This window comes from Platichthys flesus, chromosome 10 (assembly GCF_949316205.1).
Source record: "Platichthys flesus chromosome 10, fPlaFle2.1, whole genome shotgun sequence".
Lineage (NCBI taxonomy): Eukaryota > Metazoa > Chordata > Actinopteri > Pleuronectiformes > Pleuronectidae > Platichthys > Platichthys flesus.
Window position 1 is genome coordinate 15,863,982 of NC_084954.1, and position 109,760 is coordinate 15,973,741.

Below are 109,760 nucleotides of genomic sequence, written 5' to 3' on the forward strand. Positions count from 1 at the left end.
CTATTTCAAGTTATAGTAGGTGGGAGGAGGGCAGTGGATGAGGATAGCACCATCCATTACTGAGGCATATTTTTGTTAAGCTATTCAGAGGGGCAGGGGAAAAAGCCTGAAACCCATAAGAAGCTTACCAGATCTCAGCATATGTTCAAAAACACATTATTACTATGCTTATGGGTCGAGTTAATACCTTGTTAGTTAAAGCTCACCTAGTTAGGACTAAAGAGGCTGTCCACTAAAAGGGACATTTCTGCTCAAGTGTCTGTGTTTCATGATGACGGCGGCGACAAAAGCCATAAATCAGCTTTTTTTGGAAGCAAACGTCAGAACAAAACAACACATCTTAGTTAATACGCATATGTTGGATGATCAGTAATATGGAACAAAGAGTTCCTCGAACAGTAGTGAAAACATTTAAACAGTGACATTTAGCAGAGTAAGTACTTTAAGCTCGCAGGTCTTTCAACCTCCTTGGATTAAATATTCCCTGGTCATTAATACAAAAAATATATATCTTTATGAGACAAATGGAAGTATTTTCACAGGGGATTACGCATCAGCCTAATGGTGTTGTCCCCCCCCCACACACACACACACACACACACACACACACACACACACACACACACACACACACACACACACACACACACACACACACACACACACACACACGCACACGCACACTCACACGCACACACACACACAAACACACACACAGAGCAGAAAGTAAAGGGCTGATAAATGAGTTATCCCTAACTGATGACTTAAAGTCAATTACAATGCGGAACTCCCAGAGTTGAAACACATTTTGGTAACTCAATATTTGTGCAGTCACATCTGGATTAGTTTTCATTATTGTTACAGAGGTTTCTGTTAAATATACATAGCATATAATGAAGAGAAATCCTGTCGAATGCAAGTTCTTGTCAAAAACGCAATAATTCCCTCTCTATTGTAATGAAAATATGAATTTAGTGTTTTACTTTCTGCATGGTTCAGATCAGAGCGTGTGGTCTGAGCTGAAGAACCCGTTACACGTAACCTACATCTGAAATCCAGCTGAGTCGGAGCAAAGTGAGGATTTTAAGGCCTCGCACGAGAGCCGGAAAAAATACAGCACATAATAAAACCTCAGTGTTGGTATTAAACAGCCTTTACACAGGAAGCTTTTGATATTCTCCACTGGCTTAATATTTACTTTCAACTGAAATTGGGGGGAAATAGCAGGAACAAGTGACATTTGACATCACGTGTTAAGCCCTGATCAAACTGCATAGTTAATGGACTGAATAACACCTTTTGATCACAAATAGCTTACAAATTTAATGACTTCATGGTGAACGCAGCCAATTTCTTTCCGTTTTTTCCCGAAGTCTGCTCACCACAGGCTGCTCGGTGTATCAAACAACAGTGTGTCTGAAAGGAGAAAAAGTAGTGCCGCAGCATAATGTACTAATTTCACATTAATCCCCCAGCCCCGTGAATTCGGCAATGTCAGAGAATTAATTTGTGAAAGACGGGGAAATCACCACCACCAGTGACATACAACACCAGCACCGTCTGATTTCTCTTTGACATTTGTTCAGACTACATTTCGTGCGTCTGGTTCCCCTGTTCCCACTGAGCCACGGCGGTGTTTACCTTGGAACCATATCCACTTCTCTCCTCCTCTGCCGGCCGCTGAGCTCATGAGACCTGTCATTACCACAATTAAATCAGGTGCATGCGAGGAGGCCTCGCTCATCATTTACACCTTTCTGACAAACACTCCATCTCTTGATCTCCTGCAAACACCGGCTCTCTTGTGAGACACAGGCCTATAGGAAAAAAAACTCAAATTAATTATCTGTATCCAACAGATTGGAGCTCAGAGGACCCCCCCCCCCACAACATACACTCATGCAAGTACACACAGCGACACCACGAGATGGACAACAGTTAGTCAGGCTGCAGTGCGCAGGGGTAGGGGGAAAAAAAGCAAATGAGAGGCAGAATCTCCTCTTTTCTTTTTGCCTATTTCAATATTTCATTGAGTGTTATACATCAATGAACTGTTTCCAGGGTGTCGTCTCACGAAAGCTAAGCCCTTTGAATTCATGTCCCACGAGTGTGTGCCTCTACCCAACGTGCCCTGAATACATGAGACAGACGGCGCCTCTGAACCCAAAAGTTGAAAACATAACATCAGAACTTCCAGAAACTGCACTCCAGCACTTTTGCAGCACAGAAACTTTTCTTATTGGTTAAATACTTAACAGTATGTATTTGTAAATATACTTTTTTACTATTCTTATGGAATTGATGTTTGGTGTTTGTGTCTCCTAATGAGATACTACACATTGTTGATCTATGATATATTGTAAGGTGTCTATTGGTGTCTATAAAGGTGATGTGAAATTAAATGCATTATCATCATCATTATATTCAATTAGATGGTTGTAAGCATCACTGAGAGCTGATTTTCATAAAGATGGTGCACAAATCCCAACATTGTTAAGGCTTTGAATTCAGAAGATGCCAGTTATGTCAATGATGAGGCAAAGACAGGAACAAAATACAGATGGATGGACAGTAGATGAATCATAGGTGGTGTCCCACACATAGAAATTATATTAGGTACCAATTTTCCTTCCAAACTTTTTAATTGTTAATGTCAAAAGGTTCAAAATCTCATATTAAAAGTGAATACAGCAGAAAATAATATCCATATCTTTTTGCAGTATTCGATACAGAGCGTGTGCCAATAGCTTTTGTCAAGTAAAACTTTTATGTTTAAGAATATTAAAAAAAATTAAAATAAAGTGAATAAAGGACTATTCACACAAACATTTTGACTTGTCATAATCAGGTGTAAATAAAAACAATTATGTGTTCCATTTGGATAATCCAATTGATCACTATGGAAACTGTATCCCAAGTCTTCACTGCTGCAACTTGAGGATTCTGATTATTAATAACACTATTTACAGACGTGGCACCACTAACCTTTGTCACTGCACCTTTATCTTCTGCATTTCACTCAATTACCTTTGTAAACAGTCACAGTTAATAATGGTACATTTGTTATAATGACACTAGTTTCAAGTGGAAAAAAGCTTTCTAAAAACAGAATGCATCTATAATAGCTGTCCTTCAGATATCAATCAGGATAAGTATTTGATGCAAATGAGATGAAAGCATATGGAACGATAAATTCCTATACAATATATAAAGCAACTCCATGTTGTTCTAACATTAATCTATTTCCATGAACATGTGATTACCCAAATAAGCCGTACTGTTGTTTTCATCCTGTTAAAGCGTCTAATCTCAGCTTTTTGCACCTGACAGACGCCAACATATACTGTTGGCATTTATCTTGTTCAACAGCTGTTCCAAAATATCTCACATGGAACTTCTACACATATTCTAACCAGAACTGAGATGCTGTGGTTTTATTGCGGTGAAATCTGTTTTTAATCTACTTTTTGAAAATGTTTTTTTTCTCTCAGTCCCCCTGGTATTTCCTTACATGTTAAACCGATATCTGATGTTAGACATTTACACATTTGGAGTTTTTGACCAAAAACCCAACTTGGTCCAAGGCCTTTTTAGAGACCCTCACATGTTATGAGATGAGGTTCTGGTTTGGAAACAGAGCAGCCGGCATGAGCACACAAACACAGCGACAGTTGCCTGTTGAGGAGTTGATGCTCCGGGGCCTGAGAACCACAATGGCCTCGAGGTCGAGGCAAGAGACCTGCTGCTCCCGCCGATGGCCAAACATTTAATATGGCTTAAGGGTTTAAGAATCTCGTCTTAAGTGAAATCTTCCAGGGATAGTCAAATCTCTTCCCTTCTCCTTATACAGCTAATTTTTGACAGTTTCAAAATCCCTCTATCCCCCGTCATCTGATCAACTTTACTTCTCTTAATCCCCCGTTCCTCCCTCCACCTGTTAGTCTGTGTCTGCATGCGAGTCTCCCTCTCTCCTGGGAGCATATGGAGCAGTGGCTGACCCGGGGAGTCGTTGAGAGTGGGGACAGATGCAGCCCCCCCCCCTACACCCTAACCCCGTCCCACCCCCCCTCCATACACCCACCGCTACCAGCCCTTCCCTCTCGGATCCACCTGTTTGGGTCACAGACCAGGGGGATGAGTGGCTGTGCGCGTGCCACACCAGCGGCTTGGCCACCTCTTTGTTATCCCGCCCAAGACAAAAGGGGTATTTAGGGAGGCCCAAGGGGGGACACAATGCCATGAGGCTGGCAGGCCTGTGGGCTCGGGGCCGCCGATCACGTGCCCGCTTTATGTGAATGAGCGTCAGGGGGCATCTGTTGTGAGTGTGTGTCTAACCTGAGATATTCTGCCAGACGAAGGGGCATGAAACAAAGAAAATGACGAGTGTGTGCGTGTGTGTGAGAGAAGGACAGAGAGGCTGGGGGGGGGGGGGGGGGGGGACTTAAAAACAATTGCATCTATTATAATTAAGTGCGGCCTAAATGTGAACGCATCATTGACTAGTAACAGGTCAACTTCTGATGCTAATTTAAATTCATGCTGGACTACTTATTGTACAATGAATGTGTTTAACTGATTTTAGAGACAACAATGCTGTTTACTATTCAATGACATTAGTGTGAGGCTCACTGACGATAAAACTGCATTCAGAAGAGTACATAGAGAAAAGTGAACACAACCGAGCTCTAAACCTGCGGATGAGGATACAGAAAACCGTTGACAGGGGAAAAAAGCTCAAAAACTTTTGACTGCATCTCCTCTCGGTCGGCTCGTCCTCACGTGTACATCGCTTCACAGATCGATAAAATTGATCCGTTCAAACCAGCGATGATTAGCTGCCTCCCATCGGCCTCCTCGTTGTGTCTGTGCCGCTGTGTGATTTATGAACTCCAGTTCAGAGGAAACACACTGACACAGCAGGGGCCTCGGGGTCAGGTCAGCTCAGGTCACCAAGGTCAGGTCAAGTCGAGCTCGTCCAGGCTGCGTGGATCTTGACCTCCGGGTCGGCGGAGGAAAATGAAGTAACACAACACACGATTCAAACTGTGACGGGGGGGGGGGGGTTGAGGAAGCTGTGGCTGGTGGTCCCTGACAACAGTGCAGTGACTCCAGCCACAAATGAGTGAGATGTTTCAAGAAAGAAAGTGGATCTGACAACTTCTTCCACAGAGAGAATCTGATCATGTCATCATGACTTTATTCATGATTATTGACGTGTCAAATATGAACACAACATTCTACTCAAGATATGCATTTCAGAGACCTGTGAATAATTATTTCAATTCTGCCAACAAGTCCTGAACTGTTGTCAAAGGCTACTGGCTTTTTCTAGTAAACTTCACACCGTCCTTTTGAGACCTATGATCCCAAGGAGTTAAAGATGAAACTTCCTCACCTCCGTCAAGGAAATTGGTGTTTTCACCCCTGTCTGTTTGTTGGTTGATTTGTATGGTTTTTGGACTATACACAAAAATACACATATTTCTATCAAACTTGGTGGAGGGGTGTGGATTTTTTTTCACTTTCTCAACCATTTTTAGATGGGACATTTATCTAGATTCTAACCGATTTATCAAATAAACATTCATGGATCTTGATGAAAAAAATCAAGCACATGGAGAGAACTGACATCTATGAGTGTGTGGATTTTGGCGCAGCTTGATTGAATTCAAGGCGACTGTTGGCCCTTGCGGTATTTGTGTGCTCTACTTCGTGCCATTGGTGTTTATGTTATAGTTCACTTTTTGATCAGTCAAGGGTCCTAATGTTCTTCTAACAAACCGTGTATGATAAAAATTTGTGTTCTCCTTAAAAAGAATCTTCCTTTTGAATGAAATGGCCTTTATATCTCTGGTGAATCTCTGGTGATATATCTTCCATTTATGTAAGAAACTCTTTCTGCTCAACAAAAATAAACTCTAATAGCATTTAATGAATCTTTGCTAACTGTTCTAATGTTTATGTCTCATAATCATGTTGTGTTCCTGTAATTTCGTCTACTCCTTGTTTGTCTGATCTAAAAAAAAAAGTCATTAATGCATGTGTATGGTTTGTTTAGTCTAGACAACGTTACATCATTCTGGCAGGCCTGTTTGTGTGTTATTGTGTCTATTGTGGCTTACTGCAGCGTGTCATGCTCTCTCGACAGGCACGGTTACACATGGCTTGTGGCGCCCTGACCTACAACTCCCCCTCTTGTTTGTCAGCAGTTGTTTGGCCTACTTTCATAAAGACAAACAAGGCCATTTGTTTTGTTTTGCATTTCCATGAAAATGGAATAAACAAATGGCAGTGAGGGGGGACAGTTGGAGCATGTTTTTTTATTTTTTCATGTAAGGCAGGGCCAGCCAATGGGAACAACCTGCAAGCTCTTCATAAATAGACATCCTAGAAAGGTTATTTAGAACAAAAATTATAATAATATTAGCAAAAAATATATAAGCTACGAAGACCACTTTACCACTCTAGAATACAATCAGACCTTCTGGACTCCAACTGAAGTGAGTCACCAGCAGACCCTCAGACTGGATCCACCCCTCCCACCCCTCCCAGCCCTCTTCTCTCACTCCATGGACAGTAAGGATGCTACAGTTCATTATAATGAGTCCGCTCCATGGCTCTTTAAGAGTCCTTAATTAGTGGCACACGGACACTGGCCGACCCCGGACGGGGAGGGGCATGCCCAGAGGAAAGGGGAGGCCTGCTGGGGGAGGGGCGTCCAGTCCACATGCCCGCTTTTATGGAAATGTGTCTTAAAAAGAAAATGAAAATCTAAAAGGTCATGAATCCTATTCTGATCTTATCAGTCCGCCAGGGTGAGTCGGAGGAAAATCAATTGTTTTGACATGAGCAACTTGATCAAACAAAATTGATTAGGTCTTTGAAAGGGTGTGACATGGATAGCACTGTGGGGCTAGGCAGTGGACTGCAGCAAACACGTGTGATTGAAAGGCTTTAAATGGGTGTCAAACAAGCAGGGGACATAATGTTTGACTTAAATTATCAGTGGTCCCGCAGGAGGCTCCTGGAAGCGCTCCCCAGAGCCGGGCGTGTGCGCGGAATACAAAAAGGGGATTCGCCGGTGACCAGCGGGTCAGCGCTCGGGAGAGGGACGGGCGTGTGTCGCTCCTGTGGGACTTGGCCACATTCCTACAAGCGCGTCTTTTAATTTGCTGGATGTGAACCCCCCCCCACCCACCACCACCCAACCCCAGCAGGCGACACAAACACGACAGACACCACTTCTAACATTCAGCCACAGTTGCTCTGACTGTGTGTTTGTAGAGAGAAGGGCAGGTGGGAGGGGGGTGTTGTGTTGGGGATGTGGGTGGGTGGGTGGTGGCTGTTGTAGGGTCCCAGATGGGTTAATGGGGGAGTTTAGCATCAGGATTACAATGCAACAGTGTCGCTGCGGATTGAGTACTGATTATTAATCCAAGCTCACTATAGCTACCCCCCCCCCCCCCCCCCCCCTCTACTGCTTACAACCACTGGGCGAACAACACTGTACTTGCTTGTAACTGAAAATAATATTTATTGTCAAAGTGATCCCAGAATACTACTGGAATAATATTTCAACAAAGAGTCAGACGTAATTAAATGTTCATGGTGTTTTTGACTTAAAAAAACCACCAGATGCTACAAATGTCCTTTAAATCAGTGTTTGCAGGATATATGTAAATTCAAAAACCAAAACAACACATAAACAGTATTTTTCCTCGATACCAGAGAGTCTCAGTTCTTTTGAAGAAATAAAATCTCTAGTTTAGCTCTCGTTTGAAAAAAGAAAAACAAGATATGGTCTCTCACAGCCGAAGCTTGTCACTGTGATTTTATTAAATTAACATATATAATTAACGATGTTTTTCCTCCTTTCTGTGCTCCATCACCTCTCTCAGCCAGGAACACACTCCACCAGAGTGCTGGACTAATCTGTTTGTCAAACACGTGTCTTGCTTCTGCACCCTAGATACCCCCCGATCCCACCCCCCCCCCCCCAACCTTCCCTCCCCCCCCCCCCCCCCCCCCCCCCCGTCCCTCCCCAGCTGCTGGCCATCACAGGTCCAGCTCCGGCACCCTCGCCGGGCAGCTCAGCGAGATTGAAATGTTAAGGGCAGCGACAACAGCTCCACTAATTAAATTCCCCAGGTTAATCCCCGTCGATCCCCTCATCGCACTCTTCAACCAGGCCCCGCAAGGAGACGGGGGCGGGGGGGGGGGGGGGGGGGGGGGGACGGGGGGGAATGACAAACAAACATTCAGCTTTGACAATGGGCACAATGGAGGATGGACGTGAAAAAATGAAACGTGAGAAGTGCTGCACGGGGGGGTGGGGATGTTTTAAAACAAGAAGATATGTGGACAACACACATCCTCCGCCAACATCCTCCTTAAAGATAAAGTGAAATCCGAATCAAAAGCTCCTGCAACGGCTGATCTAAGGTTTTAAAGCCCAACAACAACTCCCACGTCTGCAGGCTGCTATGTGTGCCCTCACATTCCTCGGGACTGTGCGATGACAAAGTGTTCATCAACGCCGGCCTCAGACCCGTCATCTTCTCAGCGTGTACAGTGGCCTTACGTCTGACCCCCGTGCCACTGTACTACAGAGGACAGCTGACATGCTGGCCGGCGACTGGCAAACTATGTGACCTCGGCTGCGTCACACAGAGGCGATACATGCCGACTCCTCACACGTGCAGGGGGCAGAAATTACTTTTCAGAAAAACATCTCACTATTTTAAAAAGGCTTTTAATCTGACAGGGACAGTACGTTGGCCATAAATCCTCGTCTGAAGCATAAGGGGAGGAATGGAAATCTTAATTTGTAATCTATCAAACCTTCAATTCAAACAGAAGATGCACAATACAGGAAACAGTCTGTTATTATGAGAAATGGTGTTGGCTGGTGGTGGGATGTGCCGGCTGCGGTAAAGAGCAGGTGTTCTCATACAGAGTGGGCGTGGTGTGGAGGAAGACGCGGGCGCATTACACATTGGGGGCGTGCTGCGTCACACACACCACGCGCCTGCGTTGTGGCTTCGCTCAGAGGTGTAATGCCTGATTAGGGGATTACAGGAAAGTGCTTCTTTGCAGTTCTGTGAGAAACAATTATTAACATGTTGGTGTCTCTAATCCTGGATAAACACAGCTTTTCAAGAACAACAGCGAGTCTTTCTTCCCCTCTTTCAAAAAGGAGAAGAAATGTGTTTAAACCCCGTAGTCACTTGAACTCCAAAGCCTAAGTAATACCAGCGGAGGAGCCGGGCCAGCCGTGTGGAACACTGTCGTTACAGAGGTTGTGCACTTGGTGGAAGACGACGCCGGCCAGCAGGCCTTCACGTCAGAGGGGGAAATCCAAATTGAGCTCAGGGAGAGGAAATCATTGTGTTGTGCAGTGCTTGTTGAAAGGGCATTAGACTGAAACATGTTCACAGCCTGTAATCTTTTATTTGTTTGTACACTTGTCTCATGTAATCTGCTTTCAAGTAACACAGAGACAATTTCCTAAGTCATGCTGGGGAGCCCATGAATAATGGATCCAGGTGGGATGGTATCACAGAGGCTAATGTCAGGCTGACACTGCGTTCGACTGAATCTAGCATTTCTGTTAATTTGTTGAGGTGTGGAACGTAAAGTGGTGTTAGTTTGCAGGACTCATCTGTGTTTGTTTGTGTGTTAGTTAGCAGGAATAAACGCCAACAAAAATGGACAAATTATCATGACAATTGGCGAAGGATTTTGTGTAGGTCATGGATGAACACATAAATTGTTGGAGCAAAACCAGATCATTTTAGGAAAGTACGTTTTTTTTTTACTTTTTCGCTATATTAATGATATGTTTAAGAGACTGATGTTTAGGAATGATTGCAATTGGTGCGGATCCAAATGAAAATCTCGATTAAGTGAATTTAAATGTTTCATAAGGGCTCTGTGCCTTTCTGGTTACATATAAGAGGCAGCCTAGTCTTTTGTTAGACGACTAACGGGTCTGTTGTACTGTTTTTCTCCACTTTATTTAAAGATTGATGATCACAGTGAGGCTAAACTGACACAGTACCAGGCCAGTACTCCTTTAGGAGTCAATGAATCAAACATAAAGAAAATAAAACTACATTTCCAGATCATTTAGTGCCAGTTGTGTGCAGTCAAAGTCAAGCAGGAAGCAATCAACACACTGCTGATGCCTGAGCTACCAATCTACAGCTCCCACTCACACACACACACATACCTGCACACACTTACAACACACACACACACTTTATCATTTCAGTGTTGCCTGTGGCTCTGCACATCAAAACAACCTGCGAGTTTCATTTCCGACCCCCTTCAACCTGCTGACTGGCCATTTTGTCCACGAGCTGCCACTTTGAGCAGTACCTCGTCTCACGTGGTCTCTCCTGCCGCCACTGTCGCTCGGTACGGCCCTGAGAAGAGGTGGTTGACGGTACATACACTCACATGGATAAATACATGTAAATATTAATATAGTGGTGTAACCCTCATATAGAATGGAGTGCGATGATGTGTTTTATTGACTTCTGTGTAAGTCGAGAGTCGTGCCAGCGAGCATCACCCTGGGTCCACTCCACTGAAGGGGGGGCAGGGCGAGCGGAGTCCTAAAGGTGCTTGTGCGCGATGTTGATGATGTGTTGTGCCCATCTGGCAGGGCAGGGGTTTAGCCCTAATCCCAGAGGCCCTCGGCAGGGGAGCCCCAGACTGTTGATCGCTGCCCCCCTGCTGGCACCCCACACACTGCTGACCTCCTCAGCGCACAAACACACGGAGCCCTGGCACAAGAAAACACCACATCTGCACGTAAACCGCACAGCCCACTGATGATTGAGTGTGCGAGACCTTCATATTCCACAAATATTTTCTCATCTTTTCAGGGTGTGTGTCAATAGCGTGCAGCGGAGCCGTAACAGGCTTAGGTAGCTGCAGTGCACGAATACAAACAGACACTGTGACAGACGAGGGAGGAAGTATGACCCCGAACAGGGAAACACAGGAACATACCAACACGCATGCAGAGGGCGCGCAGGCTTGTTTTTGTGAGGCAATATGGAATCACACATTTATCAGACACACAAGTAGAGTAAATACGCACACACACATAATTACAAAAACATAGACAGATAGGCAAACACACAAAGACACCCAGAAGCAGTCACCCAGCCATACACACCACACACCTAACCACCGATAATCCCCTAGACACAGGAACACACACACACACACACACTCACAGAGCATCATTATGTTTATCACTGTGAACCAGCCCACCGACACCCATCACTCTAATTCCATTTGTCTGTTTAGATTCGTTTTGCTTTAATCCTCCCTTGTTTGTGCACATCTGCAAGCACTGCAATAGTACAGACGCAGCGAGATGAGAGCGAGAGAGAGAGAGAGAGAGAGAGAGACAGAGAGAGAGAGAGACAGAGAGAGAGATGGAAAGAGACAGAGAACGGAAAGACAGTAAGAGAGAGGGAGAAAGAGACAGAGGAAGAGAGATGGAGAGAGAGAGAGGGAGAGCTCGCAGGGAGCACTCCCACTACTGACACCCTGGTCCCTGTAGCTCCAGCAGAAGGGGGCAGACAGGCGTATCTCCTTGCCCAGGGAGGAGCTCCCTGTCCCAGCCACGGAGCCGCCGCCAGGCCCGCAGGCCCCTGTAATCACTGCAAACAGTCAAACATCCAGTCACACAGGCTCTTACACCAACACAACATTACAGGCTTTTTACACAGTATTACGCCACATCTTATTATCCCATTCAAGTCCCCTCTATTAGCTCAATTGGATGGTGGGATTTTCATTTGTAAATTGGGGGATTTTAGATTAGCTCGTCTGTCAGTGATGAAATGCCCCCCCCGAGACTGTGAATTATGTGACCAATCTCATATGAATCAATGCGTACACACGCCACGCCGCATGAATGGACGGTGTCGGCAGGAGGAAATGAAAACTGCCTCAAATCTAGATTATGTACGGCGAATATGCCGCGTCACAGATTGGATCAGTCTCAGCTCTATAGCTGCACGGTCACAGGTTACATCCGTCACAGTCCCCCCCACCCCCCCCACAGGCTGCTGAACACAGTGCATGGCAATCATCCTTAATGAGTCGACAAAACGTGAATGACCGCATTCTCCCTTGTAGCTGACAATGAGCAGTGCCGGCTATAACGTGGCGTCATATTCAGGTCTAATGGAGAATTATTAAAGAGAATACACATGAGCTGCTGTACACACACACCTAGCAGCAACATCATGCAGAACTGAAAGCGGGTTGGTTGAAAGGAGGCGAATGAATTACCTCCTCTTCCTCCCCAGGCCCTCCATTCAGACACGGGGGGAGAGAGAGAGAGAGAGAGAGAGAGAGAGAGAGAGAGAGAGAGAGAGAGAGAGAGAGAGAGAGAGAGAGAGGAGAGAGAGAGAGAGAGAGAGAGAGAGCAAGAGAGAGAGAAAGGCACCCCGAGCTAGTCAAGAGACCCGGCAAATTATGAAAATGCCTCTCTCTGTCCTAAATGGAGGCCGAGCTCTTTAATGTGGCACAAAATTAGAACCTGGGGGAGGAAGTGTGGCCCGCTTGATTGGCGAAACCCCTCCTGGCCCACTACCCCCCCTCCCCCCCGTCTCTCTCAAAATACACAGAGATATTATCCTGTGCCTGGTAGCGCTCTCTTGTATTGGGGGAAACTCGAGGACCCCAGAGAGAGCCCAGGGGCGTCCATAAAGGTGCCTAATTTGTCAGTTTACTCCTCAATTATTTAAATAGATCTGAGAAGAGAGCGGAGAATGGGGCTTTTTCTGCCTCTCCGCAGTCAAAGCAGAGAGAGACCTTTCTCCACGGTAGCCATTTTCAATTACGCTCTGCACTGCTGTCTTTGATATACATAAGTGCCATGGTGGAGAGGGGCTGTATCAAATAAACAAATGTGTGTACACGAGATAACAACCAAAACTCGGGGATAATATTCAGTTCGCTCTGAAGAACTCCAAAGTTATTTCACATGCGCACATTTACAGATTAGAGCAAACTTTACTGTGCACATACTAAACACACAGACACACATTGAAGCATGTACATTAACTAATATGTTGTTAACAGATATACACATGAATTTTCACATTTATCGTGGAGGATTAAAGAGAGGTGATAAGAGTGAGGACCTATTGTTACTCATTCCTCTGCTTTTCCACTCCATCAGGAGCCAACCCCCACTCCCCACTTTCCAATCAGCACCTCTAGCCCAGAAGGAGAACCAGCTCCTACCAGCCTGGCGATGCAAGCCCTGAACCAGAGACCACTAGGGGTACGCGAGGCCTGGGGCCAGAGATTACTGAGCGCTTGAAGATTGATCCTGGAAATGGAGATGTCGCATTCCCCAACCCTCTGACCTCTAATCCCTCACATATCTGCCACCATTGTTTGATTTGTTTTCGAAGGGTGAGGTCGTGCAGGCTAAGGAGGATGAAGATGCTGTGAATGATGAGGGTGCCCACACAGGGTCCGAAGGTGACCTTATCTCTCACAGGCATTTGGCGTGAGCTGGTAAAGAGCCCTCTCAAGGTCTGAATGCTGCGCCGCAGACCCCAATTGAGATGAATGCTTGTCTGTGCAACAACAATCACTTTCAATAAGCTCTATATCAGCAGCGAGGCCATCGCTGGGTCCTGCGGCAGCACAATGGCCTGGCTGTGCCTACACAAGGATGTGTGACAATGGTCGCTTAAATACAGGAAAGACTCTTACAAACAGCAGAAACACATTTTGACACAATAGATAAGAAGCCTCCCAAATACAAACATGAACCCTATGAAGGCTGCTGCAAACACCTGTACAAATAAAGTCAGTCTGCAAACACACTGTACCTGGAGACACACAAACAGTGGCCACCACACACTGAGTAACGCACAGCAAGAGTGACGGCAAACAAGAACCTGAGACGAGTCCGTCGTGTTGTCACGTCAACACAGACTGTGATAATGGGCCTAATTCTACCCAATACACGTTGATAGGAAAATGTTTATTTTAGCTAAAATAACAATAGTTTAAAATGTGTGAAAAGATTAGCACAGGTAAAGAAGGGTTTTTAATTAGGAGTCCACCAGACGACAAGAAGAGTTGCAGGTTCAAATGAACCTGGCACTTTGTGCACCAACAACAATCCCGAGCTAAAAATACGTGTGGAGAGGACCTGGCCACCTCCACAAAGATGGGTGGCACCTCGTAAACATCCTTGAAACAGGTTTTTCCTGCTTAGGAGAGGGATCTGCAGGCAAAGTTTTTCAGAGTGCAAGATTCTGCAAAATCTGTGGCCAGCTCAGTATATCATGCCTCTCACACCCTCTATTCTCTTCCCAAATACTAACCAACACAGCCCGGCCCTCCGCCTCCCCCCACTCCGAGCTTCCATCCAGCCAGAGAGAGGAGAGGAGATAGGCCCAGTTGCTAAAGCTGTCTTTTCAGCCCCTGCTCCCGCTCGGTCTATCTGAGATACGCAGCAAGCGGAGGTGTCGCTTTTCCGCTGGCATTTCGGACAGTATCTACTTATAGACGGGAGAAAAAGAGAAAAGAAAAACAGAAGGGGTATTATCAGGGAGGGATGAGAGCAGCAAAGGCATTTTGTCTTTTTATTCCCCTCCTAAGCCCTGGGCTTTGCTCCCAATCCGATTGGTCGATACGGCCAGGGATGTAAATGAAATGCAAAGAGGAATAAGGCTGGCTTCCCATCTCCAGTTTGTGCCCCCCTAAGTCCCCCCCACCCCTCTTTTTTCCTCCGTCTCACTCGGTCTTGCTCTCTGGGCTGTTTATGGTGTTGTGTTTCTGTCCCCCCCCCCCCCCCCCCCATTCACAGACTTGCTGCTCTCTCCCCGTTTCCGTCTCACCCTCCACACTCTGCCTCATCCCTCCTCTCTCACTGCATCCCTCCCCGCTCCCTGGCTGGGCACACAACTCTTATCTCCTCAGACGCCCCACATTCCAGCGTTGCCGTGGCTCCCTGCCTGCATCCCTGGTCACGGCGATTCCACGGGTTCCCACAATCCTCGGCAGCTTGCTGATTTAGGGGTGGGCAACTGACTCTCAGAGACAGGGGAGAACAGAGAAACAGAGGGGTTAGGGAAAGACAGGGTGAGAGGGGATGAGGAGGCAGAGAGAGGGTGGGAGACAAGGGACGACAAAGGGGAGGAAGAAAGTAAAGTATGAAATAACACAAGGGCAGGAGACAGGACGTAGAAAATGACAGGACACATAAAAACGAACATGAAGATGTAAGTTAAGTTAAAAACAGGATTTAATACGGTGATTTTATTTTCAATTTTACAAATATATAGAGATTTACTGTGGATAGATATTTGTTCCCCAAAAGGCAGAGTCTACTATAGAACGAAGGTCCATTATATATAAAAATAAGTCTTTATTGTAATGTCTTAATCTGTAGAAAGCAGAGTTACAGTTTTTTTTATGACAAAACCAAACCATCTGTGCTGCAGCAGGTTGAATCTCATCATCCAGCCAGCTGACAGCTGCTAACCAGGCCTGCAAACAGAAAGGCCAGATTACATTCTGAGAAAAACTACACATGCACTAGCTGTCCTTTGCTTTCTAGTCGTATCTCAGACAGCCGGCTCCTTCAGCGGTGGTTCATGCAGCTTACGGCGACGCACCGGGCCGACCTCTGCTCGACGCATTGCACGCCACAAGGCTTATCAGCATCGGCACTAGCATCCACGTGAAAGTAAGGTTTGTGATCCCGAGTGCACGTCAAAGACAAGCGATTCTGGTCCGTCATCCGAGTTTGCATGATCACTGTCTTACAAGTAAACACGGGGCAAAGAGTCCATTTTCCTGAGAGCTGACAGTTGTACGTGTCAACGTGTGCCCCTGGAGTGTGCATGATTTGGTTCTCCTATGCATGATGATCAAAGCACTTTGCTTTTCACTGTCCCGATCTGTTTATCGACTACGTTTGAATGCAGTTCTGGCAGGAAAAAGGCTCGGGTGGAGATTTAAGCATGTTCACACACGCACACATGTAGACATGCAAACACAGATCGACACAGATGCAGGCATGGGCTCACACATAAACACACACACAACCACACACCTCTAAAAGGGTCCCTGGCATTGTGACATTTCACATTTCATTTAAATCCATGGGGGATTATAGCCCTCTGGTTAGGAAGGAAGAGAGAGAAAAAACACTCATCGAATCCATTGGTTACAAAACATTTCAAGGACCATCTAAGATAAACTGATGGATGAATTGAAGGAGGGTGGGTCGTGTTGTTAGTGCGTAGTGAGGACTCTGTGGCATAGCACAAGTCTGTCCGAGATTAAACAACGGCTCTAATCCCCCATTTCTGCCCCCAAATTGGGTTTCCCTCCATCTTGGCCTCGCCATCCTAATGTGGAAAAAGAGAAGTAGAGCAGCAGCTGAGGCTAAATAATCACCAGAAGAGAGGATAGGGGGGGAAAAAGAACGAGATGCAACGATAAAGCAATTGAATGGTGAGTTTAGGGGGAGCACGCACAGCTTGATTGGGGTCAGTCGAGGCTTCCTGAAGTCAAGCTCTGTCCCGAGTTAACTGTAAACAGTCATTAAACGAAGCATGGCTCAGTCCTTCTCCCTCCATCCTTCTGTTTTGTAACTAGAACAAACTAGATTCACAGGAGACCAGTACTTGTTGGTCCAGTTTGGTCAAGTCCACGCCACTGCATCAGTCTATGAGGTGTTCCAGCTCCAGGCAGGTCTCCCCTGGATCTCCTCATTGGATGTGCTCCCAGCTCTGGCCGAGTCCGTCTCTCTCTCTGAGCAGCTGAGTAATGGCCGAGTGTATGGCGGAAGCCTGGGGATCTGTGGGTTCCTTCTCCAGGTAGAGAGTGAAGTGCCGGGTACTGCAGGTCAGCAGGCTGTCTGGAGTGTAGCCACGGTGACCCGAGCGGAGCAGCCTCTCACAGGCCAGTGCCAAGTTCTTGTCCCAGTTTGGAGGGTAGTGCGAGTGGGCCTCCACAATCTCCTTATACAGCTGTCCAGAACACACACACACACACACACACACACACACACACACACACACACACACACACACACACACACACACACACACACACACACACACACACACACACACACACACACACACACACACACACACACACACACACACACACACACACACACACACACGTTACCGAAAGTAAAACCAACGAATGTCACTCTTTTACTCATGTGGCACTTAAACCTGCACCTTTATGATAAATATCAGTAATGTTGCGTGTTTGTGGAGGTCACACTCACAGTGTAAGACAGCTCAAAGAGGCGAGCTCTCCCCTCTCCCTGCATTCTTTCTGCCAGGTCAAACAGAAAGAAAGCCGTCTTCATCCTGAAACAAAGCACGCAGGCTCAGGGCTAAGTGCTGGATGGATGAGCCATGCAGATCCACACTTTCAGACGCACCACTCCAATGGAGTGATTTATGTAGATGCCGCCACCAAATAGAATGTACATGTAGATGTAGATGCTCTACCACACCAGACTGGTTTATGGAGATGTTCTGGTGGGCTGGTACGCATCGTGACACAGCATTCTCTCTGCACGTTGAAGAACACAACCTCTCCAAAGAGGAAGCCTTCGTATGCTGGAGAAAAGTTTTGCGTACCTGGCCTGCCACATCTCCTCATTAGCGACACGCTCCCAGGATGCAGGATGGAAACTGTTCACACATGAAGAAGAAATAAAAAACATTTTATCTAAACAGCTTCAGGCGTTTGGCTAGTGCACAGTTCCACTAACTATAAATGATTATTTATGTGAATATATTGTTCCTCTCAACTGTGCAGGTTCGGATTCACTAAACATCAATGTTTGCCGAGCAACAATACCAGCTAGCACATTAGACATGGAGTAAAACCACTTCTTCCCCCTTTTCACTTTGTTGACTGTAAACACTTGACCTCTTCTTCAAAAGAATATTTTAGCAAGGTTCCCGAGCTAATATTTGGCTCGTGGGCATCGGCGGACACGCTTGTAGTGAGGGTGCGGAAAATAATGTCACAGTATTCAGCTGCGGATATCGGAGTGAATGAAGGGCTGCTGGCAACGGCAACAGAATACGGAGCTTTGACTAATTCCACTTTTGACACAGTTATTGACAAAACGCAATAAGAAACTCATTATTTTCCATCTTCAGTCTCATTTCAAGTGGCCGAGGGCCTAATGTCTTGCACTGGTTGAATTCACAAAGGGCTGGATCACAGCACGGAGAACAGAGGAGGACAACGTCGCTGAGGGAAGCTTTGTGGAGTCTGAGGAAGGATAACTGAAGACCACAGAGAGATGAGGGGGTAAGTAGATCTTTTCTGCTGTCGGTGATAAAACACATGGCGATGACTAATTTGCAGGGGTCTATTGTGCTCTCTCAATGAATCTATTTATTTGTTAAGATCATGGCTTGTTTTAAACGTGCCAACGGATTTGTTGTTTTTTTTCTCTTAGCCAACAGTAGGCCTCCAACATTTACATCCTGCTAATCTCGCCCCTTTAAACCTCAACAACTCACCAGTGGAATAGTCTTTGAAAGCTCACACTGTGGAGCCAGAGAGTTTAAACACACTGAACTTTATCTCCAATTTTATTAAAGCTCCTAGGTTTCATAGGGTTTATTATATGTCAAATGTGCCAGGCTGAACTTTGGGGAGATGTGGATAAAAATGATGCTCAAGAAATCGATACGTTTGTTATTTGATAGACTAAACATCATATAACCTCACTGAGTTGCTGCAGATGCCTAGTGTCAGACATTGTGGATCAAGATTATTTATTTTTTAACCAGGACGCTTTGACAAAGGAGAAAAAGAGGAAAACCATCGTTGTGATTAAAAACATGACCCTGTTCAGATGTATTCATTGTTTTTGTCTGTGTTTGCACCTGTTGTGTGGCTCGCTCCAGTTGTAGACGTTGCTGGTGCGATGAGCCCACTCTTCAGGGTTAAACTGCCTCTGGTTCGGCACCAAGTATTCACATGCACCCATTGGCCAGCGGGTGAAGCTACGTTCCCAGCTCGGGTCTCCATCGGGAAGCCCAATGCAGGCGAAAACATCCCTCCTGAAGAAAACCCCCCAGATACAAATAGTCAGATGGAGGCATTTTCACATCCTCAGTTATCATCTCCAGGTGACTGTTGATGATGGGACACAGGAACAACATGTAAACAAAGCTTCCCTCCCATCCCTAACCCTTGTAAGGGTTCTCAAGCTCTGTGCGGCTAACCAAAGCCTTGAGCACCGAGGGTTAATCCCACAGGTCGGAGTTGCCCTGGTGAGAGACAGACACGTTGGCCTGGCAAACACTGCCCCCTGGTGGGCTTGGTATTAACAGGTCTCCTGACAGTGCCTGAGTCTCACTCTCTCCTCGAGGAGTGAATGTGAGAGCAGGGAGCAGCAGTAAGTCCACCAGAGACTGTTTAAGCAAATCAAGTAGATTAGACGACTTCTGTAGTTCATCAAACTCCTTTTATGGCCTCAATAGTTCTACAGGCTTATCTTCTCCCTGCACTCACCGCCGTGTCGACCGTCCCACTGATCTCTGCCTCGTCAGATCACCCACTTGTTCATCTGGACCATTGTTGCCCTCCCGCCTCATTCTCTCTCTTTATTTAACATCCTTCTTTTTATCTGTTCAGACCGTCCGTTCACTCCCTCTCTGCTCCCTCCAGTGACTCACTGCGTGTTGCGGGACAGGAACTGCTCCAGATTGAAGGTGTCTTTCTCCTCCGGGTGCACCGGGTCCCACCAGCGGCCGGGGAAGTGGACCCCGGGGTAGTGCTGCCCCAGCTTGGCCACATACCAAGTGTATGTCATCATCTATAAAAGGAGAAAGGGTACCACCCAACTCTGTTCAAATCTTTGCATCCACGGTGATAGCGTAAATTAACACGGTGTCTAGTTAACATAGAGAAAAGGACTTACTGACTTGTTTAGTGGCTTTTACTCTCACCTAATTTGTGTGTTTTTAATATATGTCAACTTTTCGGTTTTGACCTGGGGGGTACGGTATTTGCATCCACATATTTTAAATGTGTTTTTAATGTGTGACAATTAACTGATTCTGAACCTTTATACATGAGGTTACCGAAGAGGTTTGACTTTCCTTACTTAACTCTAAAGATGGAGGGCATTGTTTTCACCTTATTTCAAACATTTACTGGCCCTTTAGGCCAACAATCCCTTTAGGATGCAATGTTGATATAAAGATATAAATTATTTTGCACACAGTGACTCCGTACCATAATTAGAAAGCCTGCAGGACATTTTTGTCTATTCAACATCAGGCTGTAATTTATGTATAAAATATAATTTTTCACCCAAAAAACAATCCTTCTTAAGGATCTAAAGCTTTATATTTCCAACAAGAAAACCAAAAGAAATGTGAGTTATGGTATCATATATATAAATCCTCAGCATCTCTAACTGTAGAAACAACAATAAATCTAATACACGATACAATATGCTTTCTATTACTTCCTAGTTGACAATACTACTTGATCTTGACTCCTGAAATTAAAGTGCTCGTATTTGTGTGAAATATAAAAACTTCAAAGATCTAAAATACACAGACAGACAAAGCTCTGACCTCCTGGTCAACCAGTCGGACGTCAGGCCGTACACCCTGGCAGTAGTATAAGTAGCGCAGGGAGTTTCCAGGCAGATCTCCTCTCGTCAGAATGATGGAGTCTTTTGGGACAGAGCCCAGAAGCTCCCTGCCGAACCGCTCCACCACACTGTTCCTGCTCTGATCGCACTCCCTGAAATCAACAGCAAACACAGTATAATATCATCGAAACACAACTTGTGTTTACTTGCATTTAGAAGGGTGTCGAGTGCAGCCTCAACCCCGCTTAGAAATGTGTGTGATGCGTACAGTCGTGTGTATGTGTGTATGTGAGTGTAGGTAGGCTTTTAAGGTGCTCTGAGGGTAAGTTGTCAGTGCCCCCCGCCCCTTCCCTTCTGCAGCGGGCTCTGGCTGCCTATCGAATCACAGGGAGACAGGTGTGATGGGTCTGACAGCACAGGCCATGCTCTCCCCCGTGATCAAAGCCGCTCAGTGATGGCTGTCTGGCACTCCCCGGCAGTACGATGGTGTAATCTGCCTCCTCGGACAGCTAACATCTCAGACTGAGCTCTGTGAGAGGAATCTATGTGCTAACCGTGCCGCTCTTTAGCCCTTACCATGGGGTGAGCAGGGAAAAACCTGACACGCAGAGTTCAGACCTTCAGCACGAAGCAAAAAGAAACAAATCGATTTGACTCAGGGGAAACTTGTGCTGGGTAATTCAGAAGGTACTAGAATGAGAGGAGGGATTTTTTTTCTATTGCACTTTAACTTTACTACACAAAAGTACTTAAAAAGTCACTTAGGACACATTTGGCTCCAGTGTTATAGCAACAGTAATACTGTAGTAGTAGTAGTACAATACAACTAAATATCTGCTGAACAAATGCTTAACTGATGGTATCAGGTATTTATTGCAATGGCAGACAACCTTTTAGATCTAGCAATGATGTGTGACCATTGTTTAAATTATTTAGTTTTTTTCCAAGTTCATTGATATATTGTGATCACACCCATTATTTGTTGGTTATAAAAACTAATTCAACTGCAACTACTAAGCAGTAGTGATGGAACTGTTAGTGTCTGGCGATTGTTTTTTGCCCTACACTTCAGACCATTGGATTTGAGATATAGAATGAAAATGGGGAATTTAAAATGACGATTCTTTACTTTATTTTGAATAAGCATCAGTAGTAAGTAAAAAGTAATTTCACTCCCAAACGCATATCAACACCAACATATATCTTAAAACTCAACATCAATTGACTAGTCACTGTTTCATTTGATTCCATTCGTTTAGCTAAAGAATAAAAAGCATACATTATTGTTCTAATATGTATGGAAGACATCGTAAGTTTTAATTACATCTCACAGTTTGGTACTGAAACAACCTGCACCTGTGATTGTTGTGAAGCATTTGTCCCAGCAGAGCCACAGTGAGGACCCAGCCGGTGGTCTTCCACACCCCCCCAAGGCCAAGCCTCCTCTCCAGCTCGGTGAGAGTCTGCTTCAAGCCGAGGCCTGCCAGCACACACACTGCGGCGTCGCTCTGCAGCCAGAAACGTTCAACCTGCAGGAAGTGAGGGCACACATGTGTACAGACATGAGACAAACAGACAAAAACACCAGTCATTTCTTTAAGTTTGAATCTCATGGTGCATTCACGTGATGTGGATTAATCTGACAAATTTGTTCTTGACAGGGAACCTAAACGCCACCTAGAGTTGGAACAATAATCTGTGAGATGTAATGTGAACTTCTCAAATGTTACACTTTTCTCTCACAAGATTTAAATCATCGATATGCCTGTCAAACCTGATCCTTTTTCTTTGCTCTTCATTTCTATACAAATATTGGACAGATGTGTTCAAGGTGTTGTTTAGATGCTCTTAACACATAAATAAAAAACAGTTTACAGTGTCCATATTTGTTCCCACCTTCCTACTTCAAAACACATGAACAAGTTGGAAAATGCACCTAACACTTAAACGCACTGTTAGTCCAGTCCCATGTTGAATCCTGTTCAGGATCAGCTCAGGTATGTCTGTTTAAGTGTTTCAGGATAGGTCCCTTCCATCTGTGCCCTCTATACATATTACTTTTGTATAATAATATCAACTGTAATGTTCACAATGTACATTTTTTGACCACTGCAGATAAAAACAATAGCAAACAGTTAAGTTGAATGAGTCTCTTCACTAACCACTCCGAGCAGCAGGGGTCTCCTGATGTCCAGGTTTGCTCTCCAAGCAAAAAACAGTGAGTAGACAACCAACATGGCAGCAATCAGCCAGGACACTGAGCGACACGTCCTTGGACAGGAAAACACAAAACCACAAATGATTTAGTCTACAAATACTGTTCTTGCTTTCATAATCACTTTGTGAACATAATACAAAATGTACTCTCTTTATCTCTTTTATATTTCAATATACACAATCTAAAGTATTACTTTGTGTATATTCTGTAAAAAAAAAAGATATACCTTTTTTGATTATTATCTGAAAATATTATGAGTCAAGGAGCAAATGTTTACACCAGCCAGCTAAGAGGTGAATGACGCAGGCTGAGTCAAAATGAGGTGGTGCCAATTGCTGAATCACAGTCATTACAGTACAGCTGTAAAATCTACTTATACACAAAATAAACATGTCGTTGCCCTTGTGGCAAAAACAAACCATCATCTGAACCTGAAGAACATTTTCAAAACAGATAAAATGACTTCTGGTTTTCCTGCCAACAGACTGATTTGATTTTTGTTTTAACCGGCTGGCCACTGACATACAATATCTAAATGTCTATGTTTTTAATTCAGATCTTATTACGAGCAAGTTAAAAATGTAATATTTGACCCAATATGTCCCACAGCAATTCCACTCAACAACCCAGTGTTAGGTACATTTGCATGTTTTACTTTTGGTGTCCTAGAAAATGACCTCTCTCTTTTTCATCTCTGTGAATGTAGCCAGGATTATCAAAGTGCGCCCCAGGAGAGGGGGATCAGGGAGGTGGTCTGTGCCCTCCAGGGCCGGAACAGTCTTTATCAGCTCCACCCAATAGACCCCAGTAACTACTGTAAGAAATAACTGGATCACTCTGCCACATGCAGATACATACAAGCAGCAATTTACCCCTACACACCAACATGTTTTTGAAGATCCAAAACACACATCAACCCCCTCTTGACGTGAATGTGGAGCGTCACGACAGCTTGACAGTTAGGTGCCTCAGTGTTGTTTTGTATTCTTTTTCTCTGAGATCAGCATTTTGTCAGTGGTTTTGTTCCCTCCTTTTACTCCAGGGGATTATATTTTTGGTTGAAGTGGCAGCTGAGATGTGTGTGACAGAGTTTGCTGTTTTGCATGCCGGGCGTCTCGCTGATCCTACCTGTCCCACGCGGAGAGGAGAAGGCCTGTTCCTGCCAGCACCAAAACGGGAATGGAGAGGTCTGCAAGGCAGTGGTCCATCTGGGCCCTACACACACACACACACACATTAACACACATGATGGACACCGTAGACAAGCTCAATTACCCTCCCTGCTACTGGAGTCAAGGACACCAATTATTAAATGCCCTCCATCCCCTATCAAAACAAACTCCTTGGACTGTATGTTCCTCCTTTCAATCGGATTGGCAGATACGAATGACTTTGTCATCCACCCCCCGCTGCCCCATCCTCTTGTCACAGCGCCTGTCAGTCACAGAGCACTTGCTCAGAGCAGGGGGATAGTTTCCTGCCTCTTCCTTAATACCCATCTCTATTTGACAGCTTATTGAGTCTCTGTATCTCCCGATGTACACTATGTGTGAATGTGCTCATGGCGTGTGTTTGTGAGTGTGTGTGTCAGCTTCTCCAGTGGGTTTACGTCGCCAGTGCGATATGCCTGTCATGTTCGCCTCTCTTCCCCATCTTGAAGGTGTGCTTGTCCATCAAGCAGCATGGGCGACGGCAAGGGGGTGGGCGTCTGGCGGAGGGGGGCCCATGGTGGGGGGTCTTAAGACGCGCACGCACCCCCATCCCGTCAACTGGAGGAAGATACCAGGAGTGGGATGAGTGCGGCGGCGGAGGTGGTAATGGAAGTTGGGAGCAGGGGAGGGAATCGGATGGAGGAGGTTTTGAGGGAGGGAGGGAGTCGTGGGGGGGTTGCTGGAGTGGAAAAATACAATTTCTCCAGCTCTATTGCAGTGTCTGTCATCACAGCTTGTCACGCTTAAAGACCAGAGCTGAGTGATCATTTCAAACTGCTGGAGAAACAGAACACAGCGATTTGGCCCTCTAAGCAGGTTCAGTTCTGCTTTGATGGGAGAGAGAGAGTTGAATGGGAAGAACAAAAGCTGCTGGCGAGAGAGAGAGAGGGAAAAAGAGTGAGAGATGGAGAGAAGGGGAGCGAAAGAGATGGGCAGCAAAAATGACTGGGCTCTCTGAAGAGACTGATGTGATCGTGGTTAAATCTGCGTGAAAGACCAGAACTGGTGCCGAGTGTGCTTGGGAAGTCCACTTCTAGAACCATGTGCGCCCTCTATGGGCCAGGATCAAATACACCCAGTTTCCTCTCATGTCTCTTTCCAACTCCATCTTAGAATCTATAGAATCGTTTTAGGTGGAAACAAATCACCAAAGATAAAAAGACACAGAACTGTAAGCAGTAATAAATCCATAACTAAATTGTCTATGCTGCACATGCAGACAACATGGAATGTCATGACCATAGACTGTTTATAAATAGACGACACGTCTCTATTTCCTCCCACTATCCAGATATTAAGCTTAAATATCTTGGATACAAAGAAATCGTACGCCCAGAGTCTGTGCAGTAGCGATTGGGAGATGGAGCCGTGGTAGCGAGGTCACACAGACACACAAGCTCCACCAATCAACAGTCAGTGTCACCTGTCAATCACGATAAGTCACCCTGTTTTTAATAGCATCAGACAACTGATTAAAACAGTAAAAAGTTGACCAAATAGCATTAAGAACAACTTAAAATAAGAGAAACCATCTTTGTGAAAGGTTGATGTATTTTTTTGTTCAGTCAATGTCCCATCCTCTAACAAGGAGGAGGCTGGATTTATGAACAGTTCTGTAACCAGCCACCAGATGGGGATCAAGATGCTTTGGCTTCACTTTTGGGAAGCACTCATGTCATCCATCTTTATATACAGTCTATGGTAATGCCTATCAATAAGGGAACGTGCAGTATAGGAAATGCTCTTGTTTTTAATGATTCCAATGTGTGAACAAGGCAAATGGTAAAAAATAAACTTACTGTAGCATAGCGGTGATGTTCACTGAGCTCTCAGTCTTTGCCTACCAACAAAAACGAGAAAAGAAAAAAAAAGTTGCATGTAAAATAAAAAGGTAGCATATAAGGTGGGTAGGGCAGGCGGGGGTAAGCAGCACGTACCAGGCTGAAGGTGCCGTACTCAGCCCTCAGCAGGTGAGCCAGCAGGCCTGACAGGGTGGTCTGATCGCCCCAGCTCCACCGCGCTGTGTTGAGGTAGGAGGAGACTGGCAGGTAGATGTACGGCAGAAAGCCAGCGAGGAAACACACTCCCAGAGATACAGCGACACGTAATGACAGCTCCTGTCAACATCACATGAGACGCATGTCGTTTAGGTTGTTGACGTTCCCCGAAAACAGATGTCTAACATTTAGATTTATTCTTGTTACATAGAAATGTTGGTATTTAATATAAAATATGGTATATACCTACACAGTACATGTAAAGGTAAGGAGACTAATGGAAACTAATTGCACAATCACAACCATTCTTTTTCCCGCTTGATCGTCTGAAGCCCTGGTCAGACCCGGTATTGTAACCTTAACGTTATGGAATTACTGAGCTGCATGCAGATCTACTATGGAAACAGATTGTATCAAATAAAAAATAAAACAGGAATCATAATGTGTTTTTATGTGTTGACATTGTGATGGAGGCAACAAACAAATCCACATATGATCACTGAAAAAACTTAAAAACACATGTGATTCATTATGAGACTTTAGCAGGTCAGGACACATTTTTGTTCACACAGCAAAAAGAATGGGGCCACTCCTCAGGAATGGATTTCTGGACGGATATTAAAATCAGGTCTCAACTCGGTCTGAAAGACTAAATCTAACATTAAACTTCAGTTCATTGGGGACCTTCGCTAACACCTCTCTAACAAAATAAAGTGATTCTCTGAGCCCATTTTAATAAACACTACAAGAGGTTAAATAAAGGTTTAGAGTAAAAATAGTGTATCTACTGTATAACAAGCATCTTTACATTACTCTGCATAGAGCCAAAACAAACGTATGTATTGTATTGTGAATGTGCTGGATTTAAATAGAGCCCTTCTAGTCTTATCAACCACTCAAAGGGTTTCAAAGTAAAAGTCACATTCATACAGTGCTTCTATACACAGCACTTTTCTATACTGTTCAGATTTAAAATGTTTTCTATGTGTGTTTGTTTTCATGAGGCCGCAGTACTCACCTGATGAGAGTGGAGTCGGTGAAAGACCCAGGGAATGACGACCAGTATATAAAGCACCAGGGTGTGTTGGTTACAGAGCCCCAAGCCACAGCATAGCGCCCCCCAATGTGCAATCTGATGAGGGCAAGCAGGTCAGTACAGCACAGGGAGTTCAAGAGAAAGACAGAAGTTCTCCAGTCTAGAGTGGTTTTTCTGCCATGTTACCTTTGACCGTTTCCTGGCGTCTTGAGCACAGTGGAAGCTGGCGATGGAGAAGAAGAGCAGACCAACAAAAAGGTTGTTGAGGGTGAAGACCTCCGCTACCATGGACCACTGCCAGCTCAGCCTGGACACAGCAAACAGGCCTCCGGTAAGCACTGCGCCAGGGCCCGGACCTGCCAACCTGACAGTCAGAGAGAGGAGACCTACATTATTATACATGACTTCAGAAAGACCTCTGACTGATTTACCAGGAAATATATGGGTCCGCAACTATTTTATCTTTAATAACATTCATAAATGTTTTACTATAGTGTTGCTGCAACCATCAAAAATGTAATCTAAAATAAAACTAAAATATTTAAATTAACCAAGCCTGGGCATCTATTTGTATGAAAGGCTTATGGTATTTTATTATTAAATAAAATTTAAATTTTATAAAATTCTACACTCTAAAAGCCACCACTTCCCTCAGACTAATTTGGGGACCCATTATAATCTTTCTATGACCCAAGTTTGCTTCTCGGACGAGACCTTGAAAAACATTCTCAGTGATTTGGGGCAATTCACACATGATGAGAGAGAACCCCCCCCCCAGCAGCCGGTTGATCTGGAGCAGACTGGCACCGAAACCACCGTGGTCGAGATAGTACTTTATCCTCAGCTTCTTAAATATAATGTGCGCACAAAAGTTTTTCCCCCTTTCTCCTCTCCTGTACTGTCTCCATCTCCTCTGCGGTAATTGAAGCAAACTTGGGATAATCTGTCATACGCTAAGACCCACCACTTACCAAAATCAGAGACAGAGGGGGAGAGAGAGAGAGCGAGAGGGGCGACAAATGGTGGCGAGAAGGGGAAGAAAAGCAAAACAGTGCAGAGTGTGTGTTAAAGGGGTGAGGCAGTGTGCGGGATGAAGGATGAAATATAGAAAAAAGGAAGAAATAAGTTCAAGAAGAGAGAGGGTAAAAAAGAGAAAAGAGAGAAAAAAAAAAGTCAGCCCAGTCCCCGGCATGCTGGCTCTGAAATATGAGCAGCCTCGACAATTAGGGAAGTCAGGCAGTATGGCCCTTTCCGCCATTGTGTGGAGTGGCTTAGAGTCCTCATCAGCCTATCAGCTAACTGACAGGCAGAGAGCTGCTCTATTCAGCACCGCAGATACAAGCTGCAGGCCAAACGGCTGCCAGGTCCCTTATGACCCCACAATCCCTTGCCGGTGACAGCTTCAAGCTCCATAGCAAATTAGGCGCTCTCACATTACAATCGCAGAAGACAGATTCCATTAACGGTATCTGAAATTGAGTAGAGAGCAGGCCTGTTATCAGACCTGACTCATAAGCACCGCCATTAATCACAAGGCATGATACCATTTATACATTTCCAGCTCTCTGCCTGCCGCTGTGATAGTCAGCCACAAAAGGCCTGATGAGACTTAGGCTAGGGGAACAATGGAGCTTTCTGAGGAAAGCGCGGTAAATCAGGAAAAAAAGGAGAGGGAGAGCGAGAGAAGGGTAGGAAAGAAAAAAAACTCTTGCTTGCTGACTACTTCCCCTTTTTTCTTGGGTTTTCTCTCTGCTACTCGCCACTATTTTTCCTCTGTGTTCACTATAAGGCAAGCTCGGCGGATGAGTGTGTGTGTGTGTGTGCACGCACTTAAAAAGGGGGGGGGGGAGAACTGTGTTGATGGGGAGTCTGGGAGTGGGTCTTAATAAGAGATAGCAGTGCCTTTCTCACTGCACCGCTCCAGGAATTAGTTGTAACTTGAAGGAAGGATGAACACGGGTGCGGAGTGGAGGGGAGGGGGAGGGGGGGTCCAGACGGGGACTTTTATTGAGGTGCAGGGACCCTCTGCACCCATAATTTTACCTCCCTGCATGACAATTAACCCGTGGCTCATGCACCTAGCAGGGGGGCTGGTTTTGGGGGCAGCTCTGGGTTCAGAGCAGTCGTGGGGGTCCACAGTTGGGTTATTACACCGAGTCTGTTCCTCCTCCCTCTGAAAGCCCCATCTGATAGCCAGCACTCATCACATATTCAGACACACACACACTCCTGCTCCTCGACTTCTTTATTCTCCCTGAGTGCCTGACAAATCTCTCTGTTAGAGCTTGTCAGTCCGTAAGAGCCCAGTGGTGTGTGTACAGCGCAGCCTGTAAATGACCTGTCTGTCTGCGTCGGACCACCTGAGTCCCCGTCAGCCTCTCAGCCCGCTCTGCGCAGCTCATTCTCCAGGCCGGGCTGCTCCCAGGGCGCACAGATAAAGCTGGATACATTCTGACACCGGTGAAGCCTTGTTCCCCGTTATCACAACTCAATGCGGTGCAGGATGCCGCTGTGCTGAAATGTTGTGGCTCAATGACAATGGCCTGGTTGAGACATGGCAGGAGAATAACACAGCTGACAGCGAGACTATTCTACCCTGAACTGATCCACGCTGCCAAAACGTCTGTGTCATCACTCGGGTAATTAACTAAATGACAAATATTATGCTTTAAATGTGGAATAAGGCACAAGCCTGGAACTAATGTAAGTGGTTACAAAAGAAAATCACTAATAATTCAGCTGAAAGTTAGACATATGGAATGAAAATGGTGAAATAGTAGAAATGAGAAAAGCAGGTTTAAAAAGGGAAAGATCAAAAGGTAAACAAAAAATAATGAATGACAAAGATACAACAGGCTCTGGTGAACAATGTCCCCTTCAAGGACACAACACAACAAAAGCTGTGTATAATCGCTCAAGTGTCAAAAAGGGACCTGCCTTGTTTACCCCCTCAGTTCTACAGTATGGGACTGAGACGTGCCAGCACCAGTCGCCTGTGCTAAATAACAGCACACAAAAAAAAGCCTACACCAGCACTCTGCACTGAATGAGGCTCCACAATGGAGCTGGCCAAGGGAACCACTGTCACACACCACCCCGGGGAGCAGACAATACCACAGCTGTGCCATCGCGGATCAGCGCCGCACTGTTCTCGAACCGAGCGGTGGTTTGGGGGAAGCAGCGCTGGAAAAGAATCACACATTCCTGAAGAGGGTAGAGAGCCCGAGAGAGGAGGTGGCCTGCTCGGGCGGAGGCTTAGGTTTCCAGCTGGCCTCCACCAACACCCCAGGGTTCATCTTTGGCCAGGATGACGGGCAGGGTACTTAGTAGCTATTATATGACAGCGGTTAGTGGTAACTGAGATCAAACACGCCAGTGAAATACTATAAAGTGTTTTAAAGCTAGTCAGGGCACAGATAAGGGCTGAGCAACATTTCAGTATTATTGTCTTTCAGAGTCATAACAATGTCAGCATATCAGGGTTTCATTTTTAAAAGTTCTGTTGTTTTTTAATGGGCACATGATGAATTTTATACAACTAGTTCAGCTTATTTGTGAAATTATTTAGCGTGTGAGAAGTGAAAACTTTTCAAAGTCGGAAAACTTACTCATGCTGAGTTCGGGTTTTCAGACGACACATTTCAGGAGAAAACATGTGTTACCGAGTTCTATCGTGGTAAAAGCAGGATTGATACCATGACCTAGAGGCTTTGATTTTGATCGCATATTTTTTAATTAATATCTTCATAGTGCCCTTCCTTTATCAAAATGCAATTTTAAATTAGTGGAATATCCATATTGTAATTAAAGATCAACAAAATAATATTATTGTGGTTTTCATTTTATATGTGTAACAAGCAAAACAATAGGGTTATCCCGAACACACTGTAGACTTTCTATGATAATGACATACATTTCTGTCATGTTACCGAGACACAATATGGATATAACACTGATATCATTATCTAAATCACATTCACAGCTCTTCTGACTGAAATACACAGTGAACATCTACTTCTCATGTACCCAATCATTTTCATTCCCAAAAATAATATCTTGTGAAATTACGTTCCAAAATAAGGAATATCATCAACCATGATAAAAAAAATATTTTTTGCAGTATTTCCCAGCCTTAATCCTTTTTACTAAGTGCCTTTAAAAACAGTGTGTTTAAATACTGCTTGTCACAGTCTGATTTCCAGCCAATCACCACACCAGGCACTCCTCTCTTCTTCCTGCCTCATCCAGTGTGTGTCGAGGAGGACGCCTGCATGCAAAGAGGGTAAATAAGAGACCCGACTCTGCCGCTTCGACACCCCTCCTCCAGGAGAGCGCTCCACTGCTCAGTGCATGCAAAATTAATCACCACAATTTTTCTCAAACAATGCAGCCACTGACATGACAATTTCTCCCAGAATGCCATCTTAATCTCCACCCAACACACAGAAATTACAGGAAGAGAGAAAAAAAACAATTTACAAAAATCCTGTGTTTATGCAATGCCATTTTTATTGCTCCTTTTTCCAACAAATTCATTAGGCACACACCACTGATACATAAATGTTGCTGTATAGATTCCATTAACTAATTCTGGGTGAATTGTAATTGCCGAGTCTGATCCGTCTCCGAGCCTGGTGCCTTATTAAGACTGCCTGTGGTGGGTGAGGAATGTAATATTGACGTCCGAGGCAGACACAATCTCGGGCCCAGGGGCGAAAGGAATATTAAACTGGTAGTGTATTCTGCTGTCTATCTAACTCTCCTCCCTCCTCCTCTCTATCCCTATCCCGTAGCCAGTAATGAGGAAATAACATCTTCATTAAACATCTGTTTAACTGTATTAGAGGATGAGTCCTTGGGGAACCATTGGTCATGCTGAGGATGGGGGGAGTGAAGGAGGTCTGTTGGACTACAATGTGAACAATGAGATACTGCGAAAATGGAACAAAAGGTCCAGAGATTGGGCCTTTTAAACAGACAACCCTAAAATTGTATTTACAGAGGAAAACTGGAATGGGTGTTTTCTCTGCTGCCACTTGGGGGAAAGATTTTGATCCAACCCTAGCAGATGTGAGAGGGAGGGGCCATCTTGCTACCTACAGGGAGAGGTGATTGTCCAACAAGAACTATTCCGCTGTTTCCTAGATAACACAACCTACAGTTAAAATGTCTGAAACTTTGCAAACGGTTGCAGAACTATAACACGTCCCTACGCATCGCTCCTGACTTGACCCCGAAAAGATACACTCGTCTCAACCCCTGTGGAATAAACGAGTGAGGACTGAGAGCACCATCAGGACCATATGGTGGAGGTTCTTATAAGGAGATGGGGACGCAGCACAAGGCAGGGGGGTGGCACCACGCCCGCCCTCCGGTCCGCTGAGGTATCAGCTGTGCAACATGCGCCAGCGAGGAGGCTCTCGCAGGGGTGCGTTTTCTTTCGAGGGCCGCAAGGAGACGGAGAGAGCCCGACACATTTGATGTGCTCAACAAATTGTCATGCAATCATGTGATCAAAAGGGGCAAAAAAGTGCTGATGACTGAGCGTTGCAAGGTTGTTTTTCTGCTCCGACGGCTGTCAGCCACTAACGTGTCTGCTCCCGGTTTCTCAGGATAAGCCCAGGAATGGAGAGAGATTCCTCTCAGGTAGCAGAGATTCAGAGCAGCTTTAGCAGATAAACTGTGAAACGAGAGAGAGCGCAGAAACCAAGCTGTCTGGATTATCCCGCTATGAAGGGTGCATTCCTCTAGAGACTCTTGGCTGAGGCCTTCAGCTTTCCACGGGCCAAATGTGTCTTTCTGTGAACCATGGAGTGCAATCGATAGAAATTATCATTACGTCCACCATCCTCAAAGGCTTGTCAGGCCATGGTGTGAAAACATAACAAGACATGCAATTTGGCCATCAAACCATATGATCAAGCCAAGAGAACTGTAATTGACAAATCAAAGGGAGGCTAAGAGCTACATTTTAACTTGCGCAGGAGAGAGAAGTGGCTTCCAAGCCTATCAACTTACATTCCCCCACATTAAACATGGCAATCTGGCCGACTAATTTAAATTGATACATCAAAGGGTTGCCATGTTGGGTGTATTCCAGATGAATTTCAAGGTCTACAATTTACTATTGGAGAGAAACTGCATTCAAGTACCCGAATTAACTTCTCTACATTTTGCCATCTGAAAATAATCACACAAAGCGATGATTTGTTTGGGAGTGGGCGGGTGGGTGTGGGGGGGCAGGGGGGGCTATTCCTCAGCAGATACAAAAAAACAAAAATTAAAACTGGAGAAAAGTTTATGAGGGTCTCACAGGGACAGAAAGCACAAAAGACATTTCAGGATTTAAGTTTGCTGGGAAAGACAGACTGACCCGGTGTCACTGCAAGGACAGGGCAGGTATGGACGGGTGTGGACAGGTCAGGTTTGGCATTTCATCTGAGGGAAAGGCGGGGCCAGGGAGTCCCTGCAGGGCTGTGGCACGACATCTATGCCAGTCTTCTCGGTATGGTCAGAGCACCCAATGCCCTCTGTGCCAGAACAGAGAGGGAGGTCTTGACCATCCGGAACCCCCACCCCCACCTCTGATAATTTTCCCACTCCAGTAACCCCTCACCAGGCAGAGTCTGCCAGCTGATCCACGGCCACGAGCTCATCCCAAACTAGGTCCTGAACAGATAACGACTAAAACCTTTTATGCTTATTTTTCAAATTGAAAGCGTAGATTATATGTTCATACTTAAGAGCTTATATGACTGGTGTGACTGTGGTCTGGCTCAAGTCCTCACTACCCATCCACCCTTGTTGAGGGTGGGTGGGCGGGTCAGGTTGGAGGTCCTAATAATGACTTTTTACTTGAACTTAATCCAAAATTGGATCTAAATCCTCAGAGATTACAAAAAGGGCTACAGTTAACATGTGCACTGGGAGCCAAATAACATCCAGACTGCATGGATATTTCTGGCCTCAAAATATCTGTCTGTAAATGTCTGGCCAAGAGCTGTGTCCAATCCCCCAATTCACTGCTAACTCATCAAATGCATTAAGAACAGTGGGGCAGTAGGGATACATGGCCAGAAATCTCTCTAAAGAGGCCCGGTGTTGGCTTCTTTTCTTTCCGTCCTCTCTTATTCTTTTCGTCTCACCTGTCCTGTTCCCGGGCTGAGAGGTTGAATCCAGCAGGTTTTGACTCGCCTCTGAGGAGCAGTGAGGCAGGACAGGGTCCAAGGCTGATGCAGCCTGGGCTCAAAGCCAGTCCCCTGAGGAGCACTTCCTCCCCAGCGCCTGCCCTACTCCAGCAGGGCTGACCCTCTACCCCGACCTACTCCGGACCACCTGCCACCCAACACACACTGGCCAAACACACAGGAAGTAGGCCCATGCAGGACGGAGTATGGAACACAACTCCATTTTCACCCGCTCTCCCTCCCAGGCTATCGTGGTGTACAGGTCCAGAAATTACATCACATTCAACAATTCCTATTCTGGGAGACTAAATTAGAAGTATATGACATGCTTGGAAATGTCCCAGTATGCATAAACACTGACAAAAAGGAAAAATGTTGACACTAAGCTGCCACTAACAAAGCAATGTGGAAAATCACTAAGATCAGCAAAAGGATGATGTAAGGTACTCTGGCCAACCGTGCGAGATAAACACACACACAAAGAGGCAAAGGGTGAAATACTCCTTACATGATGGGGTCAGCAGCAGGCGAAACTGCAGGGTGGTAGTTGCAATGCAGAGAGCGTAAACTGGGCTCATGACTGAGCGAGGGGAGAGGTGGTGAAAGAGAGAGGGGATAGGGAGGAGCGGAGTTAGTGATCCTGTTCCTCTAAGACCCAGGAGGCAAGAAGGGGGAGATTAGAAATCGTGCCGTGTCAGGATTGGGAGCGTGCTGGGCAGTGGGGGAGCAGGAGAACAGGGATGTCGGCGTGGGTGCTGGAGGGTACAATAATTGTGATATACATACACACACACGCACGCTCACAACGGGTGGCTGATGGGTAAACAGGCGGGGCAGGGTGGTGGGAGAGAGGAGGGCGGCTGGACCCTGCTCCTGAATACTGAACAGCGGATCAGGAACACTACCGGCAGTAAGTCAGGACCCAAAAATACCACTCTGTGTCCCAGACAGCATCAAGATGCAAAAAGTCATGAGGGGATTGTTTAAAGACCCCCACCTCTCAAAAATCTTAGTTACTTCACTCTGATATTTGACTTTCACTGAGCAGGCTGATGTTTGTGTGTGACTGGGTGAGTTCAGACAATAAATCTAGTCTCAAGAAGACTTGAGTCATAAAATAACAATTCAACAAGAATATTATTTTGGGGAATCATCCTTATATATATATATTCCGTTGATGGCAGAAGAGGGAAGTCACTGAGTAAAAAAACCGCTGTACTCGAGTAGATTTTATTTCCTTTTTGAGTATTTATTTTTCTGACATCTCTTTCCTTTTACATACTACATTGTTACACTAATAATAATATATGTACTTTATAATTCATTACATTGGCAAAATAGGCTTATTAGTTTCGTTTTAATGCATTTGAGGAAAATTATAATTTTTTTGTTTTGAATCATCAACTCCTTTCTAACATTAATACACATTTCAATGTGAATGGATGGGACATTAACACAGAAAAGATGATTCCTTGTTTTGCATGTATCAGGGCCTATCACACACGACATATGTAATATGGCATGAAAGACTTATCCAGAAAAATCTGAATAGTGAGGGAGACCAAACTTCAGAGAAGAGGTGCGGCGCATATGTCAATGACAAGGAGTAACGATATGGCAGAAAGTGAAGAATCAGTCAATATAGCTGATAATGTCAACAATGTCGACAACAAAACAAAGCATTCTCTGTCCCACACATTTACTCCTGGACAACTTTTAATGCTCATAAATCTTTCTTGCGTCAATCCCTGATTTTAGCATATTGTGTTCTCTTTTTTTTTAATTAAGAGTGGTTAATAGTCTTAAATAGTCTTCAAACTATAGTCTCACTTTGATTTGCAGCCGGTAGAAATGGCCTTCAGCGTTTTTCAAGTATCTGTACGTCTACTAGAATGTGTGTGCTTTTGCAGCCTCTGAATAATGGCAGGAGAGGAAACACAAATACCTCTATTATATTGTGGAAAAAGAAAGCATAATCATATATATTTACGTGCCTACCTGCAGACAGTAATGCAGAGGGCACCACAAGCTGCCGCCCCCAGGAGACTAGCCATCAGGTTGACGCTGTGGGCTGGAGAGAGGGATGGCAGGAAGAACATGGCCAGGCGAGCTAGCAGGGTGAAGAGGGGGTATCCTGGAGGATGAGCCACCTGAACACACATAATGACACAGTCAGCATCTCAGATCCAGACACACAATGAAAGAGGAATTCAGAGGTTCAAGAGAACATCCCATAAAACAGGTAATGTTTCAAGGAAATATGCTCGAGTGGGCAGCAGGCTGAGATACTGAATGTGCACATGTGGTACAGAATACAAAGCTAGAACAAAATTTAAGATGTGACCCCTGACTAAGATTTAAACAGAAGTCAAAGGTATTTTTGTACGTAGCCCTTCGTAAATCTAGCTGCTCTTCTGCCCCCTATAGATGCCTGTAGTTGAGTGCAGAAGAGTCACAGTAACAGAGAGGTGTGACACACATCCCGCCCGGCCTGACCGCAAACTGTGACTGCTTTGATACCAGAGCCCTTCCCTCCCCCGTTCTCACTTCTTTCCTCTGGTCTCTTCCCAAGGACAGTGCAGCTCTCCAGAGCCCGCTATAGAGCACGTGGGGCTCGCCAGCCCCAGCCCCCAAACCACCTTCGAGCCGCAGTCATCCTCGCCTGGGGGATCTCGGCAATCACAGCAATTAGCTGCTAAGTCTCCTCCACCCAGATAAGGGCTCAGTTATTAAACACAGGCTCATTCGCGGGCGCTGATAACACGAGCCATACGGGCAGGGAAAAGGGACAGCTCCTCAAAATGAGCACAGAGCTGAAAGGTGAGAGGGTTACTACCTCAGCAATCACCTCAAACTCTGCAAGCCTACTATGCTCTTTGGTAACATTCAGATAACACAAGCAACTTCGCCACAGTCTGAGAGAGGGGTTGTGGATGGAACATGAAGGTCAGAACGAGTCGAGAAGCAAAATAGGAGAGCAGAGAATGAGAGAAAGGAAATGACAGCAGCTCAGCCGACAGTTTGGTGAATTGAGTGGTGCCGTCAGACAGGTAGGTGACTTGTGCATGTCTGAGGAGGGACTGTGTGGCCGACAGGAGTGGACAGATATGCTGCTGCAGGACAACTGAGGGACAAAGGCCACAGGGAACATGGGGAAGCAGAGCCGTGGAGCTCTGGGGATCAGAAGGGGGGGCCAGCTGCCTGGGGCCCGGGGATGGCCTGCAAGGCCCCGGGGAGGCCCGAAAGGCAGACAGACAGGCCACACGGACTGCAGCACTAACAGCAGGATTACTGGCATAGTGACACCGACACAGCCTCCCTAAAAGGATCACAGCGGCGTAATAAACTTTATTAAATAATAAAACTTATTATAACTGTTAACCCGATTTAGTTCATTCTTCGCGGCTTACACACACACACAAAAAAAGAGGGGTGGATATAATAAGCCTTATACCGTACATAAGGCAAAGCCTACAAAAGCCATCGCCTTACCATTGACTTTAATTGGATTTGAGGAACGGGTTGCAAATTATGGCATTCTCTATTTGCAACTTAGTAAAATAAGTGTATAGAAAAGAAGGGGAAAAACCTGTGGACTGAGAGTAAATTAATCTCCTTTCTGCCCATGCTTAATTAAACTTCCTTAACGCTTAAAAGTTAATGAGTGAATTGATTAAACAATACAGCTAATACTTACCCCCAGCTCACAAGCAGTGGTGATCAGCTCTCCTGTGGAAGAGAATAGGGGAGGAAATTAATGTAAACCCAATAATTATTATTAAGAGACAAGACTGCTCCCAAAGTTTTCCCAAATCAAATACTTGCACTGGGGTTTTGCATTAATTTGCAAGGATCAAAACCTGCAAATCTTCCCAGTGTGACATTTCCTAAGCGGCACGCTCATTCTCTTCATCTCTCCCTTCTCCCCTGATGCCTCCCTCCCCTCCTCTAGCACATGCATACAGATATAAACACACACACGCTCACACACAAACCATTAGACTCCCTCGCCAATGCACTGTCACACAAAGACACACACATATGTTGATCTGAGAATAATGCTTGAAGTCCCATCCTCCCCGTGCATCGGGGTCCTTTCCCTTCCTCTTTCTTCTGCTGCTCTACGTGCCTCTCTCCTGCTCCCACACTCCCAATGTCTCAGTGTCTCGTTTAGTCCGTTGGGCACAAACAGAACAACGTTGCCGGTGACAGTCACAGAATGAGGTAAGCTGTTCAAAATAAGAGCCGGTTGCACAATTTCTTGACAAGCTCTGTGTGAGGCGCAGCACGAAGTGAAAAGAAAAACCCTAAAAGCTATTTTAGGAAGCTTTAATGTACCCAGAGCGTTTCAAATTATGCTGATTTCTCACCCAATGTTTTCATCTCCCACTCATGAAAATTGAAATTTGGTTCAGATTAAATGACATTGATAAATGTTTGGGTTTGAGACGGCTCCCTCTACTGGCACTAGATGGGCAGTCGTCTCCTCCATCCACAGCAGCCAAAAGACTGTGGCCTCATTTGCTGCAGCGGTGACAGAAAAACATTCAATCACTTCACCAGCATCCCATCTATATAGGAGCCCTAGTAGATTGATATACAACATATAACCTGGGGGGGGAAACAACATTAAATAGCTGACGCTGTCTTATTTTAAGAGTTTAAAAATACTGGTTCAAATGAATTGATTCATAGTGTTACAAGTTACATTGGCTCACAACAAATTTATTTTAAAGTGTTTTCCATGTTCAAAATAAAAAATGTAATCTCACATGAACATGGGCCACGATGCAGCGACGACTGTGATAGAACAGCGGCTGAGTTTCAGATGGCATTGGCTGCTTCGTGTGTTTTGCAACCTTGCCGATACAGTGAATTACGATGCCTAAATTTCTGCCACATGAAGTGCCCCAACTCTTGGCACTTCAGTCTAATGGACCATGAAGTCAGAACTCCTCCACCTGCACAGCTTAAATGTTTTCACAGCTCCATTTCACCTGACATGAGCCGCCAGCTAGCTGCCATCACTTTATATCACACTTCCCCTCGTCAGTTTCTAAATTTCCCTCATTTCCCCCTCAGTAGTAGCAGACGCTTGCACCATTCAACATGGAAACTCAAACTAATACTGAGCCAAAGCATCCATCTCAGTGCCACAGAGATGGGCTTCTGCAGCCCCTACGCTAAAAAGGCAAAATATTGACTCGACGGGGTAGCAGCACGGATGCCAAGAGTCTTTGTGATAGCGGAGCATGGGCACCCACACCAGTCTTCCCATAATCCCCATCATTTCCACACTCCACATTCCTAGACAACAGCATGCCCGCGGGGCTGCGCTCAAGCCTCTCCAGGGCACATCACACCTAAAGAGATTAGGACACAGAGACGGAGACCTGGAGAATTTCGGAAGGGTGTTCAGCTGGCACTATCAGAGCGGGCATCCTGCACCGTCCCTAAAGACTGTGGAGAAGGGGCTGGCCATTTTTTTTTTTTTTTTCCAAAGGGCCCCCGTTCACTAGACAGCAACACAAGCAGCAGGGCTACTCAGTGCTCCAATTGCCTGCTCTCTCCTCGTCTCTGCTTGCCCATATCTGGCCGAGCTTTTCATATGCTTTCACTCTGCAAATTGTGCATTCCCCTCTCCGCAGCAGCTTGCACGCCAGAGCGGTGCAAACCTAACAAGCAGAGCCTTCATGGCCTCAAGTCCACATTTGCAAGTTTGTAACCTTGCTATCGCTTCTAAACAGTTGGTAATTGTGCAATGCGTTACTTCATAAACTGCATTACACGAACGCCGGAGAACACATTGGCCTACCACATAGGAAGGTGCTGAGGGAAATACATTTTGTGTCCAGTGCTAAGCCTTGTTACAGAAGAGTGCAAAATTGAATTTATGCATACGCACATCATTTGAATGTAAACAAACAAGCTAAATTATTCCGCGAGTCAAGGGCTGTCAACAATGCTTTGCCATTACAAATGCTGTCTCCATGACCCAGTACTGCAGTGCAGTCGGTAAAAAAAAAAAAAAAACTGTACGCTGCTATTTACTCCTTGTGAAGAAGACAAGGGAGCATTCCTGCAGATCTTTAAAAAGGGCAGAAGTTTAGACAAAGTTAACTTTTTTTAAATTTTATTATCATTGGATAAAAATGATGTTGATCACTTGCTGTTGTTGTACTATGTTATATGTTACTAGGTTATATGTTATGTTATATTTTACTTTGTTATATGTAATGTTGTTTTTTGATCTTGTATTGCCCATCAGATGTTGCCTGCCAGGACATAAGAATTTCACTGCTCTGATTACGTTAAGTTATTTGGTGCATGTGACAATAAACTTTGATTTCATTTTGATTTGAAATCTTCCATGGTTCCAACTCTATTTAATAATTCATTTTCAAGTCGCAATTGGGCTCAAACAGTCATATGATTTAACAGTCGACCTAATGACACATAACTGTATTAATATTCCTCCTTTTTGAATGATGTAGTGTTCATGATTATGCTTTTTCTTTATAACTGGTTAAGACAACCTCCATCAGTGTTAACCATACAATAAGGTTGTTTCACTTCTTTTCTTAGTCATAAACACATATTTAATATTACTTGATTTTTTATTCAGTTGTGGCATTCAAAACAGTCAAAACAGTCTAGAACAATTTTGAATCACACTATCAGAGCCTTTTAAAGACAGTGAGATCAACTTGAAACTAAATAGGCAATGAATTTTCATTGTAAATCTATTTAAGGAGCAATATTAAAGATCCAGAACAACAGAAAAAAATACATTGGCATTTTAATAAATTTCAAGGTTGTTTCCATAACTGTAAATGTACTTTCCATAATTTTCCCACAACAACTCATCTGTAAACTGGACCAGCTGGGGCTCAACACCTCCCTTTGCAATTGGATTCTGGACTTCCTCAGTGAGAGGCCACAAGCAGTACGGGTCGGCAACAACACCTTGAGCAACATCACACTCAGCACAGGGGCCCCACAAGGCTGTGTGCTCAGTCCCCTGCTCTTCACCCTGCTGACTCACGACTGCACACCAACCTACAGCACCAATCACATGGTGAAGTTTGCGGACAACACAACTCTGGTGGGTCTCATCACCAAGAACGATGAGACCCACTACAGGAAGGAGGTCAACCTCTTGACCACCTGGTGCAGAGACCACAACCTCCTGCTGAATGTCAGCGAGACAAAAGAGATTGTGGTTGACTTCAGGAAAAGCCACACTGAACAACCACACTGACCATCGATGGTGCTGCTGTGGAGCAAGTGAGCAGCACCAAATTCCTGGGCATGCACATCAGCAAACTCAAGAGAGCGAGAGCTCCCATACACATCCTGAACCCACTCTACCGGGGCACCATTGAAAGCATCCTGTCCATCTGCATCACTGTGTGGGGCAGTAGCTGCACTGACCAAAGCAGGGAAATCTGCAACGCATAGTCAACACAGCTGGTAAGATCATTGGTGCCCCACTCCCTTCCTTGCAAGACACTTACACCACCCGCATCAAACGGAAAGCCACCTCGATTGTGAGTGACACCAGCCACCCCGCACACGGTCTGTCTCACTCAGGACTCTGCAACAAACTGTCTCTTGTACTTTTTGCCCTTTTATCACTTGTATCACTACGTTTACACTTAGAACCTTTTAATGCTGTACTAAAAATCCTGTATGTTTACTTAGTATTAGGAAATGGCTTGTCTTATCTGTTGTGCCTGTGCACTTTATATGTTTCACCGTGGGAGAGTGGGAAACGTCCTATCGATTCCCTGTATGTCTTGAACATGTGAAGAAATTGAAAATAAAGTTACTTCTTTTTATCTTTATCTTTTCCAGTGACACTTGAAATACTTCAATAGACCTGTCTCCATGGAAATGTAATGAAGTGCATCCGACAAACCAATAATGGGAATAAATCTGGCTGAAATACACACTTGAAAAAAAACAATGCAGCAACAACTGTGACAATTTGACACATTAGATGTTTGTTTATTAAAAGAATAGTAATACATCAAATTATACAATTTGTAACTTAAATCCTCAGTTTGTTTAAGCTTTAGACTAAAATTCCCTTTTACTAATCAAATTCTTATTTTAGTGATATTAGAGATATTAGTGAGTTTCTGTTTTCCTAATCGCTTCCTGTTTCAGATGTACATAGATACGATATTTCTCCCCCGGTGAATCTTTACATTTACAAATGTCGTCTGTGATCTGCAGCTGCAGCACCACGGACAGTACCACTGACGCTGCTGCCGCACGTGATTGGCTACCCGGCAACATCACAAAGCCACATGACCCCAGTAGCATTTAGCTAGCAGGCTAATACCAACCTGAGTCTCCCCCGGGGACCGTCCTCTGGACACAGGGCACATACAGTGCGGTGACACACGCGACCGTGGCCCCGGTCAACATCCAGCTTCTCCGTGTGTCCGCCGACATTTCGATTTGAGACTGAACACCGATAGTTCTCAAACAACAGCTAGCTAACGTGCTAATGCTACCAGCTCCCATTCATTTAGGGCTGGAGACGTTAAACGGGACTCAGAAGCGACCGATTACCCGAAGACAGGTGTCGGACTGCAGCTTGCATGAAGTCAGCGTGCCGCAAAACAGTGACCTCGGTTTAAATGTTGTAGTTTTAGCAGTTAGCTCCTCTAACACGGTCGCTTCCGGGGTTAGCAGCCGCGCCCGACGAGCTAAACTCGCGATACTAGCAAACGCGCCATTCCTCAGACGTACACCAGCAGCGTAGTGGTGTGTAGTTTTTTTAAGCCATTAACGCAAGTGGCGCAGGGAGAGGACGAGTGTTTTCCCATTCGTGCGTGGAGCGCATCAGTGGGAAACCTGCGATGACCTGCGATGGGGGGGGCTGCTTCTCCTCTGTGTGAAATCTAGGTACATAGTTACATAGTTACTAGGTACATAGTTACAAAACAAAACATTGTATTGTCAATATCCAGTGTTGTACAAGTTCACACCTCTCATGAACTAGTTCAAAGTTCAGTTCATACAAGTAAACATGAATAGTTCACGTTCATAGTTCACCATTTAAATTCTGAACTAGTTCATAGTTCAGTTCATATCATAGTTTTAAGGTGGAAAGTGAGAATGAAAGACTTAACTTGTTAAAGAAAACCTTATCCATCACTACCCCTTGCCTTTACTGTCCGAATCTTTATCAGACAGTGTGTAAAAATCCCTCTCTGCTTTCTCTTGCCATCTGTATATGAGACCGAGAGCTGTTGTGTTGCAGGTATGGCCTGCCCCTTTAAGGAAAGTGTGTAGTGTGTGAGGTAGTGCATCTGGGTGTTGTGGCTAAAGACGCTAAAAGTGTGTGTATAACGAGAAGTGACGGACCATCTAGAGGTGATGCGAGTGTTGCTCCTGCTGTATATCCGAGATATAAAGTGGCCGCTTCCAAGTAAAGAAACATCTCCTCCTCCTTATTCACAGAGCGGTCCGGACGGCTGGTTACCGGCCAGACAGCGAGCCCAGATAACCAGTGACAGGGGCGGCTCCTGGTACAGGCGACACAGGAGACTGATTTATCATGACGTGACACATGCAATGTAAAACAATAAATTAACGTCACACCGTCGTCCTCTAACCCCGGGACGCACCGGAGGTAGAAGCGCTGAGAAAAGCGGTCCGCTTCCCTTCCTCGCCCATGTTAAATACTTGGGCTGTTCACACCGTGAAGAACCGGGAGGCTCCGCGGCCACACACACACACACACACACATAATCTCCTGTGAAGACCAGCATCATTTACCCCTGAACCAGCGCGGAGAAATGATGTTGATGATGAAAAATTAAATATATAAAAATAAATATAAAATTAAATATACAAAAATGTTATTAAAATTAAATTAAAGTAATTAAAAAAAAAGGTTTTATTACCTCTGGATCAGAGATTAACCTATAGATAGATAGATAGATAGATAGATAGATAGATAGATAGATTAGTTTATTCATCCCCGAAGGGAAATTAAGTCATCATAGCAGCCGGTACATTTGAATACAATAAAATACAATACAATAGAATAAAATGAAAAATATTGAGCTCTACTGAGTGCCAGTCTAGTGAATGAATCTGGAATCTTCACTCAAAAAAACATTTCCCCAGCTCCATAGGGTTTGTAGTGAGGTGTTTTATAAAGATGTGATCGAAAACGTCAGAACAAGTGAATCCACTTTATTTCAGCATGAACAGAAAAAAAAGGAGTTTCATTTCACTTCACAACAGTTTCTCATAGAAGCATGCTGCATACAAAGAGATGTATAAAAATCAACTCAGTTTGGCAGCATAGTAGGGACATTATAGACTGCGGTTAGAGTCAAAGATGAATCAAAAAATAGATTAAATTAACAGGTGCACAATTCAGAAAGCACCGCAAAGTAGAGGAGGAGAAGAAAGAACAATGTAGAGGTAAGAATCACCCCGATTGTGGACATCGTTAATGTTTATTTGTGTCGACATGACATGATATGCTTTCAGTACAGGACTCTTTTGATATATTTTACTATATATTTGTATTGTTTTTTATAGCTTACACATTTGTCTGCCTGTGTATGCATCTGTTTACAGTTCAAAAGTTCTTGGGGATGCATGACAGTTTGCATGTGTATGTTGGGGGGCGCCAATTTGAAATCTCGCCTAGGTGGCCAACATTGCCAGGGCCGGCCCTGACCAGTGAGCTGAGCTCCCAACTACGGTTCAGAGCTGAGACATTGGCCAGAGAAGAAAACACTTGGAAACCATTGCTTGATTGGTCTGCATATGTGTGCCAAGAGTGATGGGTAATGTAGTTCGAAGTCGAGTTAGTTGGTTTAGCTTAGGCTACATCGCATCGGATCAGGGTATTAATGGAATTCTCAACGTTTATATTTCTTATTTTCCCTCTTATAAATCATCTGCTGAGTGAGGCCACATCGTTAACTCTGAATCATGTCTTATTTCATCATGTGTCTGTTCACTAACAAGCTAAATGAACCATGGAAGTAATTAGCATTAGTTTAAGAATCAATGCATTGCGAGAGGTTCAATACTGAGTGTTGACATCCTAGGTAAATCCAAACTTAAAACCTAGTCAAAAGTTCATTCATAAAGCATGTTTGAAAGAACCTGAAAAATAAAAGATTTTGAGAAAATATATAAACACAGAGCATGATTAGAAAATACAAAAAACAATGTTAAACATCATATATACTTGAGGATTAAATATATTGCACGATAGCAGATGGAATCAAGGTCTCTACTTGAAAAGGAAAGCAGGTGAGGTGGTGTTTTAGCAGTAATCTAAACATCACCAGGGTCTGAGTGGTTCTGATATGAAGAGAAACTGATCTAGATATTAGGAGCAGCCACTGCAAAGACTCAGTCACCTCTAAATTTGATTCTAGACCTCAGGATGTCCAGAAACATCAGGCTGGGCGACCACAGTGCTCAGGATGGAGTATGACTGTGCAACCTCAGCGACAGAGATCCCTGCATTGTCAAATTCGGAGGCCTAGACAAGCCATAATCATTACGGCCCTCTGGTGTGCGATGGATGGATTTGTTTGAACATCTCAACTGATGGTTTTTTGGTGATCCAACTTCCCAAAAAACAAATCAAAAACAGTTCAATTGTTATCTGCCTGTATATAAAGAGACCCTCTACCTTTAGATCTTGTATGGGAGAGATCATTAGAGCTTATGCTATACCTGCTGCTCACACACCATTAATTGCAGCCTCGAGGCACCAGATTAGAAGTGAAGCGAGATACATGCACTCATACATGTCTCACAAGTGTCCACATTTCACAGGTTGAAGGGTGACTGTAATAAAGAAATTGCCCTATTGAACTGATAATAATCCCAGCCCACCGTAAATGAGTCTGATCCCTCAGTAAATTGAGCCCTTGGTGAGGTGGAGTGGTGTCAGCACCTAGCCAACTCTCGGATGGCTCTCTAATCCTCGCTTCCCTCTCACCACCACCCTCGCCGTCTAATCAGTCTTGAACACACACATATAACTCCCATCTGACACACACACACACACACACACACACACACCCAAGCGCTCACGCTTCCTCACACTCGGGCTCAGCCGTCTCCTCAGTGTGATGTCACTGCTAATCCACGCTCGGTTATCCGCTGGGCTGCAGTGCTGGCAGAGGGATGTGGGGAGGAGAATGCAGTGAATTTGGGAAGATGGCGGGAGGTGGGGGGGGGTAATCAGGCACGTCATGAAGTCTCTTCTCTTTTTAAAACTACTGCTTCCACCCAACACCAACGCCACCGCCCCCCTCCTCCTCCCAATCGCCACACAGACAACCAGAGGCCTCGGTCGCACTGCAGCTCAAGCCCTGAATGGAGGAAGTGAATATTCTCGCCCTGATGGCCGAGATAAACACGAGGCGTCAGGCACATTCATCGAGGCCTGCGGCTCGGACCGGAGGCGGAGGGCTCATTAGAGAGTCTGCTGGATTAAGCACATCCTCCCAGCGTCCCCCCCCTCCCTCTACCCCGTGCGTCCAGAAAACGCAAGGCCCCACTTTATTGACAGCTTGTCCAAAAAGAGGAATTACCCACATGGCTGAGGCCCTCGTTCCATATGGCACCAGGCTATTAACAAACATTAGTTGACTGTAACAGCAGTGGTATTAAATTCATTATCTTTTCAGATTATATGTGAGGTGCGTGATTGTGTGTGTGTCTGTATGTGTTTGTGTGTGTGTGTGTGGTGCTAGAGTGCATGTATACACGCTCAATATGTGCTAGTGTGTGTGATTAGAGAGTTCTAATGTTCCGGCTCTGGGGATTTGTAGCATGAGATAAGAAAGGGCATTAATGGTGAATTGTGACGGTCCAACAGAGCAAAACTGTTGTTTGAAACATGTGTGCGCACGTGTGTGTTTGTGTGTGTTTATGTGTGTGTGCGTGTGTGTGCACGTTTTTACATTAACAATCTACATATTGTCTCACACCATTTGCTGATTCTTTTTAGGCTCCCAAACAGGATATCCATGCATGAGCAAGCGGCTCACGAGACCACTGAGTGAAATTCAATCTATTTGATTTTGTATTTTGCTCACTTACCCCATATCTGTTTTAATCTTACCTTAAGCATCCTTGAAATGAGGTGTAATCCACTTAAGCCCTTTTTGAATCTGCTTCACAGCCACAATTCCAGCCGTGCGTCGTCACATAAACATTCTCGCTACTGCACAGCGCCGACAGTGTCCATCAGACAAAACTGTGGCCTTTGCATTTGTGCATTTGTGATTCAGGGAACGCAAATGAACAACAGTGCTTGTATGAATAACAGTGGATTCATAAAGGTTATGACATTAAGTAATATGTGAAAATACTAGATTTTAGGCACATTCTGACACAGTAGACAGTAAAAAATGGTCATTCAGATGTATGAATGTTGCTCCGTTGGAACAAATGAGGAATATATATATAAGTCTAATGTATCATCAACTTGTTCACAGCCAAGTCACTCCGGGGATCCACTTATTTCTTTCCTGCAAAAACATCACCGTGTTCTTTTACTCTGAAAAACATGGAGCAACAACCTGGACACCAGCTCACATCCATCAGCTGGATTCTCTCTGGATTCTGTTCGAAAGCTCAAATCAAACACATCTTTCTGAATCCAACATGACCTCACCCTACTCTCTCCTGTCATATCTAATTCGATTTTAAACTTTGGTTTTACTTCATTAATTCCATTGTTAACCTTTTATGTATTGTTAGGTGTCTTTGCATTCTGAGCTAATAAGAACCATTTACTATAAATCTTCTGTGATGTTTATGTCTCAGTCGATGTTTGCTGATATGCTGAACTCAGAGCATTCTTGGGTTTTTAAAGATGGTGTGACTGATACTCGCCATTTGCTACTGTTTGATCCCATTTATCAATAAAAGTGCAAGTCGTGTTTGGGATCAAATGTAATAAAAGAAAACAATTATTATAGAAATATGGGTAAAAATAAAAACAGTTACATATGAAACATTGTTTTTCGTCACTGCCAATGTTTATTTCTTTGACCTTGGTTTGAAATTGAACACATTCATGCCAGTCTACACAAATCGTGAAGGGCAGGAGTTTGCTGCGTATGTGTCAAAACAGGCCGCAACTGATGACATTGATGAAAATACTTAGATCAGTCATTTTACTTTCTCTTCCTCTCACACACATTCACACACTTGTCTTCTCAGGAAATGAGCCAACACCAATGAGTCTGCGGTTAAAAAATAAATAATTGCATCAGTTTTTGTTTGAGTAAACATGGAAAATACGTCCCAGAGGCCAGAACGCCACAAAGAGTTCATTATTCTTGTGTTTGTATGTGATGTACTGTGAGGTGTCCTTGGGCGTTAAGAAAGGCGCCATCAAATAAAAGTATTCTAATCATTAGTAAAAACTGTGGAGCGAAAGCTGTGAGACACACGCGCTGTATTAATATGTCCTGAATCAAAAGCCTCTAGAGCTCAACAAAACAAGCCACTTTCCTGCAAAGTGTCCATGTAGTGAGGCCTTGAACCGGTGAGCACGTCTTCAGAGAGATTAATTCTCTGCTGTGATCCTGTCCTCATTACAGGAAGCAGGGGACTCAAACGCACGTAATAACAAGGCCGACCGCTGTCCCTTTGTATCATGTGGCTATCTAAATGTTCCTAAATAAGATAGATGACAAGGATAAAGCCAAGCCATAATCGGCACTTTGCACAATGGAACAAAATAGTCTGCGGAGAACAAGGGGACGGACACAGAGAGCTCCTGTTTCCATCGCCCGGAGCAGCACACCTAGTCGAGAGCAATTAAAATGAGAGGATTCAATTTTGTCAAACACCAGGAACCAAGGATTAATCGTGGATCTCATCTGCCAGTGGAGGACACTCCCTCTCTCTCTCGGCGCCATCATGTTTGTTATAGTTTTTTTTGGGGGGGTGGTGTGGGGGGGGGGGCAACTCTGTCAGCTGGCTACTAACAGAGAAAAAACAATAGGTAAAACAACTCTCCTTCCCCCCCCCGAAATGACGCTATAATCCCAATCATTCCACTTGCGAGACCCAGGGCTGAGGGAGAGAGGGAGAGCCGGGTGAGACTGGTAAAGAAAATACATTTTTAGACAGAGATGGAGGGGGGGTGGGGGGGGGAGCAAGACATCACGTCGCTGCATGGTTTCCATGTGGGAGCAATCCACTTACTTCAACTGATAAAGATTTAATTAACACAAGACTGCAATTACTCCATAATTAAAGTAATTTGGCCCCTTGTTTGGATGAGTAGGCAAGACGCCACGTGTGCCTGCGTAGGAGCAGACGGGAGAAAGAGGCCATGACGGGTTCAAAGCTCCCTCACCACTCCCGTTGCTTGAATTCAGGAGTTGATTTCCCTCCTCATTTGTTCGAGTGAAATATTGGCATCAGTGTCTCTTTAGCCCGTGTTTACTTGCCTTTTTATTTGGGAACTCATTTGTTATTCATTGGGAAAGTAATAAGCTGAGTAGGCCCGAGCACAAAGCATCATCAAGAGCCACATGAAATAGTAAATAGGCCTGATATAATCATAATCCTCTCCAAACTGCACAGCACACAGCTTTGAAATGTGTGATGTTACTGCTGCAAACCCCCCCCCCCCCCCCCCAGAAGCAACAGCAGAAAAATAGGAAAAGACAAGATCGGCTCCGACGCCCGGTCCCGTGTGAGCAGTTTGACCTTCGGCCCCGGACGGAGGACAAAGTAAAGCCGAATATCTGTGCAGCAAATGATGAAAACAATCTGCACGACTGACCAACACAGGACAGGAGCAGTGAGGAGGCGACAGTGGCCACCGAACGTGCCACCGGGCTCACGGCAGCCCAATTTGCCGGGAGATTAAAAAAACGAAATGTTTTGCTCCCGAGCGGTTTGTATGTGCTTTGCTTTAATTGCCACGAGTGGAAGAAGAGCCCTATCTGCCAGTTACAGATGATGATCTGCGTATAATTTGCCTCAGTTGCATGCTGGGTAATTGAGGTGAATATTACAGCCCTCACCTTGCCAGGCGGAGGTGTCCTGCTGACAGCTTGGCACCCAGCCTGCCGACACCTGTGGCCTCTCACATGTTTGGTCTCAGGGAGGAAAGGAAAGGGAGGAACCCTTCAAATGCAGCTTATTGAACTTGGAGAACCTGAAGCTGGGTGACAGTTTAACTGCAGCACATTATATTCCACTGTAATATAATGTGTTGTCGGGGGGAAAGTTTGAGAAGGAAATGTCTGTTTTACATTTTTAAGTGAATCTAAACAGTTCTCAAATAGTTTCATGATGCCATTCTTTCCCCACAGTGATTTAGTTTAATGCATAAACATCAGCATTGACAGAGGAAACCCAGCAGGACCACACAGCAACACATTTCTGAAGATACTTTCACATACGATTTTCAAAGTATAAGAGCAAAGGCTCATGAGACCGTTTTGTGTCCTTGTTTGTTTGCTTATGCTCATGTGTTCATGAAAGTTTTAATCTTTGTGTACATTTGTAATGTGGCCTCTATGAGTATGGTCTGTGTGATCAGGTCTGCTCGAAGTTAATGTAGAAAGTTATGCTATCCAGTAATGGAATCAGTCACAAAACCTCTCGCCAACTAAATGAAGATTAAAAATGTAAGTTTTGGACACAGCCGTCCTTCTTCCATGTGAATTCACATATCTTTACTCTTCCCTTCTGATCAAGGTAAATGTCGTTTAAAGCTGCCAGGTCTTTGAAAGACTGCAACACGGTTCAGTCTGCACTTCTTGACCACTTCTACTCAGCCACTGATAACAGCGCCATAGAGTTGCATTATGGGATATTGTGGGGGTTGTCAGGGCATTCAGTTCAGTTCAGTTTTGATGATATCTCTGCCAATGTTTCCATCCCTGCCCAGTTGTTTGTTTGATTGTCTAGGCAAGATTAGCGAGACATTGTTTTTTTCCTGGGAATAATTGAAGAATGTTGATGAGAGAAATCAGGAACATTTTGGAACCTGATGTTTATGAGTGTGTGAGTTTTGATGCAGCTTGATTGAATTGAAGGGGCCTGTTGGGCCTTAGTGGACTCCACTAAGCCGAGCTGCCATTCCAGTTCTTTCTGATTCCTCATCTTTGTAGAAGTGCAGCACTAAATTAAAGCAGAGGTTCAAAGTGTATTCAGTGTGTTCACCAAGACGTCATCTCTCCCCACTTCACTTCTTGCCTTCACAAACTGTCCGTCCAGATACACTCCTGATCAAAATCTTAAGACCAGTTAAAAAATTGCATGAATTTGCATTTTGCACTGTTGAGTCTTAGGAAGGTTCTAAGTAGAGTTTCAAAATGCAAAAAGAAGAAATGGGGACAAGAGACCAAAAGTTGTGAGCAGGCAATTTATTGAAAACAACAATTTAACTGAAGTAGGCTGTTCATCAGCTGACCAAAAGTTTAAGACAACAGCTCAAAAAAAAAAAAAAAAACTCCTAAAACAGAAATTAAAGTATCAAAAACTGACTCAGTAATGAGCAGCTGCACCATTATTGTTGATCACATCAAAAATTCGTTTAGGCATGCTTGATGCAAGTGTTTCCAAAAGGCTAGTGCGAATGTTGCGCCAAGTGGTGAAGATGGCTTCACGAAAGGCATCCCCTGTCTGGAACTGAAGTCCATTTTTGTAAACTTCCCTTGCCATCCATCTCCAAATGTTCTCAATTGGATTAAGATCAGGGGAACACGCAGGATGGTCCAAAAGAGTGATGTTATTCCCCTGGAAAAAAGTCTTGGTCAGACAGGCATTGTGAATTGGAGCGTTGTCCTGCTGAAAAACCCAGTCGTTACCACAGAGACGAGGGACATGTCATGAGGGGATGCCCGCTGCAACATCTCCACATAGCCAGCTGCTGTTTGACGCCCCTGCACAACCTGGAGCTCCATTGTTCCATTGAAGGAAAAAGCACCCCAGATCATGATGGCGCCCCCTCCACTGTGCCGCGTAGAAAACATCCCAGGTGGCATCTCCTTGTCCTGCCAGTAACGTTGGAAGCCATCAGGACCCTCAAGGTAAAAAAAATTCTCGTCAGAGAATAAAACTTTCTTCCACCTTTGATTGTCCCATGTTTGGTGCTCCCTTGCAAAGTCTAAACGGGCAATTTTGTGGCGTTGAAGGAGACGTGGCCCTTGAAGACATTTCTTGTTTTTGAAGCCCTTCCTTCGCAGATGCCGTCTGATGGTTACTGAGCTGCAGTCAGTACCAGTAATGGCCTTAATTTGGGACGAGGATCGTCCCGTGTCTTGACGGACAGCCATTCGGATCCTCCAGCTCAGTGCCGGTGAGATTTTTTGGGGTCTACCACTTGATTTTTTTGTTCCTTAACCCTGAGGATCTTTTAAGAAATGCAAAATGACTGTCTTACTGCGTCCAACCTCAGCAGCGATGGCACGTTGTGAGAGGCCTTGTTTATGCAGTTCAACAATCCTACCATGTTCAAAGACAGTGAGCTTTTTTGCCTTTGCCATCAAGAGATCTTCACAGTATGATTACTTGACAGGAAATGACATGGAATCCACATTTTTGCACAGATTTTGGCTTTTAAAGGCTGTGGTCTTAAACTTTTGATCAGCTGATGAACAGCCTATTTGAGTTAAATTGTTGTTTTCAATAAATTGCCTGCTCACAACTTTTGGTCTCTTGTTCCCATTTCTTCTTTTTGCATTTTGAAGCTCTACTTAGACCTTCCTAAGATCCAACAGTGCAAAATGCAAATTCATGCAATTTTTTAACTGGTCTTAAGATTTTGATCAGGAGTGTGTATCATAGCTGTGCCTCTGGTGTGTGCTGTTTTCCCAATGTCCACATTAAACCAGCAAGATATGTGGGTTTTGAAGGGGTTGGACAGCGGCCGTGTTTCCTCTGCAGCGCTTTGATCGTGCATTGTGGGTCTTGTTTGAAAACCCCTCTGAGGCTGCGAGGAGCCTGAACACATCATGTGCCGTTCCCTTTCCCTCCAAGAGGAAACATATGGAGGCAAGTGCTATTTATCCAAATATAAATGCAGCTGAAATATGATCCAGTGAAATGAAGTTCTTTGAAAAGAGTTGTTTGTGACTCCGAGAAGTTAATTAGGATGCCAAAGGTGATAATAGAGTTTGGTTCGTATCAAACCAGACAAGCATCAGTGCAGCACATGGATCTTACTCCTCATCCAGGAAGCTGGCTGGAGAAATAAATAAAAAAAATATTGTACCATTGCACTTTATTTGCATAACCCTGCCCTGCTTAAGGCAGGGGAGCCACTGAGCGATCTCGAAATTAGCATGCTGTCACCTTCAGTGTCTCTTCTGTCATTCAGGAAAACAGGCGAGTGTGCCGACACATGAACTCATCTCACATCTACTGCGGAAATGTTAATTAGGAAGCGCGGCATCCCACAGCTCCGTTTCTCTCCACACGCCTAACTGACATGTTATGTATTTAAATCCCTTTCATGTGCCCTTATTATAGAGCAGATGAAGTCACAGGCAAAGTGATGGAAAATGTCATCATTGGACTTTTCGTGGAAAAATGTTTTTTTTTTTTTGATTGCACAGAAAAATAAAAAGCTAAACATTACTCACAAATGTATAGTTTTTTTTCTTCCTGGGAATGTTTTATGTGCGACTCCTGGATTTAAGACTAAAATAAATCTAAAGGCAGTATAATTAATTTTGGGGGAAAAAACGCAAAGCCAAAGATATTTAAAATGCTCAAGATTAACTCTAAATATATAGATCCCCCCCCCCCCGTACACACACACACACACCCAGTCCACTAATTGCACATATAGAGGATTTTCAGGCCTGTATACAGAGGCATGTCAATTTATTTAGTTCAGTTGATCTTCATTCAGATGCATTTACACTTAGACACAAAAAACATCAAACTTCAATTTCCTAGCTCTGTGCTTTCAGCTCCTGGATGCCGCAGGCTCTGTAGTTGGTGCCAATAACTCTATTGTTGAGGAAATAGTGCCCTCCTGCGGCTACAGAAGAGAATTACAGCCTGACCAGCACACCATGGGTTTCTCATGCAATCACTTCCTGTGGTAAACATTAAGATAAAGTTGATAAGATTAGAAAATGAAATGGAGGAATTAAGAAAAAAAAAAAACACTTCAAGAAAACTCTTTCACTTATCTTAAAAACATACCGTTTGATGGCACTAATCAACATTCAAAGCCTTTTTGTTGACCAAGATAGCAGAGAATGATGAAACACGTATGTAACTGTGATAAAACGTACGCTGTGCTGTGGGATCGCAGCGGAGACGTCTGCAGTTCAAAGCCAGCGGATGAATAAAAAAGGAGCAAATTCTCAATAATTGCATGTACCTTATTTTTTTAAAGCAGCGTCCGAGAACATTAACGTCATCAGGCCCAAAATCAGAGACAAGCGACTCACTGGGGCGTGTTTTAAAAAATATTTTATTCTTTGCAAAAGAGGCATTGGGAGCATCAGTGCGTTTGTATGGCTTGTGTACAGAGTTCCTGTAGGAGACAAAAATTATAGAACAAGCCCTTGGGTGAACTGAGGGCCCCACCCATGTTTACCAAGGAGGAATGTTTGAGGCAGCTACTCTGCAGCTGTTACAGAACGCGGTGTCGGAGCTGAAAGTGTTAGAAAGGAATGCTACTGTACGGCATGTGGCTTAGTTCTCGATGCGGTGCGGCAGTCACATAAAACCTGGAGAAGTCAAGCGATTCGGAAACGCTCTGTGGTTTGAGTGAGGCGTAATGCTTAGTATGTTTCTCTTAGGAAAGAACCAGAAAGGGAAAATACTCGACCACTACTGTGGCGATGCTATTTTTTTTCTTTAATGGAGTGTCAGAAGTCTTAGTTAAGACTCTGGCCCTTAGCATCTCTTTATACACCTTTTCACAACTTTGGGAGAATATTCCAATGCTAAAATACAAACTTGACTGTCACAACTCATAAATTTAATGCTCACTATTGTATTTTATGAACTAGTGTCAGAATTAATGCTGGCGACTTCACTTAACATATGGGCACAGTCTGCTAAGCTAACCCCGCACAACGTGCAGCTTCGTCCAAGATTCTTTAGTTTCAATTCATCTGCTGCTTTGTTTTGGACAAGTCGACTCATCCTCACACGACTGAACCTCACCAAGTTTAGCTTTGTGTGCGATAATATCATTATTCCCCGTTGAGCTTGGTGCATTCAAGTGAACAGCCTCGACTGTAATCCAGAGCCTGTCAACACTCGGCACAGCAGCAGTTTGGGTTTGCATCTTGCATGTGAGGAGAGAAAAACAGCTCCTCCTTATATTTGGTATAATCTCTGAGTGCTGCTGAGACCGTGCCCAGGTTTACGAGCGTAGAAATCATTGGATCAGGCCCAGCGTGGGATAAAGCTAACAACAGTGCAGACTGAATACAGTACGTGTGTGTGTGTGTGATGGGTAGGGGGTGCAGCACGCTAGTCGGCTTGCAAGCAGGCGTGGCTATGTCATGTGCTTGCACAGTTCCAATAGGCATTACCTGTACTTTTAACAGCACAGATAATGAGTAAGCAGGTTGTATATGTGAAGCACCACCAGTGAGGAGAGTCAATGTGTATGTGTACATTCATTGTCAGACCCTGCGGAGCTTGGTTTTAATTCCTGTGTTCTCTCTTTTGGGAGGTGGGCGAGATCGCAGCGAGGGGGGATAAGGGAGGGGGGGATGGGTGTAGATGATGCAGGGAGATGCAAACCAAAAGGCCCGTGGGCACCCACAGAGGCCAACACGCGCACACACTCACACATGCACGCACACACTCCGAACATTCTTGCACACACTATTTATGCAGGAGAAAAATATATTAACATTTGCATTAGGAAACAGTACAAGGGCCTCAGTGTAGCAAAATACCTCTTCTGTCAGATAAAAATGTGGTGTAGAATCCGTGTGGGTTGTCATTTTATTTTGTCCTCTGTATGAAAAATGATTTCTTTCTTTGCCTTCAATAAAATATCTTCTCATTTATGAAAAAATATCTTCACTGTTAAATGACAAACACCGACCTCTCAAAGTTTGTTGAGTAAATGGAAGCCACCTCTGGAGTTACATGGTTTGGATCAGGGGTTAAGGCTGAGAGGTCGATGGGGAGCAATTAACTAGTCATCCATTAGAATTAGGCCCCAAACTTCTCCCGGTGTTTCTCCCAGCCAACAGTCCAGCTGTCTGGCTTTGTAAAAACTTTGTCTCAGACCCTTCAGGAACTAGACTTTAAATCCTTCCTTCCCCAACTACCCCTGCTTGCTATTATCTGGTTGAGTCTGATTCATGAGTAAAAAACAATTCATTCCTTCACAACCTTAATCTTACTGCTGTCTGATGGAAAACCAGCAGGCATTGTAGTTTAACAGCCCAGTGCTGGAGCCATATTTAAAGCGGGTGGTTGGCAGGACAGCTGAAAACAGTATTTCAGTCTGGCAGAACCAGGGATCTGTGGTCCAATGTGCTCCACATCTCTGTATCCCACAGTGGCCATCCAAACAGCCCCAAGAGGCCCTGAACAATGTGTAGTGGCTCTCTGTTGTGCAGAATCCACAGTATATGACCAGAGGTTTAGAAGACTTACTCCTAACCACAGCTGGTTTACATGAACAAAAGAAAGCACAAAATAATCTGAACAGATTCACAGCATGTTGGCATTCCCATCTAATCTCTTCTGCCAGAGCAGGAACCTTCCGCTCAGTCCACCGGGCCCTGGAAGATTAGCTTGGTACAGCCCTTACTAAGGTTGAGCTGTGTGGCACAGAAGGGGCAGGCGGCGTGGAAAGCGTGGGTGCCGTGAGGCAGAGGGATCTCCGCCCAGTACTTGACGGACTTCTCTGAACACACGTGTCCACATGGTACGAAGGCATGTGTGGGGGCACCTGTGTCCACGTAGAAGGCCGCTTCGCAGCCCAGCCACAGCGGTACATACGGCCCCACCACCCGGCACATGGGACATTCCCGCGTGGTGCTGGCCTCTTGCTCTGAACGGTGGCCCCAGTTGTGGTAACCGTGCACGTGGCCACACGCCAGATACACCCAAGGCTGCTTGTCCTCCAGGGAGGAGAGGGCACGGCTGCGCTGCATGCTGGGGAAGGCGAGTGTGTTGAGGCCTACGGGACACTGGGGCCGCCCTGCGTTGATCTCCTGCCTGAGAGCCTCCAGGTGTTTTTGGGTGGGAGTGTGGAAGAGGCCCTCTGCTGTACGCCACAGCAAAGTAGCTCCACATAGATCCACCAGGGAGCCGTCCTGCAGTATATTACTCTCATTCTCCACCTGCAGAGGGTGATGTAGCAGACACAAGTTATTAACAGTATAAACGTTTAATACTCTGTGGTGCTTCAGATATGTCACGAGGACATTTAAAGCTTCTGTACAGCGTTCGTTTGAAGGCACTGACCAGTTTGCCGGGGGTCTGTGCTGAGCGGGTCTCCCTCAGTGTGTAAACGTCCCCACCAACAGAGATCTCTCTCCATACGCCGGGTTTGGACTCTTCTGTGAATCCACCCTTGGGGTGCATTACCAGCACGCCATTGGTTGTTAGGCCGTCCATGTGACCATCAGGATTTTTCCATTTAGCAGCTTTCTCCTGTAGGGGACACAGACAGCACAGAGGATGTAGACTGATGCATGCTGTGTGAAATTCCACTTCTTCGCATAACAAAAAGAATGCAAACATTTTGATAGGCGCCTTTCAGAGCACTCAAGGTCACCTTACACGGCAGAGATAAAAACATGACAACGAAAAAAACATGTATCAAAAACATCAATAAAATAAATAAAACCAATACCAATAAAAAGAAGGGAGATAAAGATTCTGAACATCTACCATCATACACTAACTAGTAATTACCCCAAGGAAGATGTTTTTGGAAGAGTCGAACCCGGCTGCATAGATGCGGGCAGTGAAGGGAGGGAGGCGCTCACAGACGACTCGGCAGGCGAAGCGGGAGATGGTGCTCTGTGTGATGGGAGTCTCCTCTCCCTCCTGGCCTCCTGCTACTGTGTCAGTCACCACGAAGTCTATGGGACTCTCTGTGGAACGCCCAATCTAAAAACACAATAGCGAATCAATATCATATCATATTGTTGTGCAGTTTCTTGTGATCTCTTGTCGATAAACTGGCATGAACACGGACGCTGGCAGTGGTTTCTTTTTTATTCCCTGCAGAGGATTGAACTCTGAACTCTTCTGATTCCTGGCTGCTCAGCCTTTTTGACACTTTGTGGCAGTTTGACATTTGAATGAACGCACAAGATCACGTTGCCGTGTGCGTGCGGGTGTAATAAAAAATGCTGAGACAGGATACACTGGGACACAAAGTTCTGTACAGCAGCATGTTGTTATATCACTACATCTCTGAGGGGAAGACAAGTTTCTCCTTTCCCCCCGAAAAAGAATATTTCAGTCTTATTTTATACAGACCACAGAGTTCCACACTGAAAACATGTCCAAACATTCCAAAAGCTGAACAAACAGAGGTAAAAATAAACATTTCCCTTTTTTGCTTCCTTATTTTTTCAAAATCTCAAGTCTTTTTTGAAAGGCTGCCATTCTCTGCATTGTCTTTATCTCTAGTTATTCAGGGTTTAAAAGACAGAGAAAAAATACAGGCCTGAATGTGACGCATGTGTCTTTAGTGCTAACCTCCCCCTGTTGTCATCATCTCCTTGATGTACATTCAGATTAATGCTACAGACAGAACAGCTGAGTATACACACAAACACTCTCCCTTAGTAGATGACTAGGTTCAAGAGGGGGAAAGATCATAATATGTGCAATAAAACAAATGTAGAGGATCCAAAACAATCCTTACATACAAAAGTGCAATTGAACTGGCTTTTTAACTGTATTTTGCTTAATATTTAAGGATATTTTGTGCCTTCATTTGAAAGGAATAATGCAGCAAAACAAAGAAGGGCTAACCAGGATCTCGCTGCTCAGTGCCCATGTGGTGTCATACCCCCGACTCATTTACTGTAGCTACAGGTCACAACTCAAAGAACTGTTTTTTTTACCTGAAACATGTCTGTGTCTTTATCATGGCAATACTCCACCACTACTGTCTGGTTCCTGGACAGTGTGTAGGAGATGCTGTGTTGGCCTTTACAGTTCACAGCCTGAAATCAAAGTAAATGAACAACTCATTATACACATATTAAACACAACCAATGCATTTTATCTTGATGGCATAAGTATGCGCACATCGCCTGTCATTTTATCTGTGTCATAGAGGTCTGTTTTCATGTCTTGGTCTGTGGCTTTAACACCAGATGTGACTTTTCAACAGGTTCACAAACCATCTATGCAATCATTGTATTATTGCTGAGGTTAATAAAAAGATCAGGGGGAAACCCAGCCCAGCTATTTAAAGTGCATGGCTTTCAATCTATAATTCAACAACAGCTGGTTGTTGACTTGTTGACTTGATAAATGGATTATATATATTATATCAGTATTACCTATTATATTATTATTACCTACACCCCTGTGGCAGGAATTTCTGGAAGAGGGACAAAGACGAGTGTGTGAAGTCACACTCCCATGACAGTGACCATAAACTGCCTCGTTTGGAAGTGTGGGCTAAAGCCACTCAGGCCCAGCTCCCATCTACACTCTACAACATGCCACTATCATCCCACTCTAATCTTCAAATTCCATTTTCAAAACAGCCCCCCCCCCCCTCCCCATCTCTGTCTCTTTGTCACGTGCAGGAGGGAAACAGAGAGGGAGAAAAAGTGGGTCATCAGCACTGCCACTCTCTGCTGTAACATCACAGACAGACGGGGACAAATGTCGTCATCACATGCAGCCTCCGCTCGTCCGCACAGTTACAAACAAATGTTGCTGCACCTGTTTCAACGGCTAAAAGAAGTTCATACGCGCTCCAAATGGAAAGATATATTTGAATAGACACCAAGCCTCCAAAATGTCACGCACCTCCTCCCTGAGCTGAAGGAGTAAAAATAAAAACACAACCATGTGCCCAACAAACCCCCTCAAAACAAAGCCAACGCAAACAAATCGCACGCACAAATGGTAGTAACTAAGAGTGGGGAGATGAGAAACCAGAGGCAGAGGTTGAAAAGGGGAGCTGGCTGTGGCATCACGGGAGCTCCTTGTTATCTGTCATGAACACCAGAGTGTGCAGGGACACGTGAGCTTTCCCTCTCTGCATCTCCGCCGCAGAGTGTTTATATGTATGAGGCTGCTACACGGTAAAGGAACAGGAGTAGGTAAAGGAGACAGCTATAAAATATATTGCAAAAAGATAGCTATGCTCAAATCAAGCAGACCACGCTGCTGGTCTCTTAAAGCATGGCTATTTTTGACCATGTGCGCAGCTAGGAGTGGACGGGCCAGCCTATTGCAAAAACTTCCTCCTCGGTTCACCCTCTAATCCCAGGCCTGGCAGCAATGTGACCAAGAGGAACACTGGTGAAAAGGGGAAGGAAGGTAACAGCAGTTTCCAGCTCTGAAACAACCTGTGACTCACAGTGTAAAATAGCACACTTTGCTCTTGACCTAGGCAGCAATACACTTTTTTAAAGTAGCAGGGACAAACACAAAAGAAACAATGCAAGATTACTGATTAAAACTCCACAGTCACAAGTAGAGACCTCTAAGCAGAATTTAGGAGTCAAGTTCCTCAAGGTGAGAGTAACCCGAACCTGGGGGCCCTCAGCTAGCAAGCCTCACTCTCAACAAATGTTTGAAATAATGGCCCACAGAGGTGCAGAGGTAAGCAGGTCCTCCAGCTTGTTTAGCAGTTTTGCTTGGGAACCAAAGGGAGGAATGCAGGAGAGGCAGACATGTTATACTGGATGGGGCAGTTTCTGGCAGGCACTGAGGCCCAGCTAGGAACTGCCTTTATTGTACTGGAAATGTCAACATTAAGGTCTGCCAACAATAACGTAAAGGGGCTTACTGCATGTTCCATAAGCTACTGAAATAATTGAAAAGAAAACACACCGCTGCTCTGAAAGTCTTGTGTTTTTCCATGATCTAAAATCAGCTGAGTTCAATAAAAATATGAAAGTACCAAAGTGCATTACTCATCACTCTGTTGCGGTTATTATTTTGTCGAAAATATACATTAAAAAGTCAAACTGAAATGTGTAACTACTCTCTGAAAATCTCTTCATTAAATCCCTGACTCATCTCGTGATCTGATTTGTACCTTACTGGCCTGGGGTGTGTTGAGGATGTGCACAGTGCTCGGCTTAACACCGTTGGCTTTGGTCCTCCTGTATAGCGCAAATCTGCTTTTCCGTCGACCCCGATCTCCATTGGGCAGAGAGCCATTGTACCTGTTACAGAGGGGGGCAGGGTGAAGGGAAAGCACAACAAATTCAGTTAGTTTTTTATCCCCAAAGAAAATGTTTCAACAGTTTTTGTAGTTCAGAAAAAAAGGTGTGTCTAATGAGATTTACAGGAAAAGCTCTTGTGATCATGTAACCAGTAAACACAGAGAATTAGAAACATTTGTGCATTTTGAAAAGGAGCTTTGCCGCGCATTACATCACTGGCAATCTAATGCACCCTATTAGCAATTTAAGCATTACCTTGGATAATGTCTCGTTACATAATGCACTCTGGCGCTTGTAATTTCAGCGAGCTAGCTCTGTGTAAACAGCAGCTGTCCTTTTTTAGCTCCATGTCCCGGCCAGGCAGGAACAGGTTTTTAAGATGCACGTCAGGTTTGCTTTTACTTTGCGTGTCTGGGCGGAATACTGGCTCAACACATTCTCTCAAAGCAGAATTTTATACACACGTACGGAATGCTATAAGATCTCCACTGCAAAGCCTCAGCACGAGCGGAGAAGCATCAAAGAGACAACTCTATTTTCACTTCTCAATACTGGATTCTGGTTTTGCCCTTTCATTATGCTGCAAGGCCTCTACCCTCGGATGCTCCTTGTGAATGAAGGAGACCCTTCCGGTAGCACTGGTCCTCTTCCCATCCACCGGCTGGTTCCTACAGCTGGGACACCCCATGCTCTACTTCCATCCAACACACAGACCTTCTGTCACACACTCACATGTAACCACAGTGTGCTGAACAGACACTATACAAAACAGAAATAAATGTTTTGAAAGCGTTGAGTTTGCTAGGCAGCGCATTTCATAAGGGAACTACCCCAACCCCCCTCGACAAAATCTTGTTGCTACACAAATGCAACAGTAGTAAACAAAGCTTCCTTCTGCTGCTGCTCCCCACTTCCCTCCCAAGCAAGTCCACCTGACCCATGTCTACACACGGCTGGTCAGGCATGAAAACACATGGTCCCAGTCTGATCAGTACAAAGCCGGCCTGTAGGACAAGTCACCCACAGAGAGCTGGAGATGCAGATTATTCTGTGGACAGAATTCCAAATAATACATGGACAGCAGGAGACAAATAACAATATGATAGTGGAAAGAAAACTATAATGTTGTTTTAAAGGTTTAAATCCTCACCCATATCCCTGCCTTTAGGTTGTACTTCTAATTTTGATGCCAATGATTTAAACATAACAGGGAGCACACCAAGATTAAAGTAAAAAAAAAAAGCTAATTTCATGGGAACTTCACACATAATCATGACCAGTTGCATCAATCCCATCCTCGAAACTCTCCTCCTAAATACAGATTCTAACTGCAGACAGAATAAAACATGGCTCCCTGAGAAATGGCACACACGCTCTCTATTATTCATCATAGCATTCAGGAACAATGCTCTGTCAGCCTGGAAAGGCTTCTGTCCTATTAGCTAGGACAGGCTCTATAAAGCTGTGCCCATAACAATTGTGATCGCTTTACCTTTTGACCTGTGCCAGACAGACAGTGGATTACCTTCCAATAGTTTAGGCGCAGGGATTAGAGGACTCTGGCGTATCCCCTTCACTCCAGGGTTGAACTGAGGAGCCGACAGCACCTCCTACCTCTTATACTAACAGGAAAGGCCAGTGTTTGCAGAATGAGGAGGCGATATGAAGAGTTGCTGGAACAACCATTAGCATAACATGGAGGCAGGGTGGATTTAGAGGGTCACAAAAGATGGCCTATGAGGAGATAAAGACCATGGGCTTGTGTTTTAGATGAGGTCATTACAAACTTATCAAATTCATATTCAGTACATGGGAGGCAGCCAGATGGCAGTATGAGTAAGAAGAGCATCAGTCAACTGACTCAGATTCAAGCGGCCATGGCCTCGAGTATCCGTCTGACTGGTCTGACCTTGCACATGACACACGGACACCACACCCGCTCCATCTACACTCTGACCTTGAGTTGAGGAAGGCAGCAGGATACTGCTTCTCCCTGGACGAGTGAAAGAGGCATCACAGCTCGCAAAAATCAGCACCAGTTTGTACCAAAGATTTGCTGAAGTTGATTTGTCCACTTCCCTTACAGAGCGTTTTCTTAAGTGAGACGGCTCAATCAATAGACCCAGTCTCTTGGCCACAATGGACAGAGAAAACTGAGGCGAGGCAAAGGCTGGATCCGGATCAATCCATCCTTTCATTTCCAGGATACCCACACAGCACCAGCCCCACCTCCTCTCACGGACCAGCACCAAACCAATCCACCCGGGCAGAGATGGGGGGCAGCCATGCAAGTAATAAGAGCCACCCCGGTCATGGCAACAAACCGCTGAGGGAACTGCTGCTCAAACAAGCTTTGTTCCAAGCTGTTAGCTATCTTGTCTACCATCGGGTTTATCAATGGGATGTGATGACATGGCAGTGATTATACACCCATCACATCTGATTCAAATATGTGCCTGTATGTCAAGAGGGAACACAAAAGCATCCGCTTTGAACGCACCACATGTGCAGCCCGCGGTAATAAGCAGTCAGCACTTTTTCCCCTTGTAATAAGCAGTATGGTTGTGAGTGTATGGGTGGAGGTTGAAGGACAAAACCACAACCTCTACCATGCTCTGTATATAATCTTCATATGCATCTCATGACAAATGCTTTCATCAAACATTACATGAATGTGATCCAAGCCAGCACAGGCACCTAAAATAGTGAAGTAAAGTTGTTATAACTTTCAAAGCAGTTTCTGTTGTGGAAAAACTCCTATCACTGATGACACAACAGGTGTTTTCCATTATCTGTTGCAGCCACTGCCCTTGACAGTTTATCAATACAAACATGATTGTTTACAATGATAACTGGCTGCAGTTTTTTCCAGAACACATTCAGAAAACCACAGTGCAGTGGGTTTGACGTGGTTCTGACATAAACAAAGAAAACGCCTCGCCGGTGTTTAGTCTGTGGCAGGATGAGACATGTAGAGTCTATAGCTGCCATGGTTTGTTGTTTCACTTCAACAAATAATAATGCCAATTGTTGGACACTTTGTAATTCCAGTGAGAAGTACACATGGTTTTATTCTAGAAAGGTGTCAGGTTAACTTATATAAACAAAGACAAATTAAGCCATAGCAAATTACAGTCTCGACACTATGCAAGTACTGTGCATCATTAACAGGGTCAGATTACTTGCATCTATCCAATGACAGTAAAGTTAACAAAACTTGACCAGGGATCTGACGAGAACTTTCAGTACCCAACAATACATTTGAAACAAATAGTAAGTTGACAGCTAATTAAGCAGTCATTACAGTCAATGTGAGCAACTGTTTGTCTTTTTTCTTGGTGGAAAAATGCCTTTCAGTCATTGGTTCCAGCTTCTCAGCTGTTGGGTTTTTTCTGCTTCTGTGCTCTGCTGTAAAGAGAATATATTTGAGTTTTTGACTAAAGAAGCAGTTTGACAAAAAGTACAGACATGTGAGATTAAAAATAGCGACATAGTACATAGATGCTCATTGTATTCAGGATCTTAAAGAAAAGGCTAAAGTCAATGAGAGTTTAGGATCTCTGATGAAGGGCAAAAATGACAATGTAGACAATACAACTTAGTCTCTACCTAAGTATCTTAAGTGCTGCCCATAGATGCACTGTATGAAGATGTGTGTGAATGGCAAACTGTAAAGTACTGTAGTGTAAACAATGTGAGTGGCCATCAAGACTTGAAAAGCGCAATATAAATACGGATAATTTACCATACCATCCATACTGTGGTATAGATATTATTTAATGAAAGGCCCTTGTAGGCAATATTATAAATACTGATCACTGTTATCTGGCTGTATTCGATCTGATTCAAACACTTTCCAACATACATACGTATAATATATATACAGTATAATGTGACTTGTCTATATCACCCACTCATAGGTTGGTACTGTAAAAACCTGGTAACAGTTAAGGTACCCTACTTTGACCATGTGCCCAGCAGCCTGAGAGAATGTAAAGAAAACAACTTTTGTATCGAGTTGAGCAAAACATGTGATCTCAATCTATTGAATGCAGCAAGAATCAATCAGTCAGGTGTGGCCTTTCAGAAAACAAAACAAACAATGACCCGATGTAAAGTTGTGTGGTCTGAGCCGCAAATGTGTTTTTTAAAGAAAAGGGAAGAACGGTAGGGGCTAGGGGGAAGGGGCCATTACCACTTCCGAATTCCTTCAACCCCATACGAATCCAACTTTATGGTGGGAAGTAGCGAGGCAGCCCGGGCTAGAGCTGCTGACTGGGAGATTTCATTTCACCTGACTCGCTCAAAAAAGTTGCTGTGGACGCGTCTATTCATCGGAAACGTTCAGGAAACGTAAAGCGACCTGTGACTGACTAATTCCCGGTTGTGAGGCGGTGAAACGGCGCCTGGCCTGAAAGGGGGAAACGTACACAGTCGTGATTGTGCACGTGTCCGGTTTGAGGACTTAACGTGAGCGAACACATTTCCCAGGCTTGACTGTATGTGTTATTCCACGCAGCTTTTGAGTTTGTAAGAGAAATCGTTGGCGGATTTGGTCGAACTCGCGCAAATTCGCAATTCGTACGAACGTGCGAGTGGCGCAGCTAAGTTAGCTCGGAAAGAAACTCCCTCAAGTTGAACACTCGCTTTCACCTCCACCTGTAAAAGTGTCGTAGCGGTAAACAAATACAAAACACACATACACGGAAGACCCGGACGCGACTCACCCCAGCACCACCAGCTCCCCGTACTTCACCGGGTCTTTGGACGGGGCGCAGTGCTCCTCTTGGCTCGACGAAAACATGAGGCTGCTCCGCGGTACGTCCTCTCCACACGGTGAAAGCGGCGGCGGCTCAGGAGTCACCAGGAGTTCCCTTCGAGTACAACGCGACTCGGGCTCATCTCAGGTCGTACGTCCCAGCGGCGCGAGGCTGCGGAGGCTCTCCGTGTTCCTGGGAGCTAACTGTGCGGAAAGTTCGTCACCGTGACATCGCAAAACGTAACTTACTTGGCGGTCGAATCGGAACTGAAGCGCGTACGAAAACAGCGAGGAGCAGGGCCGGGGCGTACCATTCTCTTCTTCCCCACTTTGTGCAGGGGGGCGGCCTCCGCAGCAACTCTCACCTCAAACTTGTATCCTGACAATTATATGTTTCATATAATCTTTTGAGCGTAGTCGTTGCAAAAAAAACATTTTATTACATTGAATCCACTTCTAACTAAACCAAATTGTCGAGCTTGAAGTACAAATCCGTCCTCGCACCACCTCACATGGTCACATGGTTCAGCCCTTGTGTTATGTAAACAAAGGGTACAATCTGGGGATTCTTACAGGGATCATGAGTTTCCTGAATGTTTGCATCGCTCCCAGTTTCCTAAAACATTGAAGAAAGGGGTTTTATACACACCCTCCCCCGAGTATACACTTCAAAGGGCAAACTTCCATCTCAGCAAATAGTTTAAAGGATCCCATCATTTCTATTAGATGTGACCCTCTTTATTAAGCCACACAGGCCTCAGTGAGCAGGGGTAAGAGTCACATGGTGGAAATGATGATCCCCTGGAACATATAGAGATAATTTAGCAAAGTGAAAGTAGGGGCGGAATCCAATTTGTTTGTTTTGTCGGTGACTCCCCAGGACACTTTCAGCGGGTTTATTTGATTATGACTCTGCTGCAGTTGGCTAATGCTTGTGATTGATTAGGCAACCTCTGCAAGATTTATTTCCACATTGGCATTGCTCATTTTGAAGATGTCACTCTGTTGTCCCGCTTCCTTTTCTAATCTTTTCTTTTGGATAAAGTTGGTTTCATGCCCACAGGCGTATGCTTTTTCCCCCCCTGTAAAATCCCATTGTTCCAGTTGATGCCTGTTCATGGGAGAAAAATTCAATAAGATCCAATAGAATCCTCAAAACCCAGTAATTACTTTACTGTCCAGTGAAATCTTTTTTACTCTGACGGACCCTCAGATTTTATACTGCGACCAAATGCCTACACCTCAAGTGAGGACTTCAACGACCTCTCAACCTCCAGGATCCCACATGTCCAGTTGTTGTCACGCCTTTCTGATGAATGTGCCACTTCTCCACTCTGGTCTGGCAATCTCATCAACACTTTACGGCCCTTGTCTTGTTTTCACAGGAATCTACATGGCTGGAGGTGCCCTCGCTGCTACCAGCCCCCTAGGCCTCTGCAATTATGGCCCCCTGTTTGAACTGGTGTTCAGTTTCAAAGTGCAATAAGACCTGACATAAAAACAAAAGGCAGTAGGGTGTCACTGGGGGCCTGTGGATCTACTCACCTCCCTACTTTTTACTCTGCAACTTAAACTCTGCACTGCAGCAAGACACACCTGATGTATATTAACATTTGTAACCAATACAACTTGGATTAATCCGTGGCATTCGTTGGTTCTGTTCATAGCTGCACATACTTGTCCATTAATAGTACAAAGGAGTGAACTCCAGCGTCTTCAGCAGTTGTGCACATGGATCAGGCAGCATTAGGCCTTTAACTACAGGCCTGGGGGCCGGCCTTAAAGCTGTGAGTATAATGAATGTTTACTGCTCTTTTGTGTCACTGTCTCTTTCCGCTTTGCTTTCATCCACTGGGTATTGTCTCTGTGAAAGAGCACTACAGTCTTTTCTGTGTCTGTTTGACTCGCCCTCCTGTATGCACACACACACACGCACACACACACACACACAAACAGACACACACACAGTATAGTTGGGGGGGGGGGGGGGGGGGGGGATCAAAGACTCTAGCACATACCACACTGATGGAGAGCAGATGCAGGGAGTGGGCTGCTTTGCTGAAGTTGCGCTGGCCCTGTGTCAAGTTAAGTCAAGTTAGTTTTACTATAAAGTGCCAAATCACAACAGAGGTTATCTCAGGGCACTTAGCACACATCGAAGGTCTAGACTGGAGTCTTTATTATATTATTCACAAAGACTCAACAGTTCCTAACATGAGCGAGCACGTGGCGACAGTGAGGAAGGAACCTCGAGCCGAACCGGGCTCAGGGCGGGCTGCCGTCTGCCTCGACTGATTGGTTTAGAGACAGATAGAGAAGGTGGTAAGGGAATACGGCCCCATGCAATTTCTATATATGAAGATGTTAAGTAACAGTCACGGTTATAGTCTTGCTCGGGGCAACAGTGTAAGTGCCAGTCTATGTTTGTTGTGTTATCAGGCGACAAGCATGCAGGGCACCCGCTTCCTGCGACAAGTTAAACAGCACAGCAACAGTGGGAGTCAGATGGTGACGTCAGAAAGACAAAGCCCCTATTAATCTCCTCACTGCTCTTTGCCAGACGTGAACGCGTCAGACTTTTCGATGGAAGTCATGAGACTGTCTCCAAGTGTATGACAAAGTGTAACCTCACGCATGAGGTTTTGAGATCATCATGCGGTGGATTCGTTGCCAGCAGCGTGTTAATTATACTCCGTGGGATCACATTTAAACTCTTGATCGTATCTTAGGGCTCAGACACTTTAAAGGGCGGACCGTGCACTTAGAGAAACGCACAGGACGGCCTCCTGGGACCCAGTCGGTGACAAATATGCCGGAGACGCGGTGCCACCTGTTTCGTCGCGAGGTTTCCATGAAGGCAAATGCTGGATCTCCAATCAGCTGACTGTAGCATGACAGTGTGGGAGAATGTGAGGAATGTGCTGATCCCATGTTGCTCGCGCCCCTGACCTGACCCCCCCCCCCCCATCCTCCTCCTCCTCCCATTCCCCTCCAGCCTGCACAACAGCCCTGTTGTTTTAAAGGCTTTTTAACATGCAAAAGATGAGAGCAGGAGTTTTCTCAGGCAAAGTCAAGTCGGTTCAAGTGGCACAGAATCGGTATTTCTCCTTTCAGCAAAATGGAAAGTTGCTAGAAGAAAAGATGAGTACACAACACAAACATTACACTACATATCATTTAGTTGATGCTTTTATCCAAAGCAATTTGCAATACGTGCATTCAACCATGATGGTACAAACCCAGAACATCAAGAATCATGTGAGTACATTAGCTTAAAAAAGGCCAAACTGGTAACCAGTGAAGGGAACGGAGGAGCGGAGTAGTGTGATTACAGTTGTACTTTTTGGGAGGATCTATACTTTCCTTTAGTATTTATATTCATCAGGACTTCCACTTTTACTCCATTTCATTTGAAAGAGGAAATATATACTTTTAATTCGTAACATCGACATTGGACACCTCATTACTTGTTACAAATTATAATCTTTTTGAACCTCAGCATCTGGGGTCGAAACTTTGTAAAATTATACAGTAAATGTATATTTTTTGTTTTGTTTGTCAACTGAAATAAAGCCTGGAGAGGTTGTGTGTAGGACTATTATGAAATGCACGTAGCATTTTTAATTGTGGTAATTGTACTTTTACTTTATTTCAACACCACATACTTCTGATACTTAAGCACATTTAACATGAGCTACTATAAGACTCAAGTCATTTTCTTACAGTTGACTTTATATCTTTTACTTGAGCCACTTTCAGGTGAGATATCTGTACTTTTCTCAAGTATGGCTTTCAAGTACTTTATAAACCACTGGATAGTAGTAGCAGGTAGACCAGCCACGAGGAAGAAGTCTAGGCATGAGATGACAGGAGCCTGGACTAGAACCTGTGCTGCCTTCTGAGTGAGAAGGGGCAGTATCCTCCCGATGTTGTGCAGCATGTATATACACGATCAGGGTGTTGCAGCAATGTTGGCTGTGAGTTGACTGTCGAGTGTCACACCCAGGTTCCTAGCAGTCTGGGTGGGGTCTACCACAGAGTTGGCCATGGAAAGAAAAGTAGCTGGGTCTTGTCTAGGTTGATTTTCAAGTGGGAGAGATGTCAGTCAGACAAGCAGATATATATAATGTATTATTCCTATGTTCATATTATATATAAACACATTTTTATAGTCTTCCCAGAATTCTTTTTCCAAAATGAAAACCAAGGCAGAGGTTCTCCTTGATAAACTTTGGATTATTTCAGCCTCTAGTTTCCCCCCTCCTTTCCAATGACATCTTATTGATGGGAAATAATTTTAAACACCTCATGCAGGAGCTGAGAAAACAAACAGTCCAGGGTGATTATACAGCATGTTACAATCACGAGAAACTGGTCACACCCCAAATCCTCTGTAATTGAGGCTTGCCAAGCGTAAGCTTCTCTGCGGTCATACACCACTGCATGAGGAACACGTACAAGGAAGTCAGATGAATGTTTTTTCCAAGCAGAATATAGCTCCCAGCTAAATCTACATGAACAGATGCTTTGTCACTCCCCTGTGCACTGTCACGTATGAATCGCATCAGTCTGCAATTTCTACTGAGGCTGTGTGCTGCCCCACAGTGGAAGGGAGAAAGAAGTGCAGTGGAGGAAAATAATTAACACCAGGTCCTGGACAGATTTATCAAGCATCCCTTTTTATTAACATCACCAGTTACAAAAAGAACATACACTTCAGTGTTAATGAACTTAGCAATAATATAGCGAGTGTTGATTACAGATGATATGGGACACTTATTCCTAGAGAACTTGCAGCAGGATTTAAAAACTTCTACACTGCTAACCTGGACCTTCCCCAGTGAGGGTCCCAGACTTCTGTCTCTCTGGAGCTGCAGTACAGATCTGACTACAGTTTGTCAATCATCTCCATGATTACAGTCACCTAGTGACCCATCTGATATGCTGAGACCCCAACAGATCTCCCTCTCCCACCCAATACTGAGCCATGGTATGCATCGAGCTATGAATTAATGAATGCACGAATATGCACAGGTCTTGACAGTTTTTCTCATCAGGAAACAAACAGACAACATTGTGTGTTTCAGCAGGCCCTAATGGTACATTTAAAAAAAGACATATTTAAGTTAAGGAAAAAAAGGACTCAAACCCAAGTTGGAAAGTTGCCCTCTGAACAACAGAAACTACTGCATGAAGATTTCAATGAAAAATACAGATTTTAAAGAGGAATGCCACACTGTTTAAACTGCTGGATGTGGTTTTAAGTTTAGAATAAAAATTAACCGGCTGTGATGCTGAAGAAGAGGAATGTGGTGGGAGTGGAGTAGTGTGTGTTTTGGTACAGTGTTTGGAATTAACAGTATCATCTGCCTGCTGCCTTATGGCCAAAAGTGAGTCTGGGAGTTGTTTGCCAGCACCTCAGCCAGTTGGCAGCTGCATACAGTGCCGGTGAGGTGTCAGAGGTTTGGAGAGGGGAGGTGGCTGGATATGACATTACGGTGTAATGGTGGTAAGTGATGAGACCAAAGGTCATATGTGGTCTCTGTGGTACAGTCAGGGTGGCTGCATGGGCGTGGATCCTCCTCTCACTATACCTTGGGCAGATCTTTGTCAGCCACCTGGAACAAATTACACATGTACAATGTTGAGACTTCACATTGAATTGCTGTGTGTTATAAGTAAAGATACAAGACTTTGATTCTGTAATGTTGGTTTATTGTGCGATGTGAGACGGCGTAGGCTTTACCCCTTCCTGTCCCTTGGCGAGTTTCTGGCTGACACCTTGTAGCAACTGCTGTAGGTCTCGGACTGTCTGGTTCAGACCTGCAGTCATTTTCTCCTTTCTGTCGATCGCCTCCTGCAGAAACAGCACAGAAGGTTAAGAGGTCGGTGCAACCACCTACGTGCGAATAACACAAACCACCAACTGCTACACAACCCAAAGTGCCTGGGTCTCTCACCCTCTGTGATGAGGGACTGCTATTCTCTATCAGGCCATCAGCATTGTCCGTCACATTTGAGAGCTCCCCCTGAATCAGATCAAGAGACTGCTGGGCCTGTGCAAAGAACCAGAACGTTCCACTTGTTAACAATGTGACCGGAAGCTGCAAACACATCGGAAGTGTTATAAAATATAAATAAACCTTCTTACCATATACAAATCACCAGCCACCTTTTGCCTCTCGGTCTCTTCCACCTCCAGTTTGGACAGAGTCTCAGTGAGCTGGGTTTTCAGCTGGAATTAAAACCGACACTTATCACATCACTGCATGTAAATATAATCAAAACCTTGAGCCAACACATATATTAAAGTGCTTAAATATTTGCACAGATTCAATCTTGTCCTACTTCAGCCACAATCAAACCAAAAGGAGCCTAGTGTGAAAGAGTGCGTCAGTATGGACATTTTGCTTCAGGTATTGGAGAGAAAATGAATCACGTTCAAGAAAGTCCAGTTTAGTGTAACACATTCCTATTTTAGACTTGAACTTAAATGTAGTTTCTTAAGTCACCACTTACTTTACAAAGTAACCTACAAAGACTTTTGACTTGTGTGAACCAGATTGTCCAGTGCATTGTTGCTGAACAACATAACAACCTTTTCTTCTCTGTTTGATGACGGATTGAAATGAATGAGGAAGTTGCATTTTTTCACAATGCTATTGTGGTTTTGAGTGCAGCCAACATATGGTACAAACTGTAAGATTGCAAAACAAAGACACGAAACAGCGACAGAAGGTTTGTGAGACAGCTGGAGGGGATAACAGTGGCAAATGGAGCATTTTTTTGCCCTCTGCGAACGAGAAAAGTCCACAAGTATGCCAGTGTGTTAAAGCTAATTTATGCAGCCTTTATGTACAAAAAGAGATTTATCGTTTCAAACCATGTAATAACACTGCCTACATAGTTAAACGGCCTATTTTACCTTGTCAAGGTTATATAGCAACATATCCACTAGAGAAAGAGGACAAAGCTGCCATGTCGTCTGTGAGGCCATTAAATCCAAGTGCTAGAACAAAATAACCAATGGATGACTGTACTGTCTTATGAACCAAAATTCAAAAACCATTGTTAAGGTTTCTTCCTCTTCTCCAATGATAGTGTCACTTGAACTATTGGCTACACTGCAACCCCATGATTTGCATTTTATACTTAACCTTTCAGGCTACGTGAACAAATATGGACGAAAACAATGCAGAGTACAGACAGAAGGCTCCGCCAATTTCTAACGTTTTAGCATAAATTAGCCTTTGGACGGCAGTGAGTAGAGGGCCAGTGCAGGGAGGAGAAGAGAAGAGTTAGTCTTGAAAGCATCACCAAGCGTGAGGGCGAGTCATCATTCATAATCTCAGATTTTTGCTACTTCACACAACTCCATGTGTACAGAGGTTATGGATGATGACCCACGGTTGCAGAAGAAGGGAGAACACCCCCCTTCCTGTGGCAGGCAGTGTAGAGCCACTGCTGAGTAAAATAAGGACAGGTCTAAAAAAAAAAAAGGAGCTCTAGCTCTAAGAGGGTGAGCAACTCTTACCAAATTCAGCTCCTCATTCTGTCTGAAAGCCTCTGTATTTGAACCATCAAGTCTGGTCTGCAATTCAGTCAACAGATCTTTGAGCTGAAATTAAGTTCGAGATAACGTGTTCAATGAAGGTGAGACGGTGAAGGTCAGCACAACTAGCACATAGTCTACGCATCTACAAATCTACAAAAAGGGAATCCTCTTAATATTCAGCCGTGTGCCAATAAATTTAGCATAGGATCGGGTTCTGCATGACTGTAAATAACCAACGGCCATCAATTAAGTTAGTCTGGTAAGCGGGGTAAGTCAATTTCTGCTAGAGCTCACTATGTGTTCCTTTAGTATAATAATACTTAATGGGTATGTTGGGTACTTTTAGATACCCATGTAATTGACGAACAATGCAGCTCATCCTTTTTGCCACAGGTGGATGAAAGCTGTGGCATGGGAGGATCACAAGCAACAAAGAGGTGAACAAGTCCAGTTTCTGCTCACCTCTCTGACCTCTGTCACATAGGTGGCGCTCTCACGCTCTGCCCTCTCCAGCTCGGACTCCAAATGCTGCTTTTCTCTTCTCAGCTAAAGAACGAGGCAAGGTTCAGAAACACAGCCAACCAAGAAAAACAAGTTAAAATGGCAGAAGCCTTTGAGTTTGAAAGAAATGTTTTAGAAGCGTGTTTCAAGAGTACGCACATTTTCCATATCTGCTCCATCCGTTAGTCTCTCAATCTCCCGCTCCAGAGCTGTGACTTTCTGGTTCATCTATAGGATTGGAAATAAGAAGAATGATGCAGTTAAAAAGAGAAAACACACAGCATTGATATCACATTAGAGATTTGGTATTAGACCTGGGAGTTGTATCCTGCTAAACCTGAATAACATACCTCTCCGGCTTCGCCCTGCGCCGCATCCAGCTTCAACTTCCAGCGAGACTCCTCCTGCTCCACGCTGTTCTGGAGGCGTTGCAGGATACCCTCCTATGGACACAGCTCAGTTTAATAACAGATACAGCACAACTGGGCAACTGTGAACTTAGTGCAAAAAACGCAGCTCACCGTCTCGGCCAACACCTTCTTGTACGTCTCACAGTCTTTCTGTAGGATTCTTTGGGATTCTTCAGCTTCTTTCAGCTTCTCACCCATGCCCTGGTTAGAGAGAAAGATTAGTTGAAATCTAGTGCCTAAAAAATAAATCATGCTCGACTTTATACTTTTCCTCTTTGTTTACCTCAGAGTCCCCTGATGCAGGGGTGGACTTTGCAGCTGGGTTTTCAGCTACTGTCATCTCAAATTTGTGAAGCCACTCCTCGTGGTTCTAGAAGGAAGGAGATAACCAACAAAATCAACACACAGGAGGAAAATTGCAACGAAGTAAAGAGCATATTTAAACAAAATCTGGATGGAGAAAAAAGTCCAAAAAAATCCATACCTGTTCAGTGGGCAGAGGCACATGGGGCAGAAGTCTGTGCAGAACATCTCGACACTCGGCCTGAAATGCTGCCAGCGTTGTCTCGTTCTCCTAAACAATGATGGGAAGGGGCAAAAACAAATGTATGGAGAGTTTGAATGCTGGCTGTTTAAATAATTTGGTCGATTTGACGACAGGTTCCAGTGGTCATGTGAGCGGATATGACCACCACCCTTATTCTAATCTAAATAATCTTGTTTTAAACCAGTCATGACACATTCATTAATTTATCAGGCTGCTCCAATCAATGTCACAGGAATGATTTACGTAGCATTTTAAAGGATAACTGTAGGGCACTGGGATAAAAACTGTCTAACTCCCACATGCAATTAGCTGGAGCAAAACATCAGCATCTTTAAATATGCCACACCGACAACAAATGTCTGCAACCTCAGATTCTGAGCATATCCTGGTACTAAAATCCTCCTTCGAACCACAAGTGCATCCATCTGCTTTCATCCAACTGCACTAAGCACCTTGAAACTCTTCAAGAAATAAGAAAAAAGGGTAGCTATCAGTCCTGCCACAATGGGCCACCATCATGCACTGTCACTCTGAGGCCTGGAGGGAGAAGGTATGCCAAACGCTAGCCAGCTGGCACTGTGACCACTATTCACATTAACACACTGTGTCACAAGTGTTGAATTCAGCCATGCAGCATGCACTGACAGTACACAACAGCTGCCAAGGAACACCCAGGCTCAGCTACGAGAAGCTGGCTTCTACTGTACACCGATGGCAGAGGAGCAGCTGCTGTGTTGATGGTTCAGCATGTACCCTTCGCTAGTGTATGTGTGTGTGGGGGGGAATGGCAAAAATATACACGTCACTAATATATATATATATGTATATTGTAACGGACTGGGTGTTATATATATATATATATATATATATATAGCTATCTGGTAGCTCACTATGTCTGTACGAGGAGACTCCAAGCACATGGAATGTACTGTAGTTTTTGTTGCACTTGGAAAAAAGACGTTTCACTAGTGAAAACAGATCATTGAGAAATATATGGATACTATTGCATTTCAGTAAAAAGTTTTGAATGATCATACATCGTTCAAAAGTGATCAACTACATTGAAATCAAAGTGAACTCAACAGATTTTCCATTGCTGATTAACTGGTGATGTCGACACAATGGATGTTACAAAGCAGAATGGGGAAATCATGCGAGAAATGAGTCACATGACTAGGGTTGCAAAGGGGCGAAACATTTTCGGTAAATTTCCGGAAACTTTCCGGACACTTTCCATGGGAATATTGAGCTCGGGAATCTAGCGAAATTTAAATAAAAAAAATATTTGCAAATTAAACGCATGCGCAATAAAAACATCATTCAAAACTCTATTTTAAAGATGTATGGAATGGAGCACATGCGGCACGTTGAATTTCAACCCTCCACTGTGCATTTCTCCATCACATGCACAGATAATTCCCATCATCCTGCACACTACAGCAGGGCTATTGAGGCCTTCTGTAGTGTGCAGGACTAGTCAGGTAAGTTTCGATGATATAACTGGGGAAAATATATTAACATGCTGATTGAGGATTGTTCATCTGTTCATCTAGCCTATTAGTATTCATTTATCCATCAATTGTAAATAGTTTTAAAGACGATTCCAATTGTTTGGCCAACTATTTCTATCTCTGGCATTGCATTACTGTTTTTTTCTCATCTTATTCTACAGAACACTTCCACAATCTCATGTGTGGAGGCATTTCACCCCAGCCAATGTAGAAGGAAAGGCCGTGTACATTTGCAAATACTGTGCAAAGACCTATGTTGAGAATGACACAAAGATCCAAAAGCATATAGTCAAGTGTCCAAAGTTTCCTCAGGGCTCAAATCAGCCTATGACAGAACAAAATGTCTATATTTATGTCTGTATATGACAAGGTAAATACAGTTAGTATAAGTTACCCTCATCATTTTTTTCCGTTAATTCCCATGGAACGTTTCCCACTTTGAATATTCCCGGAATTTTGCAACCCTACACATGACAGAAAGACAGGAAGTTGCAAAATGATTGTCAATCTAACGACATCGAATGAAATCGTTTAAAGCCTCTGCACACTCATTTCCAAGCCATCAGCCTGACTTAAGGAGTAATCTTTAACATTTCAAAACTTATTTATGCTTAAAATAATAATTAAGTTCATACAGTCTGTGATTCTACAGGTATGTACCATCAGCTCAACACACAGCCAAATGATGACTGGAGGCTTAAACACAAAGGGGGCGAGAGTGAGGTAAATGAGTATGCAGCTTTTTTTAATGGATGATGGTGGGGAAAAAAAATCTCGCGGAGTCAATTATGGCAAAAAAAGAGAAAAAAAAAAGATCATTTGAGGGGGGTGCATTAGATTGGAACTAGAGTGAAGTAGACTGCGGTGGGGTTGTCGAACCTTGACAGCTTTGCTGAGTTTTCCTTGAAGCATGGACTCGGTGGCAGACAGAGCTTCCATTGCACTCCAGTTTTTCTCCCGTAGCTCCTGTTTTGGTCAGTTCCAGAGAGATACTACTTTCAGTTCAGCCTCGGGGAGAATGTATTAAGTGACCCTTTAATACAGACTGATAGAATAACACAACAAACCGAATGCATGTCTCTCAGAAAATCACTACACTCAGCATTCCTCCCATACTCCAACGGCTAAAAACAAGTATGAGCAAATCACACCGAAAGTCCAGGTCTCACACCTCGTGCAAAAAAGTATAGTAACGTGTTCTGTAAGCACTTACTATTTAAATGAATGCAATGCTTTCCACATAAATATGCTTTTCATGTCAAGTATGCCAAATAAAATAAGAGGTATGCAGATGTCCATTGCTCTGAATCACCCACAAGCACAGACAAGCTTGCTGAAACAGTCATGGCCAAAGGCAAGCATAACTAGAGTAGGATGGAAGCCTTGTTATGCGACGCTCTGCTTTAAATCAATCCAAATCAAAATAGACATCTGTACTGAAGTGTAAAATCAGGCTGCAAACACAACTGAAGTGAAATACATCTTTCTAGTCTGCTTTAAAATATCTGTTTGAAAGAAGAAAGAAAAATAAAAGAAGTGAGACTAAGTGGCGGTGGAAAAGAGGGTGTGTGGTCGTTTACAGTCAGGTGCTTGTGACAGGGCGGTGTCAGGGTACCACGCAAGATAGGGTGGATGTCTCGCAGGGGTAGACCACAGCAGTCACTGGTTTTATATAGCTCAGGTGGTCACAGTACAAAACCTACGTTGTTCTTCTTCCTATGCAGGTCCAGCGAGTCCCTCAGCTCCGCCGCCTCACCCTGCAGATCTGCCACCTGCTTCTCCTTCTCTGACAACCTGAAAGGCAACATAATGACTTGTTATAAACCTGATCATGTAATAATAAGAAAAATATTTAATGATGTGACGTGGCATGTAACTCACGCTGCAAGAAGCTCTGGGTTTGGCAGTGCTGTTTGCAACTGCTGTTTGAGGAAAACGAAAACAAAACAAAAAAATGTAACTGACTAAAATCAGAATTTGACCTAATTTGTCAAAATCGATATATAAATTGAGCAAATTATACCATCGAGAGTTCCATCTAATCCAACTATCCTAATACATTTAATTAAATGCTTAATTGAAAGTATTTAAATTCTCGATCTAAACCAGGAAACGTGTCACCCTTTGCACTCAGTTTTTTGAAAGCCTCCCTCACCTGCTGCATCTTCTCACTCATGTCTTTAGTCCGTGCCTCAAGCTCAGCTTGCATCATCTGGATCTGCTGGTCCTTCGCCACGAGGCTGTGGGTCAGATTTGCTCATCATTAGTCCAATATGTCAAGGCTACAGTGGAGGACTGCAAGGTGATCTGTTGGGTTAACTCACTGAGCCTGGAGTTCTTGGAGGTGAGCAGCCGAGTTCGTCAGCTCATCTGGGATCTCCTTCTGTCTCAGCTGCTCCATTTCTGCCTGCAGGGCAGCCAACTGCTTCTCCACAGACTGAGAGAAAAAAACCTGCTTTAAACGAGAGTCCAAAAGGACAATGCCTAAACCTAATATTTCATTGATCAGAGAAAAGTCCAAACCTCAACGTTCTTGTCTCTTGTAGAAATGCAGTCTTGTGCTGCCTGTAAACTCTCCTCCATTGATTTTAGCTTCACGTCTTTCTCTTGGACCCTACAAAGCACAGTGAGACATGGGTTCATGGCACAGAACTATTTTAAATCTCTAAACATCTGCTGATATTTACATGTATAATACTATCTTTACATTTAATCCTGTACAGCCACGTGTGGCAGCAGAAAACTGAATACTATCGTGAGTGAGTTTAGGGAGTGTCCTGAGGTGTCATGAGGAATACGTTTTGATATATTCCCTAACAGCAACGAGTAGTTTGAAACATGCGATTATGACTTAAATCATCTCCTTTTCATTTCAGCTGGTTGGCTAAGCTGCTGCCACCAAATGATTGTACCTAGATCATTTTATATCCATCATGTCAGCATGTTTTGTGGACAAGGGTGGGTGAACATGAAACTTAAGTAACTAATACATTATCATGAACCAGTGTTTCCCATTAGTTATCTAGAACTACTCTAGTCTGTGTACCTGTCACTCGGGCTCTGTCGAATGTGACCGAAAAAACTGTGTGCATGTGCAGGGGCTCCTGTTTTACCGCTATAGACTGAATCATTTCTGAGGGAAACACTGCATGATGCCTATTCACATGTGTACAAGCATACAAGTGTACTTCACTGATCTTACTTGCTCTGGAGCTCCTCCACTATCGACTCTGATGAGGCCTGTGGTTTGGGGGGGAACAAACATATTACAGAATAAGATGCAAGACTCACAAAATCCAGTTTAATGCAGATTTAATTTCAACTTACCTGCTCTGCCGAATGTCCCTTAAGACTCTCGATTTCTTGTTTAAGGGCCTCATTCTCTTCTCTTACAGCCTACATCAGAAAAATAATGGATTTAAAACTTTGACCAATCACAGATTGTGATTACAAGGCAAGCAACAGAATGCAGTGTCAGTTAAAAGATGCGGATGTGAGTCAAATGTAGATCTGTCACTGTCTCTCTCTAAACCCGGAGGAAACCGATACCTTGAGCTCTTCTTCCTTGTTGGCCACTTCAATCAGTCCCTTCTCCAGCAGGTCCTCTACAGTTTTCATGTTCTCCTCTTTTTCCCGGACACTGGGCAGGAAGCAATGTTTTAGAAAAGGTCAACATTATTTTTAATTAACACGCTTAACCAGTTGGGAGGGTTAAAAATATGTCCCAGCTCTCACACACACCTGTTCTGGAACTGGTCCAACACCTGCTGGGACGCAGTCTGCATGAGGAGAATCAATGGCAGACAGAAGGAGAGGGTGTGTCAAAAAGAAGAACACATTCCTCACATAACATAAGGGCGGTTGGAGCAAATTAAAATATCAAGGGACAACAAACCTGATCAGAAATCTGTGCCTGCAGATTATGAACCTCTGCCTTCATGGACATGTTGTCATTGTGCATGGCCTGAGGAGGTAAAGACGATTATATTACCATTAATATCTATGTATTTAAACCATAGGCTCTGACACTATATATGATATTTGAATATGGTCATGGCGCACCTAATTCTGTTTTATATTTGTAAAACCATTTCATAAGATATATGGATTTGGCAGCAGTCAATTTACAACAGCCCATCCTCATTCTGGCAGGGCAGTGTGCATTGTTTTCATCCTTTTTCCTGCTCAGCACATTGTAGAACAAATTCCTGCAAACTAATGAACCCATGCAATGTTGGTATAGCTCCAGGTGTTGCACTCTTGTGACTATACCTGCATGTCAGTTTCTCTACCGGCCATACTGCTCCTCTCAGCATTTAGAGAATCCTCCAGACTCTTCCTCTGCAACTCCTTTTCAGATAATCTGGTCAGAGATGGGGAAGAGTTGGGGGAACACATGAAAAAATTGCAAACTTTAGATATAATCATTTTATCTGAAATGCAAGACTTTTTTTCTTACAGCTTCTGTAGCTCCTCGATGTGAGAGAAATGAGTAGCCTAAATGAGAGGAAAAGAGATCTCATTAGCTTACACATTTACAGGGGGGGGATTAGTCCTATTAAATATGGGTAAAAGGAGGTCGACCCATATACCTGTGAAGACATCTGGGCTAGCAGATTCTCATTCTGGGCTTGCAGATTCTCATTCTGGACCTGGAATACCTTGTTTTCATTCATAAGCTCCTGTTAGAACAAAGACAGTGTTGTCAGTGTTAGCAAATACTGGATGTGAGTGTTGCTCTGCTTCATAGAGAATTTCTTTATGATGATTTTGAGTATGCAATGTTTCGGTGACTCACCTGAACACGTTCCTGCAGTGAGTCGTCAGGCATACTGTGCTGGGACATCTCCATAAGCTCCCTCACTCTCTGCTCAAGCCGCTCCTTCGAGACCATGGCGTCCGTCAGGCTGGTGTGTAGAGTCTGGATCTCCTTGTTCTTGTTGTTCATCTCTGTCTCGGCTGCCAGCATCTGGCTGTGGAGCTCTGCAAACATGCAAACACGGAAATTGAGATGCTGAAGGAAATCTGACTCTACTTAGTTGTGTCAGAATTTTCAACAGTGGCATATTATGTTTTGATACCTTGTTTAGAGGCCTGAAGGTTCTCTCTCTCAGCATTGACACTGTGGAGGAAGTTCTGCAGTTCTTCCCAGCGTCTCTTGGCATCCTGCAGTTGGGCCTTAGGGACGAGAGATAAATGGAAATTAATTCACTTTTTTCCCGAACATTACCTGAGCGCGTACTACGTAAGGGAGCTTAAACCCTCAAACTGGTTTTGTGAGAACTAAGATATTTAATTATTTCCATATTCTTCTCTCTCACTGACAATGCGAACTTTGTCAGGTAATTGGTGACGCTTGATCTGTATAAACTCCATCATAATTTCAACAAGACCAGGAATCTCTAGCCAGTCTTTTTCTTCAAGAATTCAAACAGAGCCCCCTTTGTCTTAATAAGTTAGAGGTAACTCTGCGTTGCAAAACATGCAAAACATATTTTTTCTTTGTAGCATCCCATTCCCATATTCTCTGCTGAGACTCGAGCCGGCAACTTAGATTTCCATCTTTGATCGTGAAAAGACAGGAAAGCCTGATGTGGGTGTTTAGCAGGAAAGGGCTGTTTATACACTGCACAAAGCCTCAAACATTCCTGCTTCCAAAGCCAACACAATCCTCCCAGCCCAGGTTCTGTTTCCCACAACCCTCCCCAGGATTTCCACTACACCCTCCTCCCTGGTAACGCTGCCACACCCTCCAACCAGATTTAAAAGCTGTGCGAAATACTCAGGTTTTGTGTCGCTCAGTTCATTTATGTCTCAGCTGGGGAAACTGAGGCAGGGGCTAAATAAACACATTGTACATCTGGATTAGCGTACCTCCAGCTGGGACACGTTCTGCTTGTAGCCGACCTCCAGTGACTTCCTCTGGTGCTCCTCCTGCTGCAGCTTGCCGTTGTTGTCTGCCAGCTCTTTCATCAGACCGGCGTACTCAGAACGCAGCTTGTTCAGCTCTGCTGAATTCCTATCAAGAAACACATACACAAGAATGTGTTTTGACAACCATCAATGGGGCTCCAAAGAGAGAAGAGGTTGACGAATTATAAAATATGTAGCCTGCATTATCAAGAGTCTTTAAAGGGCACAATCTATAATGTTACAATAGGAATACAAAGACAATGAGCTTAAACTTTAATATGAATTGAATCGCACGGTATGACCAGTAGATTTGTATCTATTGTAATGTGGCACTGACTTGCTCTCCATCTGGTTGGTGGCCGAGCTGACCGCGTCCCTCAGGATGCTGTTCTCCTGCTGCAGGCGAGTGATCTGGCTTTCCATCTGCTCCCTCACCTGTTGGAACTGTGCAAACAATAAGGTTCAGTCTCCATGCAGTTTTGTGAAGAACGTGATTCACATTTTTAAACACAACTGAATCAATCTCGTGACAAACAAAAACTAAAGCCCTCACCTTTATCTGCATGGTCTGGTTGTCCTGGTAGCTGCCCTGCGCCTTGGCCTGGAATCCACCCAGTTCTTTCTCCATGGCTGCACGTTGCTCTCTCATCATGGCCTCCACCCTTCCTGTCTTTTGCTTCTCCACGTGAAGCTCCTGCAGCGCAAGGTAATATAGCATGTAAGGCACATTGCTGTAAGCTAAGGAATTGTTGAGGTATGAAGAATGAGCTGGAGATTGACGATTAATCATATTGTGCATTTCATTGAGAAAACATGGGGATCTAGACCTGGCTGAGTTGTTTCACTTTGTCCTTGGCAATGGAAGCCTCCTCCTGGAAGGTTGATAGGAGTCGCTCTCTCTCCTGGGCAGCTGGGTCAGGCCTGGCTGCAGCCTGGTAGTAGTGAGAGATAGATAACAAAAAATGTGAGCATAATACATTTAGTTAAAATTACAAGGTCTCCTGCCAACTGCATATGGACCCTTTTACACAAATAACTGATTCAAATTAATCACTTATGAATGTCTCACTTTGTGCCAGGCATCCAAAGCACCGGGACTCTTTTCCCTGAGGAGGGCCAGCACACTGACGGCCTCGGCCTCCGACAGAGCCAGACTGGACAGACCAGACAGCAGCTCCTTCAGTTTCACCTCTGTGTTCTCTGTTAAAACACAAAAGACACAGTAGGGAGTTAGGTAGATGTTTGTATGGCTGAAAATATAAAAAGAAACAAAGACTGTATCAGAGTTGTCATTTTAATTACCTTTGTCAGTCTCATTCTTCTGTTTCTTTCCAGCCCCTTTGGATGGTGCATCGTCATTTTGAGCAGCCTGGTGGTTGGCAGACGCCGCTGAGTCAACCAGAACGTGGGCATCATCTACTGAATTTGAGAATAAAGGGTTGATTACAACTGATTACTATTTCAGCACATATCTTTAAGAAACAGACACATAACTAAACATGAGGAATATCCTTATCACCATGCTCGGCTTTTTGCTTCTTGGCAGAGTTCTTCTTCTTCCCAGCAGTAACAGTTGGGGTTGCACCGTCCGGAACCTTGGTTTCAGCCACAATGGGAGCTTCCTTCTTGACTGGTGCTGGAGCCTGCTCTGCTTTAACCTCTGGCTGCTGCTCATCCACTGGAAAAGGGACAAGCAAAGGTAGATTACTGTCACTGTCAGATGGTGTGCCATGAGAGTGACCAAACGACAATTTCAAATATCAAAAAATACCTGATGCAGCTACTCACACTTTTCTTGATAAACTCACTGTGACTTGATGAAAATAATTTATTGAATGAAACAAGTAGTTCGAAATTTTTGTTTTCCAAAGAAACACAGCAACACATTGCCGCACTCTTGTTTTCTTACCATGCTCTGTTTTTTGCTTCTTCCTCCTCTCCTTCTTCCCAGAGATCTGAGGAGGTGTCTGAGCCTGCACAGGAGCAGATTGGACCTGGACCTGGACCTGGACCTCAAGCTGGGGAGAGGGTGGGCTGGACTGTTTGCTCGCAGCCAGAGGTGTCTCTGCCTTGCGGCTGACCGGCTTGGATCCGTTCACTTCTGGCTCCTCAACGGATGGAGCTGTAGCTGCAGCGGCAGCCGCGGCGGCAGCAGCAGCAGCAGCCCTGGCAGCCTTTTTCTCCTTCTTCTTTCTCTCCCTCAGACCGGCAGGAGCCTCAGTTGCCACCGGAGCAGCCACATAAGGAGTAGGAGTTGGTGGAGAAGGATCTGGTGCAGCCACAGGTTCAGTTTCCTCCTCTCCCTCTAGAGTGGAACTGTTGGCACCATCAGCAATATCAAAGTCTCGCAGGTCCTCTTCAGACTCTCCTCCGCCACCTCCACTGCCTCCGCCGCTGGTACTTTCCTTCTTCTTGCTCTTCTTCTTTTCATTCTTCTTACGCGTGTCTGGCCTGGATGGTGGCAGCTTGAGGTCACGTTTCTGCCTGGCCAGCACCTCATCGTAGGAGGTTTCCTTCATGAAGAGCCAGAAGAACAGGAACATGAGGGCGATGACCAGAGAAGGGGCCAGGATGAGCAGGTACTGCGAGTCATAGATATCCAGCGCCATTCTAAATAAAAGAAAAAAGACACAGGGAAACAAGACCCCACTTAGCACAGAGTCAACACCAACAGTTATAAAGCAGATCTGCCCGATTCAATCTACTAATATTTAACATATAGCGTGTGTTTGACTTTATGGCAACAGATGTATGCAAGCAAAGGCTATTCAAATGCAGTGAAGAACATAAGAGCTAAATGTTTTGATTCTGTGATTTCAGCTTGCTGCTAACATTCTATCCAAACGAAATCCTGCTGCACCTGCCTGGGCTCTTGAGAGAATATTGTTTGCAGGTCAAGCGCTGTTACTAGCCCTGGCTATTCAGCGACGTGTGAACAGGTGTCTATACATCACTCATGTTCAGAGGGTGTAAGTGAGAGGTGTCGCACTGACACCCCATCTTCTTTTAGTGATATGATCCAATTAGGCAAAACTTCCTCCTGCCACACAGCTTGATACCCCTTTTACCTTTATATAGGTTCATAGAATTTTGAAACATTTGTAAGATGGTTGAAAAATGGTAACAAAAACCAACCACTTCACCCATATTGGCTTAAAGGTTATAAAATAGGTCAAACGTATCAGAGACAAGTAGGCTAAAAAGAACACAGCTCACAGCCTGTTTTAGTCACTTCCCCTCCTCAGCCCCCACAAGGACGACATGGTGGTGTTCCAAACTCATATCAGGATGAATTTGCGAGAGGCAAAAATACATCCACATGCAAGTGTCACCCGCTGAGGTCTGATGCAGCTGTAGTTTGGGCCCCTGCCTGCTTTAAGCCTAGGGAGAGGAGGTTCCTCTTCCAGCGTGAGCAAAGTTTACAGAGTCAAGAGGTCCTGAGATTCCAGCAGTTTAGCATCTGGCAAAGATATTCTTAGGAACGATGTGTTGTCTGCTCGCGGCATAAACAGTTATTGCTACGGCGTAAGAATGAACTAGGATGGAATCAATGCAGATAAAGAAGAAATAATATAAACACACAATGTGTCTAGTAGCTCACAAGAAGTCACTATAAAACCAAACAATTGTAAGCATTAGCAGTTTCTGATAATTTGCCATTATCTGGTAGAAAAAACTCAGTCCTGCACAATGGCTTCTAAGATGAAGTGGACTTAAGGGAAATATCATTGTACAGTTTGAAACCATTTATTTTAGCTTCAATAGCTATTTGTAGGATGTAATTCTTGTTAATTCTGAGATTTATCTAAGGGTTCTTCTTCATTATGATTGCCAACTAGATAATAAAAGAAGTTGTATGGCATTCATCTTCTTTGCATTTGTCTTTCAAAGGGTTTAACCTGGTCATCATCAGTTCCATACACTTCACCAACCCTTTTTTCTGTTTAATCAGCATGGTCACACCCCAGATGCCAAGGTTGTATTACAAGTACTGAGATGGTTCTTGCAGTTTTTCACAATCAAAGATAATGAACCTGGAAATAAGTGTCTTTCGCAATTACATAGCAAGCTCTGGGTGACGACAGCAGCAGAGAACGTCAGCAACAGTGAGTGACCTGATGACGTGCTGCACAATCCCATCCTTTACCCAAGAAACGTGCCATTGGCATGGTAGTCACTGTCGTCAAGCAGACCTCATTAGTAATTTGGATTAAGGAGATTACCCATGATAATACATTTAAGAATAACTTTCTACTGCAGGGCTTCCTGGGGACTGAGAAGCTTAGGCTATAGTTTGATGTCGACTCAGTTTTCACTACCATCTCGAAAAACCTCGGATCAATACGTCTTCCTCAGAACTAGTGATGCGTATTTCCAGGTCGGGGCTTCAAAGCGTGTCGAGTGATCCAGGATCTAGGCTTGTGTTGATGACGTATGTGGTGACGTTCAAAGCCTCGCGAGCCTATGGTCGCGAGCCGGCCGTATCACGTGACTGAGTCAGGAAATTGGTCGCGGGTTTGGCGTGCGATTAGAAATATAAGGGGCAATGGACACCATATTATTAAATTAATAATTTATGTATTGGCATCACAAACATCATTCATTAATTTATTCAATTCAAAGCTTCACACACCAAAGCCATGGTGTCATTATAATCACTCTGCCTGTTTTACATTTATTGTCCATTTGAATGCGCAGTAGAACAAATGAAGCTTCATGAAGTTTCGGCCCATGAGTGAACCAAATGGATGGAAAGTGTCTATGCTTCATGAAGCTTCATCTCACTATCACTACCTGAAGGGTTAAAATGTCAGTTTTCTAGTTCGAGCTTTTCCTCCAAGCATAAACTACACAGGTCCAAATTACATAACATTTCTAAAACCATTCTCTCAATGGTTTTTGTTATATAACATTTCCAGAAGAGCCTTGAATCACCAAAATGCATTTAACTGGTTGATTATGATTTTTTTTTACGTTCAACAATTCTCTGTATACTCAATATGCTGCAGCTGGGGGCAAACTCATCAACATTATGACAATAATCATGTTAAATGTGAGGAGGATTGTGAATACATTAAGACTTTATTGGAGGTATTATTATCTGCTTGTCTGCTGTAAAGTGGTTCCTAATGTGTGGTCTCATAAGAACTTGTGTCAGTCCTATAATACAGCCTCATGTTAATAGATAAACCAGGAACTAGTGCTACTGGGCAGTATATAATAGGACGGCCTAAAACCTGCACAAGTACAAGCCAGACCACTATGCAGCTTTAAGAAAACAGGACCCACGACAAAGAGGAGCTATGGAACAGTATGTACTGAGATGGGAACGGGTTGCTTTCTGTGGCTTCCAAACCAGAAAATCATTTTCTTATGTAAACGTTACTGTATGTTTAGGAAAGGTCCATGTCAGGCCATATGAAGCTGTTAAATAACTCTTAAAGCAACATTGCCTCTTGGCATATAAAGTATGGGTGGAGTAAGTAGTAAGGAACTGTAAAAAATGTGAAGCCTGCGTGCTTTCTTTCAGAGCGCAGAGTGGAAGGTGTGTGAGTTTCCTTGTGCAGCCCGAGCCTTGTCCCAGCATCAGAATGAGCCCAGAGGACAAAGCACTCTCGGGCTGTTGGCTCCCCGGAATCTGGCCACTTGGCTGGCCGGGCCTCTTGATTTGGCAGGCATGGACACAGAGGGAACTCCTGATGATTACCAGGACCCAAAAAGCAGCACAGACAGTACTTGGGGAAAACTAGGTCACGACATAAACTTTCACTTTAAGAGGATAATAATGTTTGTCTATGAGTAAGTGAATAACTTCGGAAAGTGTAAGGGTCACAAAAGCCAGTTTGTTACAGACTAGCGCATGGGCCAAAATATTATGTTCAGGCAACACAACTAAGACGAATAAGAGCCACAATGGTTATAATCTATTGATATGTATTAATTCCTGAGCTACATCAATTATGAAACAACTTCTACTGTATATTGTCGGCAACTTTAATCCAAATAGTTTTAGGGATTACAGGCTATTAAAAATAATCTAGTTTGTAGTGATAAGTAGGACAAATGGCAAATAACTATGTCTGAATAGTTCAACTATAATGATTATAATCTGACACATGGCCTTTATCAGTATCCAGGTAAAAAGTGAGCAGACAGAGGCAAAGTATATATACAGACATCATCCGGCTTTACAGGAAAACATTAACAATTAGGCGTAACTCTGAAAGGCTCTGATCCTTCTAAGAGGGCTGTAACAAGGAAACTTTGGAGCTGAGACACCAATTTAAGTAAGACACCATAGATAAGAGCTTATCTAAATCATCAAGGAAATGGATAATGCCAACAAGACAGATCTGACAGCATGCCAAAAGAAAGAGGGGGAGATCAGGAGAACCTCCATGTACTAAATTGATGTCCCTATCACTCAGGTTGAGAACTAAATGTCCCAGCATGCTAGGTCGTGTCAGATCCTCGGCCTCGTACAGACTTACAGAGACTACTGACACGTAATGGCAGCTGTTCTTCCTCTGAGGAAAGACTGCCTGTAGATACAGCCTGTAATCACTGGGAAAGCAGATCTAATCTTCCTAGCTCAGTTAGCTTCCAGGCTAGCTCCCAAGTCACACGTTATGATAAAACGAAGCATGAAAAAGCGAAAGCTGAGACCCACATGTCGACGGGGGGCTCACTTCTCCAACACGGCCCGGCACGGAATGCTTACAACGGTGGGGTCTCAACGTGGTCGTGCGTGTGGGTGGTTTAAATGATAGTTAGATCAGCACAGGAGAAGGTTTGTGGACACTCAAGTTCAGACGAGCTACACGTCGGCGCTATGAATGAGCTAGCTAACATAAACGCTAGCCAAATATCTAGAGCCGGCCAATTCAATTGTTAGCACAGAGAAAGTAAAAAAAAAAAGTGGATATCAACGATAAAAATGTGAACAGGGACGCCCAAGTTTGTGTCTTCCCCCCGGCTTTGATAACCGTGTGGAGGCGTGGACCGCTGCCCCACACGGGCCTCATCTCGCCGGTGACCCAGCCTCCCCGTCGCCTAAAATCTCTGACACGCTCCGCAGCTCCGTTCTTCCGCGTGAGTCCTGAGGGCCGTTCCCAGGCCTGGGTACGGAGCGTCGCAAAGACCGGGACGAGCCGCCGTTGATTTGGAATTGAAAAGAAAAGGACAAAATGTCGGAGGAGGCAGCTGCTTGTCACATACCTGTAGCTTCAGTGCGACGCTCCCGCAGCCAGAGGTGAAATGGCGTTGCCGTGTGCAGAGTGACTCCGGCGGCCGCTGACTTCCCGGGGCAGCAGCTCCTGCCTGCTTCTCTGTCCGTCACCGGATCTGCTGCTTCTGGTTCGCGGGGGCGGGTCAACGTCAGGCGGCGAGGGGACGCTTGTTTTGCAACGCAGGGCACGCCGAGCGGAGACGTGCCATTGGACGAGCGACGGCCCCGCCTTTACGGGACATCCTCGTTGTTAAAACATTTTTAAATAGACAAAAGCATCCAGGGGAGTGGTCGATGCACTTCCCTAAAGTCTGAAGACACGTGACTACCGAGCTTTAATATTTCTTAAAAATCACTTATACGGAAGCGTATTGCAACCAGTTGAGAAACAAAAATCTGTTTAAATAATACCCCCCCCCCCCCCACAACCACCAACATTAATCCACGTTTTTTCTGAATTGACGAGAATTTTCCTTAATTAAAAAAATATCCGCTCTGGTTTCTGAATCAACTAGAGCAGTGGTTCCCAAACTTTTTACAGTCCCGTACCCCTTCAGACATTCAATCTCCAGCTACGTACCCCCCCCCCCCCCCCCCCGACGCACGTATACAGCATATAACACTTGAAACTTTGAAATTGTCAGGGATTTCAGGACTCGGATGGAAGTTTAGATCAAACAGAGTTTATCTATCAATTGTCAGTTATCAATCAGTTGTTTACCATGATTGTCAGTTCCTAATCGATTGTCGGGAGAATTAACGATCGATTTTTGATTAATCGTTAATATTTTATATTAAAATGCAGTGAAAATATAGATCTTTATTCCAAGGTGAACAACTCTTGTGGCAGTTAAACGGGATCCGCTCACTGGTTACACTTGAAAATATGCGCTACTGTTCTCTTAAGCCCCGATGAGAGTGCAGCTAGCCGCTGTGAGCTAGCTGGATTTGACGGTTCTCGACCTCTCAGTCCGGTGGTTGTCACCCCTCACTCAGAGCCAGCTTTCTGGGTCCGAAGGGGCTAGCTTTGGAGCTAGACCTCCTACTTGAAGAGAGCAGTGGACTCCTCAGGCGCTCATGGAGACGTATAGCTTCGCAGTGTTAGCAGTGAACGCAACAGAATTAAGTCTATGACAAAATGTCATCTAGGAAATTCTTAAGGATCAATTAATCGATTGTCGATTAATTATGCCCATCCCTCGTTTTTACAAACAGTCACTAACCTACCTGTAACTTTTATTGGCAGTGTAATTATTTTGCTGAATATGGGTATACATGAGTATTTTTGGCAATGCGACTTGGCTATTTAGACTATTTAATATTGCATGATTATTTATAACTCAGTTTGATAATCTAAATGGCCTTTTTCACTTTGAAAACGCAAATAAAATTTTCTCCCCATGTACCCCCTGAACCACTTTGCGTACCCCTGGGGGTACATGTACCCAAGTTTGGGAACCGAGGAACTAGAGGATTAAGTCTTAAAAACAGAAATACTATTGTTTTTCTAAAAATCTAAAATTATAAAAATATGATATAAAGTATATCAATTTATAAATATAAATTAAAGGAGTATGTAGGTTTACTTCTCATTCAGGACAGTATTAGCAGCATCAAGACCGAATTTGCTCTGCAATAAAAACTAAAATCTTCAATTTTTTTTAGGTATAGCAATTTTTATTTCTTGTCATAGCCCACATGGCCAAACAAAACCCCCACATTTTTACAATATATGACAATAGAACAGTTGTCCTCCAACCAGAAAGGGCTAACTTATCTGGAAATGCTTTGGCGTTTAGTTTGTCAGATGACTTGCTTTAACCGCGTTTCAACCTATTTCTTTGTCTTCTCTGGGGAGGTTTTGTCCAACACTGGCAGCTCTACTTCGTCCCTCTTCATGCTCTTAAGGGAATGCACCTGGGTTGATTTGGAGGTGGCAGCTTCTAAATGGTTCTGTCTCTGACAGTCCGTCAGCTCTTTTTGAAGGTCCTGTTTCTCTTTTTTGTGGGGTAGCAATAGGATGTCGGATCGTCCCACTTCTTCTTCTTGGTGCATGTGGTGGACCCGTTTTCCCACTTGGGCCCTTTTATCTGGGTTTGGAGTTGACTGGTCTGTGAAGTGGATACATTTTTTTTTGAAACCTTGATCTCAAAGCAGCGGTTTGACATTTGACAAAAATGCACATTATAAAATGCTCTTGGCGGCAGCTCTACAGTTAGTGAGAGAGTTTTATCATTCTTCCCATTGAAATCTGGATAAAAATAGAGAATATTTAGCAAAATGCTAAATTTTTCTTCTACCATATAAAATGCTCAAGACGGGGAGATATTTCAAACACCCACCTTTTGCCTAGCTTTCAGTTTTGCATTAATTGTTCCTTTTTTCGGACTGATGATAAAGTTCTGCAAGAAGGAATAGGAACGCTTCTCCCCTCTCATCCCAGCAGGGCTGCCCTCCATGGCTGGGCCGGCAGTGCTGCTGGAGGAGTCCTTGTTCATGGACTTTTGCAGGACTGTGTGGTCTACATGTTCTCCATAGCCATACCTCTGAACCTGTGAAGTGGATACATTTTGTTTTAACTCTTGATCTCAAAGCAGCGATTTGACATTTGACAAAAACTCTACAGATAAGAGTTTTATCATTCTTCCCATTGAAATCTGGGAAGAAATAGAGAATATTTACAAAAATGCTCAAATATTCTTCTACCATATAAAATGCTCAAGACGGGGAGATATTTCAAACAACCACCTTTTGCCAGTTTTAACTCTTGATCTCAAAGCAGCGGTTTGACATTTGACAAAAATGCACATGGCAAAATGCTTTTGGCGGCAGCTCTACAGTTTATGAGAGTTTTATTATTCTTCCCATTGAAATCTGGGAAGAAATAAAGAATTTTTACCAAAATGCTCAATTATTCTTCTACCATATAAAATGCTCAAGACGGGGAGATATTTCAAACACCCACCTTTTGCCGGGCTTTCAGTTTTGCGTTAATTTCTTCTTTTTTACGACTGCTGATGAAGTTCTTCAAGAAGGAATAGGAATGCTTCTCCCTTCTCATCCCAGCAGGGCTGCCCTCCATTGCTGGGCCGGCAGTGCTGCTGGAGGAGTCCTCATTCATGGAATTTTGCAGGACTGTGTGGTCTACATGTTCTCCATAGCCATAGCTCTGATCCTGTGAAGTGGATAATTTTTTTTATTAACTCTTGATCTCAAAGCAACGGTTTGACATTTGACAAAAATGCACATTGTAAAATGCTCTTGGCGGCAGCTCTACAGTTAATGAGAGTTTTATCATTCTTCCCATTGAAATCTGGGCAAAAATAGAGAATATTTACCAAAATGCTCAATTATTCTTCTACCATATAAAATGCTCAAGACGGGGAGATATTTCAACACCCACCTTTTGCCGGGCTATAAGTTTTGCGTTCATTTCTTTTTTTTTCAAAATGCTGATGAAGTTCTGCAAGAAAGAATAGGAATGCTTCTCCCCTATCATCCCAGCAGGGCTGCCCTCCATGGCTGGGCCGGCAGTGCTTCTTGAGGAGTCCTCGTTCGGGGACATTTGCAGGACAGTGTGGTCTACATGTGCTCCATCGCCATAGCTCTGTTCCTGGCAAATGTCCATCAGACCCTCGGACGATTTCGTGCTGGAAGACAAATGAAGTTGCTTGGCCAAACACCTTAGTCTCCTTTCATCAAATGTTTTTGTTTTACCTATATCTGTCAGCACAGATTTATACAGACCGTTTAAGCACACACTCACTAGAGGCTGTTTTTGTACCGTCCCTTCAGGTGGCTCATCGACATGAACGGATGCTGGAGAATTAGTCTGGGGTCAATTCTTTCAAACCGATTCGTCATCAGCATCTGTGCCAATAGATCGTTAAAGCTCTCCAGGTCACAGTGTTCAGCTTTGGCTTCTTCTCCCGAGGACTGATTAATCTGCTTTAACAGGATGAGAAAAAAAACATTGTTTGTTACATGTGTTTGGATTATGAAGCCAAATGTTTTTCAAAAGATATGTTGAGCCATTATAAATTCATCCAGGCTGTTGATCACAAACGAGAATTGAAACTATTGACTGAAATGAAGAATAGTTTCATTGAGATTGTTTGCTCCTGAGGCAGTGGATGACAAGGGAAAAGAAACACAGACTGAAGCAAAGACACTATAATAGTGAGCTATAGACACAGCTAAGTGCTGCTAACTAATTTCTTACCATATATCTGCTTTCCATCAAGTGTATTGGCCAGAACCAGTATGGAGTGAGGTATCTCTCATGCAGATCCTTTCTTAACCTGATTAGCCTCATCTGTGGAGAAAACAAAATGTCGGGAGAATTAGTTTAGTTCAAGTTTGCAAACTCATCAGCGTTGATCAGGTACATCAGGTGCCCTTATATTACTGAGACATATAAATGAAGTGTCTCTAGTTTGTCTCATTAATAAAGTAGTAGAAAGTAGTGATCTTCTACTAAAAACTCTCTTCCTATTCTAATCAAGTGTGTAACGATTAAAAATGAATAAATATATCTATATATATGTTTATAGATATATTTATATATATGTATTTGCAGTGCAGTGAGGTGATACTGACCAAGCTGTCCTCATCCTGGGCAGGGAACAGTGGTATGCCCATAAGCAATTCGGCAGCAATGCAGCCTAGAGACCATACATCGATGGCCTCGTTGAAAGGTTCACATTGCAGAATCTCAGGAGATCTTAGAAGAAGACGAGAAACACAAATATAGTACTTCAGGTCTTTTTTAATTGTAATTGTTTAGTTCAGCAAACACAGCTGTCCCAGGTATACAGCTGTGCTGTCAGTTACATACCTGTACCACAAGGTCTGGAGTGTCTGTCCTATCTTTTCCTCAGGATTGTTGCAGGCTAAGCCAAAGTCAATGACTTGGACCTTCAGTGGCTGCCTGACATGATCCACCATCATAATGTTTTCAGGCTTCAAATCTGAATGGACGATCCCTGCACTTTTCAGAAAGTCCAAGGATGTAGCCAGCTGAAATCCCAAATAAGTACTGAGTTAATTTCATCAACAACATATATTCATTGATGGCAGTCAAAAACGAAACAACTGAGTATTAGTCAGATATTCCAAAGTCGTACAGTCGACTATAGGATCAGGTTAATAAGATTGTTTGGAGATAGACCACCATACATAGCACTAGTGATTGTACACACTCAATGTGATGATTGGAAGAACTGAAGGGGCCCATGTGTCCTCCACAAGTCAGCATCTCTAGACTTTAAGGACATTATTTAATCTATCTTTGTAATTATCATTATTTAAATAAAATACTGTAACAGACACATTTTCGTTCAGCCTTCACCCTACAAAGCAGTCAGTGGAAGAACTTCAGTTTAAAAAACAAACCTGCTGCAGAATGGGGCGGATCTGCTTCAGCTGAAGGCGTTTACCCGGATGGATCTTCATGAATTTCAGCAGATCCATGTCCAGGAGCTCGAACACAAGACAATAATGGCTCTTGTAGGTGAATGAGCAGTTCAATCGGACGACGTTGAACCATTCTGAGTGGAGGTCCTCCAAGGCTCTTAAGATTTCCTCCTCTTCCTTCGCAAACTCAATGTCTGTCTTCCTTTTGAACATTTTTATGGCCACCGTGTCATTGGTTTTCACATCCCTGCATTGGATGACCAGTCCGTTGGTGCCACAGCCCAGGAATTTCTGTGCCTCGTATGTTGTAGTGGGGGAATTGAGCAGTTCCCCCACAATGATTTTGAACTCATTTTCAGGCATACTGATTCCTTACATCTGTCAGGAGAATAGGAAAGACGGGATTTAGACACAAAGCCACATATGCCCTCACACAGCCAGTTCCCAGGGATGTAGCAGAAAGGTTTACAGAAGTTTCATCAAACTCTGTCATTTAATCTTGAAAATCCACCAATGCTAAAACTACTGCTTCAAACATAGATACATTACAGACCAATAAATATTGCTCATTTCAATCACTAATACTACTCCTATGAATATATTTATTGTATGCAATAAAAATAAGACCACACTATATACTAAAACCTTTTATCCCAAGCTCAAATTGTAACAACATACTTTCTAATAATTAATAACATACTTAATCTGCTTAATTCAAATAATCTACTTACCAAAGGGTTGATCCAAGGAAGCTGTTTGAGTAAGAAGTCAAAATCTTTAAAAACAGTGTTAAATGTCTGAAATTATGCAAGATTTTGACCAAGTGCTCCTCACAATTGGTTAATGTGACTGAAATGATGTTTGTGTGTCTATATCACTAAACATCTTAATGAACCCCCGGCTTTGATGCCAAATTAGACCATAGCCATATTTGCCTACATTCTGTCTGTTATTGCCTTTAATATGCCTATGAAGATATTTGTGAAACATGATTTAAACAGTAGGTGGCGGTAATTCACCCTGACGTTGGTTGCCATCCACCAATAAAACAAAGTAGAAACAGAGGCTTGTGACGTCATAGATATAGGAGTGACGTTACCATCGGCTTTATGTTAAACCAGAACGCACAATACACGGCTCCACTTAAACTCAGTATGTGTTAAGGGTCTGATCGAACAGATTTTTAGGCAGTCTGGAAACTCTGCTAAACAATGTGTTTTATCTCTTCATACAGTGACACTACACTTCAGACATACAAAGAATACACTTAGTTACCAATTTATTAGGTACAGCTCAGTACTGCAGTTTAATATAGCAGGTGCGCAGTCCCAGGTACCCACATATATGCTGATTCAAGATCTCGAAATAATGGCCCATAACTTTTTCAGGCATTTAACCCGATAAAAACATTAACTATGGAAGTTATGGTTTTTGATTGCTAGGATAACAAAGGATTAATCCACTAACCACAAATTATTTAAAAAAAGAAACTGAAAAATAATTGATAGATTAAGGGACTACTTGAACAAATATTCAATTTATTAATTGCTTTGAAAACAATTGCTTTACTAGCTTGTTTAATGAAAAACACAAACACACCAATATCTGGTAATTTAAATTTTTCCCTGGCGGAAGGAGCTTATTGAAGAAGTCACTGATTTGTATATTATGTAAGAAGCAGATATTCTCTGGTCCCCCTCTTTCCATACACACCAGTGACAGTGTGTTAGCTAACCACATGCGATGCAGCACGAGTTGCTGAAAAAATATACTATACAAAAAGACAGATAAACATAAAAGAGCTAATTAATGCAAATAATAAAAGATACATTTCTTTTTCTATTACTGCATTTGTTAGACTTGTAATAATCTAATAGGTAAATCTATTTTAATCTCAAATCCAGCCAATATAGATAAATGCCCAGTGATATGCTGTTTCTCCGCCCCTCCCCTTTGTAAAGCTGACTCAGTCACTCCTCCTCTGCGTCCATGGACTCTGGCTGCCCTGCGGCCTGCAGCTCTGCCTCATACTGCTTCCTCAGGCCTTTCAGATACATGCGTAGGCTGTCTGGGTCCAGTCTGGAGTTCCTGGCAGCCTGCAGGAGGCGAGTGGCCAGGTGGTACACAGCTCTCTGCCTCTGTGTTTCTGGATCACTATGATGTTTGGCCTGAAAGATTAATGACACACCTAAGGTCTTGTCCAGCACTTCTCTGATATTAACCAGGATTATTTATGGAACAAATAAAACACGAGTTCCATCTGTCCCCAGAGGCCAAAGACTGGTTTATATTAAAGTAAACTGGTAAAAGAAAGAGATAACGTGTGATATTTGTGAAACATACCAAGAGCTGCTGGCTGACATTAGAGGCTATTATCTTTGCCTCTTGGATTAAACTTAAAGGGAGGGCAGTCATTTCAGCTGCTCTCAGACCTAGACAAGCAAAGACAAGCTATTTTACTTTTTAATAACCAATTTCAACAGAATCGCACTTTTATTTCACCAATTCTGTACCATAGTGTCTTTCCTCCGAGCATCCTCGACTCAGCAGATACGTGTACACCACACTCTCATCGTCATTGTTAACACTGCGCGTGTGCTGAACCTCCATGTGCTGGTTTTCCACGTTTGGGTAAAGAGACTCCAGTTGACACAGCTCAAGAAAGTGCGTGGCAAACAGGGTGAACGCCTGCAAACAGCACACGCCTTGAAGATTAAAACACAGGTCAACGTGCACCAGTCTTGTATTTCTGCCTTACTGTTGACCTAAGAGGTGTTCCACATCAGATAATGACGGGTTAAATGATACAGCAGGCGTCTAATTTGTCTGTTTTTTTTAATCCTAGCGAGAGGAGTGGCTACATGACAACAATGGAAAATACTTGAGACCTTACCTTGAGACCGAGGAGGAACTCACACACTGAGTGACAGAGGCCTATGCCCTCTTCAGCACCGGTACCACGTCCCAACTCATCTATGATGATCAGGGACCTGTCACTTGCATTGTGGATGATGTAAGAGATCTTTGGGGAGGAATTGTACAGTCAATGATAATTTTATATTTTCTTATATATAAATATATATATATATATATATAAATATAATGAAAGAACGAAACATACTTCCTTCATTTCCAACATGAAGGTGGAAGAGTTAGTTTCAAAATCATCGTCGACACCAATTCTGGTAAAAATCTGATCAGCAATACGAAAAGAGGCGTAGTCAGCCGGAACAAAAGATCCTGGAACAATGACGCAAGGAGATTGACTCAAAAAACTAAAAGTAAACATTTTTTTTGTGTGATGCTGAAAGGTTTGCTGCTGACCTATTTGAGCCATGATCTGACACAGCGCCACCTGTTTGAGGTAGGTGGATTTGCCACTCATGTTGGGTCCAGTGATGATGACAAAGTTGCTGCCCTCGGAGATGTAGCTATTGTTCGATACCGGCTGCTGTCCAGCCATTCGCTCCAGTATGGGGTGACGACCCTGCTTTATTGCCAGAGTGTCTGTGAACTCTGGACGCACTGGCAGACACAGCAGGAAAAAAAACACAAATCAATCGCTAAATTACTTTACTTTGTATAATTACAAACCTTTATAGCTATATACTGTGACTCTTATAACTTTTCTGGGTAAAATACATACCAAATTACAGTATCTGATTTCATACATATATGATTTCACAGTATAATAACAGAATTCTTAGAGATGAGTGTGCAGTGTTTAAATGCAGCTAGCTCCTCTGCTAGGAGGAGTTGTCGGTGCACTAGTGCACTAGTGCACACTTATGTAACAAGGGTGATCTGAGAACAATCTGGCAGCGAGGGAAGGGGGCAGGCAGTCAGCACGTGTCTATGAAGAGACGCTTTCAGACAGCTGAGGGCCAGCGCTCCCCACCCACGCGGCTGATCGGGCTGGTGCTGCCCACAACCCACACACACAGAAAAAGAAACCAGCTGAGCGTCCACCTCTGCGGAGACCTTTCTGGTTGTCATGTGCGACGTTGGCCGGGTGCTGCCTGATGTGCACACAGTACTCCCTCAGTCAACAGATCACACCTCAGGGTTAATTTCATAGTTTAACTGACTTGTTGATGGACAGTAACAAAGCTTGGTCTTTACCATAGTCTGAGATGGTGCATGCATTAGCCAGTGACAGCAGCATGTCCAGCATGGAGACAGCATCAGAGAGCTTGTACAGGCAGTGGATGTGCTCATGGACGGTGCTCAGCAGTTGACATATCACACTGCATAGAGAGAGGTGAGAACAGGCGTAAAGCACTGGAGAGATTAGGGCAAACATAGAGCAGCCTCTGGTGGACAAGAGAGGAGTATAAAAATCGATCTAGACAGGTTTGTCAAGATGAAAACTTAACCAATCTTTAATGAATGAGCTGATAATTGATTATTTTGGTCTGTTTCCAATAAGAGATCATTTATGTGTTATTTGTGGAGAATGATTTTGTGTTAAATGGTCGTCAAATCTCTGGCAACCGATTAACTTTCAAATACACTTGGAAAATGAATAGGCTCCACATTTTAAGACCTCTGCACAATCACATCCATCTATGGCGGGAAATAGTACTGCACAAATAATTGATCAGACTAACCCAGCTAATCAATAATTCAAAGAAATACTGTGATTACGCAGCTAAGAAATTGTGCAGCCGAGGAAAGCCTCTGTACAAATTAATTTGTTGGTCATTCAACATACGGTACAGTGAAACGTATTCGGTACATTACTGTGCGTGTTTGTGAGTCACAGGATCATGATTTCCTCACACATAAGAAATGTGAAAGATCTCCCTCAGGGCCTCCTCGCAGCGGTCGTTCATCTTCATCAGGTCTGCAGTGGTGAAGCCGTAGTTGTTCTTGTGCTTGGATACCTGAGGTGACAAATGATGAAACCCTCTTCATTCTGTGATTCAAAGACTATGAACACTGTAGGGGAAATTTAGCTTCCTTCATTCAAAGCCGCTGTTCAACTTTCTTAGTAAATCTGTTAGTCTGTGGTCTCTCTCTGAATCTGTGCTGGACCGTACCTTGATGAACTCTGGAGGCAGGTTCCCTCCAGGCAGAATCACACCTTCAAGCTTCATCTGGATGAAGAATCCTCGAGCTGTGCTGAAGCTGGTTCGCATTGGAAAGCCGTATTTCTCCCCCATTTGGTTCACTAGCCCTGGGGAACACCATGATAGTTAATGGGCCTTTTGACCTATGAATACTTTTTACAATCACTGTAAAAGACAACCATATCTACTTAACAGCCAGAACAAACACCGGCAATGTCGTCAACTATCTCAGTGTAGGCTCTGCGGGCAATGTCAAGGAACTCGTTGACATTTGGTCGCACGGCGTAACACTTCTGCGTGCGCATGTTCAGACTCCCCTTCAGGTAGGTTGTGTCGTCATTAATCACTGTCTTGATCTGCTCTAGGATCAAGTCAAACCTGAGGTGGACACAAACAGAAACACACAGTGAAAGTCACGTGTAGACAGTTTCCAAGTAGTTACTTTACTTCGCAGGCAGAAGGTTCAGTACCTGGTGTCTTCCAGCGAGGTGCTGTAGGCTTTAAGTAGAGCTGTGTTGCAGTTCTTCAACACCATCTGAGAGGAGTTAGCATTACTATTATAACTACGTAACACTGAAAGGAAAAGTAAACATCCTTTTTCCTATTTAATAAATGACAGTAGGATGAATTCTAACTGATGTCATACACCAACATGTACAGACCCTTAACCTTGGCACCAGATCCAATGTGTGTTTCAGCTGAATGACATGTGTGATCTTTGCTTCAGCAACCTGAACCTGTAGAAAAATTTATTTTAAGGGCACAAAAAGAAAAAGACAGAACAATTCTTAAGGTGTGCTGAATTTGTGCCTTTTAGCTAGGTCAGCATTTTAAAGTAGACAAAGTCCCGCATACACGTGAGGACATTCCACTGTAATGAAACCCTCCTCTGCACTCATGACTAATTGAAGTGCGGTACGTACCGTTTCCTGCTTTGGGATTTGGACGAGAACCGAGAGCAGCTGGTCAATGTCAAGGAAATGACCGATGGCTGGAGGGGGTAAAAGAACAGATATTCAAATCCCTTGTGTTGCGCTCACATAACAGTATTTAATATGTGATTGAAAACTGATTGTGCTTCTTCCCGACCATTTTTCAGGCCAAAGAAGAGATCCTCGTCCTGTAATAGCTCATGTACAGCGTCCAGTCGTATGTTAATGGTGTCCACATCGACCAGAGGCTCCAGAATGTTGGAGCGTAGTCTTCTAGCACCACCAGGGGTTTTTGTGTGGTTAAGCACTCCTAAAAGAGAATGTTCGCTCCTGTATCCATAGAAGCAACAGCAGAGGCCCACTGAATTTATCTGTCATCACACAGACACTGCATATAAGTACAACTCTCTCACGGCCATGCCATTTCTTTTCATCATACCTGTGGTCTCTGTTATTGACCACCAGCTCCAAATTGGTGGCAGATGCTGAGTCTATCATGGTCGTCTGCTCACTCCCTTTAAAGCTCACTTTAAGAGACTTGGCAGCATAGACAGAGTTCTGGATGAACTCTAAGTATTTCAGCAAAGCAGCTGCAGCTGCCAGGCAATAATATCTGGGGAAATATCATGACGCAAGACAGTAAAAAGCAGTATAGTGCCACAGTATAACTATTTATATGGATTATTGTAAACAGCGGCGTACTTAGCTTGCACTTCCATGAGAACGGTGCCAAATTCTGGAGCGCACAGCTGCTGAATGTACTCCAGTCCCTTTCTCTCATTGAAATACTTCCTTTGGATCGCAGTGAAAGCCACACACTGACAGAACATGAATGAGACGTGAAGATATTAACTCACACCATAGACACACTATGTCAACAGATAAGATACACTTTAACCAGGTAACAGTAATTCAATGTAAGAATGAGTAAATGAGTGAGTGGATAAAAGGACATTAGTGGGTGGGTGTCTGTGTTAAAATGGTTATTTGTTAGAAAGAATGGAGTTTTACTGATTAGAGCTATTGTGGTTTGGTACCGGGAAGTTCTCAGTGATGAGTTTGAACAGCTTGGTCCCTTTTCCCTTCTCACTCGCCGTGTCTGGCATCAGTATCTCCAGTGGCACCAGGATGTGAATCTTATTTATGACCTTAAAAAAAGAGGAATACATGACTGTCACATGAATTTCCTCTGTGTCAGAGTCAGTTCTGAGTGCGGAGGGATAATGTAATATAGTAGTTTATTGTATATTATAATGAATGGGTTACCTTGGCATACGTCCCAGTGTCTGCAAACTGACAAAGTACGAGCTCTGGAGATTTCAAGTTGAGACTGGCCATGCCGATCTCTCCCCTGGCCAAACCACGCCCTTCGACCAGTGCTACAATCACAGAGGCAGCAGAGGTTGTAGTCGCAGAGGAGAAACTTGTTGCTGTGTAAAAATGACAGAAAACTGAATGAGAAACTCTGCCCCAACTAATTATTCACCTTACTCTACGAATAATTTAAGAAGTACCAGTGTGATCAGTAAGTGGTGTCTGTGCAGGGTGTGTGCCTGCGGCCCCAGGGGTCCTTCTCAGTCTGGGTGTTCCTACATGGCTGCGGAAGGAGGAGCTGTCCGAAGTGGTTGCAAACACTGATGGATTTATCCTCCCCCCTGTGACGCCATGAGGAAACTGACCTATGTTGCAGGGAAATACAAGGAGAGGCGTTTGTCATTAAATACAACTGCAGTGCGCTGACCAGAGACAAGTCCGACAGTCTAACAAACTTGTCCCCGTTATCGTTTGAAAGACAAACTATAGGTACTTGATATCTGAAATGAAAGGGTTGTTGGTCTCTATATGTCAGCCCTGTGATGTGCTGACAGCCTGTCCAGGGTGTATCCCGCCTCTCGCCCAAGGTCAGCAGCTGGGATTAGCTCCAGCCCCCATGTGACCCTCAAAGGATAAGTGGTATAGATAATGGGTGGATGGATACCTGAAGTTGTATTGTTTATTAGGGAACTCATACACAATTACAGTATAAACTAGGACTGGGCAGTAAAATAATATCTATAAATGCCATCAATAGCAATGTAAGATAGTCCTCATTAGTGCTTAAACTTAGAAGATATAATAATGGGATTTAATATGATTTTTAATGAATTAATAATTATCATCATCGACTGATGGGACATGTTTATGGCCTTATTGCCCAGCCCTAGTATAAAGACACACAAAAGAAAGAAAGATTGACGTAGTTCAAGAGTCTTAGGTTTAACACTTGGTCTGGAGTCCATCCATTTCTTGTTGTGAATCTGGAATTTTCCCGGTTATTTAAACAATTATGAATATAGAAAATGAATTCAGTCAAAACATAGGAAAATGTCTTCATCCTGACACTGAGCTGTTCACATATTGTGGCCCCATCCCTCCAGGAGACGGTTTCATGCTAATTTTAGCTACCTGCTAACTCCTCCATCAGTTTACCTGGGCCGGTTGGAGGTAGTGTGGGTCTGGGGCCGGAGCTCGAACAGCCTCCATCAAAACTCTGACGGGATGAAGCGGAGGAGGTGGAGCGGGGACCGTGTGAGGTGGTTTCGTTCATTCCGGCTCTGTCCACCGGGGACCCCGCCCAGGTGTGTCCGCTGTCTGAGGCGTCACCGCCGGTTGTCACCTCCTCTGTGCTGCTGCGAATCATTTCACAGACAGGTCAATGGAGGAATCGCGTACAACTCTAAATACGCGGTCGACAACAAAGAAGAAGAAGTTCCTCGGTTAGCTTAGCATTTACTTGACTAATGTTAGCATGATGATTGTGCAAATTCCCGCCGCCAGTAGGTGTCACTGCGCATGTTCATCGCCATTAGGGTGGTTACTGGGTCACATGACATGGACGCTATTTAAATTTATTAAATGATTTCCCCATGGAAATATTTGAATAAAACAGAAAAAGTACTTACATCCATTATAAAAAGCTACGTCCTATTTGTCAAAAGTAGTCAAACAAGCTGGCATGGGTTTGGGGGTCACATGACATGGAAGCTATTGAAAAAAAACTGCTGAATTTGTATAATAAATATATAAATAAATAGTAAAACTGAAGGACTGAAATGCAATGAAGAGGTATATCCTAAATGCCCAGTGTAATATCACAATTCAGCTTTGGTTTAGATCCACTGGGTCACATGACATGGAAGGGATTTGGAAGATAAACATACATTTTCTATAAAAATATTAATATTAAACAGAAGCACTCAAATCTGATGCAAATAGGTTTGTTCTAATTATGCAGTGAAGTGATACGAATTTGGATATATTTAGAATCTCTGGGTCACTTGAGATGGAAGGGATTGGGAAAAAAACTTAATTTTCCCATAAAAACATTAATATCAACTCGAGGAATGACTCAAATCTAATACAAAGAGGTTTGTTCTCATTATCCTGTGTAGTAAATACATATTTATGATTATGTGAATTGTGTCATTGTTTTGTTTTCTCAATCTTCTGTCGTGATTTCTTATGTGTAGATGTGCACTTCTTGGCCACTGTACTAAACAGTTGAAATTGCTTGTTAGGTAGAGATAAGTCTGTAGAAAAATTTGTTTAATTTGGTTTCACCCATTGTGTCATGCTCCACAGCTGTTTTGAGGCCATGCTTTATTCTGAAGATGAAAGCACACCGGAACTCCTCTCTTTCAAGTTCCTGTCCAGATAAACATGGCGGCGGACGCGGATGAAAATGAATATTTTGTGCGAGAAATCGAGAAGAACGACGGCTGTGCCTTAAAAGTGAAGCAGTGCTACCTGGGGGATGTGGGCTGTGTGGTCTGGGACGCGGCCATTGTTCTCGCTAAATATTTAGAGACGAAACAGTTTCACGATCCGTCCGCAGGAGTGAACGTGTGGGCCGGCAGGAGGCTGCTGGAGCTAGGAGCTGGGACCGGAGTAGTGGGTCTGATGGCAGCGACACTGGGGTGAGAGGCGGACCGGTCAGTGTGTCAAGCTACACATTCATCTGCTCCTATTGATTTGCAAATATAACTTTAACTGATCACAATCAATAATCGATAGATCTTAATTCCCACAGAGCTCAGGTGACCGTGACAGACCTGGAGGATTTGCAGACCCTCCTGAGAGTGAACATCCAGGAGAACAAGGCTCACATCAGCGGTGGATCCGTAACTGCCAAGGTACTGAAATGGTTTGTATGTTTCCTATTTTATGTTCTGTTGCATTTCATTCATAAAGGTACATCACAGCGGCATGATTAACCTATAGTAAGACATAAACCGGTGACTGTATGGTGATTTCCATCCTCCTTATAGGGGTGAAGATGTGTCGGACTTCTTGCCGTCTCCACATTATGTCCTCATGGCGGATTGCATCTATTATGAGCAGGTATTTTATTCCATTTTTCTTCTTTCAGCTCCACTGACTCTGCAAGATGTCACCATCATTAACATAATTCTAAAGAAAGAACAAGCTGTAAGTGTTGTGCGTGTTTTCTCTGATTGTGACTCATCACTTATTCCTGCATAGTCGATTGTTCCACTTGTGGAAACCTTGAAGCTTCTCTCCGGACCTGACACCTGCATCATTTGCTGTTATGAGCAGCGTACAGAGGGCGTCAACCCACAAGTGGAGAGGCAATTTTTTGAGGTGAGAATCAAATAGTGCATTTTTCATTTGTTAATCCCAGCAAATAAATATACATTTAAGGAAGTTTTCATCTTTTTAGTCCCTGTGGTGTTTTGTGTCATCTTCTAGTTGCTGGAACAACACTTCAGGTTTGAGGAGATCCCTTCAGACAAACAAGACCCTGAGTTCAGTAGTCCAGACATCCACATCCTGCACATCCGGAAAAAAGCCTGAAAGTTTGTCTGCTGAAGTTTGTGTGTGGGTAGACTTTCCAGTGTATCTTCATTTCTAAATATTTTTTTTTATCATTAAATATTTTTAAATATATCAGTGAATACGTCCTGGTGTGTGATTGGAATACATTTTTTTTATCCCAATGTAAGAATTGAATTACTTAAATACGTGATATTATCAGCCAGATTCTCTGGTCTGTGTAATTGCAGGACTGTGAAGGTACAGCAGATGGCAGCCTCGTGGCCCACATGCAAGCACAGACATTTTACACAGGCAGATTGTCTTATATAAAAATGAGTTGTTTAAGCTGGAGAGGTCACCCAAGAAGACGTAGATGGGTCTCTACTCCTTCCTCGATTCAGAGCTAACTCCTCAATTAACTGCACTCAACTAAAACTTAAAAAAGGTACTTGACTGCGCATGAGCACGGCCATTTTTCTGCTGTTCCTAATTTAAAATACAATATTTGGTGGGTGATTATAATAAGCACATTGAATGTTTATCAGAAGAAGAAAAGATTCTCACATGTTCTTGATACCCTCCAAAATAAGGAGTAACTACTGACTGGTAGGCTGCAGTCAGATTTGTGAATGAGGTATGTAAATTCCCATTTTGAGCACTAGGGGCAGACAGTTGTTTAAAAATCCAAAAGTCAAAATGTTAAGCCTGTGCAATAAAACTGCAATTAGATTAGTAATATTCAAGCCATGCTCAAAATGTGCAACTGAATATTATATTAAGTTGTGTAGACAATATTATTAAAATGATAAACCATTCTAGAGAGATGGGAGAATAAATAACTAAAATTCTCAATCGATCTATATATCTATATATATTTATGTCAAATTTATCACAAAAAAAAAAAATGAAGACAGAATTGTTTCTGACTACTACGGCCCTCCATGCGAGGGGAATTCCCACCCAAGCTTTAGATTAGCTGGAAGATTATGGCTCTTTTTCAGGGATAAACCATGAAGTACGCCCCACACTCCCACAGGCATGCAGGGGCCCCTCACCGCCTTTCATGCTGCACTCTGTTTACACAGTGGAGCTGTAGTGTAATGAGCAGGGTGGCCTCCAACACTCCGGCCAAATAAAAATGTTAATGCGGATGTTGGCTGGGGTTGTGGTTAATACTGAAGCTCCCATTAAATACTCTGACCACTTTATAGTAGAATGATGGGAAATAAGTTTTGATTATCTATCAAACATAATTGTAAGATACTTCTCTTGTATTACTCTGTAGGGATCCAGGAGTAGAAAGATAACTTGCATGAAATGCTGATCTTGTCAGGAACATCTGTGACGACACGTTGCCTCAGGCCCATGAAACAGAAAACATTTCTTATTTGAATGGAAGCAATGCCTCTAATCACAATCAGAAGGTTATTACCTCCACCACAGAGGTTATGTTTTCATCACTGTCTGTTTGTTTGTCGATTTTGTTCGTTTGTCAGCAGGATTACGCAAAAACTTCTCAAACGATTTCCATGTATCGGTCAAGGAAGAACCCTAGAACTTATGATGCGGATCCAGGATTTTTTTTATCATATTCTTTAACCTCGTGTTCTTCAATTTATGAATCTAAGGGGAGTATTTGGCCTCTGCGGCTGTATGGGCTCTCCTGAAGGCCATTCTAGTTTATTTTGCATATGAGTTTCTCCACATTCCATCCCTCACATAAAACATCAGAGCTGTCATCCAATGCGCTTCAGCAAAAGCACTTTCATGCACAATATTTCACAAACGTCCTGCCCCAACGAATAGATTCATTATTCACCCGTGTGTCCCAACAGTGATTCTGAAATGTTTACTGGAGAAACACTGAGGTGTGGTCCGGGTGAATCATAGTTCTGATGAACGTATCCCTGCAGGCTTTGGTCAGTGATAATGCCTCAGAGCCTTTTTAAAAACAGACATTAGAAACACCTGCAGAGGATCATTTAATATAATCACTCCCTCCTCTGCCCTCCCACTCCTGCGTGGATCAGCTGGACGGCCACACTGGTATCAGCCTGCTCTTAGGGTCTCCTCTGAACTTGACCAGGAGAAGACGAGCTAATTAATTTGCCTCACAGCCGGTTTCAAGTCTGTGTCCCCCAGTAGGTAGGGACAGGTCCCAGAGGGGTTATTGTGAAGATTAGAGGGGTAAGGTGAGCTCTATATTGCTTCATGTTAACATTTTATCCATCTGTCGTCCCAAAGCACTCCCAGTCAAATCCTTTTGAATCTATTTCTCTGTCTCTCTGGTGTTTTCATCCGCCTCAAAAGTCAGAGATAATTAAAGTTGTGTAGCTATAGTCTTGAGGTTGGATAATTAGGCTACCACTACAGGGGAATGCAGGGAATAAATGAGGACAGCACACAGTGAAGCAGTGGCGTCGCTGTAATGTTCCCATACACTTCACAGTTGATTGTGAGCGTAGGCATTCTTTACTTCTCATGTGGTTAATGTGCTTTAAACATGCAGACCGAATGGGTTTCATCTTCCTTTTTTTCCCTAAAAGAAGCTGTTTACTGTTTTCTCAAATAGCACAAGAATACGTTAGTGAAATAGTGAACAAACAAAAGTGCACATAGGTACAGACCGAGAAAAAGAGAGAGACATGAACTTCAAAATAAAGAAATACATATAAGTTTATATTTATACAAAAAATGCCAGCTGTTGGGTTTAATGATGTAATCGACGGATGCATTAGTGAATAAGCTACTCTCAGGGGGTACTTCAAGTATATATATCTATATAAGCAAGCAGAACATCAAAACAAAAAAGGGCAATAGACTCACAAACAGTAGTTGGTTTGTTCTGTCGTCTGCCATGTCAAAATGTAATGATAATAAAGTATTAACCTTTCACAGATATTTGTGAAGTCCAGCTCTCCTTAGTATTTGAGGAAGGGGTCTGACATCTTATTACTATATGACTCCATCATATATCTAATCCTCTCTAATTTGATGAAAATATGTATTTCACTTATAAATATAAATTCTGAACGAGATAATAGTTTTTTTTTCTACCAACAGATGGTGCTGCTAGTGGATAGAACTCTTAACCTGTGTGGAAAACCTGCAGCAGGAGTGAGACAGAACAATAACTGAATGAACCTGCAGGGAGCTTCAGTGCAACACTGCCTGTTCTTTGTAATACGGATAATGAAATTGTGCGTGGATCATTTTTAGGACCACGCAGGTGCTTCATGTGCAATTCTCTAATCCAGTCTGCACATTATACACATAACACATCTGCATGGCCCCCTGTTGCATCCCCCCTGCAGGTTCCTTTAAAACCAGATAACATGAGGCAGCAGTGCACCCCCCCAACCCCCCCTCTCCAAACCAGATGGGACGGAGGAGGGCCTGACTCCAGCAGCCTGCCCTGCATTGTGTCACTCC

The 109,760-nt window shown here is 43.9% G+C and overlaps 6 protein-coding genes across 11 annotated transcripts; 1 reads left to right on the top strand and 5 right to left on the bottom strand.

Moving 5' to 3' along the window:
• Positions 1 to 15,299: 15,299 nt before the first annotated feature.
• Positions 15,300 to 43,098, bottom strand: tmem260 (transmembrane protein 260). Its single transcript, XM_062398177.1, has 16 exons — positions 42,666 to 43,098; positions 38,009 to 38,040; positions 36,310 to 36,461; positions 27,311 to 27,488; positions 27,107 to 27,220; positions 26,029 to 26,208; positions 25,891 to 25,931; positions 24,009 to 24,095; positions 22,825 to 22,933; positions 22,019 to 22,191; positions 20,643 to 20,814; positions 19,734 to 19,873; positions 18,939 to 19,115; positions 17,670 to 17,723; positions 17,309 to 17,393; positions 15,300 to 17,036 (listed from the first exon to the last, which is right to left on the bottom strand). Exons 1-16 carry the CDS (start codon positions 42,844 to 42,846, stop codon positions 16,776 to 16,778), a joined length of 2,136 nt encoding a protein of 711 aa, XP_062254161.1. The 5' UTR covers positions 42,847 to 43,098; the 3' UTR covers positions 15,300 to 16,775.
• An 11,668-nt stretch (positions 43,099 to 54,766) lies between these two features.
• Positions 54,767 to 66,705, bottom strand: peli2 (pellino E3 ubiquitin protein ligase family member 2). Of its 2 annotated transcripts, none has more exons than XM_062397128.1 (6): positions 66,398 to 66,705; positions 61,550 to 61,670; positions 59,379 to 59,480; positions 58,213 to 58,410; positions 57,760 to 57,948; positions 54,767 to 57,635 (listed from the first exon to the last, which is right to left on the bottom strand). In XM_062397128.1, exons 1-6 carry the CDS (start codon positions 66,472 to 66,474, stop codon positions 57,057 to 57,059), a joined length of 1,266 nt encoding a protein of 421 aa, XP_062253112.1. In that variant the 5' UTR covers positions 66,475 to 66,705; the 3' UTR covers positions 54,767 to 57,056. The 2 variants fall into 2 exon arrangements, with proteins under 2 accessions (XP_062253112.1, XP_062253111.1); XM_062397127.1 differs by having other exon boundaries at positions 61,541 to 61,670; positions 66,398 to 66,704.
• Positions 66,706 to 71,087: 4,382 nt separating this feature from the next.
• ktn1 (kinectin 1) lies at positions 71,088 to 90,227 on the bottom strand. Of its 4 annotated transcripts, none has more exons than XM_062396960.1 (36): positions 90,085 to 90,227; positions 84,776 to 85,476; positions 84,386 to 84,544; positions 84,169 to 84,282; positions 83,936 to 84,066; positions 83,694 to 83,798; positions 83,420 to 83,560; positions 83,204 to 83,310; positions 82,828 to 82,972; positions 82,035 to 82,131; positions 81,752 to 81,936; positions 81,546 to 81,635; positions 81,413 to 81,450; positions 81,226 to 81,316; positions 80,849 to 80,917; positions 80,695 to 80,732; positions 80,503 to 80,593; positions 80,281 to 80,349; positions 80,156 to 80,193; positions 79,477 to 79,567; positions 79,278 to 79,390; positions 79,109 to 79,193; positions 78,835 to 78,875; positions 78,657 to 78,747; positions 77,833 to 77,919; positions 75,380 to 75,469; positions 75,179 to 75,265; positions 75,007 to 75,096; positions 74,836 to 74,928; positions 74,645 to 74,713; positions 74,447 to 74,530; positions 73,964 to 74,047; positions 72,581 to 72,664; positions 72,390 to 72,485; positions 72,176 to 72,286; positions 71,088 to 72,047 (listed from the first exon to the last, which is right to left on the bottom strand). In XM_062396960.1, the coding sequence occupies exons 2-36, from the start codon at positions 85,473 to 85,475 to the stop codon at positions 72,018 to 72,020; spliced, it is 3,834 nt and encodes a 1,277-aa protein (XP_062252944.1). In that variant the 5' UTR covers position 85,476; positions 90,085 to 90,227; the 3' UTR covers positions 71,088 to 72,017. The 4 variants fall into 4 exon arrangements, with proteins under 4 accessions (XP_062252944.1, XP_062252943.1, XP_062252946.1 ...); XM_062396959.1 differs by having other exon boundaries at positions 84,169 to 84,285; XM_062396962.1 differs by lacking the exon at positions 77,833 to 77,919 and having other exon boundaries at positions 84,169 to 84,285.
• A 1,569-nt stretch (positions 90,228 to 91,796) lies between these two features.
• Positions 91,797 to 95,932, bottom strand: LOC133962175 (homeodomain-interacting protein kinase 2-like). Its single transcript, XM_062397661.1, has 9 exons — positions 95,489 to 95,932; positions 94,932 to 95,113; positions 94,694 to 94,817; positions 94,317 to 94,409; positions 93,861 to 94,042; positions 93,498 to 93,744; positions 93,060 to 93,269; positions 92,437 to 92,646; positions 91,797 to 92,205 (listed from the first exon to the last, which is right to left on the bottom strand). Exons 1-9 carry the CDS (start codon positions 95,870 to 95,872, stop codon positions 92,065 to 92,067), a joined length of 1,773 nt encoding a protein of 590 aa, XP_062253645.1. The 5' UTR covers positions 95,873 to 95,932; the 3' UTR covers positions 91,797 to 92,064.
• Positions 95,933 to 96,245: 313 nt separating this feature from the next.
• On the bottom strand, positions 96,246 to 104,305 carry msh4 (mutS homolog 4). 2 transcript variants are annotated; one of them, XM_062396534.1, is made up of 20 exons: positions 103,983 to 104,305; positions 103,028 to 103,192; positions 102,780 to 102,943; positions 102,551 to 102,661; positions 102,216 to 102,331; positions 101,953 to 102,126; positions 101,671 to 101,843; positions 101,505 to 101,572; positions 101,244 to 101,318; positions 101,052 to 101,116; positions 100,790 to 100,959; positions 100,552 to 100,688; positions 100,292 to 100,395; positions 99,632 to 99,756; positions 98,834 to 99,034; positions 98,631 to 98,749; positions 98,403 to 98,531; positions 98,023 to 98,197; positions 97,853 to 97,941; positions 96,246 to 97,677 (listed from the first exon to the last, which is right to left on the bottom strand). In XM_062396534.1, the coding sequence occupies exons 1-20, from the start codon at positions 104,191 to 104,193 to the stop codon at positions 97,480 to 97,482; spliced, it is 2,769 nt and encodes a 922-aa protein (XP_062252518.1). In that variant the 5' UTR covers positions 104,194 to 104,305; the 3' UTR covers positions 96,246 to 97,479. The 2 variants fall into 2 exon arrangements, with proteins under 2 accessions (XP_062252518.1, XP_062252517.1); XM_062396533.1 differs by having other exon boundaries at positions 98,631 to 99,034.
• An 868-nt stretch (positions 104,306 to 105,173) lies between these two features.
• On the top strand, positions 105,174 to 106,460 carry vcpkmt (valosin containing protein lysine (K) methyltransferase). The gene is made up of 5 exons (XM_062396466.1): positions 105,174 to 105,469; positions 105,583 to 105,696; positions 105,821 to 105,893; positions 106,035 to 106,154; positions 106,263 to 106,460. The coding sequence occupies exons 1-5, from the start codon at positions 105,213 to 105,215 to the stop codon at positions 106,365 to 106,367; spliced, it is 669 nt and encodes a 222-aa protein (XP_062252450.1). The 5' UTR covers positions 105,174 to 105,212; the 3' UTR covers positions 106,368 to 106,460.
• Positions 106,461 to 109,760: the final 3,300 nt, after the last annotated feature.

Excerpts from the sequence above, each read along its gene's own strand:
- tmem260 (XM_062398177.1), bottom strand. The coding sequence starts at position 42,846 with ATGGGAGCTGGTAGCATTAGCACGTTAGCTAGCTGTTGTTTGAGAACT. Across the intron at positions 26,209-27,106 it reads ACCGACTCCACTCTCATCAG|GAGCTGTCATTACGTGTCGC; the intron begins GTGAGTACTGCG and ends TGATGTTGACAG. Across the intron at positions 22,934-24,008 it reads CTCCTCTCCGCGTGGGACAG|GACGTGTCGCTCAGTGTCCT; the intron begins GTAGGATCAGCG and ends TTCCTGTCCAAG.
- peli2 (XM_062397127.1), bottom strand. The coding sequence starts at position 66,474 with ATGTTTTCGTCGAGCCAAGAGGAGCACTGCGCCCCGTCCAAAGACCCG. Across the intron at positions 61,671-66,397 it reads GGGGAGCTGGTGGTGCTGGG|GTACAATGGCTCTCTGCCCA; the intron begins GTGAGTCGCGTC and ends CCTCTGTAACAG. Across the intron at positions 59,481-61,540 it reads ACACACCCCAGGCCAGTAAG|GCTGTGAACTGTAAAGGCCA; the intron begins GTACAAATCAGA and ends CTTTGATTTCAG.
- ktn1 (XM_062396959.1), bottom strand. The coding sequence starts at position 85,475 with ATGGCGCTGGATATCTATGACTCGCAGTACCTGCTCATCCTGGCCCCT. Across the intron at positions 82,973-83,203 it reads ACCAACCAGATGGAGAGCAA|GAATTCAGCAGAGCTGAACA; the intron begins GTCAGTGCCACA and ends GTTTCTTGATAG. Across the intron at positions 80,594-80,694 it reads TTGGACCAGTTCCAGAACAG|TGTCCGGGAAAAAGAGGAGA; the intron begins GTGTGTGTGAGA and ends CTTCCTGCCCAG.
- LOC133962175 (XM_062397661.1), bottom strand. The coding sequence starts at position 95,872 with ATGCCTGAAAATGAGTTCAAAATCATTGTGGGGGAACTGCTCAATTCC. Across the intron at positions 95,114-95,488 it reads TCCGCCCCATTCTGCAGCAG|CTGGCTACATCCTTGGACTT; the intron begins GTTTGTTTTTTA and ends TTGGGATTTCAG. Across the intron at positions 93,270-93,497 it reads AACTTATAGCCCGGCAAAAG|GATCAGAGCTATGGCTATGG; the intron begins GTGGGTGTTGAA and ends TCCACTTCACAG.
- msh4 (XM_062396533.1), bottom strand. The coding sequence starts at position 104,193 with ATGATTCGCAGCAGCACAGAGGAGGTGACAACCGGCGGTGACGCCTCA. Across the intron at positions 101,319-101,504 it reads AAATCCCAAAGCAGGAAACG|GTTCAGGTTGCTGAAGCAAA; the intron begins GTACGTACCGCA and ends ATTTTTCTACAG. Across the intron at positions 97,678-97,852 it reads ATGTCAGCCAGCAGCTCTTG|GCCAAACATCATAGTGATCC; the intron begins GTATGTTTCACA and ends TTAATCTTTCAG.
- vcpkmt (XM_062396466.1), top strand. The coding sequence starts at position 105,213 with ATGGCGGCGGACGCGGATGAAAATGAATATTTTGTGCGAGAAATCGAG. Across the intron at positions 105,470-105,582 it reads CTGATGGCAGCGACACTGGG|AGCTCAGGTGACCGTGACAG; the intron begins GTGAGAGGCGGA and ends TAATTCCCACAG. Across the intron at positions 106,155-106,262 it reads TGGAGAGGCAATTTTTTGAG|TTGCTGGAACAACACTTCAG; the intron begins GTGAGAATCAAA and ends GTCATCTTCTAG.